This window comes from Lepidochelys kempii, chromosome 7 (assembly GCF_965140285.1).
Source record: "Lepidochelys kempii isolate rLepKem1 chromosome 7, rLepKem1.hap1, whole genome shotgun sequence".
Lineage (NCBI taxonomy): Eukaryota > Metazoa > Chordata > Testudines > Cheloniidae > Lepidochelys > Lepidochelys kempii.
This window is the reverse complement of record NC_136386.1, coordinates 122,319,272-122,463,450: the sequence shown is the minus strand read 5'-3', so window position 1 is coordinate 122,463,450 and position 144,179 is coordinate 122,319,272. Positions and strand designations below refer to the sequence as shown.

Sequence of the window (144,179 nt, the reverse complement as noted above, 5' to 3'; positions counted from 1 at the left end):
AATAGCCGCAGAGCCTCCCATCTTGGATGTCTGCCTACAAGAGAGGATCTCCATCAGGGAGAATGGAGGGAGGTGGGATGTGATTACCCAGCATGCAGTTTGGCCAGGATGCCCAGCCTAACAACCCAATGCCCTTGCAAAAATGCATGGTAGGTTCTTTAATGACCACACCTGGCCAGAAGCTCCATTGGACAGTTCATCCAAAAGATAGCACCTCCAGAAGAACAGCGCCCCCTAATGCCAGTTTTAGGCACCAACATCACATAGCACGAATATACTTCAGGGACGAGACGGTAAATCGAATTCCCATGACGTGTCCATTTCCCTTAGCCTGTTGCCCCAGCGTGCCCGTCGCTCCTTTGGCACCGACAACAATACGGGGCTTGTTTAAGCCTGTCAGCGCTGCAGTTATGCAGTGGGGCTCGAGTTTATTCCAGCTGGCAACGGTGCCTTAACCTCAGTCATTTCCTTTAAGGAGGCTTCATGTCTCCCATTGCTCACCAGCGATCTCCCCATTCTCAACCATCTTCTAACTCTGCTCCGGGTGCTGCCAACCTCACTGGTGCTCAGAATATCCTGCCCCATGGGGACGGCTTTTTTCCTTCATCTCCTGTGTAATTTCCCACTCCCCGGTGATCCTCCTTCTCCATTTTGTAGCTACATCTATATTTACTGCATCTGTTTTTTAGAATGGAAATGGCTGTCTCAAAATAATCATTATAGCTTCTCTGCAGGGATCAAAGGGGATAGGGATGGAGAGGGGAATACTGTGATCTCTTTGTGGATGGATTTAAGGTCCTTTTGCAGTGGGCAGGCGTCTCCCGTAATAGACTCGAGCTGGTTCCCTTCTTGACAGATTCCCAAGCGTGGCAATGGATTGTCTACCTCATGGCGCCTTTCCGTCAGGGATTGGATGTCTGCCTACCAGAGAGGATCTAGCTCACTAGCAATTGTAATCATGCTAATCTGGGACTGCGAGAGTCCCACGGTGATGGAGGCCAGCAAGTATAGACAGAGGCAGGAATTACTGGGTGAGATTCTCTGACCTGTGTTATGCAGTAGGTCGGATTACATGATCATAACGGTTCCTTCTAGCCTTAAAATCTATGACTAAGGGGTCCCTGGAGAATAAACCCCCCTCTTATTCCAAGGGTTGGTCTTTCCTGGCCAGGCTGGTGGCCCAGTAGCTGGGGAGGGGGAGTGAGGTGGGGAATGTTTGTTCTACAGCTTTGAATGCCATACCTGTTCTGGGAGATAGTTAGAAGATGTCAGTCTATAAGGCTGGCAATGCACCCTGCACAACCACTGAACTCCCTTAAAGAAAAAAATTATGAGCTGAGAATTAGATGGCAGAGTTTCCAATGCTTGCTGACTAAACAGATATGGAGAGACAGACCGAATTTCTGTGCTGATCAACATATTCCTTAATGATCTGGAAAAGGGAATGAACAGAGAAGTGGCCAAGTTTGCAGAAGATACAAAATTACGCAAGCTAGTTAAGTCCAAAGCTGACTGTCAAGAGTTACAAAGGGATCTCACAAACCTGTGTGACTGGGCAACAAAATGGCAGAAGAAATTCAAAATTGATAAGTGCAAAGTAATGCACGTTGGAAATAAATAACCCCAGCTACATATATATAATGATGGGTTTGGAATTAGCTGTTACCACTCAAGAAAGAGATCTTGGAGTCACAGTGAATAGTTCTCTAAAAACATCCACTCGATGAACAGTAGCTGTCAGAAAAGTTAACAGAATGTTAGGAACTATTAGGAAGGGGATAAAAAGTAAGACAGAAAATATCGTAATGCCACTATATAAATCCAGGGTGCACCCACACCTTGAATACTGTGTGCAGATCTGGTCACCCCATCTCAGAAAGGATATAGTAGAACTGGCAAGGGTCCAAAGAAGGGCAACAAAGATGATCAAGGGTACGGAACAGCTTTCATATGAGGAGAGGCTAGAAAGATTAGAGCTTTTCAGCTTACAAAAGAGATGATTGAGGAGGATATGGCAGAGTTCAATAAAATCATGAATGGTGTGGACAAAAGAATAGAGAAGTGTTATTTACCCAGTCTCACAACACAAAGAGCCAAGGGGCACCTGATGAAATTAATACATTAATACACCAGGTTTAATACAAAGAAGAGGAAGTACTTTTTCACACATCACTCCGTTAACCTTGGAACTCATTGCCATGGCGATGTTGTGATGGCAAAAAGTATAACTAGGTTAAAGAAAGAATGAGGTGAGTTCATGGAGGATAGGTCCATGAACGGCTATTAGCCAAGATGATCAGGGATGCAACTCCATGCTTGGGGCGATGCTAAACCCCTGACCGCCAGAAGCCAGGAGGGGAAGCCAGGGGTGAATGACTCCAACTGCCCTGTTCTGTACACTGCCCCTGAAGCTCTGGTACTGGTCACTGTCAGAGATAGGCTACTGGACTAGATGGACCAGCACGGCCTTTCTTAGGAAGGACTGAGCCTCCAGAACCACCATCTCTGCTGCACATGGAGTCAGGAGCACACGTTAGAGCCGGGGTGGCCAACCTGAGCCTGAGAAGGAGCCAAAATTTACCAGTGTACATTGTCAAATTGCCACAGTAATACGTCAGCAGCCCCCCGTCAGCTCCCCACACTACCCCACTTCCAGCGTCTCCCACCCATCAGCAGCCCAGCTGATCAGCGCCTCCCCCTCCCCACATCTCCCGATCAGCTGATTTGTGGCATGCAGGAGGCTCTGGGGGGAGGAGGAGGAGAGATGGCCACAGGTGCCAACTCCGTGGGTGCTCTGGGGCTGGAGCACCCACAGGGAAAAATTGGTGGGTGCTCTGCACCCACCGGCAGCTTCCTGCTCTGCCCCCCCGCCCTAGCTCACCTCCGCTCCGCCTCCTCCCCTGAGCGCACCACTGCGTCCTGCTTCTCCCCCTCCCTCCCAGTGCTTGCGCCGCGAAACAGCTGTTTCATGCGGCAAGCGCTGGGAGGAAGGGGGGAGGAGGAGGAACGTAGCGCACTCGGGGAAGAGGCAGGCCCAAGGAGGGGATTTGGGGAGGGGTCCAATAGGGGCAGGGAGGGGGCGCAGTCGGGGCGGGGGGGCAGAAGTGTTGGGGCCGGGGGCAAGGGCACGGCAGGGTGAGGGGAGGGCACAGGAAGGGGTGGAGTGGGGGCAGGACCTGGGCCAGAGCCAGGGGTTGAGCAGGGAGCACCCCCCGGCACATTGAAAGTTGGCCCCTGTAGCTCCAGCCCCGGAGTCGGCGCCTGGACAAGGAGCCGCAGATTAACTTCTGAAGAGCCGCATGTGGCTCCGGAGCCCCAGGTTGGCCACCCCGGCGTGAGAGGGTTGTTTTGTTGGTGGTGGGGTTTGTTCCTTCACCCCCATAGGCAACTGTGCTCCCCAATCCTGATGTTACCAGAGGAATACTAAAAAGAGAGATGTTTAAGGGTCACTGCTTCCAAAGCAAGTTCGATTTCCCTGAATTAGGGTCTATCACCTATAAACAGTCGCAGTAAAACAAGATACTTAAAGATATTTAAAGGGTGAACTAAAAGGATTTATTAATAAAGAAGATCTACAGACATAAACCAGGTATAGAGCGATAGAAAACAACTATAAAACAGCTCGGTGGTTTACCAAACAAATGGGCATTAAGCCAGATCCCAACGAGAATAAATGGGCTACCGAACAAATAGTCTTAATGGTACGGTTAGATGACCAGAGGCTGGGGAACCTCCAGGACCACACCACCAAGGGGTCAGGACCCCCAGACGTCTGGAGCAGGTCACCATCACCGGGTGGATTGCAGGCAGGTGGTTGATGTTCTCCTGAAGAACCGCGCGACCCGAACGCAGGATCACGGGCTACGTCCTGGGCGGACAGCAACCTGTCACCCTACGTCCGTCCCTTATATCCTGTCCTGTTACCAGGCAGATTACTTAGGACTATGTGACCCTTTCCTGCTCTTTTTGTCTGAGTTTCCCGCCTTTGCTCAGTTGCTGGGCAGGATTACCTAAACGTTCACCAATCAAAAACGAGACATCACAAAAAGACGGGCAAATCCAAGCCTGAAGATAGTGCATCGGAATGGAGGGTAAAAGCTTGCCCCGGGATTCCTGCCGCCCCTGTGCCTCTCTCGGTGTGCACACCCGTGACAGCACCCCGGGGGGACGTCACCCGGGGAAGGAAGCTGATGAAGAAGGAGTTGCTGACCCTGAGCATTGGAGAAATGGGGGGGCCGTGAGATTGGAGGCAGTGTGTGATCACTTACGGATGCTCTTGGAGCTTTGCAGTCCCACCCCTCCTGCAGGGCGAGTGCTGGGGTACAATGGCACCACGTGCGAGTTCCCTAGCAACCTCTCTGTCCCTCGATCTCAAAGCGCTTTACAACGGTGGGCACGGATCACTAGCCTCATTTTACAGAGAGGAAACTGAGGCAAAAGGTGACGGGACTTGTCCACCATCACGCAGCAGCCCAGTGTCAGAGCCAGGAACAGAGCCTGGTATCCTGCACCCCAGGCCAGTGCTCTACCCACTAGGTCACACTGCCTCTCGCGTTATAATGGTAATAATGTTACCTAGAACAAATCCATTTAAAATGTCACCCTTTTCAGGCCTGCTTCTTTTGAGACAAACCCCTTGGATGCTGCTCTCTCGCCCCCCTGCTGGGGTTGCTTTTTCTCTCTCTCTCTCTCTCTCTCTGTGCCATCTGCTGCTCTAATTAGTTCTCATCTCTGGGAATTTTGTTTTCACTGGATTGCTTTGCCACCTCGCTGTTCCTGGAGAAGGCCTGCGTGGGAAGGGTGTTTTACGTATCGCTGTTCCCATCCAAGCAGCAGTTAAGCAGCATTCTTGGTTCGCTGCAGTGTCGTGTGCTTCAGAGAGATCCCAGAGGAACGGGAGTGGGAGGGAGGGAATGGAAATGACCCATGCGCTCCTCAGCTGGCAATGCAATGGCTGGCCTTGTGTGTGATGAGTTTGGTGGGTCTCTGCCCAATTCTCTGTGGACAGGTGCTGACATCACCAAATCCAGCCCACCTGACACGATCGGCCCCTCTCTTGCAGCTTCAACAGAAAGACCCTTTCCCCCGACTCTGAAACAGCCTGTGTCATGGGGGCACACACACACCTGGCCCCCACTCTCACCTGCGGCTTCCTCTGGCCCTGAGAAGCGCTATGCTGTGGCTGAGCAACTTGGAACCCAGACGTTACCTGGCCACGGCCGTGAAGGAACACCCGTTCGCTGCAGACAGAGGCGGTGAATGAAGCCCGGAGGAGGTCTGGGCAGGGAATCACAGCTGTTCATCGCATGCCGATCTGGGTAACCTTCCTCCACTGCAAAAATCAATTTGCTCTCTAAAACCGGTCAGGGTAAAGTTCATGTTAGAGCTACCATGGAAATGAGCTGAGCCAGTTGGGGGGGACCCCACACACACCATAACCTGCTCACTGGTGTGACCACATGGTTTGCGTGTGGTCTGAAATCGCAGGCCCCAAGCAGGTGCAGTCAATTGCAGGATCAGCCCTTACTTTGTAATTGATATTACTTCATACCACACTCCTCCTGCCGGCTACCCCTCTGGCTTAAAGACTAGACTCTTTATGGATTTTGCTGCATTAACGACATACCCTGTAATGAAATAATTATCACATAAGAGAAGAGAGATCACAACCTTGTGCATTAAATGCTGCACATTCACAAGACAAAACCTGAGCTGCTTAATTAAAGAGACACTGTCAGGTGAGAGATTATATATTTGAAAAGCTCTTGCCGCTTTTACGAACAGCCACTGAGATTGTTCCAAAGGAGAGAATTTAAAGAGACACCATCCACTTAAATTCAACTCCCATCATTTCGGAAAGAAAAGTTTCTATAAAAGCCAAAAGCAACACGGTTTTTAAAACATTCCAGTGAAAACGGTCATTTGTATAACAACAAACTCTCCCCCATAGGGGCTGAAACACCAAGACTGCAGGGCCAGAGAAAGAAAAGTAAATAAAGAGCATTTCCAGTGTCAGGGACAACAGGAGAGAGGAATTGCCAGACTGGATCAGCCTCACCATCCATCTTGTTCAGCCAGGGGCGCCGGAACAGGGGGGCCAGGGGGCCATGGTCCCATCACTTTTAAAAGTGGGAGGGCTATGCCCTGCAACTTTTTAGTGGCTGTAAGGGTGAGCGGCTGTAAGGGTGACAGGAGGGAGGGGGCAGAGAGGAGTGAGCGGGGGCGGGGCCTCGAGGAGAAGGGGCAACATGGGGGCAGGGCCTCAGGGGTGGAGGCGGGGCCACGGTTCAGGTGCCGGTGGCTCCCCCACTTTTAGGAAGCTTCTGCCCCTCCTGTATCCAATACAAAGGCCTGTACCAGGAGCGGGACAATGATGGGGAAACCTGCCTTGGGAATATTTCCTCCTTGGATCCTGAATGTTTTCACTGTTAATCACAGGCAATGTCTCCCGCAGGAGTGCTGTACGGGCCTAGGAATACCGGTCTACTACACCAGCAGAGCACGCCTCGTCTGGATGGAGCTATGCCATAAAAACTGCACTCTGTAAAGGGCCCCCGCCCACAAGTGAAACAACATATACCAGCAAACACAGTCATTTGTGAACAAGGGTCTGATGTTCAACCTCTTGAGGGGCGTAGAAAAGAGCAGCTCATTTGGTCTGGAAATAGTCTGTGTTCTCGACCTGAACGTCAGCCCTATTCAGAAACTGGGAAAACCAAACCGAGGCCAGAAAGACCGTCTTGCTCTGGAAGGTGTGTACAGGCTACCGAAGAAACGGGAGCTCTCGGTGATGCCAGGCAGGACCGTCCCTAGGGTTTATGGGGCCCTATGCAGTATTATTAAACTGGTGCCCCTACGCCCGACGTGCTCTTAGCAACACAAACATAAGCTTACAGCGCTGGAAAACTTACCACATGCACTGGATTAAAAACAGCTTAAACACATGAAGCGCCCTATGATGCTGGTGGACTATACTTCCACTAAAGAAGTAGCACTGCAGAAAAAGTTTGGATCTATCGACAGAATGATGCGGAGAGTCACAGTTCCCCGCAGAGACCCGACCCCCGTCCCCCCGCACATCGTGCAGGCTAGCGGCCCCGTGCGTACCAACTCCTCCCCTTCCCTCCCAGTGCTTCCGGAGTCCCGCAAACAGCCAATTCACGGCGTTCAAGCTCCGGGAGGGAGAGGGGGGAGAAGCAGGGATGGGGCGCGCTCGGGGGAGGAGGCGGGGCAGGGGTGGAGCAGGGGCGGAAGGAGGTGGGGCAGAGGCTTGGGGGAAGGGGTGGAGTGGGGGCAGGGCCTGGAGTGGAGGTGGGGGGGTTGAGCACCCCTCAGCAAGATGAGAAGGTGGTGCCTATGGTCCTGGTGGTGCCCCAAATTTTCGGGGGCCCTACGCAGCCACGTATACTGTGTATGCCTAAGGACGGCCCTGATGCTAGGAAGGTAGAGTGTGTGAAGAAGTTTGTATGCCCAGTAATTCCTCCACATGAACCTATTTGCTTTAGTAAATGTCTTCCTCCTGTGGAACCTTGCTCCAAGGGACACACAGACTTGGCCACAGTGAGGAATATTGTAGAAAAGCCCATCCAACAGCATCAGTCACAAGGCAAACAGATTCATGTGAACGCTGATGGCACATCAGACAAATCCTTCAAGAGCGGTGGTTGTGGGTGTCTTCATGCAGTGGCCTATTGGAAGGAGAACAAGTTCAGGACATAGCCACTCAAACAATATGGCCAAACTGAAAACTTTCTTCACTGCACTGCAAGAAATACACAGAGCAGAAATAGAGGTGGATGCCGTGACATTTGTTAACTTGCAGGTGGCAATCCTCGGTTCCTTTTGGAGAAACCAGAATCCCACCAACAATGCAATTCATAAGAGGACTCGGAAAGCAAGGCAGTATGTTGACTTTTCAGTGGATTCCATCACAATTTGATGCAAATGGGAATGTATAGGGCCCTTCTGGTCTTAAAGTCTGTGAGTCTATGAAGTAGCAGATGGCCAAAACTGGAAGATTGGAAACACCGCTGAAATGACAACGGTTGAGGATATTGACACCCTAAAAAGGAAATATTAACTGAAATAAATGGTCAGAAGATGGAATCTCCTCCGAGTGATACCAAAGCATCTTGGAAAATAACATCCACTGTTGTGAGCCTGAGGACAGGGCACACTGCGGAACTGAAAACCAATAGAGATGGGACCAAGACCATCTCTGCATGATGTATCAGGAGCTGGCTTTGACACCTGCCCACGCTTTTGAATGTAATATTGTAAGGAAAGTGAAGCTTTGCAGATTGGATACCTTGGAGCAAACCTTTACAAAGGACCCTGAATGAGCTGCCAAATTCATTCTTGAACCTCGTGGCCTAATCTGATTATCGTGGGACAAAACAACAACAACAGTGCAATTTTGCCGGTATAACTCTGTCTACACGAGCAGCTTCTGCCAATCAGGCTGTATCAGTCAGCGATCATACCCTCACAGTCCTGATTGGCACAGCTCTGCCAGCAGAAGTTTCCACTATAGATCTGCCCTGAGATGGAGTCAGTGAGCTAGAGAAATACATTGCACTAGTTTACAACGTATCGTTTTTTTAAGATGACTGTGTCATTTTCAATGAAGAATCTAACATACTCTTTGCCACTGACGAGGCCAAGAACTTAGCGGGATCTTTGAGGGGGGTCAAGAAGCATGTGGACAAAGGGGATCCAGTGGATATAGATTTTCAGAATGCCTTTGACAAGGTCCCTTGTTAGGGGGCTTATTCCTTCACCCACTTACTTCCCTGGTCCTTCTCGCATGAACAGAGAGCAACAATACCCGAAGTCCAAAGCTGCAAACAATTCAATGTTTATTGGGGTGAACTTCCAGCAAGCATGATTCCAGTTTCCTTCCTTAGTGTCCCCCTTCCCAGCTCTGACACCACAGAGCCTTACACCTGTGTCTCTGTTCCCATTCTTGCCTTTAGCCAAACATGATTCCAACTTCCTTACCCCCATTCCCTGTTCCCATCTCCCCCTTTAGCAAAACATGATTCCAATTTCCTTACCCCCATTCCCTGTTCCCATTTCCCCCTTTAGCAAAACACCTTATCCACAGTACACCCAATTGTCCACCCCTTGCGTAGGCCATTGATTCTGCTCCTCCATAGTCATAGGAGAGGGGCACATCCAAACATCTTCTATTGATTTACACTATTTTACACACCCCTCCATTGATTCCCAGTGAGCTCCTCCCCTTCTCATTATTTCCATAGGGCTTGTGGGGGCCACCTTAGTTGCCATTCCATTTCCAGGTACCATGGTAGCTATTACACAGGTGCTGGCCTCCTAGTTGAGCATTTTGCATTCCCATACACATCTCCCCCGCCCAAGGCCAGCCTTTGGAAGCCATCCCCCACCCATGTCATGAGGTTTTCTGTTCATTAAAACACAACAATGCTAGCAACAAGACAAACACCACCAGACAAACAACACAAAACATAGATCCATGGTATTCTGGGTTATTTTTCCCGCTGGCGCCAGCTTGCTTGTAGTGTCTGAAAAACAAAAGAAACAATTTCCACCCCCATGGTGGGGACAGACTATTGCTTAATAATAATAATACCACTTTCTCTTACAAATTTCCTTGCTAATTGCAGGAAAAACAGAAGAATTACCTCCAGGCTGTCCTTATTTTGTTCTATAGTCAGGCTAGTGAATTACTCCACTCACTGGTCATTTACGAAATTCATGAGATGGTGTACCTCAGTTTCCCCTCTTGTACAACAGACCAATAGTTTCTCTGCTGTACCAAGCTTTAAGTTTATTCTCAGGTAATAGCTGAGACACAGCTTCAGACTTTAGCACTGTACACACACACACACACCCCTTAAGGTTAACCTGTCCCCCTTATTTTCAGGCTTGACTTGTTTTTTCACCTCCCTTTCCTGGAGGGCCATAATCTGAGTCTTCTAGTAGCTTGTTTGCTGACCAGATGTATTCATTATTTGCAGCTCCTTTGTGCCCATCAGCTAGGTAATTTGCATTTACACAGAGGCTTACTAGCTTGCTTCTGGATCCAAAGCTGTTAGCAGTTTAGAGAGTGTCTTAAAAGGGAAACATTCCACTTCCACTAGAGTTCTGATTACTTTCCACTTTCATCTCCTGCTCCAAAAAAAAGCGATCTGAAAAAGAAAGCACAATCTATTGTGGCTCCTTTTGGAGCCCTATTAGGATTTTAATGAGGTACCATGTTTTATTTGCATTTCTTTTACCCTTTCTCCAATATATACTGCACATGTCCTGGGAAAATGCACATTCCTTCCATATAGTTTAACCTCCATAACATTAGCCATATTAATTTTACACATGGTGTAACTGCCTCTCCCATGCCCACAGAGTTTTCATGCACACCCACCAAAGCAACAATCTGATCCCCCAGAGCCACCCCAAGGCTCAGTGTTCCCATCATCCCTCACCAAAGGCTCTTAAGCAAAGTAAGCTGCCATGGGATAAGAGGGAAGGTCCTCTCATGGATCGGTAACTGGTTAAAAGATAAGTAAACAAAGAGTAGGAATAAATGGTGAGTTTTCAGAACGGAGAGAGGTGAATAGTGGTGAGACAGGATACCCTGTGCCAGATACTAAGGGCGTGTCTACATGGGAAAGTTATACCAGTATAATTATACCCCGTGTGGACACTCTTAGGCCAGCTTTTTCAGTTTAGCTTATATCCCTTCCACAGTGACGTAAACGACACTAAAAAAAGGCCATTCTTATACCAGAATAAGAGTGTTCACACAGGGATTGATCCCCATCGGACGGTACTGACTTAAATTCCTCCTATAGCTTCCACCGGTATAAATGTCCTGTGTAGACAAGCCCCCAGGGTCCCAAACCACAGATATAACAGTGCTAGGCATGGTATAAGAACCCATACAGAATAGAACAGAACAGGGGTTGGGGTCCCATGCAGTACACACTGGACAGAAAATCCCGAAGTAATCCTTGCCCCAGCTGCCTCACTGAGCTGTTGGGGGGGGGGAGGGGGCTTGCACCTTTCCCTGTGAGACAATGAGCACTTGTAACCCACTGGTGAGTGTGTTTTATGGGACTCCCCCTCTGGGCCTGATCTACAGGGGTAGGAGTCTGTTCTACGGCCCCAGTTACAGAGCTTTGGCTCAAGCCGTAGCTGCTGCAGCTTTTAGCACTGGAGGTGCCTGGTGCAAACCCTGGCATGTCGGCCAAAAGGGCAGCCCTTGCGCACTCACAACAGCAAACAGAGGTGATGGGCAGTGAGGGTGCTCAGCACCGTGCAGGATCAGGCCTTTGATTGTCTGTGCGGCTTTCTGAGATCCTCTGATGAAATCTGCAACATCCAGCAAGCGCAAAGCGTCATTCAACACGTGAAGTGCGAGGCAAGTACGAAGCACTCCCGTTCTCTTTACACATGGAATGAGACCGGTTGGCCTTTCAGGCACCCAGAAATCTAGGTTAAACCCAGCTCCACTGAAACATTTCAATCAACAATATATTCTTTTTCTCCCCAGCTGGCGTTCTAGATGAAGTGTGTAATTAACACACTTTGGCGGCGCAGCAAGACGGTTGCGACTCCGAACTGCAGAAGCAGCTAAGCTCTATCAAGGCAATTAGCGATGGCAGACAGAGAAATATTAATGGGATTAAAATGGTATCAGCTCTTCTATAAATAAGAACACTGACTGACTGCTCCAGCCCTTGCCTTATGTTCTCCTGTGTACTGATGCACTTCTGCAGTGTTTCAAAAGCAGGGACAGGGCTTGCCCTGAGCAGGGTTCATTGCACGGGGGGATCAAACGATGCCAAGGTTGGTTTAAAAAAAGAAACAAAGAGGCTCATTAGAAGTAAAACCCAGCAGGCAAAGCCGCCTCGGTCTGGTAGGATTCTCGACAGGAACAAGGCGGCCGAAGGTGCACAAATGTCAGACTCCCGCTGCTAGGCTCCTTTCCCTTTCCAGAGTTTCCGCGGCCGAATGTGGAAAGCAGGGAGTTGTTTGTTAGTTAAGCTGTCATGCAGCAGAGGTCCTTTAGCTGGCATTAGCACACGCGTGTGTAACGCAGACAGACCCTGGGCATCGGCAGACGGGATTGAACCTGGGATCTCTGAAGCTTAGTGTATGAGCCTCGACTGCATGAGCCAAAAGCCGTGTGTCTCTTAGCTAGCGCTGTAGCAGACTCATTAATCTCTAGGTGGTTGAGGTGCCACTAGACGGGGACAGAGCACCAAGCCCAGCAGGCATGGGTTACGCGTGCACACACGCACACCCACACCCCCACCCCCACACACACACGTTCTAATTGCAAGGAATCTGCAGGGGGGATGAATTTTTCATTAAAACCAGGACATTTCTTTATGCATGCCCATGCAAACAAATCCATCTCAGCCGATCAGAATGGAGACATTCAATCTGGCCGTCTTGGTTGGCTCGCCAGTTGTTGCTGTTTGGTTGTGATATATACGAGAAAGGGGCCCTTCTTTCCTGGCTATGCAGCTTCTGAGACTAAATGAACACTCATCATGAATTTAGATTCAATCATTGAGAAAGACCCTTGATCTATCCCCCCGCAGTGCAGAGGATAAAGCAATACAGGGTGGTGTCACACATTAGTTCCTAATCCACACTGTGGATGGGAAGCAGATGCCAGGATAATAATTTTGTATAACATCTCTGTGACCCAGGGACAGATTGGTTCCAACTGGCAGTGGGCACAGGGCACGCATAGGGTTTAATAGGGATCCCCGGGTCGGATATCTGCATCATAGTTCACGCGAGTACGGCACGTGAGGTCTCTACCATGAGCATAATCACTGAGGAATGTATGTATCCATACTCATTAAGGAACTACATCTCTACGCTAAAAATTATGCTCTTAAAATCTTGGAATTAAGGTAGGTCACCAGGCAGTGACAAACCTCAGAAGTGTTCCTTTCAGGCAGGAAATAACTAAGACTTATCTTCTTGTATATATTTGTGTATTGTAGGCCTATTTGCATATGGACCCAGGTGTGAATTAAGCAACAGCAAAATCTACAAGAGGGGGAATCTATAGGAAGAAACAAAGAGCAGGGGGGTGTCCTGTTTATAAACAAAGACATCAGATTATTCTGGTATATCTTGGAGTGCAACGGGACACACTGAATCCTTCACATAGAGGCAAACTGACAGAACACATGTCTCATGAAAGAATGGTCCCAGCCAGCCCAGCTGTAAAGCACTGCAAGGATTTTGGGTGAGCAATACTTGGTTAGACAGATGAGTATCTTGTTAATTAACTCTAGGTTCTGGGATGTGTGTTATGATTTTATTTTATATGTAACTGTGTGCTTCCAATACTTCTACTTGGTATCTCACTTGAACCTCCACGCTTTGTATGTGATTTCACTATCAACATATCTCAGTGCTGCATGTTCAGCAGACTGGTGATCTGCGGGGGAATTGGTAAGCTGGGGTGCACTGGTTCTTTGGAACCAGCGAATTGGTGAATACTGCCAGCGTCCCAGGGCTAGACACTCCAGGGAGATTCTTGGAGGGGAAGGAGCTCGGGGTGTGCAAATCGCTAACCTGTAGAGGGTCATTGAGGCCTGAACGGGAGGACTTGCATTGCCAGTGGCTAGTGGAGCTGATGCATAGCGGCACGGACAAAGCTTCCTCACACGAAGGGCAGGGGGTAGTGAGGTGCCTCGCAACCCTGGGTACCCTCAGGAGGTGTCACAACTTCCCCAGGTGCTACCCAGGACAATCTGGCTGCAGAGAGAGAGAGGAATCCCAAAGCAGAGAGAAGCAGCATGAGCCAGTGTAAGAGTCTGGGCCCATGGGGGTTCTAGGCTGCCAACACTTCTGCATTGCCAGCGGGAAGTTCAGGCTCTGTGAAGCTGGACGCTGCAGGAAGTACCACCCCCTGCAGCCCACTCATGGGCCCAAGCTGGTATATAAACCAGGAAGCTGTCACAAGGAATCGTCTGAGCAGCAATGCAGACTGCTTGTTTCTGCTCCAGACCTTGCCGTGCTGTGAACCCCAGATTCTGGCTCCTGCCCCTGGTGTGTCCCCGACTTCGCTACTTGCCTCCTGCCTGCGGCCCAGTGCTGACCCCGGCTTCCTGGCCTCCTGGCCCCGACGCCTCTGCTTGTCTCCTGACCACAAGCTGGTAAGTGACCTGTGTTCTCAGACACCCATAACCCGGCCCAGACAGCTCTGGCCCCCTGCCATTCAGCCCTCCACTGAAGATGGAAGAGGCGGGTGAAGTCACTCATCTGCAGGGGGAGAACCTCACGTTACAGACCCCTACAGTGTTTGCAACCGAAGCACAGACCGTGCATGAGCCGTTAGCCCGCTCGCAGGCCCTAGGGAGGCGGCCAGTGTGCTCAGAGGGAGAAGCAGCCATACGACGTGTCTCAACCCATCACCTGCACAGGCTCCCAGGATGCTGCTGCCTGACTGGGCCTGTCCGACATTCTGGCGGTTCCTGAGCCAACCCAGGCTGCTCTTCGTGCTCCGCCCCTGAAAGTATCCCACAGACCAGACAAAGGTGGGGCTAGTCGTCAGCCTGCTCACCGGGAAGGTGCTCAGCTGGGCTTCCCCCCAGTTGGAGCAGAGCAGCCTGTTGCTCTCCGCCAGGGACACCTTCCTGCTTCTTCTGCAGGGGCTGCCAACCAGAGGCTTTGTCGGGGCAAGAGCCGGCTACCTCCCATGCCCCTCACTTCTTATGGCTTGTGGCTGATGTTGAATGGAATGTGGTGGCCCAACTACCCCAGTTCTGGTGGGGACTCAGTGTGGAGGTAAAAGATGAGCTAGCCCACTTTGAAAACCCCACCTGCCTAGAGGCCTGGTGTCTCTAGGTCACTGGTTCCAATAAACCCCAAGTCAGTAAATACCCAGCCTTGTTCCCGTCCAATGGGCATCTGGTGGTCCATGTGACCAGAGACGTGATGGGTCAAGGGTGTGTCAGAAAGCCCACCGTCCTACTTGGCACTTGTGTAACCTCTGGGTGGGCTAGAGTTTGCTTCAGTGCCCTTCTCCAGGGACTAAAAAACCCAACTCCCATGGAAAAGCACCTGGAGATCCAGAATTCAGTCACTAAGGATTGCACAGGGTTCACCTAACCATGTTCAAGTCCAAAAGGAATTAAATTCCTAAGTACCAACTTTCTAAAGTCTTATGATAAAGAAAGAAACAACAACTTAACTGCTACAGCATAACATGATGGCTGTGTAAGCCACACACATTATCTTCAGTTCTACATCAACAAAGAAAATTAAAATAAATTAAATCTAAACAGGTCGGTCCCCACAGAAACACAGGGAGAAGAAACTCAAGAGTTCCCAAAAGCTGAGCTTGAGTTCCCCTGAGTCTCAGTTAAGAGTCTTTGATCACCAAATTTATACAGGCTTCTGAGTCAAAAGCAACATCTTCCCTCCCCTTGCTTGTAGACATCTTCAGTTGGAATCCATGCAGACTCCTCCTCTGTTGTAACCACTCAGCGAGCTAGTCAGCTAATTAAGTAACCAATCACTCAGTTAAGTACATAGATTAAAAACAAAAACCCTGCTGCATAATGCTTCCGAGTTAGGAACACCAGCCGGCTTTCTGCATCTGCCTTCAGCTTCTCCCAACTCACACAGGGCACGTGGCCTTTTGCCAAGCAGCTGCCCTGACCACACGCCCTCCTGGAGTCTGAGTCCAGCTACGGGGGACCTAGTGAGCAGACCCCAAACCACTGCACCCAATTCCAGAAACTTCTGAGTGTGGAGAGCTACTTGTGATCTGCCCAGCCGCAATGACCCAGACACTGCTCGTTCCTACCCCCACCCCCACCCCAGACCTCCGAAAGCGACATCTCCCTGTTAGGTACGTGGGTTACACCAACATACCCTCCTGTTGGCCAAGAACAAGACGGGGCTTACACAACCCCCCCCCTCCGCTGATCTCTCCAGGGCAGGGAGCAGGTCCATGAGGTGAAGGACACGGTGTACCATGGCTGCGAGTGCTGTGTCTGTTCGGTGGATTCAGGGCTCTCAGTCCAGCCTCTCTCGCCAGCCCTGAAGTGGCCAACTGTTAAGGAGGAAGGATGGCTCAGTAGTTAGAGCTCAAGCCTGTGACGTCAGTGACCTGGTGCAATGCCCAGGGGTCAGGCAGGTCAAAGGGCAGCCAGCTCTGGACTCAGCGTTCACCCAAGAGGTCTGATAGCCAGGAGATCCAATCCAAGGGTCGGGCGAGGCGGGGTCCAGGTAGTGACTAGCAGGCAACAGCTTGTTGCTCAGACAAGGCCAGATAGGAAGCGGGACGTTTATATATATATATATATATTTATATGGTCACCAGCCAATCAGGGTCAAGCCCATGTGGCTAATCAGGAAGCAGGTGGACGCTGGCCCACCCAGGTCTGTGAATCCCCTGGTGATGGGCTGAGTCAGTGTGGCACAATGGCCAAGGCTGCTTCCCAAGGACCCAGAGGCCCTGGGTATAAGACCATGGTCCTGACACCCGGCTTTATTGCTCTGCTCTGCCCCAGCCTTCCTGCGTGACCCGGGGCCCAGCGTAGGCTCCTAACTCCCGTTGATTCCTGAGGATGTTAGGAGCCTAAATACCGCTGAGGCTCTGTGTTTTACCCTCTCTGCCTCAGTTCCCCATCTGTACAATGGGCGTAACAGCCTAGCCCTGGCTCACAGGGGTGTCATGGGGGTAAATGCGTTAATGATTGTGCTGTGCTCTGGTACTTCAGTGACAGGAGCCAGAGAAGCAGGTCAGATAATTTGTTTAGAGCAACGCCCCGCCCCACTTTTAGATTTCTGTGCCAGGCCCTCTCCAGCAGCATGTAGCTCAACCCTACTGTCCCATTGCCAGAGATGGGAGCTGGTACATTTATTTAGACGGGAGGAAGTTTTAATTGCAGGTTGCAGCAGTGTAAACACAAACAAGAGGAGGCTTAGCGGGATCAAATAACCAGCTGCAGTCAATTGAAACTAAGCTGGCTGTGTAATTAGAGAGTCACTTGTGTAGTTATGCAAAAAGCAGCCATGGGGAGTGCTGCGTTCCAGTGCCCAGGGCTGGAGTGGGAGCGGTCTCCTTGGAGAGGAGATGGGAGAGCTGCTGTTGGAATCACGGCATCTGGGGAAAATTAAGCCGAGCAGTGCCTGTCGGGGCTGGTCAGCTCCTCAGATCTCACCCCCCCTGCAGGTATGGGCCTGATCACTACCTGGATGGGAGACACAGCCAGGGAAGCTGCCGGGAGTGATGCTGGAGCCACCCCCGTGCCAATGGCCTAGACTGGCACTCGAAGGCACAGCACATGACAATTCTACGAGCCTGGAGACGAATGATTGCACCTGTCCCAGGGACCAACCCCACCTAAAGGCTGTGCGGACGTCTGGGTGAAATGGGCGGCTGGGAAACCATCCATTTCCCAGAGACCTCACAAAATCCATCATTGCAACTGGCTTTACCTGGTCCCTTCGTCATCATCTCAGCAGAGACCGGGCCATGGAGAGTGAACTTGCCTGGACAGAGTGAACTTGCCTTGGCTGGCCCCTCTAAGTCAGGAGTGGGCAACATGGCGGCAATAGGTGGGGGAAGCCACACGTGCTGCGGGGCTAGAGAGGGAATTCAGGGCCGTCAAGCCAGCAGCCTTGACAGCCCTGCATCCACTTTAAATGAAAATGGGGGAAGATATCCAAGAAACCCATCAAGGCAGCATGTAACTTCGAAACGGGGAACTACACAAAAATGAGGAGGTCAGTGAAATGGAAGGGGGAAAAAGGAGCCGTCACCAGAGTGAAATGCCTGCAAACTGCATGGAAACTTTTTTTCAGACACCATGATAGAGGCTCAAACTAAATGTGTACCCCAAATGAAAACAGCAGGAGGACCAAAGAAATGTCCCCATGGCTAAACAGAGTAAAAGAGTCAAAGACAAAAAAGACATCCTTTAAAAACTGGACGTTAAATCCTACTGAGGAAAATAGAAAGGACCCTAAACTTGTTTGGGGGGGCGTAGGGGGGAGGCTATCCCTAACCCTAGGGCTAGGCAAGCGGGTGAAGGCCTTTGTGTGCTATGTATCCATGGATTTAGGGCCACGCTATGTGGCTATTAAAAGAGAGAAACCAAACCATCTCTGCGGAAACACAGCTGAGGTCCCAAGAAACAAATCAGAATGAGACTCATCGCCTCCCTCAGCCCATCTGAGCTCCTGGCCCAACCACAGACCCAGGGATTTCGGAGCCAACTGCCAGCAAATCCCCTTCAGCCTGAGAGGTCACAGGCGCTGCTGTGCATTGTGCTACGCTGGGGTATGTGCGGGGTGGATGGGGAACGGTGCCCAGCACACTCTGTCCCAGCTGGGAGGTCACCCGAGGACTGAGAATAGATTGCGGCCTATTTAAATCCTGAGGCTACCAGAACAATAAAAGGCCTCACCCTTCTCCGATGAAGCAAGTTACGGGGGACAACGGATGGAAAACAGGGAGGAGGGTGTACATCACCAGGTCCAAACAAGGGGTCGAGGGGGGACACTGACTAGAGAGCCCCAGACAACACCCACTGCTCCGCCAGGGAGTTGGCGGAAGCAGCCCAGAGGAACTGACTCAATACGTGCACGGCTGAGGGACCAGAAAGAGTGCCAGTCCCTGGAGGTCCTATCTCCCCAGTGTAGGGGTAGAGCCGGTGCAAGCTTCCCACGTACCAGCCCCCCTCACAGCCCAATGGAGCGCCTGAGCGTGGACGGATGAGCTCAGTTTCCTTGGCCTCTCTCCACTGAGGCTGCGATCTAGAGCCCTCTTGGTCAACAGCTGGGACTGAATTGGAGTCCTCCAGAGAACTCTGCCCAGCTCTCTAGCCGCTCAAGCTGAAGAGCCAGGCCCTCTAGCTGTACCAGGCCCCTCCCCTCAGTGGACCAGGGACAGGGAGGGACACGTAACACACGCTGACTGGCGTGTGCCGTCCCACTGCCATCTGAACTGGGACCCACCTACTCAGGTCCCGTAAGCTGCTGAGATGCCTTCAGCGGGTGCTGTTCAGCTATGGTACCGCTGCTCCTGAGCTGGGCTGCATTTGACCTGGTGGTTTAGAGGGGGAAGGCTCCCAGCTCTCAAGCCGTGTGTTTTTACACAGATACCCACACCTGGATCCACCCAGCCTCACCCCGAATCCACGCTGCCTGGGGGTTGTACCCTCAATGGTACAAGGATGGGCAGAATTACACAAGGGCTCGTCCAAGCCGCGAGAAGTGCTCAGAACGTTCTTATTCACGTTCATCTCACCAGCACGAGGAGCTGGGGTTAAAACCCTGCACAGGGTACTCATCCCAGACGCCCGCCCCCTGTGGGGTCGTGGGTAGGTCACGGGGCTGGGAAACTGGGGTTCTGCTCCCAGCTCTACCCCGACCCGCTGTGTGAGTTTGGGTGACTCACATCCCTGCTCTGTGCCTCAGTTTTCCTTCACTGTGAAACATGGCTGATGGGTCAATACAATTGAGGTAGACAAAGAATCCCCCTCTCCCCCGCTCAGGGAGATCAGGAGGGTTAATTCAATCCTCTCTCAAGTAGCTGTGAGATGCCAGGGTAGACGGTGCTCTCAAAATGCCCAACATTGACTTACTGATAAGAGCCAGTGGCCGGGCCCATGCCCTGAGTCTCCGCCACAATGAACTAATTAAAGGGGAGTGATTAGCCCTCAGCACTGTCTCCATTCAGTGAATTAATAACCTCCTTCAGGGGATGGCTCTGAAGGCAAATGGGCCCGTACATTCGCTGAGCCGAACCCGTCAGCGGGCGCGGGGATAGTTAGTCCGGAAATGACAGCTTCCTGCTTCGCTCAGGTGGGCACCCGGGGATTCCCCGCCGTAATGAGCGGCTTGGATTTATCGAAGGCATCCAGGCAAATGCTACGTCTCATTCACCTCCGAGAGCTGCCGCAGAGCTAGGGTGACTGAGCCTGGAGAACCGAACACCCAGCCCGATGCTGAGAGCCCGCCAGGGAGAGGCAGAGAAAATGATGAGCGAAAACCCAGGCTCTGGTAATGCCCTACGGGTGGGGTGTGTGGGGAGCATGAGTGTGAGAGAGAAAGAAAATAAGATTTAGCCACGTTCCCATTTTATTAACTTTCTTCTCAGACATCTTGTTACTTTTCCACCGTTTTTCTCGGCGATTCCACTGTGTCCTTGCGCCAGTTCATTGGCAAGGGCCGTCCTGTCCTTTTCTGGATGCAGAGATCTGACCTGCTTAGCAGATGTCTTTGTCCTAATGGAAAGCCCTGCAGAAGCTGCTGGCCTTCCCGCCCCCAGACCCGGCTTTACATAAATCTTCCCCAAAATTTTGTTACCTTTTCTGTGGCAGCAGGCTGGCTCCACTTCAGAGCCCCTGAAATTTGCACTGACACTAGGGTCCACTTTTCCTGCCCAGGGGCTCCCCAGCAGCTCAGCTCTATCAGAACCAACGCTGGTGTGACTGCTTCTTTTGGACGCTGTTGGAAGCACCAGTGCCCTGGGACCGGATTTCCAGCTGCTGCAGAGGCTACTGAGCTGAACCAGGTCATCAAATTCAGCATCTCTCTTTGAGCCGGCGACTGAGGGGGGCAGCCCAAGACATGGGTCTAGCTGCAGCCACCCTGCGGGGTTCCTAGTGCAGAAGGGAGCAGGCTCCCACCTGGGACTGTGAGTCACCAGGCACAGGTCAGAGCAGCCCCTGAATTCCTGCCCCTACTACTCATTAGACCCAACAGCCCCTCGGAAAGGAGTCACCTTGGCCGGCATCATCCTCCAAGCGTGGGGCCTGGTAGATCCAAAGATCTGGGCCTCTGTAGTTCCAGCCCTGGAGTTTTTACGGGGTGGCTATCAAGCATGAGAGCCTCATTTCTTGCACCTCCAAAACTCCCGTTGACTTATGTAGATTTTTGGGTGTGCAAAGCAACGCAGGATCGGACCAGAAATAAACGAATAACACCTTCTCCTCAACAAAGCCGCGGTCCGGTGACTACAGGGGCAAAGGTCTGGAAACTAAAAGGGGGAAAAGGTTTCTGCAAAGCTCACATGTCAATCGCACGTGCCCACCCCCACCCCATCGCGTCCGGCCCTTTGGGAGCGTTCCCAGAGCTCAGACATCAGCGGGCAGGTGGAAATGCATTGCGGACAATGACATGTGCAAATGAATGACGTGCAAATGAACGACGTCAAACAAGCCTTTCCACCTCTGCGATTGTCCCGGTAATTGCAAACCAGGCACTGTTAGCCCCGGAGAAGTGGGACGACAGCCCGGTACACGAGCACAAAAGGCAGGTTTTCTCATATCAGGGCAGCGTGAGTAACTCCGTTGTTTGGCTGCACGGTGCAGGAGGAAGGGCCAGGCTCACGCCGTGTCATTTGTCCGCCTGCGTTTGCAAGGACGCCCGGGTGAGACGGGCGAGTAAACAGACCCCGCCTCTGCTCTCGGTTACCCCGAACCCCCGCCCTGAACCCCCGCTCCCACGCTCCACGGCCGAGGTCTCTCCCAAGGTCGCTGCCTTGTCAGCGGGCTGCGCGCACCGGCAGAGCTGGTCGGTGCAGGTGGCGTGGCTCTGTCCCGGCAGACAGCAGCGTCTCTCAGCTCCCCAAGGAGGGAAGCATCGTGAGCCAGAGCCTCAGTTGGTATAGACGAGCCTACATCCATGCACCAGCTCCGGGCTTGGCCCCAAATCCACAAAGAGCCCATGGCATAGGTGCCAACTCCAGGGGTGCTCAGCACCCAGCAGCCACAGCTGTTTGGTGGTGGCCCCAATTAGCTGATTGGGCAGCGGGAGGAGAGGTTTTGGGGAGGGCAGAGAGCAACGAGCAGGTGGGGGCCTGGGGAGGGGGAGGGAACAGGCAGAGCGAGGGCAAGGCCTTGGGGGAGGAGAGCCCTGCTGGATTCTCCATCGCTGACCATTTTTTTTAATCGAGATGGGCTGTTTTTCTAAGAAATCTGCTCTTGGAATTGCTTTGGGACCCTTCTCTGGCCTGTGCCACACGAGATGATCACAATGGCCCCTTCTGGTCTTGGCTTCTATGACTCTAATTTTTCTTCCTGCTCCGCACCATCGTCCTCCAGCCAAGAGCAGACCCAGGGCAGCTTCCCCTCCTTCCGGCAACGCGAGCCGAGTACGTTCATGCCTCCAAAACCAAACCGTGGGAATACTCAGCAAGCCCGCACACACGAGCCAGAATGCCCTGCACTCTGCCGGGTTTCCCAGGCCCCACATGGGCGTCTTTGTCAGCTGCTCCATGAAACAGCCCAGAGCAATGACGAGTCCGCCTGTCAGCACCGTACTCACAGCGCGGTCACCATCCTGGCTGAGCGTGGAGGTGTTTGCTCACTGCCGGCACTCCGGTGTGGCTGGGCGTAGCAGGCCTCCTCTCCTCTGCCCTCCCCTGCCGATGGCTGCTCCAGCCCTGCGGTGCTCTGGGTCTTCTCATGCCTCCAACCTCCCCACACCTCAGGGTTTGTCCCCGCCCCTTTTGGGAGGATACGGCCTCTTCAGACCTTTCCCTGAGCCTCTAGCCAGACTCTCTCCAGCTCCTTTCAGGGTTAGAACATCTTTAAAACCTTCAGTCGACTCCGTTCCCCCAAAGGCCACCAGCCCGCCCTTCAGGGACCGGCACACGCTGTTCCCAGCCCGATTCCCTCCCTGACCCTTCTCTCGCGGCTCAACTCCCTTTTCAAAGCCCTCGCCCAGTCCTGCCTGCTGCCCAGGGATGGTCCAGGTCCCTTCCCCTTCAGCTCAGCTTTCCTGACCTTTTTCCAGAGCTTCCTCTCAGCAAACAATCCCTGTGCTGCTTCCTCCTCTTCTGCCTTGAAGCCCTACCCTTGGAGTAGCCACCTCGTCCTCGCCAGGTGGGTCTCATCACAAATTGGTCCTGACCCCTCATCCAGGTGCAACTAGATGCACTTATTGGGCTCTCCAGCTCCTCTTAACCTCTTCAGTGCTGGCACGGGGGTTTACCCCCCATCACACCAAGATTTTCAAAAGTGACTAGTGATTTTGGGTGCCCAGTTTCAAAGGGACCTGGTTTTCAGCAGGTGGCTGCTCAGCACCTCCTGATCCTCAGAGCTCCTTTCCGGTGTCTCAGATTGGCTACCACAACAATCAAGGCACCAAAAACCCCTCGATGTTTTTGCAAATCTTTTTCCAGGGCTTTATGGCAACATACTGTACAGGGATTTCAGCATTATCTACTGCAACTAACCACAGCTCACTCCTACTGCCCAGCAAGTGAGTTGGACCTTTTCTTCCTGTGCAGTGGCCAGTTGATCCGGGCTTGTCAGCAATGGAACAAATGGCTGCCACCACCCCAAGCACTGTCCCCACAGCTGCCATTGGCCGGGAACCTGTGGACAGGGCAGCGCGCAGAGCCACCTGGCTGCGCCTCCGTATAGGAGCACATGTGCAAAAGGTCCCAATAGAAATGCTCATTACTTTCAAGCTGCTGAACCAATTTTCATCAACCATGGCTTATTTCTTTAGATCTCGGTGAGATTTACAAAGCAAACCAAGCACCGTTTCTGAAGGCAAGAGTTTGGTTTGGGTTTTATTTTACTGGAAAGGCTGAAGCTAACTTTCAAAATAACTGTCTCTTGGCTGAGAGCCAGCAGGGAAAATTTGAGTTCCAAAGGACTGTGTGTAGGAGAAAGTTATAACCAGCTGAAAAGGGGATGTCAATCAGAAGCTGGGTCTCAACCTTAAAGCACACCCTGTTTGTAGCTGCTGTAATGGACGTGGTGTTCATTTCCTCTTGCGAAGTGCTGAATTGCTAGCTCCTAACGCTCAGTAACAGCAGTCGTTACTTCCCCGAGTTACATAAAGCAGCAGTCCTTTCCCCCAGCTTCTTGATCACATGCTGTATTTCTCCACTGTCCCCATTTGGTGGGGAAAATTGGGATTTTCTGCCTAAGGCTGATCATTAGCACAGGCTCCTGCCGTGTGACTCTCAGCCGTGCAGTGTGATGCCAGGCCAGCCTGGAGTTTCTCAGGAGAAAGGAGGGTGAGTCATGGCAGTGTATGATTTGTTCCTATGTGTCAATTAAGCTCGGGGCGCATAGAGGACAAGAGTTTGGCTCGGGAACCTGGCTGGTTCATTGGTTGGTTTGTAACCTTTTTCAGTACCTAGGCTGCGTTACAATGTGACTAACTTCCCTTGTTCAGGGTGTGTCATTGCGGCAGGAAATGGGAGTTGTGATTGCTTTGATAAACAGCTATACAGGGCTGGGTCCTCCCCTGCCCTTCTCCCGAGCAGCTGCACTGGGCTGGAGCTTTCTGCACAGCCATGTTGAAATCGTAAGTGGCCCTAAAACTCTCTTCTCCCCTCTCCTTCAGATGCACTGGGAGGAAAAGCAGCAATCTCTGCCACGTGATAGGCCGAGGACACCATCATTCACTGTGCAAAGAACACCGTATTGGCCTTCAAGTCAGAGACTGCCCGTAGGCACGTCTGTCCAGCGCCTAGCGCAAGGGAGCCCAGGCCTGGCTGGCCTGTGGGTGATATTGCAATCACAAAGCTGTGGTTAACCAGGAAAGTAGCCTTTTCCCCCAGATTTTAAAATTGCCGGCTGGATGAGAAACAGCTTTGTGAGCAGTATCCAGGCTGCCGTTCCGTCACAAGTGGGGAGCAGGGGTTGTGGTGTGGCGGTCCAAACACAACACTGACATCTGTTCTCAGCTTCGCCACTGATTTGCTGTGTGACCCTGAGCATGTCCTTAAACCTCTCTCTGTGGCCTTTGAAACAGGGATCGTGAGACTTATTTACTTCCCATGGGGATTAATGCTGCACGTACAAAGCGCCTTGAGAACCACAGGTGAAAGGGATTAGCAGATGTTAGGAACTGCTCAAGTTTACCTTCAGCCTTACTCAAGGAAGCAGTGGGTCTCTGTCAGGTGGCCAAAGCAGCAACCAAACTCTGGCACTGAATTGTCATAGGGGAAGCCCTCTGCATTCTCCCTTCCATAATCATTCCCCTTTCTTCCCTCATGCTGATTGCTCCAGGTGCAGCGAGGGAAATAATGGTTGGCTTCAAACTGGCCACATCAGAGGGACAGAAATCGTTTTTAAAAGCAGTGGAATTTCTCTTCTCGCTTTCTACCTGTATTACTTCTATGGGCCACGTGAGCATCATCTCTGAGCACCTCCCACTCTCTGATGTGTTCCTCTTCACAACACAGGGCAGTGCTTTTATCCCCGTTTCCCAGACAGGGAGCTGAGGCATGGAGAGACTAAGTGATCTGCTCAAGGTCAAACAGGCCATCTGTGGCAGAGCAGGCAACTGACCTCAGATTTCCCAGGACCAAGCTAGTGTCTTCATCACTGAACCATCTGTCCTCTGCTTTAGATTCCCACCCCATTCCCCAGCAAAACTTTACATACAAGCATAAGAATGGGCAAACTGGGTCAGAGCAATGGTCCAGCTAGCCCAGTGTCCTGTGTCTGATAGCCAGTGCCAGGTGCCCCAGAGGGAATGAACAGAACAGGGCAATTCCAAGTGATCCGTTCCCTGTTGTCCAGTCCCAGATTCTGACGCTCAGAGATTTAGGGACACCCAGAGCATGGGGCTGCGTCCCTGACCATCTTGGCCAATAGCCATTGATGGACCTATCCCCCAGGAACTTAGCTAATTCTTTTCTGAACTCTGTTATACTTTCAGCCTTCATGGAAAGGAGTGCCAAAGATTGACTGTGTGTTGTGTGAAGAAATACTTCCTTTTGTTTTAAACCTGCTGCTTATCAATTTCATTGGGTGACTCCTCGTTCTTGTGTTATGTAGTGGGGTAAATAACACTTCCTTATTTACTTTCTCCACACCCAGATAGCAAGCGTAAAAAATTGGGACAGGGGGTGGGCGAGTAATAGGAGCCTATATAAGAAAAAGCCCCCAAAATCAGGACTGTCCCTATAAAATCGGGACATCTGGTCACCCTACCTCCTATGGAAGCTGTTCCATACCCCAATCGGTTTTGTTGCCCTTCTCTGTATTTTTTCCAATTCTCATATGTCTTTCTGAGATGGAGTGATCAGAACTGCGGGCAGTATTCAAGGCATGGGTGCACCATGGATTTATATAGTGACAATATGATATTTACTGTCTTACTATTTATTCCTTTCCTAATGGGTCACACACACACAGAACCATCAGGTTAGAAGGGACCGCAAGGGTCATCTAGCAGAAGTGCCGACTTTCTAATGTGCCGGGGGGTGCTCCCTCCGGGCTCCGTCCCAGGCCCTGCCCCCACTCCACCCCTTCCCCCAAGGCCCCACCCCTGCTCTGCTCCGCACCACCTTTTCCCACCCCATTCTGCCCCCTCCCATGAGCACACCCTGCCCTCACTCCTCCCTCCCCGTGCCTCATGCATGACGCAGAACAGCTGATCCATGGGGAGGTGCTGACTGGGGAGGGGTGGTCAGCGCCTAGTCTAACCACCTGCCAAGATGCAGGATTTGGTGTGTCTAAACCCAGGGCCGTCCTTAGGCATACACAGCACATGCGGCTGTGAAGGGCACCCGGAAATTTGGGGTACCAGCCTCGCTGGCTGCAGCATGGACTCCTCTCCGGCCCCTCCCCTGCACTGGGCTGGCAGGCTTCTCCCTGACCCCCTGGCCCCTCAGCTGGCCGGCTGAGGGCTCCAGCTCAGGCCGGGCCTCAGGGGGCCAGGAGCGAAAGTTTGCATGAGAATGAGCAGGAGGAGCTGGGCCAGGTGTGTGTGTGTGGGGGGGGCAAGGCTGCCAACAGAGTGGGGGGATACCTGGAGTCTGGGAAGAGAGTGGGGGAGCCAAGCTCGGAGGGTAGAGCTGGGCACAGGATTTCAGGGAGCAGGGGGCAGAGAAGGAATCAGGCTGGGGATGACTGGGGGTGTCGGGCTGGGAAGGGAAAAGAGCCGGGGGGGTGTCTTTGTTTGGCTCAATGAGCAAGCAGCAAACGCGCTAGGGCCTCCGGGGGAGCAGGCTAGTGACCCCAGGGGAGAGCAGCTGTTTCGAGCAGCCGCCCATTCTGCCTGCCCCTCTCCCCTCTTCTACCCATATGCCCTGCCCCAGCAACTCCCTGCAATCTCTCTCCTCGGCTCCTTTTCACTCTGCCTCCCGCTTCTCTGAAGTTTAATCCCAGACGGGGAAGATCCCCTCTGGACTGTCACCTTTCCTCTCCTCCCTTCCTCAGCGGGGATCAGCATCCGCGGACTGGGAGGAGGAAGAGGCGCACACAGCCAGGCTGGGGAGGAGGGAAAGTTAAAGGGAAATAAAAGGTGGCATTTGCTTTTCCTGCCCATTCACAATAGCCCGGTGAAGACAGGAGGAAATGGACCCTGACACAAAACGAGGAGGGGGATGTACCTGGAGCAGAAAAGCCGCAATCAGGGCTGCAGAATGTGAGGGAGGGAGATGGACTCACACTTGACAAGGCTGGAGTAGCTGAAAACTTTTATTTAGGCAAAAGGGACGTGACTTTTCTTCTTGTGGACCCAAGTATCTCCAGGGCTGTCTGTCGAGCTGGCAGCATTGTGACCGAGGGGGAGAGCCAAACAGTGCAGCGTTGAGTGGGATTTGAAAGGTCCCTTCTTCCTCGCCCATGGGAAAGACCTTGAAAAACAGCCTGAAATAATCCAAAACAAGAGCCACTGTTCAAATGAGTCCTGGCAGGTTATGGCTCCAGCCCCACTGTTGAAGCATGGTTGAAACTGCGAGCAGAGTTATACCCAGTGCAATCCCACTGAGCCGTGTGTGGCAACCAGGGGTGTAAATCAGGGCAGAAGAAAGGCCTGCTGCCTGAATAAAATTCCTTTTCTTATTAAACTGCACCTCCCAAGCACCTCTTCATTGGTCAGGACTAGAGGGAAATGCTCTAGTTTAGGGAGAACGAAAGGCTGTTTGGGAGTTGATGGCCCAGAGTGGTGGCAGGCAAGGGCCCGGAAGAGGGCTGGACTCAGCCATTGGTATCAGCTATTTCTTTTTTGTCATTCAAACGGATTTTGGGCCATGGCTGACATCCCAGCCATCATGTAAAATGCTTCTCTGTGGCCTTTTGACATGCACAGCGAGGTATCTCACTGCCAAGTTCCCATCCTAGCAGGGGAGAGGAGAGGAGGGGGAAGGCTGCAGGGGGATCTCCCACCTCCATGCAGCCAGTGGCCTATGCTTGCCACTGCCATGCTGGAGCCTCCACATTTATTTATTGACAACCTTTGCAGAATTTTAAAATATTGTGCACAGAATTTAATTTTTTGGTGCTGAATTCCCTCAGGAATATGGGGTGCTGGGTAGTTGCAGGAGGCTGTGGGTGGGGGGAGATCGCTGGGCATAGGGATCTGTGGTAGAGAACTCTGGGTGAGGGGCCACTGGGCACGGGGGTTGCTGGCATAAGGGGGTGGGGGGTACTGGGCAGGGGAGCAGTGTGGCGGGGTACACTGGCAGCGCAGGGCTGGGGTTAGGGGCGCAGGTGGGAGGGAAGTGCGGAGGTTAGGGGTGAAGGCGGCACAATTAAACTGTTTTTAATAAAGTGCTTGTGGCAAGTTTTCCAATACTGTAATCTTATGTTTGTGTTGCTAAGAGAAATTTAGGTATAGGGCCACCAGTTTAATAATACTCCATAGGACCCCATAAATCCTAAGGACGGCCCTGTCTAAATCATCTATGACAGATGGCTCCAGCCTCCTTTTGTAGACTTCCACTGAAGGAGCTTCCACAGCCTCCTGAGGTGTCTGTTCTATTGTCCTCCTGTTCTTACAGTTGGGAAGTTTTTCCTCAGATTTAATCTAAATCTGCTCCGCTGTAGTTTGAACCCATGGCCTCTTGTCCTGATCTCTGTAACAAAAGAGAACAACTTTTCTCCATCTTTTTAATGGCAGCCTTTGAAGTATTTGAAGACTGCTCTCATATGCCCCCTTAATCTCCTCTTTTCCAAACTAAACATACCCAGTTCCTTCAGCCTTTGCTCACATGGTTTGCATTCCATCCCTCTGATCATCTTTGTCACTCGCCTCTGGATCCTTTCCAGTTTCTCTACATCCTTTCTAGACATTGGTGACCAAAACTGGACACAGTTCTCCAGCTGAGGCCTAACCAATACAGAGTAGAGTGGTACTATCACCTCCCGTGACTTGCATGCTGTGCCTCTGTTAATGCAACCTAAAATTGCATTTGCTTTTTTTGCAACAGCGTCGCCTTGCTGACTCAAGTCGAGGTTGTGACCCACCACAACCCCCAGATCCCTCTCAGCAGTGCTGCTGCTAAGCCAGTTCTCCCCCCCTCTGTGTTTCTTCCCTAAGTGGAGCTCCTGACATTGGTCTTTGTTGAATGTCATTTTGTCGCATATACCCCAATTCTCCATGTTAAGATCCCGCTGAATGTTAGCTCTGTCCTCCAAAATGTTGGCAATCCCTCCTAGCTTTGTATCACCTGCACACTTGATCAGTGTGCTGTCGACCTCCATCCAGGTCATCAATAGAGCTGTTAAACAACACTGGACCCAGAACAGATCCCTGTGGAATCCCGCTTGAGACCTCCCCCAAATCTGACATCATTCCATTCATAGTTACTCTTGGTTTGCAGTTGTCCAACCCATGATGTGTCCACTTAATGGTCGTTCTGCCAAGACCACATTTCTCCAGCTTATTTATCAGAATGTCATGTGGGACTGTGCCCAAAGCCTTCCTAAAGTCCAGGTATATTACGTCCACCGCATGCCCCCATCCACCAAGCCAGTTAGCCTGTCAAAGAAGGAAATCAAGCTGGTTTGGCATGATTTGTTCTTGGTAACTCTACGCTGGCTGCTAGTGATCACCCCTCCGTCCTCCAGGTATTGCAAATAGAATGTTTTATGCATTGCTCCAGTAGCTTTCCAGGTATCGAAGTCAGGCTGACTGGTCTATAGGTCCCCAGCTCCTCCTTTCACCCCTTTTCAAAGACAGGCACTATGGTAGCCCTTCTCCAGTCTTCCAGGACCTCTCCTGTGATCCATGAGTTTGTAAATATTACCGCCAGCGGCTCTGAGATTTCTTCAGCACCTCAGGTGAATAGCATGTGGCCCTGCTGATTTGAATTCATTCAAATTGGTCCGAAGATCCTGGCTGTGTGTATAGATTATTTCACCTACCACCACTGCAGCTACCTCTAGGGAGGAAAAAAATTAGGTCAGTAGGGTGTGAATAAACCAAAGTGCAGTCTTCCTCCACTGGCCAAAAACTCAATTTTTACATCTGATCCAAAAGACCCTCATCTCGTTGTTCCCTCACTGGCCCTTGGGTCACTCGTGACTTGGAGGGATACCTACAGCTGTGGTTTTCAACCTTTTTTTATTTGTGGACCTCTAAAAAATTATGAATGGAGGCATGGACCCCTTTGGAAATCTTAGTCCGCAGACCGTCAGGGGTCTGTGGACTACAAGTTGAAAACCACTGTTTTATGGTAACAACCACCTTTCATGGGCCCCTTAGACATGGGCTGCGGACCTCTAGGGGTCTGCGGACCACAGATTGGAAACCACTGACCTAGTGCATTTCCAGCTTCTCTTTCTGAAGCATGGGGTTGTTTCAGAAAGACTTTTCATGCAAGTCCTTGCCCAGCTAGCTGGTGCCTTCTTAGGATGAACTGCCATGGGATCAAATGAGTCAGCAGAACCAAGGAAGATTTGAGGGCATTCTTGATATCTCTAGTTCTATTCTAAAGTTGCTGTTGAGGGCAACCTTCCCCAGATGCAGCTGAGAGTATAGCTTTTGTCATTGCAAAAGACAAGGGAGTTAAATATGTACTTACCCAGTGAGTCATCTGATAATGGAACAAAATGGACAATACATATGATTTGCCGAAAGGCTTAAAAGGGGACATGGCCAAGGTTGACTGGGCTGAAATGCTACCTACCTTTTCAAAACTACAAGACAGGGTCTCAGAAAGTCTCCTCCCAGTTCCTACATCCTTATCCCATTGTGTCTACTGCCCGTCTCCCCCTCCAAAAAGAGCCAGGTACTGCAAAAAGGCTGTTACAGCTGAGTCCTAATAGATTGTGCACAGGTCAGAGAGAGATGTAGGATTATTTCCTGCTCCACTTCGCCTCACTGCCTTGTTGAGTCACTCCACTTATCTGTTCTTCAGCTTCCCTCGCTGTAAAGGGGACAGTGCCCACCTTTTTAAAGGGCATTGTAATCTATGGATGGCTAAAGCCCTGAATTAATGATGTGTGGGGTTATTAACAGAACTTTCCTCTCTAGGTAACCCCACATTGATCATTGGTCTTCCAGGTCTATGGGGTGCTAGGATATGTTTGCTTTGGGAGGGCAGAAAAGACACTTCGAGGTACACGTACAGTGTCATGACCAACGTAATTCTTTCCCTCACCTTGCATGTGTCCTTATGAACCAGCAGTTTAATGTTACCAGAGTCATACAAAAGAGACAAACTCTTCTGGTTGAAAGACAGGAGAAGATGACGACTGTGGAAAGAGCCACACATAAGCTGTGGCAGGCAGGTCCGTTTATCAGTATTAACATTTCACACTTCACCCTGAAGCATCTCCATGTGTTTTAACCATGCAGCCCCCCTGAAAGGCAAGCAATGAGCACAGACTGGGCTGCGCACCCGTAAGGGCAGGGTAAATCCTGGTACACTGGAACAATTCTTTTATGGAAAGTGCCACAACAGAGCAGAGAAGACCTTGAATTTTAGGTCCCATCCAAAAGCGGGAGCCAGGAACCTGCAAGGAGCTCCATTTTCTCTAACCCAGAGTCAGCCCTCCTGGGAACAGAACCTTTGGCTCCATCCAGTCTACGTGTTTTCACTATTAACCCATCCCCTCTGGCAGGTGGGGTGCTAGCTTGGACCCTGTCCTTTTTTAAATGGTGTTTTTAATTAGCTGCATGGGTGTGTGAGAACATGACGTCGGAGAAATTCTGCTGGCTCTTTGTAAATCTGCATGTACAAACTCCATTGATAGCAGAAGTGCTATAAAACCAGGATCCAAGTGCAGTCCAGTATGGAAATCTTTCAAAAATCTGATTCATTTTTAAAGTACATTGCTGTATACATTAACTAATTTAGAATCTGACTAGGCTAACAGTTAGTAGTGTGATGTGATACGTTTGCTAAAACCACCAGAGAAACTTCACGGGCTACAATATCTATTTGCATAAAATAGCATGTAAGGTAGCATTTGTGCCCAAAAATATTTTATGTTGGGTACCTGAAGCCTCTGTATGTAACCTGGGGAAAAAAACCCCCAAAATAGCAACATCAGGACACATACAATAATGCCAACGTGTTAACTGAGAAAGATAAACAAAGCTCATGTCAGTGGAGCGCAAGAGTTACCAGCGACTGGGCGGTTGTGGTACAAGTCGATATATTTCAGTCCAGTTCCTAGTGGTCAGGTGTTTACCTCACAAAAACCAACAACCTAAATGGCACCATGACTCAGAAGGGAGGTCCAAGACCGAATGGGGCCACGGATGCTAGACGGCACTGACAGTCAGACTGAGGTTCCTTCCTGTGCCTCTTTGCAGCACGTGATATTAACACACAGTGTGATTTAATTAATAACCACTCTAAGTTGTGAACGAATCAGGAGGCTTTTACCATGTTATTAACCAACGGTAGTTGATAAAATACTGCTACTTGGTCAGTCATTTTGCTGTGAGAATCATAGATCTAGTAAATGAATCCATGAATTCACACTATGGTGGCTCTCTTGGGTAATAGCTCCTGACCCACTGAGGTCCAGGTATCAGAGTATCTTTGGAATCCAGGCAACAGGTGGAATCTTGTACATGTTATTCATGCCGTACCACTGCTGTAGAGAGCGCACTTCCATTTCTAGGGCTACCAATTTAGCATCCTTCATCAGCAAGACATTTGCCCACACACCTCCAAAAGAAAATTTTTTAAGCCTGAGATTAAAATTGCTCACTAATTTCTTCTGTTCAAATAAATACTTGCTTTGAGATTATTGGCAGTAAAACTCAATCTATTTAATATTAACGGGTGGAATAGTTTTCAGCTATTTACTCCCGAGGTTCCCCTATAGCGAGGCTACATCTGTAAAGATCCAGGTGTGCAATATTGCATTAGGTCTCCCCGACCTTCGTGTGGCTTTAGTTGTAGTCCGATTTTTACAAGGGAGCTTCTGTTCCTATATGTGACTATGAAAATCTTAACATGCATGGATTGCTAGGAGATTAAGGGAATATAGGCAAATGAATACAATAAGATTAAAGATTACAGGACAAATTCTGCCTGCAGTAAGGGTTATGTTATCACAGGACTGGAGGGATTAAACCATAGTTAATTCTATTACCAACAATAAAGGAAATGTAGTGTAATGTACAGCCTTAGTGGTTTGCAAGTGATCAATAAAAAAAGGCAGATTCCCTCCAAATAAATGAGATTTGGACAGAGATCAATTTTAAAATCTCTTATTTTGGAAGTTTCCGCCAATCAAATTGTTGCAGCTTGGCAGTATACTAGGAAAGGCTGAAGAAAGATGGCTTAAAATATATATGCCTGGCTACAGAAGATAGGCCAGACTAGAGGAAGGAGAGCAGGGTTTAGGACATCAGGAAGTCCAGCATTGTACGCTCTGCCACTGTGGTGCTGGGTGACTCTGGGCAAAGCCCTTCACCAGTCACGGTGGGCAGGTGCATCAGAGAGAAAGAGAACCTCCCACAAGTCTGTCGCAGCAGAAAAGGCCTACTGGCTTTTTGGTGATGGGATGAACAGCCTTCCCCTTCGCTGTTCCTAGTGGGTGCCCACCCCCCCACTGCTGACTCCGGTCAGGCCCCGCCCTGGCACTTTCAGCAAAGAGGCCAAGGACTGAATGAACCACAGAGACTTAGGTCTGGTCTACGCTACAGAGCTACATCAGAACAACTACATTGCTCGGGGCTGTGAAAAACCCACACACCCCTGAATGATGGCATTATACTGACCGAGCCCCCAGTGTAGACAGTGCTCTGTCGGTGGGGGAGCTTCTCCCATCAACATAGCTACTGCCTCAGGGGGAGGTGGATTAACTATGCCGGCAGGAGTAGCTCTCCCAATGGCTTAGAGCGTCTTCATTAAAACGCGACAGCTGCACGGGTGCAGCGTTTTAAGTGTAGCCCCAGCTCCATGGTTGCTTTAGTAGGCCTGTGTGGGGAAGTTTGCCCCATAACCATCTATGCCCCATAGACCTGATCTGGCAATAGACAGACTTCAGACTTGCTATAAATCCAACATCCCTCCCATGTGTTATATTTATGAAAGGGGGGGGGCAGAATTCACTTTGAAATTCCATTGCAGATTGTTGTTTTTATATCTCCAAATTAAGCAGGCAGTTAGTCACTGCAGCTCAGAGAACAACCAGCAATCTGCTGGTGGTTAAATAAAAAAAAAAAAGGCAGCACAGTGAGTAAACATGACAATTGATGGCAGCATAGTGGATTGGTCTCATTGAATTACAGAGCCAATTTGGAAACAGGTGCCCATGCAGTTCTCAATCAAAGGGGGAAAAAAAGTTAAATACATCAGAAATCAGAAACCTGCCCAATAATCAGCTGGATGATTGGTGGGGCTAAAGGAGCATTCAAGAAAGACAAGGCTGTTGCAGAGAAGCTAAATTAATTTTTTTGCATCAGTCTTCACTGAAGAGGACATGGGGGAAGATGGTTTAGGTGACAAATCTGAAGAACGGTCCCAAATTGAGATGTCAGTAGAGGTGGTTTTGGGAGAAATTGATAAACTAAATGGTAATAAAAGTCACCAGGACCAGATGATATTCACCCAAGAGTTCTGAAGGAACTCAGATGTGAAATTGTAGCTACTAACGGGGGTGTTCAACCTATTCCTTAAATCAGCCTCTGTACCAGGTGACTGGAGTGTAGCTAATATAATGTTGATTTTTAAAATAGGCTCCAAAGGTGATCCTGGCAACTACAGGTTGGTAAGTAACTTCAGTACAAGGCAAACTGGTTAAAACTATAACAAAGAACAGCATTATCAGACAAACAAATGAATAGGATAGGTTGGGGAGGAGTAACACAGCTTTTGTAAAGGGAAATCATGCCTCGCCAGTCTACTAGAATTCTTTGAGGGTGTCAACAAGCATGTGGACAAGGGTGATCCCATGGATATAGTACTTGGACTTTCAGAAAGCCTTTGACAAGATCCCTCACCAAAGGCTCCTAAGCAGTCATAGGATAAGAGGGAAGGTCCTCTCATGGATCAGCAACTGGTTGAAAGACAGGAAACAAAGGGTAGGAATAAATACGTCAGTTTGCAGAATGGAGAGAGGTAAATACCAGTGTCCCCCAAGGATCTGTATTGGGATCAGTGGTGTTCAACATATTGTGACAAAATTCCTCCTCTACCTTGGTGGGTCTTTCACTTATTGGCGGATTTACTCGCCTTGGAGCTTCACAGCAGCCCTCAGTTTGGCCGTTTTCATGAACCCACAGTCCAGGTCAACTCCTTCTGTGTCTGACCAGGAGTTGGGAGGTTTGGAGGGAACCCGGGCCCCTCTACTCCGGGTTCCAGCCTAGGGCCCTGTGGAATGCAGCTGTCTAGAGTGCCTCCTGGAACAGCTGTGCGACAGCTACAACTCCCTGGACTACTTCCCCATGGCCTCCTCCTAACACCTTCTTTATCCTCACCATAGGACCTTCCTTCTGGTGTCTGAAAATGCTTGTACACCTCAGTCCTCCAACAGTCCGTGTTCTCACTCTCAGCTTCTAGCGCCTCTTGCTCCCAGCTCCTCACACGCACACCACAAACTGAAGTGAGCTGCTTTTTAAACCCAATGCCCTGATTAGCCTGCCTTAATTGATTCAAGCAGCTTCTTGATTAGAACACCTGCAGCCAATCAGCCTGTCTTAATTGTCTCCAGAAGGTTCCTGTTCTGGAACCTTCTCTTGTTACTATACCCAGGGGAAAGGGACCTACTTAACCTGGGGCTAATATATCTGCCTTCTATTACTCTCCTGTAGCCAGCTGGCCGGACCCTGTCACAATATTCATATATGATCTGGAAAAGGGGGTGAAAGTTGAGGTGGCAAAATTTGCAAACAACTATCTTGAGTAATTTTGTATTAAGTCCAAAGCTGACTGCAAAGAGTTACAAAGGGATCTCACTAAACTGGGTGACTGGGCAAGAAAATAGCAAATGAAATCCAATATCAGTAAAGAATCCAAAAATCCAAAATGTAAAGTAATGCACAGAGGAAAAAATAAACTATACACACAACATGATGGATTCTAAATTGGCTGTTACCACTCAAAGATCTTGGAATCATTGTGGATAGGTCTTTGAAAACATCTGTTCAGGGTTCATCTGTTCAAAAAATGAGTTACAGCTGGCAAGAAACGTTACAGACAACAGGAAGGGGGGTCTTCAAATGTGTCAGACAAAAATGGAAAGATCAAGGACAGTGTGGGTCCACTGCTCAATGAAGGCGGCAAGCTGGTAATGGAAGACGATAGGAAGACAGAGCTGCTTATTGCCTACTTTGCTTCAGTAGTCTCACAAAAATATGTGACCGGACAACTAGCAAAGTTATCAGACAATAAAGGGGATGGGATGCAGATAAGAATAAGTATGCCCACCCCTTTTGAAAAGGAAAGCAGCAAATATCTCCAACCGTCAGTGATGGGACACTAGATGGGAAGGGCTCTGATTTACAACAGAGAATTCTTGCCCAGGTGGCTGAGAAAGTCCCACCAGCTACATGCTGAGGGTCTAACTAATCACCATATTTGGGGTCAGGAAGGAATTTCCCCCTGGGTCAGATGGGCAGAGATCCTGGATTTTTTTTTGCCTCTCTGCAGCATGGGTCATTTGCAAGTTTAAACTAGTGTAAATGGTGGATTCTCTGTAACTTGAAGTCTTTACGTAATTGTAGGACTCCACGAACTCAACCAGAGGTTAGGGGTCTATGACAGGAGTGGGTGGGTGACGTTCTGTGGCCTGCGATGTGCAAGTCAGACTAGATGATCATGATGGTCCCTTCTAACCTTAGTCTATGTGGACTGCCTTTTTCCGTGTCTGTACAATGCCTAGAACAATGGGGTCTGGTCCGTGACTGCTGCTCCTAGGCACTACAGTACAACAACTATCCAAATTGGAATTTAGGCACGACACCAGGGTTAACATCCACCTCTACTTTTTGCCAAGTGCCATGGGCTCTTTAATGAGCCATCTGTTTTATGTCTCATTCATACCACAGCCCCTTCAGGAGCACAACAGCACCATAGCACTGTGCTGATTCAAAAGAAAACCACCACCTATTGACCCACCAATGCCAATCTATGCTGCAACAAACTACGTTTTAATGAGTCTTTGTAGTTTTGACTCAACAAATGAAGACTCTAGAGAGTACCTGCCTTCACTGATCCTGCCAAAGAGTTACGATAGGAAGTAGATTCAAGCAGTTCTCAGCAAGCAGGGGAGGCTAACGTACTGTAGGGAAAACCAGAGCCAAGAAGAGTGTGAGGTATAAAAGTCAATTGGAATAAAACCCACATCATACTAAGTAAAGTTTATAAAAAACGTTAACACCGAAGCCCAAAATACCAAAACAAGTTTAATATACAGAACTAGACATTCAGACAAAAGGTACAAAGCAACAAAATGCTGTAAAAAGTCACAAAATAAATCCTTGACATTTTCTTCCCCACAGCTTGCATAAGACAAAGATATGAATGACATTGTTCGTTCAGTGCACAGACCAGAACAGCGGCAGAAACCCCATTGTGAACAGTGACCTCTAGGAAAAGCTCACAGCTGTAACACAAATGACACTGCTTTTACAAAAGTCTGCAGTTTGAACAACACAGGAAAAATCAATGCTTGCTGACTCTTTCCCTCTGCCTGCTCCCAAAAGCCTGACTACTCAAACGCCTGCTACCGAGTTCTTTTTTTGCCATCCTAAACATGGTGTTTATATATTGAGGTGAGTAGCTGGAACACCTGCCATCAATCCAAGAGCACAAAAGTCAGTCTTTCATTTCTAAGCAAGCTAAATAGAGAAACTAGTAAACAAAAAAACCCCTCCCCTGTGATCCCTCAGTGAAGCTTCAGACCAGGACCTGAGATGAAACACTTGTAGCTCTGGTGATTGACCTCCTCCCATTCATAGACAAAGAAAGTACAGCCATAATCATCCTGCTGGATCTCTCTGCAGCATGGATATGCAATTAGGTTACCCACCTCTTAGACATGACAGGGGTGAATGTAACCACCTTGAAACGCCTCAATTCTATTCTCCCACACTGAACCCAGGAGTCTTTATGGGCAATTTTTCATCCCCAGAGCAGTCACCTACAGAGTCCCCAAGACTCCATTGCTCCCTATTATTCAACACCTGTCATGAAAGAATCGGTGAGACAAATGGAGATGAAGTGCCAAGCAGCTCACAGACACCCAGCTCTGCATCACCTCTCAACTTTCTCACCATGAGGATGAAGAGGAGGTGCCCAAAGCTGAACCCAGGCAAGACTAAAGCGATGCTGGTAGGAAGAGGGAAGCACTTTGAAGAACTTTAACAGCCCCCATTTTCAAGGGCACCTGCCTTGAAATTATTTCACTGCCTCAGAGCTCCTGGGATGCTACTGGGTGCTTCAACAGTCATGGGGGCAGAACATGCCTACTTCCATGTGTGACCAACCAAAAGATTTATCTCTCATTACATCGGGCACACATCTGGCCGCAAAAACCTCCGGGCTTGATTGAAAAACTTTTGGCTAGGTATGGAGCCACAGAGCCTAAAAAAGCTCCCACTGACACAAAACACAGGAACCCATCTGTTTGGCAACACATGTCACTGAACAGATCACCCCTATGCTCTGCTCTCTGCACTCCACCATAGAAAGGGATTTCAGTTCAAGCAGTACTTGAAATCCTCCATGGGATCGGCCTTGGCTTCCTGAGAGGTCGCTACTCCCTCTGCAACCAGAATCCCCCATAATTACTACATTTCACTGAAAAATAAAGGGGTAAACAACAGGCTCATGAGTGCCGGAGGCAGATTCTCAGGAGCTAGGCCTAGACCGCGGAAGCGACAAAAAAAATCCGCTACGTTAAGTCAGAGGAAGATTTTGCATTTAGATACTGCAAACCCTACTCCCCACGCAAATTCTTCTCACAATAAAGAAAATCACCAATTTATAAATTAACCAAGCTCTCTTACAGGCTGGGAAAAATGGAAGACTTATTTTTATTTCTATTTTTAAATAGTTGGCAGATGGGAGGAACCATATAAATTGTATAGGAGATGCTCTCATCCCACCTGACAGTGGCAGGGTCCTTGGTTAAGACACTGTTTTCACCGCCTATCCACACCGCAGCAATGCAATGCACTAGAGCACGAAACCCTCAGCTCTTAGGAAACTCCAGCTAGTACAGAGCTCTGCAGCAGGTCACCTTGGCATCATGGGCTACTGCCATCACATCAAATTTAATCTCCATCCTCTACACTGACTTCCCATAGAATACTAAGTCAAGTTCAAGGTCTCAGTCCTTCTCTTCAAGGTGCTCAGTGGGCTGGGCCCAGCGCTCCTATAAGACGGTTAACGTTCCTCAATAAAAACAGTGGTAAAGAGCTCTATTCCTCTGGTACAACAAAATTTTCTACCAGAAGGGTAAAGCTCATCTGTGCAGTAGGACTGGTCTAAGACTGTGGAATAAACTCCCATAGAACTAAGGATAATCAGGAATCTCAGCACCTTCTGACTTACAATGCAAGACAACTGAGAGCTGCCTTCTGACAGAGCAGTATGTACATTTAAAAAAAAACTAACACGAGCACTGTACTGCATACATATTTCTCTCCTTGGAAGGGGAGAACAAATCACATGTTGCAGATTTGTGGTCACACTGCTTAATGCAGTAATGAAAGCGTACAGATACTACAGTAATAAGCATGGTATAAGAACCTATACAGATCATAATATCTAGATACATTATTTCCATACTCCAAGTGCATAGAGTTTGAATAGCTAAAATTGCACAACCCATTAATAATTTTATCAAAAAGCATTTTCTGTTAAAAACGTGTTTACTTCCATGATCCACCTATTGTACTGATCTTGATATGCACCCAACAAGTTATACATATGCCATATGTCCCTGATGTTCTAGTTACCTGAGATCCACTAAGCTCAACAGCTGAATTCCCTTCATAGGCTTCAAAAAGTTCTCACAACTGTCACCTTGAATGAAGTTTTTCAAACGCACCTGTGGAGTGTAAGTCCCCACTGACTTTTCAATGGGACTTGAACTCAAATCATTTAGGCACTGTAGAAAAGCCCAACTCATATACTTAAGACCAAAGCACAATAATAGGGACAAGACAGTAGAGTACAAATATTTGTTGCCACTGTGCTATCAGATTTTCTTAATTTAAAAACATTTTATTGATCTAGTTTTGTAAACCAAACAATGCTTGTCAGTAAAACAAACGTGTTGCGTAGAAGCATGAATGTACATTGCGTAGTCATCCTTTCATTTCCTGTCTGTGACAGCGTAGCAACGTGTACCTAATTACCCATGGAATGAGATAAAGCGGCTCTCGGTGCAGCTAGCATCATTTTGAAAGATAAACCTCAGTGCAAAGTGCTTATTTGAAGACAGCAGAACACATTAATGGTGCAATTAGCCTTTCTCCAGAGGAGCATTAGCATCATAGGGAGCTAGCAGGAGCACAGTGGGCTAGCAAAGCACAACAGCCATGGATTCGGTCAAAGTTGGCAGCAGCCAGCAGTTCTGGAGGCAGTACTGAGCTCAGAACAGATGACAGGTGAATGCAAGGAATCCCTGGCATGACACTGAAGCAAAGCTTTGGAACCATCTCTGTAAATCAATGATAGGTTCCCACAGAACCACTGTCCAACTTTCACTGGCTGGGGAGCTGTTCCTTCAAACACAGGAGAGTTGAAAGTGATTGTGTACAAATCAAAAGAGAAAGGAAAAATCCCAGGGTTTACAAAAAAGGCAAAAGTGCAAAAAGTACAGGAGTACGTGTGCTGTTACTTCAAGACGTATTGTAAGGCATTGCAGTAAGACAGAAATAGGATGTGCAGTGATTTTTCACGAAGTGAAAGTTCTTATTTGCATGACTGCCTGTTTTATGTGCAGAGACATCTAATTAAAAAACAATTCTAGCTTTATTTTCCATTGGAGCTATTAAATAAAAAAGCAAATATCAAAGTGGCTATTTAATCTGAAAAAATCAGCAGTTTCAATTGGCTTTGAACGGCAATAAAAAACGAGACTGGCTGTCCAAACCCTCACCTACCAGTCCTCAGAAATGTACAAGACAGGAGCTTCCTCTTCACTTAGTAAGAAAATATATACACATTAATTACAGTAAGTAAAAACCAATATATTCGGCACTTTTTTTAAACTTTACACGTGAGAAAAATATAAACACTAATAAAATTATGTACAATAATATAGTCACAAATGCATCCTGACACTAAAGGATGCATTTATATAGGACAAACTGTAGAGAGAGAAGTCCCCTACCCTTCATTACCCAAATAAAAAAAATACCCTTGAGGTAGATTTCTCCAAATCCTGGTGACAGGTTAAGATTTTTTGTTTTTAATAGTGCCATCACCATGAATCTTGTTCTAACATGTGAAGACCTTGTGAAAGGCACAAAGATGCTGTGGCTTTCGACTTTATTAATAAACTCACACACTAACGCTTGAAATGGAGGACAAGAAATAGTCTGAAAAGCAATTTAGCAGCGAGTGTCAAAAGCAAATAAAGTCAGGTAAGGATACTTTTCTCCTCCTTACAGGTCACTCCACAATTCTATAATAGTTTCTTCTACATATTTACATGAGGGAGCTTTTTTTAAAATTGAGTCTTTTTTGGCTATTTTCTCCTGGGAAAGAGTTTGGAATATGAGTTTTATTATACAAATCAACCATAAGTACAATTAATACTTGTAAAACCAAAAAAAAAACATTACATGTGTATTCTATGTTGATATCACTAGAATCTCTGGGCTTGCCAACACAACCCTGCAGCCCACACTAGTATGCTATGCTGTAACTTCCCCATATAGACCCTGAGAGCATGAACTAAAAGGTACTTAGCTTGCATTAATGCAGTCCTGTTTTTAAAAAAAGAGGACTACATTCACACAAACTAGGTACACCTTTTAGTTTGCACCAGCAGCATCCACATGGGGCAGTTACAGCTTGTGCATACTGCAGTTCAAACTCTGGCAGTCTGAACTGGAGGGCCATGTAGACATAGCCTAAGTTTTAATTAGCAAAAGATTCTTGTTGATGTTTCTACCAAATACTTGAACTTATCTATTTAAGCACATATATTTCATAGATGAAGTGGTATGCTAAGCACACTATAAGTAGTGAGTGCCAACATTTGCTCACAAACAAAGGTATTTTGTCCTTAGAATATTACACACAGCTCAAAGATTTCAACAAGAGTTCTGAGCACACCTCTAAGGGCAAAATTTAGCACAAATGATTTTGGACAAGTCTAATATGACTTTCTCAGCTACTTCAACGTTGGCAAAGTCAAATAAGTTCTCATTTCCCAAATCTAAGGTGATATTTTAAAATTGCTATTTTTAAGTTGATATTTTGGTCATTTACAGAAAGGTGCTGAAGTCAGACTACATACGTAAACAGGTGAAATTTGTGTTTTGGATACTATGACAGCAAATGTTGCAGGAAGATTTCTCCTTGTAATATTCGTCTTACATACAACTTAGTTTTCTGCACACTGTCACTATATATAAATTACACAGACTTGCTAAAGCATGAAGGAGGAAAATTAAGTTTAAATTGAACCTAATACATCACTGTAATGACCTCTTAAATTCTCCTTTGTTTATGGGTACAGCACAGCCATGGAACAAAGAAAAGTTCAACAATCAATCTGCCTGGACCACTATTTACACTGCAGTCCCCATCCCTTTCATTGAGGGGCCACCATTTCCTACTTCGCACACTCAATTCATGGCTGTTCATTTTCTAGCTGTGCAATAGCAATACTTATGGATGCATTTGGGCAACAGAACAAAAGAAATTATATTACCATAGTTTTACATTGTAGTGATTAGCAAGGGAAGGGAAATGAGAAAACTCTCTCAGCTTTCAATAGGATAGAAGACTAGTGGACAATTCAGATAGGCATACTGAAAAGGTATTATTTAAATCTTGCACATACATATACACAATTTTTCAGGAATGTTACTGTATCTATCATAAAGTCAGAAATCAATTGCACAGGTTATGTTTTTTCTAGTTGCCTGCACCAAGCTGAAGTTTTGATTCAAGTTGTTGATTTAGTCTGTTCGACCAGGCTAGAGTTTCAACCCTCTTGGAAAGTCTTCCTTAGTTGCAAAAGAAGTTCTTGTTCAATTTCTTTCTTTGTTGTTTTCTCTGACCTGGCTTATGTTTCACAAATCTGGCTCCCAGAAATCATGCAGCTTCCCCTTAAAAGAAAAAAGAACAGGAAAAAAAATTGAGAAACATACAAATTTTATTTTTGAGAGAGTAATAAGGTAAGTAGATAAGTAGCTTGAGCTACGGTACTGCAAGTAAACCTGTAAATCCATATAATCTTCTTACTTTAAACAATAAGCCTACCAATGAAAAGCAAGTTTCCTAGGCAACAGCCAAATGCATATCTAATTTAAAAAACAATTAGAGAATTGCATCATCAGAAATTTCCACAACCTGATTTATAGAAAGCTTTTTCAGAAGTGTATCACCCTCTAGTTCCTTTCCTTTCATGGCATTTTCTCTCACAGGGATTCCATTCATTTTACCAATGTTACAATTATGTCAAATTTTCAGCAAGACTGCAAGAGCTATCAATATGCTAACAATGCCAATGTTTAATTATTCAATAATTATTTCAAATAGATTTAAGTGTTTATACGTGCTTAAAACTCAGTCCAAGAAGCCTCTTTCAGATTACTGGTTCAAGCAAAACAAATTTCGCTTTAAGATAATTGATTATATCCCCAGTTAGTATTAAAATAGAAAATAGGTACTCTGATACCATGGCATCCTACTGAGATACAAAACCTAGAGATTGATAGAAACAGCCCCAAATCTTGGATATCCAACTTGGATATTTGTACATTCCACACGAGATCATCTACATATCTTGAAGGCACATCACTTACAAAGTGCAATCAGAGTTTACTTGGTCACTCAAGCCATTTGTTAGAAAAAAGGCTGAAATCCTACCGAAATCATAGGCAGGATTTCACCCAAGATTATAGCAGCACAGCTAGTAGATAGTGTACTTTACTACTGACTTCATTTACTAATTAGAAATTGCTTTTTAAAACTGCTACATTATACTTTCAAGCAACACAAATTAGTAAAATGCATTTAGCAATAAGAAAAATTGGTTTAACAGTACCTGAGTAGGCCGAGAATTTTGTATCATTTCCTGCCACTTGCCATATATCCTAGCAACTAAGTCTTTTACCTATAAACAAAAATTAATTCATTTACCTATTTAATAGAATAAAAACAAATGTGAGACTTATCGGACAGCATATGAAGATCCCTTTTAAAGCTGTGATACAGCAGGGCTTTGGGGTGATAGCATTTGAGCTCTTAATCAAATGCTTATACTCCATATGCGGATACTAGAGCGATAGACAATTTTACAAGCAAGATTAAACTTGATTATCTCAATTTAACACGTAAATAATGTCAGTGCTAGAGATCAGCGTGAAAGCATTTGCCTGAGATCAGCGTGAAAGCATTTGCCTGAGATCAGCGTGAAAGCATTTGCCTGATAATACCGGTGTCTCACTCTTTTTGGGTTAGCAGGGTGTAAAATGCAAGTCTTGCAGTTTGCCATTGGATTGATTATCTTGTTACAGTAATTACTCTGGGCAACAAACAGCAGCACAGACAGCTTCTAAAAGGTGTTCCTGATACATAAGGCCATACTTCATGGCTACCAATCTTGAGTATGCACTCAAATTTCTGCTCTGAAGAGCTTACCTTATTTCTTACTCTGCTTGTACAGCACCCAACACAATGGTACCCCCACCCCCAAGAGCTACTTCACAACAATACATACAAGCAGAAGTGGTGGGGAGAAGCAATTAAACAGGAAAATAATAACCCCTTCCCACCTCAAGGGTAAGCGGAAAAAATACACAAAAAGATATGTATGGTGGTGGGGATACAGTTTAAACTTGAAATATAGTTAAAGTAGGTCTGCAGTATTAATTGCACCAAATGACAGCTCTATAGAATCAAATGTCAATAAAGAGGCTTTTTGAAGGGTAGGAATTTAGTGAATTCTCTAAGCTGGTGTAAAACAGCATTAAAATATAAAGGTTTGACTTAACTGAACAAAAGGCTTTTGAAAGGTAAGGACTGCCATGCCATGGCTTGCTACTAAAGCACATGAAAGTAACTCAAGTAACAAACTTGAGACCCTCATAAGTAAAGCACCACAACATATTATAAAATAGGTGAGCTAGGCTTAATTCTGCATCACTTTGGGTTTTTTGGTGGCTTAATTAATTATGTATGTATGTAAATTACTTGTTAATTCAAATAAAAGCTATGGATCACTGTGCAAAAGAATCAGATTACTTTCCAAGTCCTCTTATCTTTTTCTCTGTAAGTGCTGCTTGGACAGATCCCTTGTCCCAAAGAGCACTTCCCCCATCAACAATCAGTGACGTCTCTAGGCAGGAAAAACCAGCAGTATCCAGAGATCCTTTGCAGCTATCTTTTTTTTCTGGCCATGTGGCCCCGATCTGTCAGTGATTTACACACGTGCTTAACTCTATGCACTGAAGAGTCCTTCTGACAGCAAATGAGACTATTCGCAGTGCACAGAGTTAAGCAACATGAGCAAGTCTTTGCAGGATTAGGGCCTACATGTATAAAAAGCCAGCAAGGAAATGTAAGGGAATCTCAGTACTTCTAGAACCTCCTAAATTGGGGCACGGAAATGGAACACACTTCGAAGACACACATATGCTTACCTTAGTTCTATAAAATAGCCTTGCATCTTCCCTAATATCACACTTCACATGTTTTTCTAAGGCACCACAGAGCCTCAGTAAGCACTTCTAAATAAACACAAATTCAAAAGTATGTTTAAGTTCATCACTTCAAAATTAAACTTTGTCTAAACCCTAAACAGAAAAATTGCAAATACAGGAAAAAGCACACAGTTTTTGCAGGGCTTTTTAATTTTAATTTTTTTCAGTTTTTTTTTTTTTTTTTTTTAATTTGAAGCATTTTCTCCAATACACACATCTGGCTGACTTTAGAACCATAAGGCCACTGCTGTTAGGTACCTTTAACACCACTTAACTCATGACTAAACATTTTTTTAAATAGTAGTTCCAAAGTTATATTCACGGAGCAGATGTGACAAAGCGGGACTGTTCTTAAGGTTTCTTCTGAATAGTGTGGGGGTGCCTCAGTTTCCCCTATGCAGTTCTTAAGTATCTAGGGGGTGGGATAAGGGTGTATGATCATTGCAGAGCCCTGGAGGGCAGGTGTGTGCAGGGGTCTGGACACAGTTAATGGCCAACACCCTGTTTCCTGGCAACTGATGGCCTGGGTCCTTCCCCCCTGCACAGTGAGAGCTAAAGGGGTTGGAGAACAAAGGAACCAGGTGACCTCCTGGCCCAGGAAAGGGACAAAGCCCAGAGGAGGAGGGGCTGGAGAGAGTTTCGGTTTGGGGCTGGCTGGGGACATGGAGTGAAGTGCAGACGTGGTTGTCTGGCTCACTGCCCCACAAAATGGACCTGGCTGAGGGGTCCTGTTTAATTCTGACTGGCTAGTTTTTTGAGTCTTCAATGCCCTAGAAGACTACAGGTGCCAGATCAGAAAAGCCACTCAGATCAAATTTTCATGGAAAGCATTGAAACTACAATAGTCAAAATATAATTTTTCAGCAGACAAGTCAGGTAATCATTAGGCATTTCCTGGAAGAATTAATGGTCTTTTCATGTTTGTGGCAGCTCTCCTGGAAGATTATTACTCTTCTGGCAACATCCTTTTGCTTAAATATGAACTAGGATCCATTTTACAGTAGTTTTGGACAATGAAAGCCTGTTCCCATATCTAACGGAAGCTTCACTGCAGAATTCTGTTTCCTTCCTAAACAAGTCTCCAAAAACCAGAGTTGACTTTCCTCTGTGGAGACTGGAATTGTGTGCTTGGAGGAGGGAAGCTTGCACTTTGAAGCATGGACCTTTTATTTTTGATTAATAAAAATGGAAAAATCAAGGAAGATCTGAATCTCAAGATAGATCATTTAAATGGAAAATAAATATACTAGTGGGTTATGCACAGGCCCTTCACTTCTAGAAACCTACTTAAGGTCATCAGAAGTGAAGCAGGCGAACAACATCCTATTCTCCACAGCAGTAGTTCCCTAACCTTTTTTCCAATTCTATGAACCACTTCATAAGAGACTTCTGTCCTCCATCTCCCAGTGAATAGCCGTCAAAAGGTTTCATTCTGTGGACCACTGCTGATCCACAGTAAAGAACCACTGCTCAGGGACATCCACTAGCATCACAAAGATACCGTATAATCCTATGTAGTTGGTTCAGTCTAATCAGGAGAGACAATACTGAAAACAGCTGCAAGTGCTAAAGGCTTTATACATTGCCTATCCCATTGACTAGACTGTAGAAAGGTATTCTATCATGCCACCACTTTTCATTAAAAAAGTAAATTTGGTGGAGAAGAAATGAGTGGGATTTCTAACTGAAAACACAACATTAGGGAGGGGGCAATGTATTAAGGTACCTATTTTAAAAAAATGAATTTCCAGGAAAAATGTGTAAACAAAAGGTTTATACAATACAAGTCACTAACATCTTCACAATAAAGCTACTATGAATCTTTCTCCACTTTCAAAGGAGTCGAAGATTCTCAGTCACACAAATATTAGCAACAGACTGGAGCAGACATAAGAATGACATTCTCCGTCTTAAGGGAGTCACATGATAGTCAGATTTCTTTAACCACCATGTGGGAAGATCCATGGAGTGGCAACAGCATCAGCGGTAAGAACTGTTCAGCTACCTTACAGTAAGCAATTCAATGGGAACAGATAAAGAAAGACCAAATTACTGTATGGGATAACAGATGTCTCCTGGTCAATATCCGCTCAATAAATGGATTGTAACATCCTAGGCCAAAAGAGAGCTATTGCTATTGAGCCTATAATGGCTGCTATATTAGCCTGCCGTTGCTGCACTCCAGTACTTCACTACGCTCTCTTAAATACTTTGCAATATCTAGAGTGGGTCAAAACATTTTTGACTAAATGTTTATTTGTCAAAATATGCTGTTTTAGAGCTGAAACTTTTGCTGAGATGTATCCATTTCAAAAAGAGTTCGGTGTGAAGGTTTTGAGGTCCAGGTGGACTGTCAGGTCACTTACAGAGACCTGAAACAAAAATCTAATCTTTTTCATCCGAAAAGACAGACAAACACAATTCTGTTTCATGAAAGTGTTCGAAAGAGAGGGTTACTCACCTTGTGCAGTAACTGAGGTTTTTCAAGATGGTTGTCCCTGTGTGTGCTCCACTTTCGGTGTCTTGATGCCCTGCGCTTGTAATTGGAGATTTGTGGTAGCTGTGCCCAGGTGGGCCACGCACGTGCCGTAGCTGTCTCATGCTGTTCCGAGTGGTTGCATAGCGGTGTGTAGTCAGCCATCCCCCTCTTCCTTTTCTACCCCCGAGAATCCGCACGAAACGCCAAAGTAGAAGGGAGGAGAGAGGGTAGTGGAGCACCCACAGGGACAACCATCTGGAAGAATCTCAGTCACTGCACAAGGTGAGTAACCCTCTCCTTCAAGGAGTGTCCCTGTGGGTGCGCCACTTTAGGTGACTGTTCAACTTTGAAGCCCCTCCCCTCCACTGAGGGGCACTGCTCGTCTGTTGATGCTGGATAACATCTTAAATCCAAAGTGAGCATCTGATGCTGATTGTTGTTCTAAAGCATAGTTTTTAGTGAAAGTATGGACTGATATTCAGGTAGCTGCTCTACAAATGTCAGTGATAGGCCACATAGGCTGCCAGTGCTCTGGCAGAGTGTGTGTGAACTCCTGCTGGAAGTTGTACATTATTGTTTTGGTAGCACATCTGGATAGATCTATGGTGGGGAACCCCCATAGTTTGAATATGGACTTGAGAATTCCGGGATTCATCTCCCATTCGTGAATTTGTGAGAAATCCCTGCTTAGTACACCCACTATTGTATTTGGACATCCCAGAAGATAGGTTGCAGATATCTCTATGTTGTTGGTGATGCACCAATTCCAAAGTCATATTGACTGAGTACATAGGGAGTATGATCATGCTTCCCCTTGGTGGTTTATATAAAACATGCATGCTATATTGTCCATGAGGATCTTGATGGCATTGTTCTTGATTAGAGGGAGAAAGTGGTTGCATGCATTTTGGACTGCCCTTAACTCCAGTAAGTTTATGTGCAGGTTGGACTCCGCTGGAGACCAGTGGCCATGAACCATATTGTTGAGTTGGTGTGCCCCCCCCCAAGCTATTAGGGAAGCATCTGTCATGATTGTAATGGTTGGAGTTCTTTGCTGGAACGGGACTCTTGAACAGACATTCTTTGGTTGTGTCCACCGTGTTACAGGGTCTCACTCTGCATGACATTGTGAGGTGTCTGTTGAGAGAATATCTGTGTGGTATATATGCTGGCAGTATATACTACACCTGCAAACATCTCACATGGAGTCTGTAGGGTTGCCAATTTTGGTTGGATGGATTCCTTGAGGTTTTATCACGACAATCTTTAATTAAAGATTAACCTTTAACTCCTAGAGATTCCAGGACAATCCCGGAGGGTGGCAACCCTAGGAGTCTGACACGTTTTACAACAAACATCGTTGCTGACATATGCCTAAGAGTTGTAAGTATGTTCTGGTGGATGTTTGTGGGCTGTCCATCACCGTTCAATTAGGCTGACTAGAGTGAGGAAGCGTAGTTGGGGGTAACGTTGCTGTGAGACAATCGAGGTAGGCTCCTATGAATTCCAACTTTTGGACAGGGACAGATGTGGACTTTTGTACATTTATTTGCAACCCTAGGTCCGTGAACAGGGTTATTGTGCGCTGCGTGGCATTTATTGCTTCTTGCTGCATTGGTGCCCTTGGACACCTTCTTTATAAGTATGGAAATATCATTACTCCTTGTCTGCGGAAGTGAGCTGCAATGACAGCAAGAACTTTTGAGAAGACTCTCAGAGCGGTGGACCGGCCGAAGGGTAGTACCCTGTACTAGAAGTCTTGCTTCCCTAGGATGAATCTCAGGAATGTTCTGTGTGACGGGTATATAGTGATATGAAAATATGCATCTTGGAGGTCAAGGGCCAAGTGCCAATCTCCCTTCTCTGGTGCTGGAATTATTGTAGTTGGTCACCATTCTGAAATGTTGTGTTCTTACAAATTTGTTGAGTTTGTGTAGATCCAGGATGGGTCTCCACCCGCTGGTCTTTTTCTGAGTTAGAAAATAGTGTGAGCAGATACCTCTGTCCCTGTGTTGTAATGGTATGGGTTTCACAGCACCTACTTGTACAAGGTGGTTTATTTCCTGTTGTAGTAGGTGCTCCTGAGAAGGGTCCCTAAAGTGGGACGGGGAAGGGGGTGGGTAGGTGGGATAGAAATAAAGGGGATGGAGTAAACCTTTCAGATAATCTCTGACACCCATTTGTCTGTCATGATGGAGTGCCAGACTGGGTAGCATGGTGACAGATGGTCTCCAAAAAGATGGGGGACCATTTCAGATTCTGGAATAAGAGCGTGTGAAAGACTCATGTCCTCAACTATGCCTTCAAAATTGTTTTCTGGAAGTGGATTGTTGAGACTTTGAAGGCTGGTCTTGATTCTGCAGACATCTATTCTGTCTTTGTTTAAAACCTGCTCTGCTTCTTTTTGTTTGCAGGTATGTAGATGCCCAGGCTTTTTAAGGTAGCCCTTGAGTCTTTTAGGGTATGTAATGAGTCCTGGGGCCGGTTTTGTTCAATATCTTCATTAATGATCTGGAGGATGGCATGGATTGCACCCTTGGCAAGTTTGCAGATGACACTAAACTGGGAGGAGAGGTAGATATGCTGGAGGGTAGGGATAGGATACAGAGGGACCTAGACAAATTGGAGGATTGGGCCAAAAGAAATCTGATGAGGTTCAACAAGGACAAGTGCAGAGTCCTGCACTTAGGATGGAAGAATCCCAAGCACCGCTACAGACTAGGGACCAAATGGCTAGGCAGCAGTTCTGCCAAAAAGGACCTAGGGGTTACAGTGGACGAGAAGCTGGATATGAGTCAACAGTGTGCCCTTGTTGCCAAGAAGGCCATGGCATTTTGTGATGTATAAGTAGGGGCATTGCCAGCAGATCGAGGGACGTGATCGTTCCCCTCTATTCGACATTGGTGAGGCCTCATCTGGAGTACTGTGTCCAGTTTTGGGCCCCACACTACAAGAAGGATGTGGAAAAATTGGAAAGAGTCCAGCGGAGGGTAAGAAAACTGATTAGGGGACTGGAGCACATGACCTATGAGGAGAGGCTGAGGGAACTGGGATTGTTTAGTCTGCGGAAGAGAAGAATGAGGGGGGATTTGATAATTGCTTTCAACTACCTGAAAGGGGGTTCCAAAGAGGATAGATCTAGACTGTTCTCAGTGGTAGCAGATGACAGAACAAGGAGTAATGGTTTCAAGTTGCAGTGGGGAGGTTTAGGTTGGATATTAGGAAAAACTTTCACTAGGAGGGTGGTGAAACACTGGAACGCGTTACCTAGGGAGGTGGTGGAATCTCCTTCCTTTGAAGTATTTAAGGTCAGTCTTGACAAAACCCTGGCTGGGATGATTTATTTGGGGCTTGGTCCTGCTTTGAGCAGGGGGTTGGACTAGATGACCTCCTGAGGTCCCTTCCAACCCTGATATTCTGTGAGACATTGGTTTTGTCTGCAAATAGTTTCTGACCCTCGAAGGTTAAGTCCTCGACTGTTGCTTGGACCTCCCCTGGAAACCTGGAGAGGTGGAGCCAAGATGTATGGCGCATGACCACAGATTTCATGATGGATTGTGCTGCCGTGTCTGCAGAGTCAAGGGAGGCCTGTAGGGCCATCCTGGTGATGAGAGACTCTTCAGAAATATTTGCTTTGTACTGTTCTTTTTTTGTCACTGGGTAAATTTTCAATAAAAGTTGACATTTTGGAGAACATATTGTGTGTATACTTGGTCAGCAGAGCCACATAGTTAGCTATGCAGAACTGAAGTGTAGCTGAGGAATAAGCTTTTTGATTGAAAAGGTCTAGCCTTTTCCAATCCTTGTCATATGGTGTCATTCAGGAGTTGTGTTGTTTCCCCCTTTGGTTGACTGCCTCCACTACTAAGGAGTTTGGCATAGGGTATGTAAATAGGAACTCAGCCCCTTTTGCTGGCACGTAATATTTTTTGTCAGTTCTTTTACACGAGGGTGGTGCTGTAGCAGGTGTCTGCCAGATTATTTTTTCAGGCTCAATGATTGCATCATCAATTGGCAGAGCTATCTTTGCCGACGGGGATGCCTGGAGTACGTCTGTGAGCTTCGGTTGGGCTTCTGGTAGCTGTTCTAGTGAAGTGTCTAGAGATTCGGCTACCCTTTTCAAGAGGTCCTGAAAGGATTTGAAATCATCCCCCGTGGTGGGTGATGGCGGCATTATGGTTTTTGTTCAGTGATGACGAAGAGAGGTAAGTAGGCAGCCAAGTGTCATATTCAGCTATGTTCTCAGGTCACTCAGTCTCTTCCTCTTGTGTTTCCGAGGGAGCTGGGACAGTTGGTGAAGAGTATCATGCTGTTCTGGACCTGGGCGGGCTAATGAGTCTGTGGTGTTGGGCCATATACATTGCCCATATATCCTAGTAGGACCAGTTAGGTGGGAATGGTATGGTGGGGGCGGTGCCCATGGCTGACCATACCATCCTCATATGGTAGGTGTTTGGTGGTGAGATGGTCTGGGCTTGGGTGAGGAATGGTGAAGAGTGTATATTACTGCTTCATCCTCCTCTTCCTCATCACCAGAGATAGGAGGGGCTGATCTGCAGGGAGTAGTCAGCTGGCTTGGTACTGATCTCGATGGGGTACCCTTGGTTCTGATCAAAGGAGATTCAGGCACAGAGCCCACTATCAGGTCTGAATGCCTCATGAACTGCTGCAGACCGGCACTGAGCCTCACGGGAGACGGCATGGTGGATGGCCCAGGAGTATGAGCTGAAGCTGGTGGTGCCAAGGATTTAGAGCTGTGAGGTATTAGGTACAGCAGGTGAAGCCATTGTACCACTCACTACCGAGGTAGTCTTCGGCTCTGTGGGTGCCGAGTTGGAAAGTTTCACTTTGCTGTGAGAACCTCCATTAAAGCTTGCCCACATAGGTTTTCAGCTCTTTGGGAATTCTCGGTGCCGGACGTTCCCAGTGCTCCGCGGTCCGGCACTCTGAGTGCCGTCGGTACCAGGGCAGATTTTTCCGTTGGAGATCGTTTTCTTTTAGGCAATTCTCGGTGTGGGGATGTCTATGCCTGCTTTTTGGTAGCCATGCTTGGAACAGGCTCCTTGTGAGCCATTGTTGGAGCAGAACCCATCAGCTGCTGTTCCCAGCAACCGTTGGCCAGGGGGTGTCCTGGACTCTGGATTTGAGGCTAGCCTGAGGGATTTCTCCATCATGAGGAGCTTCAGTTGGAGATCCCTGGCTTTTTTTGCCTGGGCACTTTTGAGTGATGTGTTATGTCAGAGACCAGTATAGAAAGTCTGCAAGTCAGGCAGCATTTAAAGCCAGCTGACGCGGGCATGCCTGAGAGCGTCTGTTTCTTCAAGGAAAAAACTGGGATGGCCCTGTTTGAGGCTATCGCTGTGTGCCTCTTGAAAAGACAGGGGGACAGTAAAAGGAAAAAGAATTTTTTTTTTTTTTTCATATGAAGAACATAAGAACGCCATACTGGGTCAGACCAAAGGTCCATCTAGCCCAGTATCCTGTCTTCCAACAATGGCCAATGCCAGGTGCCCCAGAGGGAATGAATAGAACAGGTAATCATCAAGTGATCCATCCCCTGTCTCCCATTCCCAGCTTCTGGCAAACAGAGGCTAGGGACACCATCCCTGCACAACCTGGCAAATAGCTATTGATGAAACTATCCTCCATGAACTTATCTAGTTCTTTTTTGAAACCTGTTATAGTCTTGGCCTTCACAACATCCTCTGGCAAGGAGTTCCACAGGTTGACTGTGTGTTGTGTGAAGAAATACTTCCTTTTGTTTTAAACCTGCCGCCTATTAACTTCATTTGGTGACCCCTAGTTCTTGTGTTATGAGGAGGAGTAAATAACACTTCCTTCTTTACTTTCTCCACACCAATCACAATTTTATAGATCTCTATCATATCCCCCCTTAGTTGTCTTTTTTCCAAGCTGACAAGTCCCAGTCTTATTAATCTCTCCTCATAGGGCAAACCGTGCCATACCCCCAATCATTTTTGTTACCCTTTTCTGAACCTTTTCCAATTCCAATTTTTTTTTTTTTAAATGGGGCGACCACATCTGCACGCAGTATTCAAGATGTGGGCGTACGAGGATTTATATTGAGGCAATATATTTTCTATTATATATAAATAAAGAAATATAAGACATTATAGTAGGGCAAGGCAGTAGGATAGCTAACTACAACTAAGCTAACACTATTAACTATGAACTATCTGAGGTAAGAGAGGGAACTGCTGATGGCTCTGACTCAACCCAAAGGCGGCAGAGAAAAAACTGAAGGACGGTTGGCTGAGCACCACTAGGTAACTGCTCAGAACGGTGCAAGATGGCTACAGCGCGTGCACAGCCCAACCAAGCACTGCTACCACAAATCTCCAATTACACGCACAGGGTGTCAAGACACCTGAAGTGGAGCATCCACAGAGACGCTACTCGAAGAAGGTTTTGTTTCTGTTCTACTTTGGAAGGAAAATAAATTTTGAAGCCTCAAAATTTGTTACAAAACAGAATTGTCCTCCAGCTAGCTCCACTGATCTCTTACACAAAAGTAAGAAATGTTTTCCTCTAATATTTAACAAAATTTAAACTGTGTCCCTTTACAAAAAAAAGCACCATCATAAGCAGCCAATCACTTGAGCCAGTTACTTACCCTCTGATTAGAATTCACAACGTCAAAACAACTAACTTCACTGACCAAGTGAAGAAGATTGTAGGTCAGATAGTAGGCCTAGAAAGAAGCCAACATAATGAATGCTTTTAATATTACATGTGTGAACTTGAATCTTCGTTAAATTCAGAGTGCTGCCACCCTCCTCTGAAACTACACCATGGATAATTGATTTTAGGATCATTTTATTTTAGTGCTATATCATCTAGTTTTAAGCCCTCAGGAAAGCCAGATGGCAAGGTCATTAAACATGTATATCTGAAAATTTGCCTAAATAAATAATTTGAAACAAAATGGACAAGAGCACTGGAAAATACAATTTTGGAACAATTTTACATGGGTCCCTACATGACCTGAAAGGTTTTCTGTATTTCCAATTGTTATAATTAAACAAACTGGATGCATGAAATGGGTAGCTATGTTTTTCTCTCAGCTTACCTCCCAACATCAAACATGTATACCAAGATCCTGAAGGAATGGCTTTCAGACTAAGCCATCCTGCACAATCTCCAGTCTTCCAATATAGGCAAAGAATAATATTACTGCAGAGTAGACAGCTTCTAGACAGACGGTAAGCTTTTTGGGGGCACAAAGTGCCTTATTATGTGCTAGGCATTTTTCATGCACAATTCGAACTCAATCTCAGCTGTGGCCTCTAAGCACTACCATAACAATAAATAATAATAGTATCTCAGCTCATATGAATGGATATAAAATACTAAGAGCAAGATGCTGCAAGGCATTCCATACACAGAACCCCTCAAGCACTTAACTCTAAAACTGTGAAAGTCAACATGTTCCAAATGACAAAATAAATGTGTAGGAGGAATGCAAATCACATATACCTGCTGCTCTAGTTCTGTACAGACGGACTCTCCACTGAGGTCATCCTGTTGCTCCTTTCTTGCTTCTATCTTTTTCTGTAATAAGTCAGAAGGCTTCATCTGCACCAGATACTGATATAGAAGAGACATCTATATAAAAGCCAATAAACAAATGTTCTAGGAATTAGTATAGCTTCCTGACACTGCAAAGCTCAATACAGTACAAACAACAGATCACCACCAGTTGGAGACTATTTTGTCCACCAAAATGAAAACTCAACATCTAAAACAGTAGGTAATTTTACTCTATTCACAAACTAACAAGTTAATTCTTGTGTGTTGCCAACATTAAGCCAACACTATGTTAGTAACCAAATGCTGATTTTTGCATGACAAGCAATAAGCAGGAGAAACTTGCAAAAGGCATGGTACCATTATTGTCAGGAAAATGGATCTTAAGGAGTTAACATTAAAAAAAATAAATCACCTATTACAGAATAAAGCAATGGTAGCTGTGGAATAAGTCAGGGAATTGAAGAGCTATATTTAACAGCATACAGCACTTGTGATTTACAGAATTTTAGAAATCTAATCGGTCATCTTGAAGAACTCCTAAACCACAGCAAATATGAGCCTCAGAGAGTCAAGACCAAGATGTAAATTAAACACATTTAATCACTAAATAGCAAAATGAAACAAAACCCACACACAAAATTTTAACAGAAGGTATGTATACAGTACCTGCAGGTCACTGGTAACAGGTAAACTTGTATACTTTTTGTTAAGAAGCTTTGAAATTATCGTTAGGCTAAGGTGTCGTCTTATTTGTCTGAAAGAGAAGTTTGTTTTTTTAAAAAAGGAACATCTCAAATAAGTGCTTTTTAACATTGCATATGAGGCAAAATATGATTTCCCTAAAGTATTTTAGCATGTGCTTTTTTGCATATCTAGTGCAGATCTTCCAGCTTCACTAAATAAAGGTAGAAGGCCCAGTTTTTTAAAAATCTTTCCTCACAGGTCACGTTTTCTAAACCTTTTATCACTTTTGTTGCTCTCCTCTGGACTCTCTAATTTGTCCACATTTTTCCTAAAGCTGGACACAATACTCCAGCTGGGGCCCCACCAGTGCCAAGTACTATGGGACCCAATTACTTCCCATGTCTTACACACAAGAATCCTGTTAATATACCAAAGAATATTTTGTCAGGATTGCATCACATTGCTAACTCATTCAATTTGTGATCCACGATAACCCCCAGATCCTTTTCAGCAGCACCACCTAGCCAGTTATTTCCCATTTTGCAGTTGTGCGTTTGATTTTTCTTTCCTTAATGAAGTACTTTGCACTTGTCTTTACTGAATTCTATTTTGCTGATTTCAGACCAATTCTCCAATTTGTCAAGGTCATTTTGAATTCTAATCCTGCCCTCCAAAATGCTTGAAACCCCTCTCAGCTGGGCATCACTTGCAAATTTTATACATACACTCTCCATTCCATCATCCAAGTCATTAATGAAAATATTGTATAGTATTGCCAAAATTGACGCCTGCGGGACCCCCTAGAAACAACCTCACAGTCTGTCAGAGAACTACTGGTAGTTATGAGTATGGTCTTTCAACCAGTTGTGCACCCACCTTATAGGAGTTTCATCTAGACCACACTTCCCTAGTTTGCTTATGAAAAAAAGTCATGTGGTACTGTGTCAAAAGCTGCAGTGCTTCCCCCACACCCACTAGGCCAATAACCCTGTCCAATAAGGCAGTCAGGCTGGTTTGGCATGATTTGTTCTTGACAAATCCATGCTGGCTATTCCTTATAATCCTATTATCCTCTAGGTGCTTACAAACTGTTTAATAATTTAAATTTTGATTGTTTAATAATTTGTTCCTGAATCTTTCCAGGTATTGAAGTTAGGTGACAGGTCTATAATTCCCAAGGTCCTCTTTGTTCCACTTTTTAAAAAGACAGGCACTAGGTTTCCCCTTCTCCAGTCTTCTGGGGCCTCAACCGTCCTTTATGAATTCTCAAAGATAATTGCTAACGGTTCAGAGATTGCTTCAGCTAGTTCCTTAAGTAACTGAGGATGAATTTGATCAGGCCCTGCTGACCTGAATATATCTAACTGACCCAAATATTCTTGTACTTGTTCTTTTCCCTATTTCGGTTTGCGTTCCTTCCCCCTTGTTCTTGATATTATGTTGACTACCTTTTCAGTGAAAACTGAAGCAAAACTACCTCAGTCTTCTTGATGTCATCAGTTATCTCTTCCTGCCCACTAAGCAAAGGACCTATACTTTTCCTTTGTCTTTCTCTTGCTCCTAATGTAATTAAAGAATCTTTGTATTGCCTCTTACATCCCTTACTAGAAGCAACACATTTTGTGCCTTAGCCTTTCTACATGCTTATGCTATTCTTTTATACTACTTCTTAGTAATTTCTTCCAATGTTTCCACTTTTTGTAGGCTACTTTACTTAAACCTGTGTGTATTTCAGGATACGTCTAACGTGCTTAGCACAATTTTGATATTACATAAACTGTTAACTTATAAACATCAAATAAATGCAACACTTATTACCTTCCACGCTTTACCCAGCTAGGGACCAGTTGAACTAACCAAAGGAGATCATGGTGATGACTGGAAAGTTCACTAATTGTCAGACAGAGCTGAGGCATCTTAAAAAGGAAAAAGTTTTACTAAGAATGGATTATATTAAAATGGTCAGCTGTTACATGTATGAAAAGTGGTCAGAAAATCCACATATCTACAATCAAACCATTATCCCCTTCCTGGAGCCGTGCAGAAAGAAGGGAGAGTATGTCCTCAATGATATTTTTTGCATTGCATTTGTAGGTAGTCAGCCCATAGATATTCCAGGTTTATTAATTTACAGTAGGACAGTCAAGGTTTGTATGCCAAAAAACTTGCTTGCCAGCTACATTTAGGATAATGCTTTGCTTCATTCTTTCAAGCAGACATTCTAAATTTACAAGAACTCTGTTGAGTCAGATTCTTGTACAATTCAATATAGTGCTCGCTTACAAACAAGCCAGACAAGCACAATGGTAGAGAAACATTTACACTTACCCTTCTCCCCCACACAGTCAGTCACTTCCCCCATGATTACTCATCTTGCTTATGCTGAATTTTCCAATTGTGATTTTGTTATTTAAGTTAAAAAAATTTTTTTTTTTTTGCTAAGTCAAGAACGCAAGTCAGGATGACCACATGAACGTACTTCAGTACAGGCCGACGTTTAAATAAGAGCGGGTTTCCTTGGACCCAAGCTGTAATTTTGTATACCTAGCATTATAAAATCAGGTATGACGTTACCTGGGCATCCCAGTCTCTGATATTTTTCAGTAGGTTTAACAGCAGGCCCTGAAGATCGATCAACGGAATTTGCTGCAGTCGTTTTTCCAGGCTAATTTTAAACAGCAGTAACAGCAGCAGCAAAAGCTCCTTGTCCGCATACCCGTCCGGATACATAGTTGTACAAAAACCAAGAAACTTTTTGGGGAAAAAAACCCAAACATATTAAATTATGAGATTTTCAGTTAAATTACAACAGTAGAGTCCCATTTATCTGACCCCCTCCTTACTGGCTCTCTGCATTTACAGAACAACCAGGACTCCAGGGCCAGAAGCAGGTGATCTCGCCTGTGGCCACTAGATGGCGATGCAGCATTGCATTTTCCCATTCTTTGTCCAATCTGGCAAGGGGTCCCAACAAGACCAGATAAACAGGGCTCTGCCGTATTTTAAAATATATTCTAGGAGCTTAAATTTGCCAGCAGGCATATTAAATGTGTACTAACTGATGGGTTTCCCTTGCAACATCTCCTATCATACCAGGGGACTAAAAGGGAGTATTTTTTCATTTACAGTAGCACATTTTTCTTAAACTATTCACTCCCTCCTTTCTGTCATTCAGACAGGGTGTCTTTTCATCTGATTCCAATACAATATTCCCCAGAGAGGCTGGGAAAAGGTGCTGTAGCAGTGATCATCCCCCATGGAACAGACATTCTATATAAATATAGGGTGGTGAGTGGCTGACAAGCTTCCCAGCTAAACGAACAATACTTGAAAAATCTAAGATTTTGACTAGACGCTCTCAGGTATTACTGTATGGGTTAATCCCACTTTATTCTCTTCTGAAAATATATGTATTCCTTAACCTACATCCTGAAATACACATATTCTGGATTTCTCAAGAATGTTGCTCTAAATATTTCCTGTAAACAGTAATGCTATCATACAGTTACCGCTTTCCCTACACAAATGATATGTTATGACAAAGTATTTCCACAAGATATTTTTGAAGCCAGTTAAAAATTTTGTATTTAAATTTTAGAAACTTTTACTCAGAAGAGCTAGCTCAAAAACATGAGCTTGACTTTCTCTCAGGGTAGTATTACCCTCACAAGACATACCCAGTACTGCACTCAGACATAGATCTCCCTTAAAAAAAAAAACAGCACTTGAGAAATCTCACCTTGACCACGTTAATTAGGTTGGTTTCTGGCAGACAAGAAAAAGCGGGACCTGCAGAGGTTTCTCCACTTGTTTGTTTCCCCACTGTTATTTGCATTTCAGATCTAAGAGAAAACGTGTTAAACGACCTACACATTTTTTTTAAAAAAAAAAGATACTCCAAAGCCATTTTGATTCAATTTAAGAAAAATATTGCATGATTTCTTAGAAAGCGTTACAGGGAACAAGCTCTGGGTGTCTCTAAAGCGAGGGGTCTCAACCTTTTTCTTTCGGAAGCCCCCCCACCATGCTAGAAAAACTCCACAGCTCACCTGTGCCCCAGCAACTGGTTTTCTGCATATAAAAGCCAGAGCCGGCATTAGGGGGTAGCAAGCAGGGCAACTGCCTGGGGCCCCATGCCACAGGGGGCCTCACAAAGCTACATTGCTGAGGCTCAGCCTAGGTGGCAGGGGTCAGGGACCTGGGCTTCAGCCCCATGCAGTGGGGCTTCGGCTTTCTGCCCTGGGCCACAGCGAGTCTAATATTGGCCCTGTCTGGAGGCCCCCCTGAAACTTGCTCGAGGACCCCTAGGGGGACCCCAGGCCCCTGGTTGAGAACCACTGCTCTAAAGCACTCTTAATGGTTTGGCCCAATTTCCTAGGTTGTGCTTTTTATAAAACTCAGCAAAAAGTTAAAGCAGGAAGAGCCAAGGACCAATAAACCCTCTGGTTTGTTGAACATTTAACTGGCAGAAATTGTTATAATGGTATGTGTTCTATGTACTATATGGTTAACAGTCAGGCTGTGTACACTTAAAAATCCAGAGAGAGTGGACATGACAGAAGAAAACCAAGGAAGCAGCTCCTAGTCTACATTCCAGCGTGAGATAGGATATTTATTGTTTAGAGCAAAGAAAGCAAGAGCTAATTACTTACAAAATATCATCTTCACTAAAGGTGGGCTGTAGATGCTGTAGAGGAAATAAAGATCTAAAAGGTACTCCCATATTGATAAATATAGCCGATATATCAGACAGTGAGGGAATCCACGCTTTAGACTGTGCATCATTGATGGAAGCTACAAGTACAAAACAAGACACTGATGTTTAAAAAGTTAATTTTAGAGTTTGTTGCTTTTAAACGAACTGAATATGTGTAATGGCCATATATGTGATACAAGTGCTAAGCACTACTAACATGGAGGATCTTCTGTACATCGAAGTACAGGCCCGTTATCCACAAAGCCACCAGGATAATTTTGTAGCACTAAAGGTGTGGTGCTTGACACTGAAAGGCGATATTGGTTTTCTAGTTCAGAGCAGTTTATGTTTTAGGTGAGTTTTTGAAGTTGCTCCCCAACCCAGGGCATGATACGTAGGGTGAGGGTTACTTTCAGAGGACCAGATAAACTGCCAGTGGGGCTATTATCAGAATACCGGAAGGGTTATGCCTGCCTCTAAGAATGGACACAATTTCTAAACCAGAAAGCATTGTACAGGTATAATTTACTCTTGTTTGATGGCAGTTACCAAAAAGATGATGCTCAAAGCCTAGGGGATATTGGTTTATAGCATGCATTACTGTCTGACATACACATAGCAATTGTAGAAGATGCTCTCGAGCCTAGGGGTAGCTAAGTTAAGAAGGGAAGATAAAAATGAGATGCAAAATTTTTCAGACAAAAAGAATCAGGATTATAGCTCTGAACTGGGTCACGCTTTTATAAACTGGAACTTGATGCTGTTGCGAGGAATGCTGAAAACAGTGGAAACTGAAAGTGCCCCAAGCAGGATCAAACCCTACTCCTATGGAGTAACATTTGAGACAAAGATACACACGGTGATGTACAAGACAGAGGAGGACATGTTCCCTGTCCCGGAAGCTTACAATCTAAACAGACAACAGAAATCAAGGAGAAAATAAATAGGATGGTTCAGAGAAACTCAACCCATAGCAGCTTTTTAAAAGTTTATATGAAATGGGTGAGTAACTGCCTTTTTAATTAAAAGAATTAGCTGGTAGGCTTTAATCAGTAACGAGTTTTGAGGGATTTGAATGAACAAAAAAGCTGGAGAATATCTGGAGTGGTCAGACAGAAGTCCTTGAAACTGCAAATGAGAGAGGGAAGGATAAGCAGGAAATGAGAGCAGAGATGTAGGCAGGGGCAGATGCTTGAAGGCCATTTCCATACACGGGGCCCTCTGTTACCACTTCTGCTATTTATCCTGAAGGAAAACCATGCAGCGTTTGATATAACCAGATATAACCATCTGAAAAAAATCACACTGCCTTCTAGTTTTTAGTCTATGGACTGTTTGCCTATACCTCACAAAATAAAGGCTGAGGAAAAGACTTCTGGGAGGGAAAAAGTCAACATTTGATCTACTGGACAGATGTCTTCCTAGTTTTAGTGCTATTTGGGCAAGGATGGAAAGTAGTTGACCAGAGTAACCTTTGTATTGGGTGTATCACCCCTGCAGCTGTACAGTGAGATCATGACCAGCTGCATGGCTTGCATACAATCACTGAAAGACTAGCAGCTATGAAATGTGTGCCATATCACACAGCAAAGGGACCTAAACTCACAATCTGGATCTACAGTGGCAATGTAATGAAAGAGAACCAACGTATTCTCTGTTTTTCCTCTTTCTAGATTTGGGCCTAATGACCATTTTCCTCAGTCAATCACACTGTCTCGTTTAAAAGACTCACCATTTTTAATTGTTATCTCCATCAGCGTATCCAAAATCTGCACTGAAACATAGTAGTCTGAATGAACTGACATCATCTGTTGAAAGAAGCATTGCAAACTAAATTACGTATTAGGTACACTGCAGTTTTATTAATAAAATAACCTGAATCCTTGTTAAGAGAAGAAACACATTACAAAAAGATAAATGCCAAAGCCTCCTAAGCAAGGAACAATGTGAGGCATGATACCACAGGGTATTTGGGTTATTTGCAAAAAGAAAAGGAGTACTTGTGGCACCTTAGAGACTAACCAATTTATTTGAGCATAAGCTTTCGTGAGCTACAGCTCACTTCATCGGATGCATACTGTGGAAACTGCAGAAGATATTATATACACAGAGACCATGAAACAATACCTCCTCCCACCCCACCCTCCTGCTGGTAATGGCTTATCTAAAGTGATCACTCTCCTTACAATGGGGGGGGGGGGAGAGAGAGAAAGAGAGAGAGAAAGAGAGAGAGAAAGAGAGAGAGAGTGTGTGTTTGTTTTGTGGGGGGCGAGGGTGAGAAAACCTGGATTTGTGCTGGAAATGGCCCAACTTGATCATCACACTCATTGTAAGGAGAGTGATCACTTTAGATAAGCTATTACCAGCAGGAGAGTGGGGTGGGAGGAGGTATTGTTTCATGGTCTCTGTGTATATAATGTCTTCTGCAGTTTCCACAGTATGCATCCGATGAAGTGAGCTGTAGCTCACGAAAGCTTATGCTCAAATAAATTGGTTAGTCTAAGGTGCCACAAGTACTCCTTTTCTTTTTGCGAATACAGACTAACACGGCTGTTACTCTGAAACCTGATCTCTGAATCTTGACCTCTTCCCCTCAGAAACATTTGAGATGTAGCAAACAGTAAAGAAAAATTGGTAAGGAGGGAGAGCAGCATATCCTAAAACCAGCAGTACTGTATTAATCCATTTGGAGACCATCTTCCTGAATATTGTTGGAGAACTGGGGAGGAAGGTTTTTTAAAGATATAAAGACAACCCTAAAGAAGATTTCCTAAATGGTGGTTCACGTCTTTTCCTAAGGCCAATGTGGCAAGTGGGCTCCTGCCTTCTGGAATCAGTTTTTCGGAAGCTGCATATTCTCCAATGATTCAGAACTTGACCCACCTACTCATGCATGTTGAGGATTTTGGGCAAGATGAATAATTCCTTGTGATAAATGGAAGGATGTTTACCTTGATACTAAATGAACTACAGAGAACTGCTGTATGTAATATGCTGTAAAGCCAGTGCCTTCTAAGAGCAGAGACTTCAGACTCTTTCTGTGTAAGTCTTTGACACCAGGAAGCATGTCTTTATGGAGAGAAAGAACGGAGGGGACATCTACTTTCCAGTGACTTGATAGGTTGCAAGAGCTTATAACCCTACTCCAGGTTGGAAAACAGCTAACTTTTGGATAGACAAATTGCCCTAAAAACTTTGATATCAAAGTCTCTGAGCTACCTTATGACAAACCTGTGAACACTATTTGCTGTTGAGATGCAACTGTTCAACTCCAAGTCTAGGATGAGCTGCAAGTAATCCAGTGGAGATGGAATCTCTGGTTTCCAAGTTGATCTCCCCCCCCCGAAACCATTACTAGAACTGTCAATACTCCGTATAAGCTGAAAAAGGTAAAATGCCCACAAGAAAGCTAGGAGAGTACCTTGTTTAGCAACTGCTGCTGAACAGCCAAGCTACCCCGTTTAGGTAGTTGAGGCGGTTTCCAAGAACAGACTATGGGACGGGAGAGGCTGTCTGCAGAGAAGGAACTGTTACATCTCTTCATTTAACTAGTTGAGAACCATGTATTCTTGGGCAATTGGGGTGACCACTGATTGCTTCTTCAGTTTTGATCTTCTGAATCACTCATTTAGTAGTTGCGTGAGGGGCTGGAAAAAGAGTGGTGTCAGAGCTATTTATCAGAATCCCACATGCCTGAATCATGTAACCAGGAAAGTACCCTGGGGTGCTTCCTGTATGGCCCCTGGGGATGAAGCTCTGATGAGAATGTCAAGATGAATTCCTGGACTCCTTAAGTCTGGCTAGTGTCACTACTGACAACATCAGAGCATCCTGGGGGCAGAAGACAGACTAAAAAGTAATGCTTTTTGTGGTGATTTCTGCAACTGAGCAATAGAAGTTAAACAGGTCTGAGAGACATGCAGATAAGCTTCTGCCATAACCACCAGTGTCAATATGTTTGATGGAGAAATTTCTGCTATAACTGCAACTAGAGTCTCCATCTTGAACTTTGCCCTCATCTAGCTGTTCATTCTCCTGAGGTCCAAGACAGGTCAAACTCTTCATAATCTATTCTTTACTGTGGAGAATACAGACTACGGCCTTGAGCATCTTTTATCACGAAAGACAGGCTTTAAGACCCTTAACTATAGAAGTGAAAGGTCTCCTTCAGTCAGTTTAATTTTTCTCAGGGTCTAAAGAGGAAATGAAGGGTGTGGAGGAGCTCCAGAGAACATCTATACTGTACAGACTCCTGTACCCACATGTCTGAAGTCAACAGCATCCATATGATAGACAAGAGATATTCCACCCTTAGGCCTGTTTCAGGACAGAACCACCCCTGTTGAGGGTCTCTACAGAAGCCTGCTGGTGATAGGGGAAGCGTCACAAGGGAATGGAAAACCTGATTTGCTGTCCAGAGTCAGAGCCCCTTCCCCAGCATAAGATTCTATGGAATGGGAGCAGGTGTGGCAGAGCTCCCCAATCCTTCTGACTCCTGACAGAAAGAGCACCTACTGGTCTTCTACTTGCACTGTTTGGCCAGCTCTGCCTTGATTGGGGAGGGAAGAGGCGAAAAAAGGAGTTTGGTAGATGATCATACTAGACAGACTGGGTACAAGAAATTTGATCTCCTAAAAGGGATAACAGGGATGGGAAGATGGAAGAGAGAGCTTTCTGTTGTCCCCAAAATAAGATTTAAGACACTAGGATTCTAAAGAATAAGGCAGGATTACTGAAGTCCTATTCTGTTTGTAGTGCCAGGAAGGTGAAAAGACCGAAGTGGCATGGCCAAGCCCCAGAACCCCACAGTGTCTGAAATGTCTCTGGTGTTTGCAGGAAGAGAGGTGCAGCTGAAATATTTCAGATTGGAGGACAGATCAGGATCCAGAAAGACAGGGTGATTTATGTTTAAATTAGAAACTGATCTAATAGGTTCACAATCTTGGGTATTCTAACTGTATGACTGTATAACTATATGTCCCCAAATAAACTAATCATGAATATAATTGTACCTAGGAGAAGTGAAAAATAGCAGTGATCTTACCTGAAACAGCCACTTCAAAACTGGCATGGGGCACTGTGTACAACTGTAAGCACAACTGAGGAAACCCTGAGTTGTTAAAGAAAGCTGCTGTGTTACCTCTGATCTGTGAAAATAGTTAGAAAGAGAACAGAAATCAATTTGGTGACAAAATCGACATCTCCAAAACCATAAAAACAGTATTCCCCCCCCCAAGATCTCACTTAACGAGAATTCTGAGTTTATGAAACATCCATTACAAATATTCTTTTCACTATATTCCTGGTGGATACAAGTTGCAGGCCATGTCTATGCTACAGAATTAAGTCACCTTAAGTTTTGACAATGATCATAAGTTGCTTTAACATCGGTGGAGCACGTCCACGCAACGTTGTGTCAGCTGAGCACGTCCACAGTCATTGCTCTTGCATTGACAGAGAGTGTGTTGGATTAGGGGTAGCTATTCCACTGTACAACTCACCACCCTTTGTGACCCTCTGCTGCTGGGAGCTCTGGGAATGGATCATAGTGCATTATGGGGCTGTGCATGCCATCCTGTGATGCAAGTCTTTCCATCCCATCATTCCATGGGCTTCCTACCTCATTTCACACCATTTTTCAACAGCCCTAGTAAACTGTGTGCCCACTGCCGGTAATTGACAGTATGGATCCTCAGCTACCGATCACTGTGATGCTGAGCATACGAACACAAGGCAACTGGTCCGGCAGTTTTCCATGAGCTGCAGAACAGGGTGAACTGGTGTTCCCTGCTCTGCAGTCTGCTATGGAAACAAATAATTCAAGATTGCTGCTGCCATTCACAGAACAGCTTGCCAGGGTAGACCATCAGTACTGGGCTAAGGAAACAAGCACTAAGTGGTGGGAATCGCCTCGTGATGCATGTATGGGATGACAAGCAGTGGCTGCAGAACTTTCAGATGCGTAAAGCCACATTCTTAGAACCGTGTGCGAAGCTCACCCCAGACTGAGGTGCAAGGACACCAGAACGAGAGCTGCCCTCACTGTGGAAAAAAGGAGTGGTGATCACTGTGTGGAAGCTGGCAACTCCAGACTGCTAAAAGTCAGTCGCAAATCACTTTGGAGTTGGAAAGTCCACCCTGGGTGCTGCGGTGATGTAATGGCTAGGGCCATTAACTGCATCCAGCTATGAAGGACTGTGACTCAGTAACATCCAAGAAATAATAGATAGCTTTGCGGCAATGAGATTCCCTATCTGCGACGGGGTGATAGATGGAATGCATATCCCAATTTTGACCTCTGACCATCTTGAAACAGATTACATCAACCAAAAGGGTGACTTCTCCATGGTCTTGCAGGCACTGGTGCATCACCCAGGCTGTTTCACTGACTTCAGTGTGGCGTGGTCAGAGAAACTGCACGATGCATACATCTTTCGGAACACTGGAATGTATAGACAGCTGCATGCTGGGACTTTCTTCCCAGAAAATTCCAATGAGGGATGTGCAAATGCTCATAGTGATCCTTGGAGACTGTGCATACCCCTTAGCTCCCGTGGCTCATGAAGCCTTATACAAGAACCTAGCCAGCAGAAAGGAGCACTTCAATAACAGGCTCAGCAGGTGCCAAATGACTGCTGAATATGCCTTTGGCCGATTAAAAGATTGCTGGTGCTGTCTTTTTGGCTGGTTAGACCTCAATGAGGAAAATATTCCAATGGTCATTACAGCCAGCTGTATTCTCCATAATATTTGTGAATCAAAAGGGGAAAGTTTCTTCAGGGATGGGCCACTGATTCTGAGCAGCCAGCTGCCGATTCTGAGCAGCCAGATTCAAGAGCAATTAAAGGGGCGCAGCGGGAGGCTTTTCAAATCAGGGAGGCTTCGAAGGAGCATTTTGACAATGACTCCCAGTAATGTGTCAGTATGTGATGCATTTGGCCAAGTAATGTTGACATGCCACCATGAATTACCCCTGTAGTGCTTGCTTCTTGAGCATTAATTGCAAGGAGCAAATAGTCCTATCTATAGCCAATGTGTTTCAATGTTAGCACTGAGCAATGTATGTATTTCACAAATAAAGACATTTAATTTCAGAGTCTCAAGTCAAACAACAGGATCAAATGCAAACTTTTGGTCAAACAGGGGACACAACAAAGAAGAACAATCTCACAGTTAGGGCTCTCACAGCTGGGTATAACTCCAGCTTTCACTAGGAAACCAGTCCCCCAGCATAGCGTGCACATGGTACGACAAGGGACGAGGAACCTACAATGAATGTGGTGGGGGAATTTGGGGAGCGCATGGACCAGAATTCTGTAGCGGCTGGAGGAGGAGACAGGCACAGATTTGCTGTGATTGCAGGCTAATGAAGGACTTCAACATCTCTGTCTGGTCCTCGAGGACCTTAATTATCCGCTCCTGCCCATGTCCTTTCCTGGCTATCCAGCCTCAGTCTTTCATTGTCTCCCTCCATACTCTTTGTTTCGCTCTATGCTGTATCTGTTGACTGCAGCACCTCCCGAAACATATCCTCCTTTCTCCTCCTGAGTCACTGTCTTATCTGATGGAGGTGCTCTGCTGGTGCGAAGGAGTGTGTTTCTCAAGGGCACATCTGTAGACGAAGGCAAAGAAACAATGAATAGAGACAATATTGTGAGTGCACTCACAGCTGAGACTATCAAAAGTTACACACACCTCTTTCTCACTGTCTCTTGGCTAGCACACAGGTCGCCGTGAGTCCCAATCATGGTGAGTTTGGGGGGAGGAGGGGGGACAGAGGGGACAAAGGGTGTTTTGCGAAGGGGGTTACTATAAGTGGCTTGGGAACCTACTCTGAATATTGGTACATTTTTCCACAGGCTGGGGTAATTGAACCCAATATCTCACTCCTAAGGGTAACCCAGGATGCAAGGGGGCATCTGCTGCATGCAGGTGGCTTCAGACTAGCTCCATAGGCTGCTTGCTTGCATACTGCTCTGGTCCCTGCAAAAATAATTGCTGCGTGGAGCAGCAAAGTTTCCTACAGATGGGGGAGAAACAGAGCAACTCTCCCAAGGAACCTTCAGCAGAGGATTGCAGAATATCTTCAGGAAAGTTTCCTAGAGATCACTATGGAGGATTCCAAAGAGACATCCCTGTGTACACTAACAAACTTTTCTGCCGTGGCCCCACTGCATAGATGGACAGGCTCTGTTAATTTCTGTCCCTTACCCCATCCTCCAACCTATAGCAAAGTACATGAGAGCTCAATCTCTTTTCACCATGCAGTATGAAAGCAAAATGAGCACTTACCGGAGCTCCCCTCTCCTGCACATCAGAGCAGGACTGCAGGGACTGGCTAGACCCTTCCAGAGTGGAAAAGAGGTCCTGACTAGCCATGGCACTGGACAACTCTGCCATGTGCTGCACAGCATCCTCCAGCTCCACCTCCTCGTCCACCACTTCCTCATCAGGGCTGAGTCAGCAGTCTCCATTCGCCCCAAAGTATCCACGGGACTCTTGGTGGTGGAGGTGGGGTCGTCGCCGAGGATAGCGTTCAGCTCCTTTTAGAAGTGGCATGCCTTCGGTGCTGAACCAGAGCGACGGTTGGCCTCCCTTGCCTTCTGGTACACCTGCTTCAGCCGCTTTATTTTATCATGACATTGCTGCGTGTCCCTGTCGTGCCCCTCTCCTGCATGTCACTGGCAATCAGCCCATAGGTATTGAAATTCCTATGGCTGGTGCGAAGCTGTGATTGCACAGCCTCCTCTCCCCATATAGTCAGCAGATCTAACAGCTTCTCTGGGCTCTATGCAGGAGCGCGTCTGCTGCATAAAGCCAGCATGGTCAGCCGGGATGATGCCGTGTGAACTGCGCACACCGAGCAAATGAGGAATTTCAAAAATTCCTGGGCCTTTAAACGGGGGAGGGGTGCATACCTGTGTACCTTCAAACTGGTGACCAGAGCAGTCATGAGGGGCATTGTGAAACACCTCCTGGAGGCAAATTAGGAGACATAATCAAGTGAGCTGTCTATACTAACACTGCATTGCTTTAACTACATCGCAATAAATTCTATGCCGCTCCTCGAGGTGGTTTTATTGTGTCAGCATAGCAGGAGAATTACATCAGCAGGAGAAGCATTTCAATGTGTATACCTCTACTGTTTTGCTGACTTTTGTCGACAAAACTGTAGTTTAGACAAGGCCTTAGTCTACTACAGTGGCTGTACCTTATTCATAATAAAACTTTTCAAACTCAGGTGACTAATTTTAAAGCAATTAGTCCTCTCTCAACTGTCATAATATACATTGAAAATTTTAAGATTAAGAAAGAATAATTCGCTTTCAAATATTCACTGGTCTTCATTAAAAGGCATAATTGTTTTAAAGATATGTACTTTTTAAACAGTGTACTAGCTCTACTAATGAAAAAACAAATTCTAAGACTAATTTGGATTATATTTTTATAACCAAATATATGCACTGCTAAGATGGATCAAACCAGTGGCCCCCGCTAGTCCAGTACCCTGCCTCTGAAAATAGGGGCTACCAGTTTCTTTAGTGGAAAAACAGAAGAAACTTTATAGTGAACACTTGTGAAATAAGCCCACGGATGAAGTGTCTTCCTAATTAGATACTGGCTTATACCTTGAAGCATGTGTGTTTTTACCCCTTCTAAGCAACCGTCTCATATAACCATGTATGTTTTTATCATCAGTGTCTAATTTGCTGAATCACTGGCCTCAATTATAGCAACTTCTGGTAAGAGTTCACAGGTTAATTAGGCATAGTAGTATTTCCTTTTATCAGTTTTATACCTGTGGAATTACAATCTTATTGAATCTTTTGTTCCTATATTACGAGAAAGGATAACTAAGAGCATCTAGTTTTCCTTCTATGTCCAAATCATCATTTTGTATACCTCTATCATATACACATATATCCCTTCTCTAAAGTGAAAGGGATAATCACCTCAGTCTCTATTCTGGGAATGGTTTAATAAAATTTAAAAAAAAAACAGAAAAAATTGAAAACTACTTGCATTCCAATATTTTCCTGCAGTATTTAAAAGCCAAACACCGTAGCATCATAAAACAAGAGATTCTGGAGGTGAAACTGACTAACTTAAAAAAAGAATTTAAAAAAGCAGCACAGTCTAATTTCCTGCCCAAGCTCAGCAAAATGCAAAAGGAAAATTAAAAACTGAATAGTGAAACATTCGAAATTTAAAACTGAGTTTTGATCTTTATGAAACTATCAAAGGGGTATAGTGTCAGCTGTTGCTTTTGTGATGTGTATGAAGCCATTTAAAGTACAAGGAAATTTTGCTCTTGTGGGTTACACAGGCATACAAAGGATCTTAGTTCTATGATTAAGCCTTGATAAGGGGGATAGGGATGCCACAGATTGTAACTTTTTTTTAGGTCCCTATTAATTTTATCCTCTGATGATAGGTGAAGAGAAACACTTCTGTTTGTTTCCCCAAAAGGGAATGAAGAGAAGATGCTGGACCCTTGGTTTCCCTCCCCTTCCTCTGGAAAGCAGTATGGACCGATGGATAGGGAACTGGATTATGAGTCAGAAAAATTGGGTTCTTTTTGCAGCTGGTGTGTTATGTGACCTAAGACAAGCCACTTCACCTCTTTTCACATTCAGTTAGGGCCTCTAAACGCTAATGTAAAACAGATAAGGAATTAAGTGCCACCTCCCTGTAAGGGAAAGAAGATGGAAGGAGTTTGCCATGACTTACCGTTACTTCCAAATTTTCTCATGACAAGACAGCCGTATGCTTAAATTGGTTCTAGGGGTTTTGTCATGAGACTCAACTAGTTCTTCTGATGGGCTGCGTGATTAGATACACGAAGGATTCTAGGCTTCACGTCACCCCAGAACATAATGATTAAGCTGTAAAAACTTTTGTTTGAATCCTCCTTAGCATGGCAACCTTTCTACAAATGAGTGCAACAAGTACTACAGCTCACAGTCCATTTTAGGAGACCCGATCTTCTGGGTCTTGCCATACCCAAGCAGCTAACTTTCTTCATTCATTATACTGTATTTTTCAGGTCTGCCTTAGCAAACTGTCAAGCTTGTGAAGGATTCCATGGGCCAAGGATTCCAAGAGCCAACAGAAACAGGGGGAAGCACTCTATCCTGAATCCTTCTTCATCCATGTTAATGAAAAATGGAGGTGGGTTGTTCAGTGAGCCTGGAGGTGGCATGACTGGGTTTATAAACCGCTCACTGGACAGGCAGGGTTAAGGAGCACCTCTGGGCTCAGGAGGCCCTGTACCTGCCTGTGTCCAGCATTCTTGGGTTGGAGGCGAGATTGAAAAGGCAGCCAAACAGCATAGTTGGGGGTGGCAGGACAGGGAGAAGGATATGCTCTAGGAGCTCCAGGGAAGGAGGTGACCCAATACCGCACCAAGTCAACCCTGGATCGGAACCCAGTGAAGTGGGAGGACCTGGGGTTCCCTACCCTACGTGAGAACTGCACCACGATTGGGCTGCCACTCGGGAACTGTGCCCACAAGGTAGAGCTGCCACCTGGAGCCCTAACCACTAGGCAGGAGACCCAGGTTCCCACCTACAGGGGGAAACAGCAAAGCCTCCTTTCATGCAGTGGCATAATTGTTTTGTAAAGCCCCCTAGGAAAACCTGAGTTCCAGATAAAGGGGTCAGCACTGGTTTTCAAGGTAAAGCAGAACTCACTTCCATCCAAAGGCTTTTTTTTTTAAACTCTTCAGAAAAATCTAGACAGTATGACAGCCTTGCAAATAAAGGGCAACAACATGGGGGGGGGGGGGGGGGGGAGAAGAAGAAGAGGGGGAAAAAAAATATCCTCACCTAAGAAGGAGTTTTTCTATAGGATTTTGAGGGATGAAACCAGAATTCCTCAAATCAAGGTTTTGTTGATTGAAGATTTTCCCAGAGTTTGAGAAGTGAAATATTTCTTCTCCAGGATGAGAATCAGGAATGGCATCAGATACTACTGAAAACCTCTTTATAAATGCCCTGTAATACACACAATTGTTCTTGTGAACTTAGATAATTGGTACTACCTGTCTGAGACAGTTTTATCCTTGGCTGATGAACATTTCAGCCTTAAACTGAAAAGCCTCTTTAGCCTAGATTCAATACAGTTATTGCCAAGTAATTATGTAGGACCCTGAAGATAAAGTAGGCGCTTGCATTTTAAAAAAACAAAGAGGTAACAGGGATAGGTTACAGGAGCCACATAAATCAGGAGTTCTCAAACTTTTTCTTTCCAAGTCCCCCCCAACTTGCTATAAAAACTCCACAGCCCACCTGTGCCACAACAACTGTTTTTTGCATATAAAAGGCAGGGCCAGCGTTAGCGGGTAGCAAGCAGGGCAATTATCCAAGGCCCCACGCCACAAGGGGCCCCACAAAGCGAAGTTGCTGAGGCTTTGGCTTTAGCCCCAGATGTCGGGGCTCAGAGCCCAGGGCTTTGCCTTTCTGTCCTGGGCCCCAGTGAGTCTAATGTCGGCCCTGCTTGGTGGACCTCCTGAAACCTGCTCAGACCCCTCCGGGGGGCTCAGACCCCTGGTTGAGAACCACTGACATAAACATTACACTGAGTATGCATGCCCATGTGGGAGAATAAAGAAACTAAACAACAGATTTAGGTGATATTAAAGAGGAAAAACCTGTGTTCTTCTGACAGATCTCTATCTTCATCAGAGTTTTCTTGCTCTTCGTCTCCAGTTGAAGAATTTAGTCCAATTTCCTGCATGTCTTCTTGTAGTTGCTTCTCTAGTTCATCTATCCTGCAGTGGAGGCAAGAGCAGAACACCCTATTATTGCTAGTCCATTTTTACAACGAACGGAAGTACGATTAGCGTTCAGATCTCTGATTTCAGCATCACATGAAGCACATTATAAGGTGATAAAACTGGCTGAATGTACTCTTCTGAGTATATCAGTTTAAAACAAAAATTTGATGAAGACTACTATAGCTGTATGATCCTACTTGTAAATAATATCAAGAAATTATTAACAACAGGTAAAAGATCAACGGGAAGAATACTCTTTTTCTATTACTTTAAACAGCTTTTGAATTTACTTCTAAGATCAAGTTCGTTACTAGCTAGATTGTCAATAGCACCCCCTCCCATCATCACAAACTGGCATCAATACACATTCCAGCCTATGGCTTTTGCCTTAAGGACATCTTGGAAGGATGCTAATTGATTGCACCCACCAAACTGTGGCTGTTCTGATCCTAGTATGCAGCAAGAACGACGTTAGTGTCTGATAGGCCTACCTCTATAACAGCAACCAACTCAGAAGAAGCGACAGTAAAAAGTCTATGTAAGTATGTACCTGCCTAGCAGCTGTTTGGTGACCTACAATAAGGGAGACGATAGGAACTGGAATGAGACTAAGGACAGGTATACACATCACAAAAGCCACAACTAACACTATGTCCTTTTACTGACAGTCTCATTAACACACATTCAGATGGTCCCTCTAGGTACAGATTGAGGCACACTGGCAGCAGTAGCCAAATCTTAACTTGCTACGGCTCATGCTGTGCCAGTTCTGGGAGGAATAAAGAACCTATGATTCCACAAGCAAGTTTAGCATTTTTCACAAGTATCATTAGTATTATTTACCTTAAAACAACAAACATGCTAACCTTTTGGATTCTTCCTTCTCCTTCAAGAGATGCTCTAGGCTGTTCACATAAGACACTTGACTCACAACAGGCATCTTCGAAAGCTGTAATGAAGTAGTATGAATTTTTTTTTTTATAATGGGGAAAACAGTCTTCTTAAGAGGATTCACGGCTAGACAAAAGGCAGCATTCATAATAATAATTTAATCCATCTGCTCAAGAAGATATATTATATGAATTTGCACTTAGAAACATACAGGAGATCCTGAAAAATAAAATCTAAGCCAAAGAGCCCCATTTGACAGATTACACAACCAATTGCAAAGAGCAGAAACATTTTCTCTCAGACAGCACTGACCAGCAGATGAAACATTGGTCTTACCATCTCAGATCTTAGTTCTGTTTTCAGCTCTATTACAAGCTTCCTATGAGGCACTGGGCAAAAAAATCACAACCTCTCTAAGCCTCATTTAACCGATACGTAAAATGGGTGTCAGATACTGCAGTGAAAAGCATCATATAAAAGTTACGCAAACACGCTTGCTAACTTCTTAAGGAAGCGATGCCAGGTTTTACCAAATAAGGGCTGAAGAGAATTAAGGCTAGGCAATAGAATAGAGGAGTCTAAAACACTGGGCACAGGGTTCAGAGCTAGGTGGGGCTAGCAATCACAGAAGCTCAAAGGAACATTTTGGTGGGGAATGAAGAAGCGCTTTTACCAGATCCTGCATTTGATTAACATTTAGAAATTCGACCCCGAGATAGCTTTAGCACAATTCAGGAGCTTTTTTTTAATTTCTGATTTTTGTTCTATATTGTTGTGTGCACACCCTTTAAAAAATAAATAAATAAAACATGAGACTATCCCACAAAAGATATGGTCATGACAATTCTTGAGTAACATACTATTTATCTGTAGTGTCCGTTTAATTCCACAGACACATAACTAGGTAAGATGTTTGCAGTAAATGTATGTGACCAAACATCTGATCTAGTATGTGCCTCTAATTAATGGTCATTACATGTGTGTATAATATTTGTGTTTTTTCAGGAAACAAGGCAAACAGCACACACACATAGACCCCACTATTTCAAGCGTTAGAAACAGAATAAATTTTTATGTAGTCATGATATTTGTAAGACAACTTTGACTAACGTTTTAAAAAAATCAGCTGTTTTCAAGGTAATTAGCCTTCTGTTAGGAGCACTACATTAGGAAAGTCTTATGCTAGAAGTGCTTAAAGTTAACCCTCCTTTATATTTTATTATAAAAATTTAAATTAGAAAAAAAAGCAGCTTTTTTTCCAGGTTGTGCTACTGAACAAATAATTTGTAAAGTGCTAACCTTAAGTTATCCCCATAATACTCATGTAAATTGTAAGATGTGGTTCATCCTAATGGACAGACCGAGGAAAAAAGGAGAAGTGATGGCAGGATAAGTCCTAGCACCTCTTGCAAGTTCCCAAGTATTCTCAGCTTCCTTGAAATTCAGGCTCCCTCAATAGGATGGTCTGATACACTTCAAAGAACACTTCATGCTCACAGGTCAACCTCCTGAGCCTTCACAGCTCACTAACTACCTAGGTTCCCGCTAAGCTGCGTGGTCGCACAGCAGCCTATTAAGCACCGCGCAGGGCTGTGGTGGGGAGAGATGACTCTTCCCCAGTCCCAGACCTGCCGCAGCCCAGGGTGGGGGTGGGAAGAGGTGCCTCTCCCACCCACCCAGGTGCTGCTGCGGGTAGGGCGAGCTGTGGGGAGTTCTCTCTCCCCACTGTAGCGCAGGGCAGCCTGCACCCCAAAGCCCTCATCCCCAGCCCCATCCCAGAGTCCACACCCCCAGCCAGAGTTCTCACCCCTTGCACTCCAACCCTCTGCTCCAGCCCTGAGTCCCCTCCCACACTCCAAACCCCTCGGCCCCACTCCCGCCGCATGAATTTTGTTATGTGCGCCAATATGGCACACATCACCTCCATACTGGTGCACATAACAAAATTCATTCCGCACATGCGTGGAAAAAAATTAGAGTGAACACTGCTAACTACTTTTAAATTCATCAAGGTGGATGAACTTCTAGAGACTGGGGAACAGCTTACTCAGCAGCCAGCCCAACAAATATTGAACTCCCAGAAGAAATGAAGCAGACCAAGGAAGGATCTTGCCACATTCAGGACAGTATGGAAATGTAAAGCCTATTTCTGTTTTAACAGGAAGAGTAAGTGGAAAACAAAGTTCCTGAAACCACTAATATGCTCAAGTGGAAGAGGCCAAAGGAACTTATTTACTTTATGTAATCACTGCAAATGCTCAGATAGCATAGGTATGAGTGTGGTATAATACACGATGAAAGGATGCTCACCATGTTATAGGATCAGAACTGACTACCCAGTTTTACAGCCAATTACACAAGACTTTACAAGAGAGATTCTTCTTACATAGGAAACACTGAAGTGTCAGAAGAAAAACACCTATAAATTTGACTCAGATGAAAAAAATTTTAGCCACTTACAGGACGTTTGGGTGATGGAGTCAAGGTGTCCTGTGAAAGATCCTCAAGACAAGCTCCCTCTGGAGTTCCAGCACATGATTTTGAAGTTGAGGACAGGATATCTTGCAGTGGCAAGAGCATTTCTTCTTCATCGCTGTCCAGATTACAGTCAAAACTCTCATCTTCACTATCAGAACTGATGCTTAATTTTCTATTCAACACAGAAGTTGTTATGGTGGAGCTTTCAATGTTCAACTCATTTGAAATCTGTGAAGAACTAGTGCTATTAGCTGAGCAACCATCTTCAAAATACAGTGAACGTGCAACAACTTTGCCAATCTTTACTGAAAATACAGGCTTCTCAAAAATTTCCACTGAAGGCAAGTTAGAATCATCTTCTGAAGTCTTTACACTGTTCTCTTTTGATTTAGTAAAGTTCTTGTGAGAATCTGAGGGAAGCTGTACATTATCATCTTTACAAAGGATAGGTTCAGTCTGTCTCACTCTGTCTTGCTCTTTCTTAGTTTCCAATACCTGAGATGAACTAGCACTTTCAATGTGGGAAGAAGAATGTAGGCATTTCATTTCTTCTGTGCACACTGTGTTTGACTGAGTTTTAGTTAATTCATGGATATAAGTCTTTACAGTAGCTTTTTCCTGAGAAAAAGATGTTGACTTTTCTAAGAGGAAATGTGAGCGGGTTGCTTGCAACTGATTTTCTTTGGTATCTGCAACATGGATTTGGTCATTTTTATTAGCACAGTGTCCAGAATTTAAAGGTGATAAACCCACATATGAGGAATTACCTTTTTCCTTTTTGTGGCTTATGTCAAAATATTCCTCTGAAAGAGACAAGTCTTCTCTATGTGACATAGCAGCATCCTTTAGTTGCAGAACACCATTACCTGGAGACTCTAGTACAATGTGTTTAATGAATTCAGACTTTCTACTTTGGCATTTTTCAGACGACCTGCTGAAATGAGGTTCATTCAAACTTTGTACCACAGGTTTTCCTGAACTTTTCAAATCCATATTCATAGATATTCTTTTTTTTTTCCCAGGAAAGTCTTTTTGTTTGGACAGTCCCGAAGAAATTTTTGAGTTAAGGCGGAATGACTGGTTTTTCCATATATTAACAGCCTTTTCAGATGACCATCTTGATAGAAGTGGGGAAGAAACTTCAGGTTTTGAAACCTGCTTTGATTGAGATGAATCATCTGTGGAAAAAGTTTGAAAAAAGTTTCATATTTTGTAAAAATTTCAGTGTCTCTCTTGAAACTGTGTCACAACATTCCTCTTTTATAAAGTAGTAAGACAACTGTTAGTTCCTCATTAATGACATAACTGACAAAATGTTTGAGCACAAACAGCAACTCTCTCACTTAGCCCACAGTATTCAGGCTAAGATCAGTTATCTTTAGTTGAGATTATACATGTGCATTACTACTTGTAACTAATTTGGCAATGAAATAAGAACAGTTTCTTTTAAGAAAGGAGCTCAATATCATATTGGGGCACATGCTCCATATGCTAGAATTAAAATATGTTGGACTGATAGTAGCCCAGACTAAGGGAAGAGGGATCATGTCTGAGAACAGAGGAAAGTTTCCGTTAAGTCTGAAGTAATTTATTTCAAATACATTTATTTATACCTGGGCTTCTGAAAACTGATTTTGAAAACAGAATTAAAAGTATCACAGTAACTAACATACTTATCAGATCCCATTCCCTTTTGGATTCTTTTAAAATATAGGTACTGATCTTCTGGGTGGTGGTCCAATTCCAAATTTCTAATTAGGCATTGTCACCTCTGGCAGCCTGGTCGGAGGGGTGGGGGGTAAAAAATGCTACCGTATATAAAGCTATTGGTTGGTAAATCCATCCAACTTAAAGAGAGACCCAAGGATGCCTTCTTCTAAAGCTAAATTTGATACCTGAGACACAGAGCTGGGCAAAAGCACTGTTATTCTGAAAACTGGTGCACTAACATGCACTGTTTATTTTGCTATATTTTGATATTTAAGTAAACAGAATCAATATCTCACATTGTCAACTATGCATTAATTTTGTGATGTTCGCTTTTTAGGTAAGTATGAATCTGTCCTTTTTTAAAAAAAAAAAAAACAGATTAAGCAAAGTGACCTATGCACAAAGTGAATGAAATTCTGCTCTTATTTATTCTAATTAAGGCTATGCTTTAGTCATGGGTATTTTTAGTAAAAAAGTCATGGACAGGTCATGGGCAGTAAACAAAAAGTCCATGACTTTTACCATATACCCCTAACTAAAACTTGGGTGGGGGGTCGTGGGTGCTCAATGGGGAGGGTGCTGTCTGGAATCCTGCTGGTGCTGGGGTTTTTTGTGGGGCGGGCAGGGGCTCCCTACCTAGTTCCGTGTGTCCCCTGCAGCTCCTAGGCGGCGGAGGGGTCAGAGGGCTCCGCGCGCTGCTCCCGGTCCCGCCAGAAGCGCCGGCTGCGTAGCTCCCATTGGCCAGGAACCACAGCCAATGGGAGCTGCGGGGGCAGGGCCTGAGGGCACAGGCAGCACACAGAGCCCCATGGCCCCTCCTCTACCTAGGAGGTGCAGGGCCATGCCAGTGAGAGCCAGGGAGCCCTCCACCCCAGGATAAGTGTCCCCCACACCACCCAAACCCCTGCCCCTAGCCCTGAGCCCCCTCCCACACACCCAAACTGTAGCACAGGCTGCAGAAGTCACGTAGGTCACGGAATCCATGACTTCCGTGACAGACTCGCAGCTTTAATTCTAATGTAAACTCAAAATAATTCCATTGAAATCAATGGAATTACTTTAGGATTTACTCATTTGGTTTAATCTTTTTTTTTAATTCAGTTTATGCAACATCTATATACTGAATAGTACAAAATTATGGTTTAAAAGGAAAGCAATATATTAAAAGTACAGCTGTCAAGTGATTTAAAAAATTAAACGCACTGTTAAACTAATAGAATACTGTCTATTTAAATATTTTTGGATGTTTTCTACATTTTCAAACATATTGATTTCAATTACAGCACAGAATACAAAGTGTACAGTGCTCACTTTATATTTATTTTGACAAATATTTGCACTGTAAAAAACAAAAGAAATAGTATATTTCATTTCACCTAATACATCTCTTTATAATGCAAGTTGAACTTACAAATGCACAAAAAAAATAACTGCATTGAAAAACAATGTAAAAACTTGAGGACCTACAAGTCCACTCAGTCCTACTTCTTGTTCAGCCAATTCCTAAGACAAACAAGTTTGTTTACATTTACAGGAGATACTGCTGACAGCTTCTTATTTACGTCACCTGAAAGTGAGAAAAGGTGTTCACATGGTACTTTTGTAGACGGCATTGCAAGGTATTTACATGCCAGATATGCTAAACATTCATATGCCCCTTCGTGCTTTGGCCACCATTCCAGAGGACATGCTTCCATGTTGATGATGCTCGTTAAAAAAACGTGTTAATTACATTTGTGACTGAACTCCTTGGGGGAGAATTGTATGTCTCCGGTTCTGTTTTACCTGCGTTCTGCCATATATTTCATGTTATAGCAGTCTCGGGTGATGACCCAGCACGTGTTCATTTTAAGAACACTTTCACAGCAGATCTGACAAAACGCAAAGAAGGTACCAATGTGACATTTCTAAGGATAGATACAGCCGCCGACCCAAGGTATAAGAATCTGAAGTGCCCTCCAAAATCTGAGAGGAGCGAGGTGTAGAGAATCCTTTCAGATGTCTTAAAAGAGCAACACTCCAATGCAGAAACTACAGAACCCAAACCACCAAAAAAGAAAATCAACCTTCTGCTGGTGGTATCTGACTCAGATAATAAAAATGAACAGGCATCCGTCCACTTTGCTTTGGATTGTTATTGAGCAGAACCCATCATCAGCATGTACGCATGTCTTCCGGAATAGTGGTTGAAGCATGAAGGGATAGATGAATCTTTAGCACATCTGGCACATAAATATCTTGTGATGCTGGCGACAACAGTGCCATGCAAACACCTGTTCTCACTTTCAGGTGACACTGTAAACAAGAAATGGGCACCATTATCTCCTGAAAATTGTAACCAAACTTGTTTGTCTGAGCAATTGGCTGAAGTAGGACTGAGTGGACTTGTAGTGCTAAAGTTTCACATTGTTTTGATTTTGAGTGCAGCTATGTAACAAAAAAACCCCAAACTACATTTGTAAGTTACACTTTAAAGATAAAGAGATTGCAATACAGTACTTGTATGAGGTGAATTGAAAAAGTTTCATCATTTTTACAGTGCAAATATTTGTAATAAAAATATACAGTGAGCACTGTATACTTTGTATTCTGTGTTGTAATAGAAATCAATATATTTGAAAATGTAAAAAAAATCCAAAACTATTTAATAAATTTCAATTGGTATTCTTCTATTGTTTAATAGTGCAATTAATTTTTTTAATCAGTTAATTTTTTTGAGTTAACTGCGATCAATCGACAGCCCTAATTAAAAAGTAAAACCATTATTTTTTTTTTTAAACAGTTGAAAAAGACAAAAGTTGTAAAAACTACAACAATAAAGGTGGAATTTCCAAATTAATCTTGAATCCATATTGTGGTTTCTATGTTTAAAGGTCTTAGGAATTCATGCTTAATCCTTTTATAGCAAACTGATAACACAGCTCATTTCTGCAACATCATATCCTGATTTAATTATATATACACTAGAGAAAGACCAGGTAAGTGAGGTAATATCTTTTATTGGACCAAGTTCTGTTGGTGAGAGAGACCAGCTTTCAAGTTTACAAAAGCCCTCATCTCTCTAATATCCTGTGACCAACATGGCTACAGCACCACTTAATTACATACTGTATTTTAATACTTTCAGCAGCTCCAAGTCATTTTTAAACTTTGCCACACCAGACCAAACCACTGCAAAGCAGAAATAGTTAGGTCTGTTTAACTGACATTACTTAAAAAAACCCACAGAATATTTGTGGTACAGTTTCATGTTTAGTTTCTTAGTTACTGATGAGCCTCTATGAAATTATGAGAGTCTCAGTTCATCTTCATACACATACAAGGAGTATTCAAACTTCAAAAGGAATCTAGCCATTAATAAAGGACAATCATTAAAATGAGATAACCTATTTGCTCCAACTAATTCTACATCATTAGCATTGTTGTTTCTACCTGAGGCAGTCTCCCATGAAGCAGAGCTTGATCTTTTTCTTAAAAGACATCCATTGCCCTGTTAATAAGATGAAAAAAAAAAAAGTTACTTGGTTGAGCGTAACAGTGTTTTTAAACAGGGCTCACCGGTTGGTGAAATAAATACCATATTCAATTTTAGAAAAAAATACCAATGCCATTTCCATTTATTTAAAACTACTTTTTGTTTCTCTTGGCTGTAAGGTTCACATCTAAAAGAGTGTTATGCTTTAACTCAGGGGTTCTCAAACTTCATTGCACCGCGACTCCCCTCTGACAACAAAAATTACGACATTACCCTAGGAGTGGGGACCAAAGCCCAGGCCCACACAAGCCCTGTCACCCCAGGCCGGGAGAAGGGCGCAAAACCCAAGCTCAAGGCTTCAGCCCCAGGCAGGAAGCCTGTAACCTGAGCCCCACCACCCATGGCTAAGGCCGAAGCCAGAGCCCCACCGCACAGGGATGAAGCCCTCGACACCAGCAAGTCTAACACCACCACTGGTGACCCTATTAAAATAGGGTCATGACCACTTTGGACTCCCCAGCCACAGTTTGAGAACCGCTGCCTTAATTCTAAGGTTGTAAATACCTAAAAAGTGGCACACAGGGAGAGAGGATCACTGCTTCACCTAAAATTACCTTGTCAAAAACAAGCTTTTTTTTTTTTTTAAAAATAAAATGCCATCAGTTATATCAATATACTTCACTTCATACTATTTTTGCACACTTGTACTGGTTTCCAGCATCAGTACACCTGCCTTTGCATTTAAGTTTACCACTGGGAGAGGGACTACAATTTCCATCAAAGCACTGTGTTTGCACTGAAAATTGAGAATGAAAGCAGACCACTGCTGCCAGGAAGAGAGCTAATGTCCCTTCCTATTGCTCAATGCTTATGGCTAAGGTTATGAATTATCAGATGGGTCCTCAAGATTTGGTGTATTAGAGTAAACTTTACCTAGCTTCGGTAGTCTTCTGTTTTAACCAGGCAACTTTTCAGCTAGTTGTTTCTGATTAACCTAAAAATAGCTAGTAATCACTTTATCAATGCTTTGCTTAAAAAGACAATACTATGTAATATATTCTGTATGTAAATCACATTCATCTAAAATATTGGTCAGAGGTTTGGCCCTTATTGACACTTGCAGACATACCTGATTTGATATACCTGGTCCTAAGAATACCTTTACTGGACTGAAGGGCTGCAGTTTAGGTTGTTCCATTCTTTGTCTCTTCTTCTCTCCTTCTCTGCAGTAAGTTTCCAGTGGTAACCAAAACTGAGATTCAACGGGGCTGTACTGGAGCTTTGTGGAATGCCCTGCTTTTTGGCACAAAGGTTTATTGTTCACGTTACCATTACTTCTGGCATAGTTTTTTAAGATGTCAACTTCTGATGTTGAAACCCATTTGCTGGCAACATCTGAACTGGCCTCCTCTAGATCCACGCAGTCAATCCGCTGTTCCCTACCATTTTCATAAAACGGTGTTCTTGTTTTAATTGGACACTTTTCATTCCTCCCAGGTTCTCTCTTACTAGTCGTATCCTTTTTTGTCAAGGAATAGCTGGGAGAGCCTGCAGACATAAGGAGTTTTCGAACCACAACCTTCGGATACTTTGTGTTTAGCACCATGCATGGTCTAGTCTCTAAAATTTTTGGACTGTCCTTTCTCTCTCTGTTAGCTCCTCTCAATAAGTCATCCATTACAGGACTCTTGTTTGGCGATTGGACTGGAATCCTTTCCCTTCTAGCTTTCTTCTGAGATGATATTTTCTTTTCAAATCGTTCTGTACATATGACTGACAGTTCAACATCCCCATTTTTTACATTTCTTTTGTCCGGAGAACACAATACAATTCTGTCTTTATTGCCAAATTTAAAGAGATACAAAATATAAAATTAATTATGCATAATTTAGTCACCACACTATTACAGAGAGAAATAAAAAAGCTTTTAGACACAAAATATGAAGTAACAATGCAGAACCTACAGTCAAATAAAGAAAAGGTATGTCTGTCCTGCAAAAAAAGGGTGTATCCTTAATTCAGTTTTAAAAGGGTGTGTCCTTAACATGGCAGTGAAGAGCAACACAGTTTTTAACTCTGTTTAGCAGCTTGAGTTAAAACCTCTATGGGAACCCAAGTTAAAAACTAATTTGGATTAGCAGCTTGAGTTCAATGCCATGCTCCCAGAGACTAACTCAACCTGCTAACCAAAGTTAAAAACTGAGTTGCTGTCTCTCTACTGCTAGTTTAGTTAACTAACCCAAATTCAGAACACACCTTTTTTGCACAGCATAGACCGGAGCGGGCAAACTTTTTGGCCTGAGGGCCACATCAGGTTTCCAAAATTGTATGGAGGACCGGTTAGGGGAGGCTGTGCCTCCTCAAACAGCCAGGCATGGCCTGGCCCCCGACCCCTATCCAACCCCCCCTGCTTTTCTCCCCCTGATGGCCCCCCCTGGACTCCTGCCCCATCCACCACCACCCCCCCGACCACCCACGCCCCGCCCTCCTTCTCTCCTCCTACTCCCTCCCCGCCCCCCCAGCCCTGCCACCCAGAGCATTGTGCCAGTATGAGCTGAGGCTGGGGGAGGACGGGGCGGGGGTGGTCAGGGGACAGGGAGTGGTGGATGGGGCAGGAGTCCCAGGGGGGCCATCAGGAGGAGAAAAGCAGGGAGGGTTGGATAGGGGTCAGGGGCCAGGCCATGCCTGGCTGTTTGAGGAGGCACAGCCTCCCCTAACCAGCCAGGAGCTCAGGGGACCAGGCAGGAGGGTCCCATGGGCCAGATGTGGCCCGCAGGCTGTAGTTTGCCCACCTCTGGCATAGACATATCCACAGACTCCATCTTTCTCTCTCACCAGCCAAACAGACTATTAAGTAATTCAGTGTTCACTTGCACTACGTAAATTATTTTGAACAGTATTTTAATGCCCAAAACATAAAAATGAAACTGTGTCATAGCTTGGGTTACTATCCACCATCTAGCTTAACTAGCCTCAATGGAAAGGAAATTTGTAACCTTGCCATTATTACCCTACTAGAATTCATGCAGGGTTACATCGGACCTATTTGATCAACAACATTACACACACATCTGGTTATACAGCTAAGGCAGGGGTGGGTAAACTTTTTGGCCCGAGGGCCACATCTGGGTGGGGAAATTGCATGCAAGGCCATGAATGTAGGGCTGGGGCAGGGAATGCGGGGTGTGGGAGGGGGTACGGTGTGCAGGAAGAGGTTCAGGGCAAGGGGTTGGGGCACAGAAGGGGTGTGGGGTGCACGAGGGGGCTCAGGGCAGGGGGTTGGGACGCAGGAGGGGACTTGGGACAAGGGATTGGGGTGCAAGCTCTGGCCCGGCGCCACTTACCTGCAGCGGCTCCGGGGTGGCAGCAGCACCCAGCGGGGCTAAAACAGGTTCCCTGCCTGCCCAGGCCCCACCGCTCCCGGAAGTGGCCAGCACCATGTCTCTGCAGCCCGAGGGCTCCACACGCTGCCCTCGCCTACGGGTACCTCCCCCAAAGCTCCTACTGGCTGCGGTTCCCCATCCCTGGCCAATGGGAGCTGCAGGGGACGGTGCCAGAAGGCAAGGGCAGCGCACAGAGCCCTCTGCCATCCTGGCCCCCCCGGGATGTGGTGCCGGCTGCTTCCGGGAGCAGTGCGGAGCCCGTGGTGCCACGAGGGTGGTGATCTGGCCCGCATCCAATGCCCTAACTGCCTGGATCCGGCCCACAGGCCATAGTTTGCCCACACCTGAGCTAAGATCTTCTATAGATTACAAGTTTCGCAACTGGAAATAAGTTTAGTTAGATTTCTGCACTTGTATAATTTAAGAAAACTCATGTACGAAAGATCTTTCATAACAATATTAACTTACCTTGTTTTGGAGCTGGTTTGAAGAAATCTGTAATAGACTGATTTCTGAAAAGGAAACAGAAGTATTATAGCCTAAATATACAGTTTTTATAATATCAATGCTGTCATAAGAAATACAGATAAAACTGAAATCCTGCAATATTTTACCCATTCATTACAGAAAATTTTGTAAATGTCAAAACTAAGTTCCAATAGCATTCTGTCCAGTATAAAGCCTTGAAAAAAACAAGCAGATGACATCATTCCTTTTCCCACTCTGAATGGAATGAGAAACTATAAATAAAGTAGGTTTCAGAGTAGCAGCCGTGTTAGTCTGTATTCGCAAAAAGAAAAGGAGGACTTGTGGCACCTTAGAGACTAACCAATTTATCTGAGCATAAGCTTTCGTGAGCTACAGCTCACTTCATCAGATGCATCCGATGAAGTGAGCTATAGCTCACGAAAGCTTATGCTCAGATAAATTGGTTAGTCTCCAAGGTGCCACAAGCCCTCCTTTTCTTTTTATAAATAAAGTACTAAGCTAAGTTCTCTGCAAGCTGTGTGGCCACACAGCAGCCTATTTAGCTGCGCGGAGGCACTCAGAGAACCTGCTCGGGGACCTGCCCCAACCTACTGCAGCTGGGCAGCCCCCCACCCCAACTATGCCACAGCCCTGGACCTGCCTTGGCCAGGGTGGCTCCCAGCCCCAACTATGCCGGGGCCGGGGCCCAGCCAGGGCCGGGGAAGCGCAGCATGGCCCGGCCCCAGCCTGGACTTGTCACGGGGTGATCCTCCCCGAACCAAGCCCTGGCCAGACCTGCAGGGGCTGGGGGAGGGCACCCTATCCTGAAGTTCCAGCTGTGGAGCTGCTGTGGCAGGGAGAGGTGCCTTTCCCCCACAGCCCAGGTGCTGCTGGGGGGAGAGGTGGGGAGGGAGTCCCCTCTCCCTGTCATAGCCCCCTTCTGCACCCCAAATCCCTCATACCTAGCCCCACCTCAGAGTCCGCACCACCAGCCAGAGCCCTCACATCCCTGCACCCCAACCCACTGCCCCAGCCCTGAGCCCCTCATCCCTGGCCCCATCCCAGAGCCCGCACCCCAAGCCGGAGCCCTCACACCCCCTCCCACACTCCAAACCCCTCAGCCCCACCTCTACCACATGGATTTTGTTATGTGCACTGATACGAACAAAATTCATTCCAAACATAGGTGGGAAAAATTAGACGGAACACTGGTACTAAGTGGTCATTTTTTAAGGGTGAGATTTTCAAAGTTGATGAGGGGATTTAGCCACACTGCTTCCATTAATTTCATTTGAACCTGTGTGGCTAAAACCCCTGCATTCAACTCTGAAAATATCAACCAACCAGTCTTGTTGATCAAGCTCTGGAGATAGGTATAGCTGATTTACAACAATTGCAGCCTCCTCCTCTCTGAACACACTGCCTTCTCTCTTTGTTATCCAATAATCACATCATGCCCCTATCTGAATCCCTCCACCGACTCCACTCTTCCAAGGCATCAACTTCAAGCTTCTCCTCCTACCATTCAAGACCTTTACAATTCTCCTCCTTCCCACTTCAGTATAAGTGCACTCAATTTACTCCTTTTGAGTCTAGCATGAGCTAGACCAGACACACTGCGAAGTAACACTAGAGATGCTGCAATGCCCTATCTCTAATGATCAACACCCCCCAGGAAAACACCTTTCAAGGTCCATGGCTCCATAGCACAATATGTGGTGTTCCTCATTCAGTGCACTAAATGCCCCAATAGCAACTATGTGGGTGAAACCAGACTATCACTATGCTCTCAAATGCACTCACAGAGAAAAATGAGGAGAGACAAAACACACTATATCACACGTGGGTGAATTTGCTTTTCACAAAGTGATCACTATCTCTGACCTATCAGCCCTAATTGTCAAAGGAAACCAGCACAATACTTTCAAAAGAAAGCCTAGGAGCTTAAATTAAAATTTTTGCTACACACTAAAAATCATGGGTTTCAGAGTAGCAGCCGTGTCAGTCTGTATCCGCAAAAAGAAAAGGAGTACTATTTGTTAGTCTCTAAGGTGCCACAAGTACTCCTTTTCTCTTTACTAAAAATCATGGACTCATTCGACACAGTGGATTTTATAGCTTATTACAGCAATCTATAACCTTCTAACAACCCCCTTCCCCAGTTTGCAAATTAATTCCAGTTCTGCAGTTTCTCATTGAACTCTGTTTTTGAAGTTAGATATGCAGACAGAGTTGGAAACGCGGTTTGTTGCAGGGATTGGTTCCTGGGTTAGAAGTCACCTACTACAGGACAGGCCCAACAAAGAAAATAACAGAATGCCACTAGCCATCACCTACAGCCCCCAACTAAAACCCCTCCAGCACATCATCAAGGATCTACAACATATCCTGGAGGACGATCCCTCACTCTCAGACCTTGGGAGACAGGCCAGTCCTCACTTACAGACAGCCCCCTAACCTGAAGCAAATACTCACCAGCAACTACACACCACACAATAGAAACACTAACCCAGGAACCAATCCCTGCAACAAACCACATTGCCTACTCTATCCGCATATCTATTCAAGGGACATCATCATAGCACCTAACCACATCAGCCACACCATCAGGGGCTCATTCACTTGCCCATCTATCAATGTGATATATGCCATCATATGCCAGTAATGCCTCTCTGCCATGTGCATTTTCCAAACCAGACAATCTATGCAAAAGAATAAATGGACACATAGGACATCAAGAATTGGAACATTCAAAAACCAGTAGGAGAGCACTTCAATCTCCCTGGACACTCAACAACAGACTTGAAAGTGGCAATTCTTCAACAAAAAAAACTTCAAAAACAAATGAGAAACTGCAGAACTGGAATTAATTTGCAAACTTTACACCATCAAATTAGGCCTGAATAAAAACTTGGAGTGGCTTGGTCACTACAAAAAATAATTTTCCCTCTGTTGCTACTCATACCTTCTTGTCAACTGTTGGAAATGGGCCACAGCCACGCTACCTGAATTGGCCTTGTTAGCAATGACCCCCCACTCGGTAAGGCAACTCCCATCTTTTCACGTGCTGTGTATTTATACCTGCCTACTGTATTTTCCACTCCATGTATCTGATGAAGTGGGTTATAGCCCATGAAAGCTTATGCCCAAATAAATTTGTTAGTCTCTAAGGTGCCACAAGGACTCCTCGTTTTTGCTGATATTTGTATGTTTGTCAATATCACTTTTCACAGCACACTCAGTAGCTAGCTGGGAGGCTGTGATAAATGATACAATACTAACAAATATACAAGTACCACTTACCACAGCCTCTCAGCTAGTTAGTAAGTCTGCTGTGAAAAGTGATACTTCTATGTTTGTTAATTCACTTCTCAGCAAGCCCCAGGACAAATTAAGCCCTGGATGAGGAGGTCAGAGGGGGAAGGCAGTGAGGGCCCAAAGCAATGGGGGGAGAGGCAGGGTTGAGCCTGAATGGCCGGAGACGGGGGTCAGCGCACGCTGCTGTGTGGTCAGAGCAGGGTCTACACAGCTGAAGCCGCAGGGTGGAGCCCACTGCTGTGCAGCCAGGACCAGGGGGTCAGCACCCAGGGCCAGCTCCTGCCACATAGCAGCAGGTGCCTGGGACCAGAGCCAGAGGTCAGCAGCCAGAGCTGGAGGCCAGAACCCGCACAGCCTGGCTCCTGAAGTCCTGCCACTGGAGGCACCCCAGGGGGAACCCGTAACAGTCTAATTCGGGGTGGCCAACCTGTGGCTCCAGAGCCACATGCAGCTCTTCAAAAGTTAACATGCAGCTCCTTGTATAGGCACCGACTCTGGGGCTGGAATTATGGTGCCAACTTTCCAGTGTGCCGGGGGGGGGGGGGGGGGTGCTCACTGCTCAACTCCTGGCTCTGCCACAGGCCCTGCCCCCACTCCACCCCTTCCCACTCCCACCCCTTAGCCTGCCATGTCCTCGTTCCTTCCCTCACAGAGCCTCCTGCACACCATGAAACAGATGATTGGGAGGTACGGAGAGGCACTGATTGGTGGGGCTGCCAGTGGGTGAGAGGTGCTAGGACCGGGGGGCTACTGAAATATTATAGTGGGTCTTTGCCAATGTACATTGGTAAATTCTGGCTCCTTCTCAAGCTCAGGTTAGCCACCCCAGTCTAACTCAAAAGTAATTAAATGACCACCATCTACGCTCTTCCAAGAAGAGAAGGAAATTATTACTGACTTGCAAGATGGTTCCTATTTTTTTTATTTGTGGAAGTTTCTTTAGGTTCCAAACAAATGATGTTGAAAGGATGAGTCTGATGTATGGTGAGAGATCTTTATTAAAATTAAAAGGAGTACTTGTGGCACCTTAGAGACTAACCAATTTATTTGAGCATAAGCTTTCGTGAGCTACAGCTCACTTCATCGGATGCATACTGTGGAAACTGCAGCAGACATTATATACACAGAGACCATGAAACAATACCTCCTCCCACCCCACTGTCCTGCTGGTAATAGCTTATCTAAAGTGATCACTCTCCTTATAATGTGTATGATAATCAAGTTGGGCCATTTCCAGCACAAATCCAGGTTTTCTCACCCTCCGCCCCCCGGTGATGTAACCAGAGTGTACTTTCTAACACTCTAGTCAAACTGAATTAGTATGCAGATGGAAAGTATAAGATTACAAAGACCAGCTTTATTTGTTGAGGACTGTCATTTAAGATCTCCAATTACCCATATTTTGGTTATGCTTTTACAGATTAAAGTGATAGCTTGTTATATTGGAATTAAGCAAGGAGAGACATGTTACAAAACTCTCTTTAGCTCTGAGCCAGAAGAGGACAGTTAGCTCTGTATCTAGAAGTCCAGCAAATGCCTCAATTCAGGGACTTAAGCACATGCCTTCAGAAAGTCAGTGTGACTACAGTACCCACATATTTAGAGTTAGGAACATACTTAAGTACCTTGCTGAACTGAGGCTTAAGTTTATAGCACTTTTCAGTCACCTTTTAAGAGTAATATATTAATTTTTACATTTGATTTTTAAAAAGACTGGAGGAGAAACCTTATGTTTAAAAAAAACAACACTAACTTTTGATTCTGTTGCTTTTAAGGCGCACACACGGGAAATTTCCTGCACCTAACGTTAATTTAAATGGGTTAAATTAAAATTTGAATTTCAGAGTATACTCACAATTGCAACAAACATGTGCTGTGACCAGACTATATGACCACCTGGATTTGTGCTGGATATGGCCCAACTTGATGATCACTTTAGATAAGCTATTACCAGCAGGACAGTGGGGTGGGAGGAGGTATTGTTTCATGGTCTCTGTGTGTATATAATGTCTCCTGCAGTTTCCACGGTATGCATCCGATGAAGTGAGCTGTAGCTCACGAAAGCTCATGCTCAAATAAATTGGTTAGTCTCTAAGGTGCCACAAGTACTCCTTTTCTTTTTGCGAATACAGACTAACATGGCTGCTACTCTGAAACCTATAATAACTATGTATTCTTGTTAACATCTAGGGTAGATGTAACATCACAGCCACGCTTGGGGGGAAATCCATACTTAGGAGAAAATAATTTTACATACTATCAAGATAGACAAGTCATGAATAGTACATAAAAAGCCCTGATCATCATTATTCCGATAATTAATGATCTTCCACCTTTGCCTCACCCAGCAGGAGAAGGCAGGCTCTTGGAGGAAGCTCTACTCTCCAGCCTTCTCCCTGCAGGCCCACAGCAGTACCATTTTCCCTGCCCTTGCACGCTGAAGCAACAGTGGTCAGAAACTTCAGTCCAAAAGAAGGGACAGAAAAACCTGAGTATATATGCTTTTCTTTCAGGGTTAAAACAGTAAATGCTATGGAATTTTATTTGGTATTTGCTCTTTCCATCAATTTTTTTAATGTCACTGTAAAATTTAGAACAGAAAGGGTAGAAGGATAGACCTTAAAGACACATTGCCTTTTGTAACCAGGGGCGATAGTATCTGTCCTATTAATAGGTCAATGATCACTCAAGACTAATATCCTCTCTCAGACAATGGAGTATATTAGATACTTCAGATAAAGGCAAAACACGACAGACAAATAACTCAGTGGGGGTAAAAACCTAAAAGGATGCATAGGTATGTGCGTATTCAGGGAAGCAGTGCATTTTTGCTTCCCCTTAACAAAAAAACAAAAACAAAAACCCAAAAAACATTGAAAATCCAGGTCATCAGCCCTGGAAGATGGAGAACTAGTGAAGTGACAGTGTCACAATAATTAAAAGAATGAAAGCAAGTAATTGAGAGGGGAAAGATTTTCAGTCAGACTTTAAAATGTTTTTGTCAACACCTACTTCAATTTATTTATGTTTTCAAGGGGGGAAAAAGCCTTTACTAACACTCTTTCAATTAATGTGCAAGTATTAATCCAAGACAATAAATCCGAGACCATCAAAAAGGACTCAGGAGGACCCCACACACAACCGGGATGATCTTACTCAACATTCCTGATAATAAGACAAGAAGCAAACAAAATCCTTCAATTAAAAAAAAAAAAAAGCAAACAACCCTTCTAACACTTTTCAAGCTTTCTTCATATCTCATACAACAGGAAACAACAGCACAAGCCTATTTTTAATAAAAGTTCCTTATAAAGGACTTTTAACCACTGAAACTAATGTTTAATACCCTAAGAACATAAGGGTCCACAGCCCTTCCAAACTATTTATTATCTATATCCATCTTATTCAGATCCAGTAAGATCCACGTTTAATCTCCAAAGAAATCTGCAGCAGCACCAATATTGCTAGTCCATCAGACAAAGCACAGTTACACAAAATGGGAGCAGGGTACCAAACATATCTGCCCCTGCCGCAATGGAGCATCTCAAACTAATAGATCTATAGGAGTAATGACTTCGTTTTGTCCTCCTGGAAGCTTTTTAACATCTACCATCTCATGACAGTCTTTTCAAAGTCTGCAAAGTAATAGGATGCAAGTTGGCCAAAACACATTTTCAAAATAACCACTTTCATCTAAACGCTTCACAAAGAACGAAAGCCACACAGATCAGTTTCACTTTCCCAAACAGGAAGTAATACAGAGAGGAAAATGAAACCATACCTGTTTTCCCTCTAAAACAGGTAATATTAAGATGGAGGAAAAATAAAGGAAATAGAAGGGCAAAATAAGGTGCTCCATCATGTAGGAGAAAGCCTCCTGTCACGTACAGAAAATTTGGGATGGAGCTGACCAAGTCATCAGCAGAATTCAGCTGACTGCAAGCGTAGCACCAATAGAACCTGGTCAGCAGTGGGCGGGATAAACTTGAGACCTCTGAAGCTTAGTGTATGAGCCTCAATTGCATAAACTAAAAGCCACATGGTTCTTACCCGAGACTGTAGCAGACTCAATCTCTAGCTCAGTGGCTCTCAAACTTTTGTACTGGTGACCCCTTTCACATACCAAGCCTCCGAGTGCGACCCTCTCCTTATACATTAAAAACACTTTTTAATATATTTAACACCATTATAAATGCTGGAGGCAAAGTGGGGTTTGGGGTGGAGGTTGCCAGCTCATGACCCCCCCCATGTCATGTGGATAAATTGGAGAGAGTCCAGCGAAGGGCAACAAAAATGATTAGGGGTCTGGAACACATGAGTTATGAGGAGAGGCTGAGGGAGCTGGGATTGTTTAGTCTGCAGAAGAGAAGAATGAGGGGGGATTTGATAGCTGCTTTCAACTACCTGAAAGGGGGTTCCAAAGAGGATGGCTCTAGACTGTTCTCAATGGTAGCAGATGACAGAACGAGGAGTAATGGTCTCAAGTTGCAGTGGGGGAGGTTTAGATTGGATATTAGGAAAAACTTTTTCACTAAGAGGGTGGTGAAACACTGGAATGCGTTACCTAGGGAGGTGGTAGAATCTCCTTCCTTAGAGGTTTTTAAGGTCAGGCTTGACAAAGCCCTGGCTGGGATGATTTAACTGGGAATTGGTCCTGCTTCGAGCAGGGGGTTGGACTAGATGACCTTCTGGGGTCCCTTCCAACCCTGATATTCTATGATTCTATGATTCTATGTAATAACCCTGCGATCCCCTGAGGGGTCCCGACCCCCAGTTTGAGAACCCCTGCTCTAGCTGGGCTAGGTGCCACTAGAGGGGGACACAGCACCACACCAAGCAAGCATGGGTCACACAAACAGCTGGACAGATGAACCCAGCTGGTATAAAAAAAATTCATTTGGTGCCACCCTCATGTTGCTTTGATTTCAAAACCATGAGCTGGTATTAGTCATATCTGGAACAGGCCAACTAGAGTTAAAGATAAACAGAAGCTCTCTCTTTTGATCTGAGCTCTTAAGACCAGTTCTCTCGATTGGCTACAATTCTTCCTGGACTCAAAACAGACCAGCACATGTTGACAGCTGCAACCTCTGCACACAGGAGTATGACTTCCTGAATTAGTACTTCTTGGGTCAGCCACCATTTTCAATTTGCTCCCAAGTCTGCCATTCAGCCATCTTGTGTTATCAGAACCACCGGCATCAAATAAAAGTAAAGAAAGAGCTAGCCCATCACCTACCACCCTCCGAAGAGTGGAGAGATCAATTTGCCATCAGCACCTGTTATTAAGCAACACAACACTATCAATTCTTCATCTGGGTGTTGGCGCTGCTGCAGTTTTTCCTCACAAGCAGGTGAGCACACGAACTGCATAAGCAACCACCCAGAGCTCCACAGAGGCAAGCCCAACAGCCCTTCTAAACCACGAGATGCACTTTGCATCTCATGAAGGCCAAACCAAGCCCAGAAGGCATCTGTCTGTTTTGACAGTGTCCCAAGTGGGTGGAACTTGGGAGTGTAGCTGGCGACAGAACTTATTTTCCTCTGAGTTGGGCACTTGCAAATGTCTATATGGGAGAATCCTCCTAGAAAAACTGAGATGCAGCAGCACATGGCAAATGCTGCCATCTCCTCTGGAGGGGAAGGGAGGCACAGCCCCCCCCCCAGGGCACGCTGGGCACTGCAACAGGTTTCAGAGTAGCGGCCGTGTTAGTCTGTATTCGCAAAAAGAAAAGGAGGACTTGTGGCACCTTAAAGACTAACCAATTTATTTGAGCATGAGCTTTCGTGAGCATCCGATGAAGTGAGCTGTAGCTCACGAAAGCTCATGCTCAAATAAATTGGTTAGTCTCTAAGGTACCACAAGTCCTCCTTTTCTTTTTGGGCACTGCGGTCTCCCTGCGGGGGGGGGGGGGGAAGGATGCACAGACCCCCCCCCCCCCCAGGGCACGCTGGGCGCTGCCGTCTCCCTGCGGGGGGAGGGCGGGAGGAGGCACAGCCCCCCCCAGGGCACGCTGGGCGCTGCGGTCTCCCTGCGGGGGGAGGGCGGGAGGAGGCACAGCCCCCCCCCCCCCCCAGGGCACGCTGGGCGCTGCGGTCTCCCTGCGGGGGGAGGGGGGAGGAGGCACAGCCCCCCCCCAGGGCACGCTGGGCGCTGCGGTCTCCCTGCGGGGGGAGGAGGCACAGCCCCCCCCCAGGGCACGCTGCGGTCTCCCTGCGGGGGGAGGGGGGGAGGAGGCACAGCCCCCCCCCGGGCGCGCTGGGCGCTGCGGTCTCCCTGCGGGGGGAGGGGGGGAGGAGGCACAGCCCCCCCCACAGGGCACGCTGGGCGCTGCGGTCTCCCTGCGGGGGGAGGAGGCACAGCCCCCCCCACAGGGCACGCTGGGCGCTGCGGTCTCCCTGCGGGGGGAGGGGGGGAGGAGGCACAGCCCCCCCCCCAGGGCACGCTGGGCGCTGCGGTCTCCCTGCGGGGGGAGGGGGGGAGGAGGCACAGCCCCCCCCCCAGGGCACGCTGGGCGCTGCGGTCTCCCTGCGGGGGGAGGGGGGAGGAGGCACAGCCCCCCCCCCAGGGCACGCTGGGCGCTGCGGTCTCCCTGCGGGGGGAGGGGGGAGGAGGCACAGTCCCCCCCCCAGGGCACGCTGGGCGCTGCGGTCTCCCTGCGGGGGGAGGGGGGAGGAGGCACAGCCCCCCCCCGGGCACGCTGGGCGCTGCGGTCTCCCTGCGGGGGGAGGAGGCACAGCCCCCCCCCCCCAGGGCGCTGCGGTCTCCCTGCGGGGGGAGGAGGCACAGCCCCCCCCCCCAGGGCGCTGCGGTCTCCCTGCGGGGGGAGGAGGCACAGCCCCCCCCCCCCAGGGCGCTGCGGTCTCCCTGCGGGGGGAGGGGGGAGGAGGCACAGCCCCCCCCCCAGGGCGCTGCGGTCTCCCTGCGGGGGGAGGGGGGAGGAGGCACAGCCCCCCCCCCCAGGGCACGCTGGGCGCTGCGGTCTCCCTGCGGGGGGAGGGGGGAGGAGGCACAGCCCCCCCCCAGGGCACGCTGGGCGCTGCGGTCTCCCTGCGGGGGGAGGGGGGAGGAGGCACAGCCCCCCCCCAGGGCACGCTGGGCGCTGCGGTCTCCCTGGGGGGGAGGGGGGAGGAGGCACAGCCCCCCCCCGGGCGCGCTGGGCGCTGCGGTCTCCCTGGGGGTGTCACCCCCCGCCGAGAGGGGGCGGGCCAGGACGTTTGTTCACACCCGCTGCCGCGCCCCAGAGCCCCGGTCCTGCCCGCCGGTACCTGCCGTCTCGGGCGCTCTCTCTCCCGGCGGCCGCCGGCTTAAAATGGCGGCCGGGGGTCCCCCCGGGAGAGCCCTGTGCGGAGGAGCCAGCGCCGAGGTGCCGGGTCATGGCTCCGGCTGCACGAAGGCCGCCGCCCAGGCGCGAGAGGAAACCAGGGCCGCGCCCGCCGCCTTCCCCACAGCCCGGCCCGGCCCGGCCCGGCCCTCCAACGCCAGCCGCGAGCGACTCCGCCCCTCTTGCGTGCAGACCTCTGATTGGCTGCGTAGGCGAGGCGCGAACTCTCCAATTGGCTCCCACAATGCATGGGGGGGGGGTCGGACAAGAGACCGAGCGTCCCTCTGATTGGCTGCTAGGCTGTAAGGGCGGGGGAGCGGCGTTGAGCGAGAGCCTCCCCCCCCGGCTCCGCCTCCCGACGGATAGAGGTGGGGGGGGGGGAAAGGGGGTGGGAAGGTGCCTGGCGGCCCCGCCTCGTGCCGCCTCTCCCTCTCCCATTGGTCCGTGCCCGGCGCGCGAGGGGGAGGGCGGGAAAGCTTCGCGCTGGTGTTCTTATTGCGCGCGCCAAGCGTCGTCTGCGGGTCACAAAGGGGTTGGGGCGGGTGGCAGGCTCCGTCCTTGTGTGAGGGGAGTATGACCCCATACAGACACCCCACCCCCCGAGCTCAGTCACTGCTTGGGCCCTGCCTGACAGCCCAGCCTAGTGCCCTTTCCAGCGGGGGGCCAGTCAGCAACCCCCTGCCTGGTGCTGAGGGGCCAGTGCTGGCCCTACCCCTGAGCAGCCTCCCTCTCTCTGGCTCTCCCCCCAGTCCACTGCCGCACGCCGATCCCCGCCCTTGATGTAGGGCCACAAGCACATTTAAACAGAGCAAGACCCGTGCTTCCAGCTGTTGTAGGGGCACAGTGTAGTGGGGTCCCCTCGTGCAAACAAAGCCCCTCAGAGCAACAGTCTTCAGCCCTGGAGAGCACTGACCTAGTGTAAATAGAGGCAGAGGTGGCCAGCCAGCAGCACAAAACCCATATGGGCCTGTTTAAGGTACTTGTATGGTTCCCGTAACCATAGTATTCATGTCTCTTTAACACATCCTCACAGGGTCACAACACCCCTCTGAGGCAGAGAAGTGCTGTTATACCTGTTTCACAGTTGGAAAATGGAATAAATGACTTGGCCAAGGTCACACAGCAAGCCTCTGACAAAGCAGGACTCAAACCCATCTCTCCTAAATCCTAGAGGAGCATCCAACCACTTGACCAAGCTTTCCTCCCAGGTTACCCCTGCCTGGAGCAAACAGTGCCTTTCTAGGCAAGGGGTTTATATTAGTCTGATTCACCGAGTAGGTAACACGAATGGTTGCCTGTGCGGCATAGACAAAAACCTCAAGCCTTAGCCAAAGGCTCAGAGAAATCAATAGCATAACCAGCAACCTCTAGCACCAGCTGTTAGGCTATAGATATTCAGGCCTGTCTGTAAAGGCCTATACTCTAAGAATATAGGTGTATTCTTAGCACTTGGCTAGTTATAGAGGTATAAAAGCAAGAATCAAAATCACTGTCTGTCGGTGTAAGAGCCTTCTCTTACTGTGACAGTCTGAGGCCCTGTGCTTAGGCTAAGGCCTTTGGCTAAGCAACAGAGGCAGCTGTAAGCTGGGAAGCGACCAGTCACCTCCTCACATTCCAACCTTGTCACATTGAAAGAAGGTGCTAGTGGGCTGTTAGGATACAATCCTGTCCTGATAGTGCCTATCGCCTCCAGAGAAAGGGAAGTGCCTAGAAGATGTAAAAGGAAATTTAGTTTGATAGCATCCTGTCTGGCAAGAACTCATTTATCAATAGCTGGGATGTGAAATCCTCATTTCTTTAAAAGAAAAGGAGGACTTGTGGCACCTTAGAGACTAACCAATTTATTTGAGCATAAGCTTTCGTGAGCTACAGCTCACTTCATCGGATGCAGAAAGTGGAAAATGCAGTGAGGATGTTTTATACACACACACCATGAAAAAATGGGTGTTTATCACTTCAAAAGGTTTTCTCTCCCCCCACCCCACTCTCCTGCTGGTAATAGCTTATCTAAATGATCACTCTCCTTACAATGTGTATGATAATCAAGGTGGGCCATTTCCAGCACCCATTGATAAATGATAAACACCCATTTTTTCATGGTCTGTGTGTATAAAACATCCTCACTGCATTTTCCACTTTATGCATCCGATGAAGTGAGCTGTAGCTCACAAAAGCTTATGCTCAAATAAATTGGTTAGTCCCTAAGGTGCCACAAGTACTCCTTTTCTTTTTGCGAATACAGACTAACACGGCTGCTCCATTGAATATAAAGACTAGAGTGCAAAAGAGGTTATGATTTCCCTCCTCAGAACAGTGCCATAGAAAGGAAACTCGGGAAAGTTACACTTTATATTGAAATTATTTTTTCATGCAGCATTTTGTCTAAAAATACTATCTTTAAAAAGTTAGCCACCACCAAGACATACAGCATAAAGACTGGGGTTTGATGTAACAGGAGGTAAGCCAAGCATTAACATAGCAGCAAGGGTGCTGCACTGGGGTTGAGGAGAAAAAATGGGAACAGCCAGGATCTTCCCAAGAACCAGAACTGCAGTAGAGACTTGCCACCCCCTCCCTCCATTGTGGAGAAACTAGGACAAGGTGGTGAATCCCTGCCATGTGGCCTTGGGGAAAATCTGTAGAGGATGGAACTAGAGACTGTAGCTGGTAAGAGCAGCTACAGGAGCAACCAAAGCAGACATGTAGAAAACTTTTTAGAGTTTTGACTGGCCTTGAAGAGTTTGCAGGTACAGTGCACTCTCCTTTGGTTGAGGATATATACAGTACCTACAATCAATCAATTTGGGCTGCAGTTTAGGAGCACGCTTGGATTCTTCGCCAACACTAAGATCTCACATAGCCACTTCTGCAAGTAATGCTTTCTATCATCTCTGGTTGGCTAAGAGACTACATCCCATCATGGTGACTTGGCCTGTTATTCACACCTTTTGTCACTTTTTGGTGGGAGTACAGCAATGCAGTGTAGCTGGGCATAAAGCCTTCAGCACTTAAACTCCAACTAGTACAGATGGTGAAGCACAACTCAGCAACAAAGGCTACAGCAAGCACATCATACCTATTCTACACTCTCTCTACTGGCTTCCCATAGAATTTTCAATCAAGTTCAAGGTCTTAATCCTGATCTTTAGGAGCTCCATATCCTGGGCCCAGGATATCTGAAAGATCTAAAGATGATGTTCAGAGGTGAAGACAGTGTTTGACCACTACACTTTTCTGGCACAATGGAAGTCTCCACACAATGGGTAAAGCTTGTCTGTGCAGGAGACAGAACTTTCTCAGAGGCTGGGCCGAGCCTGTGGAATGAACTCCTTCAGGAACCAAGCGCCTTCTGCTTCAAGTGCAAGACATTTCTTTGACCGTGTCTTCTCCAACAAAAAAACAAACAAACAAACCGAAAACCCTACCAAAACAAGACACACTGTTGTACATGCTTCTCTCTCTGGGGAAGAGGATTAGAGAACCACCACCACATGGTGGATGTATTGTCTCATTATTTAAGGCCGAAGTTACTGGAAGGTGCTTAGATACTATCGTGTTGAGAACAGTACAAGAACAGATTAAAAAAAAAATAGACTGTCTGCCCTGTGCTGATCAGTTGTTTGCTCCAGCCCTCTCCCTCCATCAGTCTCTTCACCTCAGCTTCATTCCACTTCTGTCCGATCCCACTTATTCCCCTCTCCTTCCATGTCCCTTCATTCACTTTCTTTCCATTTAATTTACCTCCTCCTAATGGAGAGCACACCCAAAAAATATTGTGGAACTAACACTACATCTGCTGCCATTATAGTACACTCCTCTTATGTGTTCAATCCAGGAGCGTCAGATGCTTCCTAAAAATGGGGTGGGGCATCTGTGCCCAAACCAAGGCCCCCCCCCCCGAGGCCATGCCCTGCCTTTCCCCCTGCCCCCGAGTCCCCGCCCCCTGCTCGCTTGCTCCTCTCCTCCCATACCCCCCGTTGCTTACCCTTACAGCCAGTAAAAAGTTGCAGGGACATGGCCTCCTGCTCCCCCCCCTTCCAGCGCCCCTGGTTCTATCCCTTTCGCTAATCCTGGGTCTGTCTTGTCTATTTAGATATGCACACTCTGGGGCAAGAGCTGTCTTCTACTGTCTGTACAATGCCTGACACAGAATGGTTGATCCTTAGGCATTGCCATATTAAACAGGTGCTTAATAGAATATTTGTATCCAGTATTTGACACTCAACAAATACAAATAGTATATTTGTATCCATATTTGACACTCAACACTCTTGAGGGATATTTTAGGATTAAGTTGGTGCCTCTGGTCTTGTTATTGTATAGATTTGCTTGAATAGAAGTGACAGCGCATACCTGAATTCGTTTTTAACTAAAAGTTTACAAAAAGCTTCCTGCCCAAGGCTATGAATTGAAGTATTAGGGATTATTTCTGCAATTCTCTTGAGGAGATGGGAGTGCAAATTATAGTATGAAGATTGTGGTTTCCTTTCAGTTTAGAATTCTCAGCCTTGAACAACTGACAGTATTTTGGAACTGATTTGGTGGCAGTATGTAAATAAGTTGTCAAATAACCAGCCAAAGCCAGACATACAATACACCAATCTGTCTGAAGAAAACTGCAGAGCAAGCACTGCAGTTTTGCAAAGGCCAAATAGATTCAAGGAGAGGTTAATGGCAGCAGGAGGTTATGATGTCATGTTAGTCATATGGGAATCTGAAGGAGAAGATAATGAAAATACAAAAAGCAGCAATTGTATTGAACAGACTAGATATGTGATATCTTTTGGCTAGTACTTGAATTAGAGTAACTGAAAAGAGAAGATAATCATGGTAAAGAGTGAGTGAGGGGAACACGAAGAGAGGAAAAATTTGTCTACTATTGTATCAGTCAAGTATTTTCCGTGGGAGAGCTACAAACACTACAGATGCGTGCCATTTAATATGCCCACACAACACCGGGTTTAACCCTAAAGATGTAGGCAACACTCTTTAAAGGCACAGATACAGACGTAAATAGGAGTTAATACAACACTTGATAGTCCTCTTTATGTTAATTAATTCTCATTTTAACTAGAGTAGCTATTCAGATCACCCTAAACGTTATTTACTACTGGAGACTGAGGACTCATGTTCCCAGACTCTTCCAACCAGAGCACTAAATTGACTTACTTATTTTAGACCTGTCTCTGCACTTTCACATTCCTTTCCTCTGGATTAAGCAAAACAGTTAAAAGAAGCTTACCTCATAATGTCTTGCATTATAGAAGTTATAGGAGCTTAAAACTTCTTGTCCAATCCCCTTGCTTTCTGTTTTCATTAATGTTCCCTGTATTCTCTGACGGTTCAATCTTAAAACATTTATTTCTGCATTTTGCTCCCCAAAAAAGCAAACAGTCAAAAACCGAGAAAGTTAAATACCTGGAAAACTATTAAGCTTTTGGAGTGGAATCAGCACTATACAATACATGATGTTACACAAGACATTCATAGCAATAAGTTTCATTTCTGTCTCCAGAATTAGTCATGCCTTTGCTATTCCGCAAAACCAAGATGATATTGTTCTGGCTAATATTCCACAAGGAAGCCCCAGATGGACTAGTCACAATACAGATAAATCATAGTGAAGAACTAGACACTGCCTAAGGGCCTTTAACATCTGGAATGGATTGGCCATAATCCTGCAGTCTGTTACGTAATTTCTCAAAATTTAAGCTTTTAGATAAAGTTGTTTTAAAAAACCTTATTCTGAGAAGGGCAAAAATACTCCCAGGCAAAAAATAAAAACAAAGAGAAACCAAAACACCATTGTCAATCTGGGAGGAAATCCGTTTCAGACTCCAGAAAGTATAGTTGAATTCCACAGTCATTAAGTAAAAACTGAATTACATTAATGCACTTCTTGCTTCTGCCACATCATCTGGAAAAAGAGCCAATAATCCTAAAATACCACATTAACAGTTTATGCATTTGAAATTCCCAATATTAGAGCTGTATCAGAAATCACAAAGAAAGAAGGAACCTCAGTTTCCTGGACAGTTTCTATTTGCTTTCAATTTCAAAATACAGTGAAACCTGTTCATTCTGAAACTCTATTGACAGAAGTGTGACATTGCCTTCCTTTCCCTTTATGGAACTCACAGCACAGAGATTGTGGGGATGCCTGTCATCTACAATTTTCCAGGTATGTCATATTATTAGTCCTCTAATCCTCCCCACTTCTGTACTCATTGTTCCCACTCAGCCATTAATGCAAACCTCCTCTCCAGCTGTATTTTGAATTTAAGATAGTGTTGGTTTATATTCTTGTTATTTTTGAATCCCCAAGTAAACAGGAATGTTTGCTTTTAAATCATACTCTGTTATTCCAAGGGTTGTTTGAATCATTAATAAGCCTATTAACCCGTTCCTGGTTTTGATGTGAACTACAACACCAAAGCCATCACAGATCAAGAGAGGGACCTGGCATCCAGAAGTGACCACTTGCTATTTCAACAAGGGAATTAGATTGAAAATGAGAGCAGATAATTATGTTAACCTGAAAAGGACCAGGAAACTCACAGAATGTTTAGGTCTGAGATGGAAAAAGCTAATTTTTTAAAAAAAGACAAAAGGACAGAACCAGTGATAGAGAAATGAGGTTGCAGGTGGAAGACTTCCACAGAGAATACCTGAAAGATTGCATACAAGGGCAAAGGTAGCTATTGCTACTATCCTAAATTAGTGTTGCCAGGTGTCCGGTTTTCCCACCAGAACGCCCGGTCAAAAAGGGAGCCTGACGGCTCCGGTCAGTACCACCGACTAGACCGTTAAAAGTCCGGTCGGCGGTGCTGCGGGTCTAAGGTAGGCTAGTCCCTATCTGTCCTAACACTGTGCTGTGCCCCAGAAGCGGCCAGCTGGTCTGGCTCCTAGGCAGGGGGGGCACAGGGATCTGCGTGCCGCCTCTGCCCCTAGCACTGGATCTGCACTCTCATTGGCCAAGAACCGCAGCCAATGGGAGCTGCAGGGGAGGTGCCTATGGGCCAGAGCAGCGTGTGGAGCCTCCTGGGTGCCCCCGCCTAGGAGCTGGACCTGCTGGCCGTCTCCGAGGTGCAGCGCAGTGCCAGGACAGGCAGGGAGCCTGCCTTAGCCCCACTTTGCTGCTGACCGGGAGCCACCTGAGGTAAGTCTGAGCCCCTGCCCCAGGCGTGAGCTGCCCCCAAACCAGAGCCCCCTCATCCCCAGCCCAGAGCTCACACCCCCAGCCCAGAGTCCAGCCCCCTCCCACACGCCAAATCCCTTGGCCTCACCTTCCAGCTTGGAGCCCCCTCCTGTACCCCAAACCCCTCATTCCTGGCCCCACCCCAGAGCCCACACTCCCAGCCGGAGCCCAGAGCCCCCTCCCACATCCAGAACCCCTCATTTCTGGCTCCACCCCAGAGCCCACACCCCCAGTTAGAACCCTCACCCCCTCCCGCACCCTAACCCCCTGCCCCAGCCCAGTGAAAGTGAGTGAGGGTGGGGGAGAGTGAGCCACCAAGGGAGGACGAATGTAGTGAGTAGGGGCGGGGCCTCGGGGAAGGGGCAGGGCTAAAGTGTTCACTTTTGTGCAATTAGAAAGTTGGCAACCCTAAATCCTAATAGGCCCCTTCAGCAGGTAAATCAGTAACCACTGCAGCTTGTGGTTATTCTTTGCCATGTGACAAGTAAAACCATGTCATCAGTCTTGTCCCAGCACTGATGTGTGTCATATTCTTATGTGGTGTCTGAAGAAAAATGACTTGTGGCAAAAGTGAGGCAAATAAAGTCACCTGACTCCTTCAGTATGGAAGGGAACCTGGCAGAGAGTTAGAGGAAGTGATTTACAATGCTTCCAAGTTTTCCCTGGAAGAATGGCAATATTGAAGAGAAGTCGTGGGAGTATGGAGTGAACTCCTCCATACTCTTACATAGGGAAGGCCTAGAGACACATGAGATCTACAATACATTCTATTGGGAATGTGGAGGGGAACAGCTAGATAGTCATTGAGAATTTTTAAGAACACTCATCCATGAAAGGATTTCACTGGGAAAAGGCTCATTGGCCCAGATTATCAAAGCTATTTATGCATCTAACTTCCACACCTTAGAGGATTTGGACTGTTTTCTTTACAAGATGCAAACAAAATCTATGTAATAAAATGAAGTAAAATAAGATGTGAATTTGATCATATATACTAATTAGAAACCAGGTTATGTGATAAATTCATAACAAGTCAAAGCAACATTATTGCATGAAACTAACTGTGCTAACAGTGGATATTTGTAGGGCTAGTGAAAACCATATTTCCCTAATGAAAGGGTTAGCAATCAGTGACAAAATAGAAGCACAACTAATTAAAAAGGGCAAAGATAGAAGGGCACATGAATAGCAAAGACCAGATTTATTTGCAGTGAATATGGAGGCAATAACAACACAAAGGTGATCAGCAGGAAGGGTGTATAGTCAGGGTTGCTTTTAATTGCTGTGTTTTGCAAAAGCCTATCAGCCTTCACAAACTGCAAAGAAATATGACAGCAAAACACAGAATTAATAAACATCTGAAGGAGAAATCTCTCCTGATTCAAAGATCTCTTTTTTTTTTTTTTTTGGTGTCTCTATATTTACAAAACACAGTTGTACAACAGATCAAGTTGTAACACTGGAAATAAATGAACAAAAAGTGAATTTCAAAATGGATACTGTGAGTGCAAAAGGATAACAGCAAGAATACACAAAATTATTTTATAATGATCACATGAGTTTAAATGGCAAAGCCACACTGGCATATTTTCATAAGGACAGATGCCACTGTGCAGAATCTGAAATAACTGAACAGGAAGTCCAGTGTGGGCTTGTGTGGAAGAGTAGCCTATAAATACAAATAATCTATCAACTAAACATGCTGCCCATGGGAAGGGCTGCTGCTTTGTGGCCTCCCCGCCCCCCAATCAAGACGCAAAAGAAAGATTCTTAAAGCATACAATGTGGTGTTCAATGGACTGCTATTCTATCCTTAATTCATCCATTACATGGATACAGAGTCCCTTTAACACAGAGGTTAAGTAAAACCTGAACTTCACTGGATGGTAAAAGTTAAATTTTACGGAATGGATTCAGTAACCGTGACTGGGTTACTCCTGTGGTAACTGTAATAAAACCAAACGAGTTATGATGTATGTATATATCCAAAAAAATGGACTAAGGCCCTCAATACAAGCACTACTGCATGAAAACAGCTGGTGTACAATGTCTTATGGTACAGTAGCTGCTTTAATGGGAATTTGCCTTTTGCCTCCCCTGCATTCTCACTGTACTCCACTCTTGCCAGAGATCTGGAATGCCTAATGTTGCATTTTGTGTTTGTAAGTGTTTGTTATTTTGCACCGGTTACTTAATGAAGCTAGCTTGGGCCCCTTTGTCCTCCACACTTCCACTCATGTCAGGATCTCACATTAATTTCTTTGTCAGTGATCTTTTGAGACACATAGGATTGCAGTAAAGGGTAACTAGACAGTGTTTCTCAAACGCAGCCACCAGGGGCTTTTCTTGCAGCCATAGCCTCCTGGACAGTGATTTTGGGGGGGCGGGGGAGGGGAGGGAGGCTGCAAAGAAGTGGCCCTTCCTATGGGCAGCGTGTAACCCGCCCCCTTCAGGGAGGCTAGCCCCCCAGTCCCACCCCTTCCACCAGAGGACCTGCCCCTACCCCCACCCCTTTTGTGCCCCCCCATCCCACCAGAGCCCTGAGGTGCCCCTGCCCCTCATGGCCAGAGGAGCTCTGGCCAAACAGCCCCAGCCATCGAGTCCCAAGCCGCCAGCCACGCCAACACCCAGGCCAACCTCTGGCCACTGGCTGGCCCCAGCACTGGCTGACTCTCAGGCCACCAGCCGGACGAGCCCCGAGCTCCAGAATGCCGGCCCAAGCTGAGTACTTGTTGGCTTCATGGGAGCGGGCGAGCGATGGTGGGGCCTCAGGGCAGAGCGTGGGCAGGGCCGTGGGCAGGGTTAGGGGAGGCTTAGCCTCCACTGGCCTATGGTACCTGCCACCCATGGCCCCTCCCCTGGGTCTGCAAGGAGAGGTTGGGCCCTGCCCCATCTGGAGCCACAAAAGCCGGAGGAGCAAACAGCCAGTGTGAGTTCCCCACCTTCCCAAGCATGGTGGAGCTCAGGCTTCTGGTTTCAGCTCTGGGGTGGCAGACGGCAGGCTCTGGCCATGTGGTGGCGGGCTCCAACCATGGGTTTGGGGCTCTGGGCTTTGGCTATACCGTGATGGGCTCCAGACCCTGGCCGCTGGGCTTTGGGCTCACCACCTCCCTCATTGCCCTGGCCCCCCTGCTGCCACCCCTGGCCCTTCACCCATCCACCCAATCACCCCTAGCCCCTGCTGCCTCCCTACCCATCTTCCCATCCAGGGAACAAATTAAGCCTTGGCTTGCCAGGGCTGAGTAAGTCTGCTATGAAAAGTGATATGTGCATGATTAATATCATTTTTCACTGCCTCCCAGCTAGCTAGCAAGTCTGATGCTGTGAAAAGTGATATTAACGATCATACAAAAATCACTTTTCACAGAAGCAGGCTTACTAGTTAGCAAGTAAAAAAAAACGCAACCAAAAAAAGTGGGGAAAACACAACAAAAGACAAGAACATGCAAAGCACCTTATCTGTGTTTCTATTCTGTTTAGGTCCAGTAAAGAATAGAGACAACTAACTGTATGTTGTTATTATGGATTCTGAAAAAACCCTACATAAATAAATTACACTGATTTGGACATGTCTATGTGCATATTTATTTATTTTTCCTAAAGTTAATTAAGTATTTTAGGAAAAATTGTCATAGTGGCAGTGGCTGGATGCTGAGACCTCCAAAAAATTTGTTGTGAGAACCCCTGTGAGGATGCCTGCAATGTTTTCTTTGTTGCTTATCTAAAACTAATAATGAACTACGGATTCTGATATCACTATTCAGATAGCATTCTTGTTCTGATCCACCCAATCCATAGTTCAAATACTGAGCTGATTGGAACTGGTACAGTTCCAAAATAAATCTTTGTACATTTGAGTGACTCTCTAAAGTACATACTGAATAACATGCAACTTTTAGAAGCACAGTTTTCATGTACAAGATTAATACTTTTAACAAATTTGTTAAATTTATTTCAATGACTAAGGAATGTAGACAGATTTCAGAGTGGTAGCCATGTTAGTCTGTATCAGAAAAAAAACTGAGGAGTACTTGTGGCACCTTAGAGACTAACCAATTTATTTGAGCACAAGCTTTCATGAGCTACAGCTCACTTAATCAGATGCATGCAGTGCAAAATACAGTAGGAAGATATATATACACAATTTTCCACAGCATGCATCCGATGAAGTGGGTTTTAGCCCATGAAAGCTTATGCCCAAATAAATTTGTTAGTCTAAGGTGCCACAAGTACTCCTCAGTTTTTGTTTTTTAAAGGAATGTAGCTGCATCTCAGCGCTAATTATTGAGCATGTTAAAGTCCAATTACACTTTTCTCTGTGTGTGTGTGTGAGAGAGAGAGAGAGAGCACGCCCCAGTTTCAAAACAGTTTTGTGTTTTAAGACAGATTCAGTAAAAATGATTCACATAATAACTTAAAACATGATCTGTAAACTATCGTCTTTGTTCCATTATGAAATTTTTATTTTCAGGTAGCAGCTTGAGTGAATTCAAATTCTGTAGCTGTGTAATATATGCACGACATCCAAAGAACATTTCTCTTGTTAGAAGTATACAAGTTAGAGGAGTTGAGCCATATAAAAATATGAAATGTTAAATGCTTCTTTGGTTAAGCCAGAAGTAAAATACACAAGAGTTGGAAAACATAGAACTAGGAAAGACTGTTATACCTCATTCCCCTTGGCCAGAAGATTCCTCCAATTCCTATTTGCAGGATCAAGTTTCCATACAGAAAGGTAAGCTCACCCCAGAGCAGCCAGTGATTAAGTTTGTTTGATTAAGATCTCAAAAGAATATTAGTATCTCCTTAGTAATTGTCACAGGGAGGGCAGACAGCAGTAAATGCACCCTGTTCCATAGTCCAGGAAAGTAGATTTTATTGCAGTTAATACGGTTATGCTGAGCAGTACCGGTGCCTGTTTGGATCCCAAATCTCTTTAAGATTGGGTGTGACAATTAACGAAACTGTCAGTACAAGTTTATCACAAGACCCCAGCTAGACAAAAGGGGTTGTGAACCCACCTATGAGTTTTAGACTGAGTGGACAGAGGGGCTTTCGCTGCGTATTGTTTTGGGTAAAGCGTATGCGTGTGTGAGGGAAGGGAAAGCAGACTGACAACAGAGAACGACTTAGGGCAGGTCTACACTAAAAGTGCTACGTCAGCGCAGCTGCACCGATGCAGCTGTGCCACTGTGACGCGCCTGGTAATGATACTCTGTGCTGACGGGAGAGTGCTCTCCTGTTGGCATAATTACTCTACCTCTGCGAAAGGTGAAAGCTATAAAGGTAGAGCGTCTCCCACCAACATAGCGCTGGTGCAGACAGCGCTTAGGTCACTGTAACTTGCATCGCTCAGGGGTATGTCTTTTTCACACCCCTGAGCAACGTAAGCTAGATCGACTTAAGTGGTAGTGTAGACCTACCCTCAGAGACAAAAAGCAAGACAGCCAAGCCGCAGCCTTTGAGCAAGGTGTACAACCCTGGAAGAAGCCAGAGATAATGTTTTGGTTCTGGTGTTGGCTAAAAAGGCTTGGGGCTGTAACCTAAGCAACTATGCTTTTGGTTTGGATTTCTTCTGAGTTTGGAAAAGCAGGACTTTGTATGTTCCTTGTAAATAAATAAGACCATGTCAAAGAAAACACCCAACTCCCTCAAATTCTACTCCCAACTGGGACGTCCCCAAGACCTCAAAACTAGCCAGTCTGCTTGAGTCAAAAGCAGGTTGGGTAACAATAGAATAGATCATGTTCAGCCGAGTTCCACCCCTTGGTCTACACTAGGACTTTAGGTCGAATTTAGCAACGTTAAATCGATTTAAACCTGCACCCGTCCACACAGTGAAGCCCTTTATTTCGACTTAAAGGGCTCTTAAAATCGATTTCCTTACTCCACCCCTGACAAGTGGATTAGCACTTAAATCGACGTTCCCAGCTCGAATTTGGGGTACTGTGGACACAATTCGATGGTATTGGCCTCCGGGAGCTATCCCAGAGTGCTCCATTCTGACCGCTCTGGACAGCACTCTCAACTCAGATGCACTGGCCAGGTAGACAGGAAAAGAACCGCGAACTTTTGAATCTCATTTCCTCTTTGGCCAGCGTGGCAAGCTGCAGGTGACCATGCAGAGCTCATCAGCACAGGTGACCATGATGGAGTCCCAGAATCGCAAAAGAGCTCCAGCATGGACCGAACGGGAGGTACGGGATCTGATTGCTGTTTGGGGAGAGGAATCCGTGCTATCAGAACTCCGTTCCAGTTTTCGAAATGCCAAAACCTTTGTGAAAATCTCCCAGGGCATGAAGGACAGAGGCCATAACAGGGACCCGAAGCAGTGCCGCGTGAAACTGAAGGAGCTGAGGCAAGCCTACCAGAAAACCAGAGAGGCGAACAGCCGCTCTGGGTCAGAGCCCCAAACATGCCGCTTCTATGATGAGCTGCATGCCATTTTAGGGGGTTCAGCCACCACTACCCCAGCCGTGTTGTTTGACTCCTTCAATGGAGATGGAGGCAATACGGAAGCAGGTTTTGGGGACGAAGAAGATGATGATGATGAGGAGGTTGTAGATAGCTCACAGCAAGCAAGCGGAGAAACCGGTTTTCCCGACAGCCAGGAACTGTTTCTCACCCTAGACCTGGAGCCAGTACCCCCCGAACCCACCCAAGGCTGCCTCCTGGACCCAGCAGGCGGAGAAGGGACCTCTGGTGAGTGTACCTTTTAAAATGCTATACATGGTTTAAAAGCAAGCATGTGAAAGGATTACTTTGCCCTGGCATTTGCGGTTCTCCTAGATGTAGTCCTAAAGCCTTTGCAAAAGGTTTCTGGGGAGGGCAGCCTTATTTCGTCCTTCATGGTAGGACACTTTATCACTCCAGGCCAGTAACACATACTCGGGAATCACTGTAGAACAAAGCATTGCAGTGTATGTTTGCTGGCATTCAACCAAAATCCGTTCTTTATCTCTCTGTGTTATCCTCAGGAGAGTGAGATATAATTCATGGTCACCTGCTTGAAATAGGGTGCTTTTCTTCAGGGACACTCAGTATAGCCCATTCCTGCTGGGCTGTTTGCCTGTGGCTGAACAGAAATGTTCGCCGCTGTTAGCCACAGGGAGGGGGGAAGGTTGAGGGGGTAGTCACGCGGTGGGAGGAGGCAAAATCCGACCTTGTAACGAAAGCACATGTGCTATGTATGTAATGTTAACAGCAAGGTTTACCCTGAAAGAGTGTAGCGACTGTTTTATAAAATATGTCTTTTTAAATACCGCTGTCCCTTTTTTTTTCTCCACCAGCTGCATGTGTTTCAATGATCACAGGATCTTCTCCTTCCCAGAGGCTAGTGAAGCTTAGAAAGAAAAAAAAACGCACTCGCGATGAAATGTTCTCCGAGCTCATGCTGTCCTCCCACACTGACAGAGCACAGACGAATGCGTGGAGGCAAATAATGTCAGAGTGCAGGAAAGCACAAAATGACCGGGAGGAGAGGTGGAGGGCTGAAGAGAGTAAGTGGCGGGCTGAAGAGAGTAAGTGGCGGGCTGAAGACAGGGCTGAAGCTCAAATGTGGCGGCAGCGTGATGAGAGGAGGCAGGATTCAATGCTGAGGCTGCTGCAGGACCAAACCAGAATGCTCCAGTGTATGGTTGAGCTGCAGCAAAGGCAGCTGGAGCACAGACTGCCACTGCTGCCCCTCTGTAACCAACCGCCCTCCTCCCCAAGTTCCATAGCCTCCACACCCAGACGCCCAAGAACGCGGTGGGGGGGCCTCCGGCCAACCAGCCACTCCACCACAGAGGATTGCCCAAAAAAAAGAAGGCTGTCATTCAATAAATTTTAAAGTTGTAAACTTTTAAAGTGCTATGCTTAAAGTGCTGTGTGGCATTTTCCTTCCCTCCTCCACCACCCCTCCTGGGATACCTTGGTAGTCATCTCCCTATTTGTGTGATGAATGAATAACGAATGCATGACTGTGAAGCAGCAATGACTTTATTGCCTCTGCAAGCGGTGATTAAAGGGAGGAGGGGAGGGTGGTTAGCTTACAGGGAAGTAGAGTGAACCAAGGGGCGGGGGGTTTCATCAAGGAGAAACAAACAGAACTTTCACACTGTAGCCTGGCCAGTCATGAAACTGGTTTTCAAAGCTTCTCTGATGCGTACCGCGCCCTCCTGTGCTCTTCTAACCGCCCTGGTGTCTGGCTGCGCGTAACCAGCAGCCAGGCGATTTGCCTCAATCTCCCACCCCGCCATAAACGTCTCCCCCTTACTCTCACAGATATTGTGGAGCACACAGCAAGCAGTAATAACAGTGGGAATATTGGTTTCGCTGAGGTCTAAGCGAGTCAGTAAACTGCGCCAGCGCGCCTTTAAACGTCCAAATGCACATTCTACCACCATTCTGCACTTGCTCAGCCTGTAGTTGAACAGCTCCTGACTACTGTCCAGGCTGCCTGTGTACGGCTTCATGAGCCATGGCATTAAGGGGTAGGCTGGGTCCCCAAGGATACATATAGGCATTTCAACATCCCCAACAGTTATTTTCTGGTCTGGGAAGAAAGTCCCTTCCTGCAGCTTTTGAAACAGACCAGAGTTCCTGAAGATGCGAGCGTCGTGTACCTTTCCCGGCCATCCCACGTTGATGTTGGTGAAACATCCCTTGTGATCCACCAGAGCTTGCAGCACTATCGAAAAGTACCCCTTGCGGTTTATGTACTCGGCGGCTTGGTGCTCCGGTGCCAAGATAGGGATATGGGTTCCGTCTATAGCCCCACCACAGTTAGGGAATCCCATTGCAGCAAAGCCATCCACTATGACCTGCACATTTCCCAGGGTCACTACCCTTGATATCAGCAGATCTTTGATTGCATGAGCTACTTGCATCACAGCAGCCCCCACAGTAGATTTGCCCACTCCAAATTGATTCCCAACTGACCGGTAGCTGTCTGGCGTTGCAAGCTTCCACAGGGCTATCGCCACTCGCTTCTCAACTGTGAGGGCTGCTCTCATCCTGGTATTCATGCGCTTCAGGGCAGGGGAAAGCAAGTCACAAAGTTCCATGAAAGTGCCCTTACGCATGCGAAAGTTTCGCAGCCACTGGGAATCGTCCCAGACCTGCAACACTATGCGGTCCCACCAGTCTGTGCTTGTTTCCCGAGCCCAGAATCGGCGTTCCACAGCATGAACCTGCCCCATTAGCACCATGATGCATGCATTGGCAGGGCCCATGCTTTCAGAGAAATCTGTGTCCATGTCCTGATCACTCACGGGACCGCGCTGACGTCGCCTCCTCACCCGGTATCGCGTTGCCATGTTCTGGTGCTGCATATACTGCTGGATAATGCGTGTGGTGGTTGATGTGCTCCTAATTGCCAAAATGAGCTCAGCGGCCTCCATGCTTGCCTTGGTATGGCGTCCGCACAGAAAAAAGGCGCGGAACGATTGTCTGCCGTTGCTCTGATGGAGGGAGGGGCGACTGACGACACGGCTTACAGGGTTGGCTTCAGGGAGCTAAAATCAACAAAGGGTGTGCCTGTACATCAAGGAGTATTTCAGGCAGGACTGCACGGAGGGTTCCAATAAGAAATGGTGCACCAAAGTTATCGTTGTTATTGGAACAAGGAGGTTAGCCTGGCCTCTGATTGATACATGGCTAGATTAACCTCGCTGCGCCTTCTCTGTGACTGACTGCAGTGTGATCTAGACAGGGGAGGAGGAAAATGAGTACAAAACAAATCTGGTCTATTTCTTGTTCTGACCCACTCCATCTATCCTTTACATCTTTGGCTGGCAGCAGACGGTGCAGAAGGACTGCATGCCATCCACATCTCATGGCTGCTTGGCAGAAGATGGTACAGTACGACTGCTAGCCATCTTCATCTCTTGCCTGCCTGGCATAAGATGGTACAATACGACTGCTAGCAATCCTCATCTCTTGCCTGCCTGGCAGAAGATGGTACAGTACGACTGCTAGCAGTCCGTATCGCCTGCCCGCTCACCATAAGACGGTTCAATAGGACTGCAGGACTAAAGAGAATGACCTGGTCAAGTCACTCCAAATTTAGTCCCTGCGCCCATGTCTGCCCAGGCGCTCCCAGCCGACGTGGCCAGGAGCACCTCGGACACGACGAGGACGACTACCAGTCGTATTGCACCGTCTGCTGCCAGAAGGCAATGGGTTGCTGCTACTGTGCAGCAAAGCCGTACCGCGTCTGCCAGCACCCAGGAGACATAGGGTGACGGTTACCTGAGCGGGCTCCATGCTTGCCGTGGTATGGCGTCTGCACAGGTAACTCAGGAAAAAAGGCGCGAAATGATTGTCTGCCCTTGCTTTCACGGGGGGAGGGAGGGTGGGAACGGGGTCCTGACGATATGTACCCAGAACCACCCGCGACAATGTTTTAGCCCCATCAGGCATTGGGATATCAACCCAGAATTCCAATGGGCAGCGGAGACTGCGGGAACTGTGGGATAGCTACCCACAGTGCAACGCTCCGGAAGTCGACGCTTGCCTCGGTACTGTGGAAGCGCTCCGCCGAGTTAATGCACTTAATGCACTTAGAGCATTTTCTGTGGGGACACACACACTCGAATATATAAAACCGATTTCAAAAAAAACGACTTCTATAAATTCGACCTAATTTCATAGTGTAGACATACCCCAAGGGTCAACCAGAAAGATCTTCCTCTTCTTTTTCTAGCCAATAATTCCAAGCCAAATGTGGTTTACTTTGACCAAGTTTCCAGGAGATATTAAACAAAAGCATTCATCCTACCAGGGTACTTCTGGCTTCACAGGAATGGGTGGTTTATCTCAGCCCATTTGCTTGCATCCTTTCCTCTTCCCCACCATTAGATCCCTTACATAGGAGGGTGGGGAGGAGACTCTTGCCCTCTCCACAGCGGTCTTTGCTCCCTTGCCAATACCCCTGCTCTGCAAGCAGACAGCTGTGGTCCTTCAAAAGGCAAGAAAGTTAACTGTTTTCTTGCCAGTCATGGAATGGTGTTTGTTCACCTCATCACTTCCATTTCCCCAGAAAGCTGCTACCCCAGGACCTTTATTTTATTATGAATTATATTTAGTATACAGTGCCAAGGGACTAAACAAGAAGAGGCCTCATTGGGCTAGGCACTGTGAAAAACAAAGCAATATATAGTTTCAGGATGTTCCTCTAACTTGCCATAAGAATAATCAGAAGGCTGGAGATAAGGCCTCTTTGTGAGACTTCGAGAGCGCCATCTGGTTAGTTTAACAAAAAGAAGATTAAGAGGTGACTTGACTGTGGTGTATAAATACCTACATAGGGGAAAAAATACTGACTATTAAAGGGCTCTTTAATCTAGCCAAGAAAGGCTAAATAAGAGCCAATGGCTGGCAGCTGAAACCAGACAAATTCAAATTAGAAATAAGGTACACTAGTTTTTTGAGTAGCAGCTGTGTTAGTCTGTATCCGCAAAAAGAAAAGGAGGACTTGTGGCACCTTAGAGACTAACAAATTTATTTGAGCATAAGCTTTCATGAGCTACAGCTCACTTCATCGGATGTTTTTTTAACAGTGATGCTGATTGACAGTGGAACAAGCTACCAAGGAAGTGGTAGATTCTCCATCTCTTGAGGTTTTCAAATCAAGACTGGATGCCTTTTGGAAAAATATGCTTTGACCAAACACAATTGTTGGCCTCAATAGAGGGGTAATCGGGTGAAATCCTACAGCCTGCATTATACAGGAGGTCAGACTAAATGGTCTAATGGTCCTTTCCTGCCTTAATTCTTTCTCAAATAGTTCATACAGTTTAAGAGCTACTTTGTTACACGCAAGTATATTAATATGGGTGATAGTTTGTATTATGTTCCACACTGAAGTTCCTCATCCACATAAAATATTTTGCTGGATCTTTATAACTTTGTGACAACCATTAACATTGCCAGCTCCTGTGTCTTCGGCTTTTCTAAGTCCAGAACATAGTTTAAACTGTTTGATGTTCCCATCTCAGCACCTCCTTTTCATGCAAAGGTGAAGAGTCATGGGTAATTTAGTCCTTGTCCATCCTGCAGACTTCATAATCCATTTTGTTTCAACAAGATTTTTAATATTGTGGTTCTATTTTCCTCTCCTATTTTATAAATGCATCAATGTAGCACAAAGAGGTGAAATCCCTCATCCAGTATCACAGCATGACTCATGCATAACATACCAGGCCACACTTCTGCCTTTAATTTTCATAATATTAGTCAGCTGAATGGCAAGTCAGAACATGTTTTGGAAAAGCACTTCCTTTGAAACTTACAGCCATGGCACCTTATGCTGTGCTCCAGATAGATCCCATAGCCTAGGCAAGTGGGGTCAGACTTGGTGAATTATTGACTAGGAGACCTTACAAGAATACCTAGGTGCTACAGTAAGTGGTGTTGGTCATTGCCTAGGTGGTGCTTTTCCATCAGCATCCTCAATGAACCAACTCATCAGCATGATATCATGCGATGGTGTGCTACAGGCATAGTATCTTTCCTTTTTTTTATTCTTTTTTAAAAAACTACAGAATCACTCGAGCTCTCACAGGAGACCCCTTTTATCTCTGGGAATATGTAATTTAAAAAAAAAAAACAAGAAAAAAGTGTGAGGGTTTGTTTGCTTTTTGTTTTTTGATATCACAACTTCTGGGCATTGGGTAGTTGACAGAACAGGTTTTATGCTGGCTATTTCCATTGTGTGATGCAGCATTTTGAAGACCCTCTGAATACCTTAGGCGGGCAATGCAACATTGCCTCCCCTGGGCTGCCTAATAATGCTTCCTCCACTGGGCCTACCACAGTCAAGGGCAATGGCTCTTTCTAGTGCAGCACCACTTGAGTTATCCAAGTTTCTCCTTTGACACAAAGCAATGACTACTGTCATGAAAGTCTAGTTCTTTGTGAAAGTACCCAGCTGGCTGGAAGATGGAAAAAGGCATAGCACTCGAGCCATTGCTGATTTCATCAATGCACCTGCATCTTCTCCCAGTGTCAGCTGGACTACCCCTTCCTGCTATCCACACTCCTCAGCTTGAAGCTGCTTCTGGTGCCCATTCCTGGTAGGCAGGAGTGTTGGAGAGGTGGATGAGCAGTAAGTTCTAGCACTGTGTTGACCGGTTCTTTTCCCCACCATCCAGAATGCACAAGCTTACCAACAGACTCTTGAGCTGAAAAAGTAATGTCATGTATTTGCTGCTTCAGCGAGTGACAAGTCCACTGAAACAGGGTAGAGCATAGGGCTAAATGCAAGTGCATACCCACATTCTAAGATTAGTTTGCTGACCCAGTTGTTTACCTGATCAGGTTGCTGGCTCCGCTTTTTACTTGGCTGTTCTTTCCTTGCCAGACAAGCAGGAATCTTTTCACATGTCCTAACACCTAAGATATACATTCTACATATTACATCCTACACACTGGTTCAGGGGCATCATTATATCTGGGGAGCTTCTTTCTCAAAGCAGAGGAATTACAACAAACCTTGCAGCTGCTTGGCTCCTTCCCTTTGCGTCACTTAACCCCAGCCTGCAGAGCCCTGTAGCCTTCTGGCTCCCTCTCAGTGGCTCTCCCCAGCTAGAGCAGCCTCTAGTCCTGTGCTCATGTTGCTTTGTCAAAGATCTCCTGTGAGGACAAGGCCCATGTGGCTGAAAGAAGAGAGGAGGTCACAGGAGCTGTTTAGTTTCCTCACCACCCTTGCCTTTTCTCTGAAACTGGAGCCTATTGTGGGGGCAGGCGTTCTCCCCATCTAGCCCCATTTGTGCTCTATCAGAGAGGAGCAGCCCCAACAAAGCAGCAGCTGCTTTTGCAAAGGTGTTGTCCTTTCTGAAAGGAGCTCCCTCAGAGCGCCTCTGTAAAATTAACCAAACTGAAGGAACTCCTGTAACAACACTTCATTGTGTAGAGCTGGTGCATAGTTGTTAGTGATTGCACACAACCCCTCCTAACACAAGCAAGGTAATGAAAAGCTGAACCTTAATAGTTCATCTCATCCACCTGGAGGCACATACCTATCCACTATGCACCACTATCTTTGCTCTGCCCTATCAGGTAGATCTGCCTTCTAGCACCTCCCCAATATTCTTCCTGTACTGCAGGTGGGCTGCTGAGAACAAGGGTTAGTCCTTATTAAACCCATCTAATTAGTGCATTGAAATTCACTCTTTTTTTTGCAATGGAACTTCATTTCCAGTTCACAAAAAACCCTGCACTTGTCCTTCTAGTTTTAATGTATTCAATACTCCTGCTTAAATCACTATGGAAAACTGCTGACTTAGCACTCAGTATCCACTGTAAAACCAACTTTTCACAGTGAGCGTTCTTCCAATTATGTACTCAGTCTAGCACACTGTAGTCTCCAGTTTGAGGGGACTTCTTTCCTGCTTGGCATTCAAGTGACAGCCTTAAGTCTGCTGTAGTGACCATGCTCAGAAGATGTTTCCTGTTTGGTGTGCACGTAACTGCCTTGGTGTATGTGATCATGTAAAAATTTTTACCAGTTCTGCTAAAAGAACTGTTGCTTATCTGCTCTGTGGAGCAACCACTGAAGGCCATCACGCACTCATACACCAAGCAAGTTCATTACATTGCCCCCCAGCCTTACACTTATCACTAGCCTATACTTGTTCTAACAAAGACACATATCTTCATGAGTTTCAGAGTAACAGCCGTGTTAGTCTGTATTTGCAAAAAGAAAAGGAGTACTTGTGGCACCTTAGAGACTAACCAATTTATTTGAGCATGAGCTTTCGTGAGCTACAGCTCACTTCATCGGATGCATACTGTGGAAACTGCAGAAGACGTTATATACACAGAGACCATGAAACAATACCTCCTCCCACCCCACTCTCCTGCTGGTAATAGCTTATCTAAAGTGATCATCAAGTTGGGCCATTTTACCAATTTATTTGAGCATGAGCTTTCGTGGAAATGGCCCAACTTGATGATCACTTTAGATAAGCTATTACCAGCAGGAGAGTGGGGTGGGAGGAGGTATTGTTTCATGGTCTCTGTGTATATAACGTCTTCTGCAGTTTCCACAGTATGCATCCGATGAAGTGAGCTGTAGCTCACGAAAGCTCATGCTCAAATAAATTGGTTAGTCTCTAAGGTGCCACAAGTACTCCTTATCTTCATGTGTGTTACTGTACATACAGACCCTTTACATTATGTACATTAACTATAGCAGTCCGTACCAGTCCTGTTCTAATAGACTGCATAACTCTATGCTGAAACTTTTAAAACTAGCCGGACAAATGCACTAGTACAAAGGAAACCTTTTCTTCCTCCCTCCTTGCTAGTTACCTAGCTTTCTCTCTAATACAATGGGAGAGAGAGAGCAGCAAGAAATCTCTCATCCAAACCACATGATTCCCTCCAAAAGGAATTGAAGGAAGTGCAGGATATGATGCTGGAACTGAGAGCTAAGCCTCTAGCTGTAAATAACTAGACTCTCTGGAGTTGCAGGTTTATATCTAGGCAAATTTTCTTTCAGTCCTCCATCCTGCTACGGTCAAGAAATCGGAGTTCTATGTCACTTGTGTCACATACGAGGCCCGTATCACCTGCCTGGGCTGCTGCGAATCTGTGGCTTCTTTCACGAGTATGGATTGATTGCCGAGGTGTTAGTCAAAACTTTCTCCTCTTTTCCTTCCTTTCAACACATGCTTTGGACATGGGGGGCATGGATCAGTGTTCATGATGCACTCCCCGTCAGTACCTGGCCCAAGCCGGGAAGCAAATACTCCAACCAGCGGACCAAACTTGGTGATGACTCCTGGTCGCATGCCACCTGAGGCACATTGCGCATACACTAAGAAGAACACATGCTCTGTGTAGCTTGGGAGGCACAGTGCTTGCTACCGTCTACTCTAAAAGCTGCTCCGTTTCAGTGGTGGTGTCCATGAAGCACGCTGGGCTCCTTCTTGGGAGGAAAGGCGCCAAATAAATTATTACATAGACATACTGGGCCCAGTTCGTCAGCAGTCCCTGAATTTCAACCGAGTTTCATCATGGATGAATTCAGCCTGCTTGTATCTATTCTAGTATCACAAAATAACCAGATGCCAGTTGCTTCAACATGGTTTAGCCACTAGAGGGTGGTGTAGAATACAATAATGGTCTCCGTGGCTTCTACAGAGCAGCATGGATCAACAGCATGATGTGCTGCTCAATGTATTTTCAGAGCTGTTCCTCCCTCAGGGCTCAGAATTATTAAATCTAGATAGGAGCCCTAGCCCAAAAACTCAGATTGGAACATCACCAACCACAAGGCTACAAAGTACACAGAAATATAAACAGCGGTCAGTGGGAAAGATGAAGTTTGAACAAAGTCTTTCCTGACTCCCAGTTCAGTGTCCTTGCCTAACTGGTGTTGCTAATTCTTGCGATGGGTGTTTTTGTTTTGTTTTTGTTTTTTTTTCTTAAAACCTTACCTCCCGAGGGCAAGTGATTACATGGGGCTCTCAGCTTCCATTTTAAAACCGTGTCTGCCCCTCATGTTTGCTGAGAGAAGTGGGAAAATTTGATGCCCTAAAGCAGTGGTTCTCAAACTAGGGGCACCGTTTGATCAGGGAAAGCCCCTGGCGGGGCAGGCCGGGCCGGTTTGGTTACCTGCCGTGTCCACAGATTTGGCCAATTGCAGCTCCCACTGGCTATGGTTCACCGCTCCAAGCCAATGGGGGCTACAGAAAGCGGCGCGGACCGAGGGACGTGCTGGCTGCCCTTCCTGCAGCCCCCATTGGCCTGGAGCAGCGAACCGTGGCCACTGGGAGCCGCAATCGGCCAAACCTGCGGACGCAGCAGGTAAACAAACCGGCCCAGCCCACCAGGAGCTTTCCCTGAACAAGTGGCACCCCTAGTTTTAGAACCACTGCCCTAAAGGTTCAAAGCCCAGAAGACAAACTTTGGGTTCTTATGATTTTTGTTCTTTTTTTGTTTTTGAAATCTCTTGATTTGTTTTTATGAGGGTTGGCGATGCTGCCTATGGTAAAAGGTATTCTGATGCCACGTTCTCCTTCCCCTGCCTCCCCCGGCAAACAAACCTGTTGGATATTGGCCTTTGCATTAAACCAGTGGAGGCTTTTCTCTAAACCTCTCTTTATTTAAACAATACCTAGCACAGCTCCAAGAACCTGCGGTAAGCTTCAGCCTGCCCTCGACTGTTCTGCCTCCTGCACTCCAGCAACCCGCCTTCCAAACCGAAGGAAGATCCTTTGCCACCGCGTCATTGCACAATAGCAACTGTTCCATGCAGCGGGAGCCTGATTCAGCTGCAGTGGGGGAGGCTGGAGAGCTCTGCCTGCCATGTGAAGCTGAGACTACCTTTACTCAAGATGGGTGACGTAATATCTTTTATTGGACCGAGTTGGCCCAGTAAAAGAGATTACCGCACCCACTTTGTCTCTCTAATATCCTGGGATACGCGGCTACAATTACTCAAGGTGACAGCCTCTTGGCTCTTTTTGTTTTTGCTGGGACTGAAGCTGAAGGTGGCCCCTAGGCTCTATGGTTAGGAAACTGTGAAGAGAGAATCCGTGCTACAAACCTTGGCCCAGCTGAGGCACTTGGGAGATGGAAATTACAAGCTCCAGCACTGGGAGCGCTCCAACCTCTGAAGCCGGGGAATACCACGGTCCAGGAGACCTCTCGTAACAGGAGGCTAATACCTTCATAGAATGTTTCCACTGTCCGTGACCTCAAGTACAACCTTATTCGCCAACCCCGCCTCCACTCAAACACACAACGTATTGCATGCTGTTGCGTGCATGTAACCCACAAATCTGTGTGTGCTACATCATCTCTTCCTCTGACACGGAGGATGTGGGCTTGTTATAGCTGCCTCTTCTACTCAGACCATAGTGATGCATGTAACGAGCTCTAGAGCAGTGGTTCTCAACCAGCAGTACGCGTACCCCTGGGGTATGCGGAGGTCTTCCGGGGGGACATCAACTCATCTAGATAGTTGCCTAGTTTTACAACAGGCTGCATAAAACGCACTAGCAAAGTCAGTACAAAGTAAAATTTCAACGCTGGTTGAACGCTGCTCTATACACTGAAAAGTAAGTACAATACTTGTATTCCAATTTATTTTGTAATTATATGGTTAAAATGAGAACATAAGCAATTTTTCAGTAATCGTGTGCTGTGATACTTTGGTATTTTTATGTGTAATTTTGTAAGCAAGTAGTTTTTAAGTGAAGTGAAACTTGGGGTATGCAAGACAAATCAGACTCCTGGAAGGACAGTAGTCTGGAATGTTTGAGAGCCACTGCTCTAGAGGTCCGCAGCTTAATCCTTGCTGTTGGCTGTCACACACATCAACCCTGAGTATTTGCTGACGTGGTAGTTAATGTTCCTTATCAGTTGGCGAAGAAGAATGTGCCTTGTGATCAGGCAGAGTCTGTCACCTGAAATGTGCCCTGTGGGTATTTGGACCAGGTAACTTCTAAGGGGCCCCATAACTTGGTGTACCTTTGTTCCTTAGGTGTTGTAGAGGAGAGGAGTAGGGCATGTTGCATCTAACCGCCTTTAATCCCTCTTTAAATAGAACTTTTGTTCAGAGTGAGCCACACATCAACCTTACCTTCAGTAAATTCTTTCCATCACTTTTGCTGCTCTGCCTCAGAAGATCTTTACTCCCAGATGTTGGGTGGAGGAGAGTGGAGGTTTGTGGTTCTCGTGAAACAGACACAAAAGCCAGTACGCCCTCGTCAACTCCTCATGCCTGCTTTTGAGCCCACCAAGCTCATTCAAAGCTAGAGCTTTTGCAGGGATAACCGTGTTTAGTGAGTGATTTATATACCCTAGATACAGCAACCAATGCGTAAGCACCCACCAGGTTGGGCTTGTAAGTGGGTAGTCCCATCCGCAATAAAACCATAGTGGGGGTAGGGATGCTCCTTAGGAGGTCATGGATTGCAACGGTTGCCATCTCTATAGTATTGTACTTGGATATACTGTTACTGGCATTAGTATAGGTACGGATCCAACCCACTGGCCTGTATATGAACTGTGGCTGGTGGGAGAGTTTGAAAGCCAGATCCTAATTATGGGGTGCTTCTATATTAGTGTAGGGTGGCTTCTCTCCTTCAGCCCTGAAGTGATCTTCTGTTTTTTCACCTACCGCTTAGCCCCTTTAACCCCACTCCCTGCTGTCTTCACTTCTGAAGGCAATTGTCTGGGACTCCTGGTAGCTCCCTAGATAGCAAGATTTTGAAAGGAGATCACCTTCATGTGCTAGCCACCATTTCCTGTGCCAATAAATTGTCTTCCACTGTACGGTTAGCTAGCCCTGAACCTCAAAGAGCTGCTGTACTTGTAGACATAATTGCTGAGTTAGTGATATTAAATATGTTGCTTTTTTCAAGCACTCTGACCAGCCTGGACTGCTATCTGCACAATACCTTCCAGGGCCATGAAGGGCACTAAACAGAGCCAGATCCCATGAATGAGTTCACTATTAAGCACTGAAAGGCTACCTGAGACTGCATTTCAAAGCAAGAACCTTGTTGTACAACCATGTTTTGTGTATGTCTGAAACACATTGTGCCTGAACTGTATCCCATTCTTTTGTTAGATCAATGAAGACACTCAACAGATCCATGGTTTGTTTGATATGTTCTTCTTGTATTTGCCTGATACTAGAAATCATGTCTCTGGTGCTACGGCCAGGTCTGAATCCGCACTGAATCTCCGGTAGTTTGGCTTCTGAGACAGATGAAATCAGTCGGTTCAGGAGGACACGAGCAAAGACTTTTCCAGCGACAGATAGGAGAGAGATCCCACAGTAGTTACCACAGACCATTTTGCTGCCTTTATTTTTAAATAAAGGAATAATTGTGGCATCTTTGAAGTCTTGTGGCATTTCTTCGTTGTCCCAGATGCCAGTAAGGATCCTCTGGAGTGCCATTACCACGTTTGGACCTGCAGATTTATATATTTCTGCAAGTATTTCATCTCTGTCTGAGGACTTTCCTGACCTCCTCATATTGATTGCCTTTTCTTTTTCTTCAAGTGAGTATGGTGAGTCAGAGTGGTGCTGAACAGGCTTTTGAAGTATCTGATTAATAGCACTTGTTTCAGTTGAGGATGGTCTGTTCAGTAGTTGGCTGAAATGTTCAGCCCATCTCTGTTCCATGCCATGTTTGTCTTTGACTGTCCTGCCATCAGCCATCATGAGCGAACCTGTGCCCACCTTTGAAGGTCCATAGACTAGCTTCAAGAAATCAAAGAACTTCTTTGTTTCATTTTAGAGACTAACCAATTTATTTGAGCATAAGCTTTCGTGAGCTTCAGTTCACTTCATCGGATGCATACTGTGGATTTTCTACAGTATGCATCCGATGAAGTGAGCTGTAGCTCACGAAAGCTTATGCTCAAATAAATTGGTTAGTCTTTAAGGTGCCAAAAGTACTCCTTTTCTTTTTGCGAATATAGACTAACACGGCTGTTACTCTGAAACTTGTTTCATTTGTTTCCACATATATTTGAGTGTCTTCTGCTACCTTCTCCCACCATTTATCTTGTATTAAGCACAGTTGTCTTTGTGCCTTGCTTTGTAGGTGTTGTTGTAATAAATCGTGTGGAATTGGCAATGTGAGCAGATGCAACTTGAGCCGGTAATACTGCACGGGAGATAGGAAGGGGTAAAACAGGACACTGCTGAGGCCACCTGTTCTTATCCCAGAGCATGGCTGGGCAAACTATGGCCCGTGGGACCAGATCAAGCCAGCCCACAAGCTCCAAGCTGGGGCACTGGGTCGGAGGCTGCACCACGCGGCTCCCAGAAGCAGCGTCATGGCCCCGCTCCAGCACTCTAGCCAGGGTGCAGGGTTGGGGGCTGCTCCAGCTCCTATGCGGCGGTGCCTGCAGATGGGGCAGTGTGCAGAGCCATCTGGCCGCGCCGCCGCATAGGAGCTGGAGAGGGGACATGCCACTGCTTCCGGGAGCCGCTTGAGGTAAGCACTGCTCGGATCACCCCTGAGCCTCTCCCCATAGCCCAACCCCCTGCCCCAGCCCTGATTCCCCCCTCCCACTCTCCAAACCCCTCTATCCCAGCCCGGAACACCCTCCTGCATCCCAAACCTTTCTTCCCCAGAGCCCGCACCCCCATCCGGAACCTGCACCCCTTCCCGCACCCCTGCCCCAGCCCTGATTCCCATCCCACCCTCTGAACCCCTCAGTCCCAGCCCAGAGCACCCTCCTACACCCAAAATCCTCATCCCCAGCCCCACCCCAGAGCCAACCCCCCCAACCAGAGCTCTCACCCAAACCCCAATTTTGTGAGCATTCATGGCCCGCTATACAATTTCTATTCCCCAATGTGGCCCTCAGGCCAAAAAGTTTACCCATCCCTGCCCCAAACCCACCCAGACTCAGTACTTTGCTGAGGAGACCTCCATCTGTGGGCACTCACACCCATACAGCGCCTCCTGTCTCCCCAGCCACGTGGCCTTTCGGAAAGGGAGGAGACTGCTAGTTACTGAACCAGGTAGAAAAACTGTAGAACCAGTTTAAGCAGGGACATGTGGGCATGGATAATATCTTCTGCGGTTTGGACTGGTCTGTGCTATTCTTTAATCAAAGCGAGCGTCCTTCCTAAAATGAAAGGAGCGGGGAAAACCCCATAGAGCGTAACGTTCAAAGTAAGGTCTACCGGGGGGGACACGGTAGCTGTTAGCGTCTGACCCACCTTGCTGTTTCTTGTAAATGATCTGGATTCAGTAACTGGAATAAACTGCTGACTGCTACCCTCAGTTCTGCTTAAAAGCAGAGCTTTCAGAATTTGAGCAAGTTTCTACCTTGTAATGGAAACCTTCTGGAATCGAAAATCTGATGTGCCTCCCACAGCTGAAAGACTCGGGTAGCCACGCGATGACTAACCCTACCCCAGAGCTTCAGAACCATGAGCCACGGGCAAAAGCTCCGGTATCACAACAAGATCTTTTAAAGCAAGGCGAAGGCATTCCTGTAACATGCCTTGTGTCACGGGGGGGGGGGGGGATTCATCTGGAACTTGCCCAATGCAAATGGCTTGTAAGGCATTATTCAGCCTTGTGGTTTTCCTCCCTTCCCTTGCTATAATCTGTTGCAAGGTAATGCTGTTTAACTGCTTGCTTAGAAACAGACAATTACCTGCCTTCAGCATGGACCATGCCCTTTCGCTAGGAATGTTTTTATGGCAAGGGTGGCCAAACTGTGGCTCGCAAGCCTCATTCGGCTTTTACACTTTAAGTGTAGCTTGCAGAGCTCCCTGCCACGCACCTTCCATCCCCCATTCTTCACCTACTAAACTTGGGGTGGGGGTGAGGATCTTGGGGCTTCTGCCTGTGGTTTACACTTCTAGGAGAAAATGTCCCTTCCCTTGGGATAAAGTGAGGACAAACATCATGTTTGTCTAACCTACTCTTTAAAACCTCCAGTGACAGAGATTCCACAACCAGGGTCAGCTTTAAGACGGGGAGGCACTATGGGCGAATAGCCTAGTTTTTCCCAGGATGCACTGATATAAACACAGCTGTGAAACGTAGGTGTGTCAACACAGCCGCTCTTTCACAACGCAACCAAGCAGGTCAAAGTCGGCTCCTTCTGAGACAGTTGTGTCACCAAGTCAGCTGAGAATGTTGCCAGCTGGGGTTACAAAAACCGAATGATCCTTGAAGTGCAGGCCAGGCCTCAAACCTCAAACTTTTTTCCTAACTCGTTCAGGCAAAATGATCTCATCTGGACATGAGTGGTTTCCAATTGGCCACCACTGCCAGCCAATTGGAGAGCTCCATCCATCCTGCATCCAGTGCTTAATTTGTAATGAAAGAGGTACCGGGGCTCAAGCAATATTGTTACTTTCATAACTTGCCAGCCCTGGCAAGTCCCGCAAGTTATGCACTGCCTGCATCCTAAAGCCATTTCATCGCTTCTCAGTCAAGGTATTTCTCAGCTGGCATAGCTGTATCATTACAAATAATGGGCAGACTAACCATAATCCGTACTGCTGGTTGCAAGCATTCAAAAATCATGAGTCATATTCCCCAGAAAGGGTTTTTTTTAAAACCATTTTTTTTGCCTTCTCATTTCCGAGCCTGTAGAGTTCACTGGGGTCACATTTTCTATGCACCCATGAGGGCTAGACACTTGTGTTTTTAAAAGGAAACCTGAGATTCTCCTCCAATGACATGGATCCAGGAGCAGAGGGTTAGGAAAATTGGCAGATTCACAACAAAATCGAGAGAGTTGGTGACACCGCATATTACTGCCAGCAGCTACGATTACATTTCTTCATATAGCCACTTGACTCCAGGAGCTGTGGCTTTAAGGAAAGCCATAATTATCATGAGACTCATGGCAAAATCATGCAAGTTGGCAACGTTGCTAAAATCAGAACCAGCCTAGCCGGAACTGGGGATACAAGATATTCCTCAGGGCAAATCCCCCGCCCCCAAAGCAGCTGGTTAGACTTCAGTGTCTCCCCCACCACAGCATCCCCTCCGGTAAGGTTCTGCCTACCCAGAATTATGCAATACGCTGGCTCTGAATTTAATGAGATTCCAGGAAGTTTTTGGTTTCTCTTTGATAGATGAGCTGCTGCTGCACTTCCTGAAGGAGGCTGCCCCGCTTGATCACTCCTGTGGGCTGACTTGGTCTGCAGGGGAAAGCAGCAGGGGAGGAGAAGGAGTGGGGCAATGAGATGGACCGGCATAGGAGACTTAGCTCATTCAGAGGCAGGAGTCCAGTCCACGCTGGGCCGTTTGATCACTGAGTAGCGTATGGGGGTGGGGACATTTGAAAGTTTCATTCTTTTCTCTAGCAAAAGAGTAACAGGGCCACTGATTTTAATATCGCAGCAGAACCACATTAAATCACACTCCTAGTAGAATACTTTGCTCTGATCTAGTACTAGCTGGTCTCCCTCACCCACAGAAGTGGGTCCGATGAAAGATGTTACCTCCCCTGCCTTTTCTCTCTTCCATAGTCCTCTCATCCATAGACCTCAAAGCTATTTATGAAGGAGAGGGTGGCCCAGAGCCACAAAGGTGAAACCAACGGGAGTGAGGCACTGACATGCCTTTGATGGTCTGGGCCTAAGTGTCGCTATTTCAGGTTTAAAGGGCAGAGAGAAGGGTGGAGTGACTTGTTCACCATCACAAAGTGAGTCTGTGACAGAGTCAGCATTTGAACCCAGGACTCTTGATGCAGATCAGGGGCTGCAGCAGAGTCAGTCTCTGGGCAACCTAATGGGCACAGCTGGGTGTAGTAGGCTGCCTGGCTGGCTCCACCACCTTCCTGGAGGGAAGAGGCAGCAGGCCATCTCCAAAGCACAGTACAGCAGCAGTTTGGCCGCTGCTCAAAGCATTTGCCCCTGGCTGGGGTAGTGCCTGGTGTGTGCTTGTTCTGAGCCCTGCTCATCTCTTGCCTTCTTCCAGGTAACCTGGCTCTGGCATCTGGTTTCCAGCTCGGATGCTGGGTTTCTCTTCCTGGCTACTGTCTCCTGCGCTAACCACTAGACTGACTGACTGTCCACATCCCTGTTTCTGACCACTCTCAGCCCTCTTCTCAGACCAGAGATCATTCCCCTAGAGCAGGGGTGGGCAAACTTTTTGGCCTGAGGGCCACATCGGGGAATAGGAACTGTATGGCGGGCCATGAATGCTCATAAAATTGGGGTTTGGGTGAGAGCTCTGGTTGGGAGTGCAGGCTCTGGGGTGGGGCTGGGGATGAGGATTTTGGGTGTAGGAGGGTGCTCTGGGCTGGGACTGAGGGGTTCAGAGGGTGGGATGGGAATCAGGGCTGGGGCAGGGGTGCGGGAAGGGGTGCAGGTTCCGGCTGGGGGTGCAGGCTCTGGGGTGGGGCTGGGGATGAGGAGTTTGGGGTGCAGGAGGGTTCTCCAGGCTGGGATCGATGGGTTTGGAGAGTGGGAGGGGGGAATCAGGGCTGGGACAGGGGGTTGGGGAGAGGCTCAGAGGTGTAGGCTCCCAGCGGCGCTTACCTCAAGTGGCTCCCGGAAGCAGCGGCATGTCCCTTCTCCGGCTCCTATGCAGAGGCGCAGCCAGGCGGCTTTGCACACTGCCCCATCCGCAGGCACCGCCCCTGCAGCTCCCATTGGAGTGCTGGAGGGGGCCATTGGAGCACTTAGGAGCCGGAGGGTGGCCAGGCTGTGGTTTCCGGGAGCCACATGGTGCGGGCCCCGATTCTGCGCCCCAGCTGGGGCACTAGAGTGGGGCCTTAGTGTGTGGTGCGGCCTCCGACCCAGCTCCCCAGCCGGAGCAGCCCCCAACCCAGCGCCGCGGCCGGAGCGGGACAAGCCCCAGACCCCGCTCCCCAGCAGGAGCTCGTGGGCTGGCTTACAACTGCTCATGGACCAGATCCCCAGAGGCGAAAACCTGGGAGGTGCAAACTGGCAAACAAATGCAATTTTCAAAAATCCAGGATCGCGCATCAGAAATGCACGGGTCCTATTATACTGATAAGCATAACTTCTGTGACCAGGAAATGTTCATGCTGCAGGAAATGTTCTCTAGTATATTACTGGTTTCAGAGTAACAGCCGTGTTAGTCTGTCTTTGCAAAAAGAAAAGGAGGACTTGTGGCACCTTAGAGACTAACCAATTTATTTGAGCATGAGCTTTCGTGAGCTACAGCTCACTTCATCGGATGCATACCGTGGAAACTGCAGTAGACATTATATACACACAGAGACCATGAAACAATACCTCCTCCCACCCCACTGTCCTGCTGGTAATAGCTTATCTAAAGTGATCATCAAGTTGGGCCATTTCCAGCACAAATCCAGGTTTTCTCACCCTCTGTCCCCCCCCCCCCCACACACACACACACAAACTCACTCTCCTGCTGGTAATAGCCCATCCAAAGTGACCACTCTCTTCACAATGTGTATGATAATCAACGTGGGTCATTTCCAGCACAAATCCAGGTTCTCTCACCCCCCTCCAAAAACCACACACACAAACTCACTCTCCTGCTGGTAATAGCTCATCCAAAGTGACCACTCTCTCGACAATGTGCATGGTAATCAAGGTGGGTCATTTCCAGCACAGATCCAGGCTTTCTCACCCCCCACCCCCGGGAACACACACACACATAAACTCACTCTCCTGCTGGCAATAGCTCATCCAAACTGACCACTCTCCAAGTTTAAATCCAAGTTTAACCAGAACGTCTGGGGTGGGGGGGTAGGAAAAAGCAAGGGGAAATAGGCTACCTTGCATAATGACTTAGCCGCTCCCAGTCTCTATTTAAGCCTAAATTAATAGTATCCAATTTGCAAATGAATTCCAATTCAGCAGTTTGTCACTGGAGTCTGGATTTTAAGTTTTTTTGTTGTAAGATAGTGACCTTCATGTCGGTGATTGCGTGACCAGAGAGATTGAAGTGTTCTCCGACTGGTTTATGAATGTTATAATTCTTGATATCTGATTTGTGTCCATTTATTCTTTTACGTAGAGACTGTCCAGTTTGACCAATGTAAATGGCAGAGGGGCATTGCTGGCACATGATGGCATATATCACATTGGTGGATGTGCAGGTGAACGAGCCTCTGATAGTGTGGCTGATGTTATTAGGCCCTGTGATGGTGTCCCCTGAATAGATATGTGGGCACAGTTGGCAACAGGCTTTGTTGCAAGGATAAGTTCCTGGGTTAGTGGTTCTGTTGTGTGGTATGTGGTTGTTGGTGAGTATTTGCCTCAGGTTGCAGGGCTGTCTGTAGGCAAGGACTGGCCTGTCTCCCAAGATTTGTGAGAGTGTTGGGTCATCCTTCAGGATAGGTTGTAGATCCTTAATAATGCGTTGGAGGGGTTTTAGTTGGGGGCTGAAGGTGACGGCTAGTGGCGTTCTGTTATTTTCTTTGTTAGGCCTGTCCTGTAGTAGGTGACTTCTGGGAACTCTTCTGGCTCTATCAACCTGTTTCTTCACTTCCACAGGTGGGTATTGTAGTTGTAAGAAAGCTTGATAGAGATCTTGTAGGTGTTTGTCTCTGTCTGAGGGGTTGGAGCAAATGCGGTTGTATCGCAGAGCTTGGCTGTAGATGATGGATCGTGTGGTGTGGTCAGGGTGAAAGCTGGAGGCATGTAGGTAGGAATAGCGGTCAGTAGGTTTCCGGTATAGGGTGGTGTTTATGTGACCATTGTTTATTAGCACTGTAGTGTCCAGGAAGTGGATCTCTTGTGTGGACTGGACCGTTGCTCTTTAGGCTGACTGGCTAGCTAATATTGTGGGCTAGGTTGTTTCTGTTAGAAGGAGAAACTGATGATACAAGTCAGGTAATTGTTTGATGCAATCCTGTTTATTTACCAAGAATGTACCCAAAGTCCTGTTCCTGTGAATAGTAGAAACCAATAATAGCAGGCAGTCCCCTTGCAGACAGTTTCCAAGCTTGCGTCTCCAGCCAGTCCTGTGTCCCAAGGAGCTCGGTCTTACTGCTCCCTCTCGGGGCTACACTCACAGCAACATCTCTCCTTGTTTGTTGGCTTTCTCTGACTCTAACATGCACAGCTTGCCAAATGTTCAGCTCGCTCAGAGTCTGCAACCAGCTCCAGGGGCAACCCCTCCGATCACATTGCTTAGCCCTGGCCAGGCTTGGCCATGTGACAAATGGCCTGAGACCAGACAAGCTGCGGCCCAAGGCAATCTCACTCCATAAGGAGGCTTAATTGTTCCTTCCATTTAGCCTGAAAGAAGGATGGTTAGCACACCCATCCTTGGCACCCAGGTCTGTGATTGATGGCCGCCATTAAACTCTCTAACATAACACTATGTTTCACTGCACTGAAAGTAAGGGAGTTGTAACACAAAACCTCACTACTACAGGTCTTTTAACTAAGTTCTTTCGGGCAGTCACTGTGCCTTCTTTTGTGTTTGTACAATGCCCAGTATACGGTGGATGATACTGTAAATAATGGAGAGACAGTCTGGCAGGGGTTGGGGGGAGACTGGCCCTTTAAGGGGAGCTGGGCTTAGATGCAGCTGTGCTGAATCATCTGCCTCACCCGTGATGGGTTTGGGCTTTGGCTAGTGGTAGGGTCAGATGACCAGGCATCACATGATGATAACCTAGGATTGGGATTCATATAAAAGGGAACTTCCCTGACACAGGAAGATCCATCTGGGATTAGGAAAGAGCTGGGGGTGGAAATCTCTGGAGCAGTCTAGAATGGTTTGGAGAGTTGATGACCTGAACTGGTAAAGAGGAGAGAGCTGCAGGAAGCTCTGATGGGCGGGAACCCGGGGTTAAAGAGGACTGTGGAAGAAGTTCTCCCTCTTAGTCAGAGGGAAAGGCCTGTCTGGAACTGGCTGCAGTGATGGGAAGGCACAAAGCACTTCAGAGGAAATCAGGAGCCGGGAAAGGCACAATGGACTCTCCAGGAGCAGAGGCCTGGGAGATTCTGGCTCTTAGTTAAAATGTTATAGCACTATTAAACAGATCCCAAGCAGGGAAACGTAACTTGAAAGCACTTATTTTGTGTAGTGGCTTTGATTTCCTGTGGAAATGGTGCCAGTTGTAGGGTCTGATGCTGAATGACGTAAGACCCTGAACAGGCATGCCATTACAACGTTCCTTGCTTTGGTGTAGAAAGGGAAGTGGAAGTACAGAGGGCGATGAGTGACTTGCCCCAGGTCAGCCAGGAAGTTTATGGTAGAGTAGGGAATAGAAACTAGAAACCCTGACGCCCAGCCCTGGGTTTCCATAAATTCCATGCTTCATAAGGTATTTGGATGAATGCAGAGAGGTTACAGGGAAATTGCCTTTTTGTGTAACTCTTTACTTAAGGTCTTACTGGGGCTCAGGGTAGCTTAACTCTGAGAAACACACACACATTTTCATGTCACTTTATGCACGGACTGTCTCTTCATCCTGTGGTTGTAGGTGTTCATTCCATAATCCCAAAGATGCTGGATGAGGAATTTTTAAGTACTGGGTGTTCAGATCAACTGTACATTATTAAAATAAATAAATAAATAGGGTCAGATTTTCAACGACCCAAATGGGAGCTGGAGCAGTCATGGTCCTCTGATTTCAAAAATATGCCCCTAACCCCCTGGAAAAATGTCTCACTTTCGTGTGTGTGTGTGAAATTAGATTTAAATCTAACAGCCTCCTATAGAATCCACCTCCTACCGATTGCGGAGTGTCAGCGTTTGGGTTTGCTTTAGATAAACACTCAGAAGTTCAGCTGCTTCAGAAAATTGCTTGAACTTTTTGGGTTTGCAAAAGTAGTCTGCTAATCTCACAAGAACAGTCTTCCAGGCACTTCCTGTTTTTAGCTGGTCCTGCCCAGAAATATAAATGGGCACAAAAAAAAGAAACACCCAGCAAAGATATCTAAATATGTTTGACTGTTGCTGGTGTTGGACAAGACTGTTTCAGACGGGCTTGCCAAGAGGAACTGAATAACCCACTGCAGGGTTCTTTAGTGCAGTCATTAAGCAAAAGATTGTACCGTAAGTCATAGGGGACTATAGAAAGACAACTTTTATTGAACCAACTTCTGTTGATGAGAGCTTTTGAGCTCACGCAGTGCTCTTCTTCATCTGCTAGGTGTATCCTTTGCACAAACAGTGACTTGAATCCTCAGATAAAGAGGCTGATGCTCTACCACTGGACCTGTTTGAGCTCTATGGCTCAAAAAGAGCAAGCACGATGACCTGGGTATCTATAAGCTTCTACCAGTCTTAGGCAACATAATGAAAAAGCTGATATGGGATTCAGCTGATAAAGAACTACAGGGCAGGAATATAACTAATGCCAGGAAACATGGTTTTATGGAAAATGGATCTTGTCAAACCTGATTTCATTCTTTGAGATCACACGTGTGGCTGAGAAAGGTAACTGCATAGAGAGAATCATAGGACTGGAAGAGACCTCGAGAGGTCATCTAGTCCAGCCCCCTGCACTCAAGGCAGGACTAAGTATTATCTAGATCATCCCTGACAGGTGTTTGTCTAACCTGCTCTTAAAAATCCCCAATGATGGAGATTCCACAACCTGCCTAGGCAATTTATTCCAGTGCTTAACCACCCTGACAGTTTTTTCCTAATGTCCAACCTAAACCACCTTCGCTGCAATTTAAGCCCATTGCTTCTTGATGCATCCTCAGAGGTTAAGAAGAACAATTTTTCTCTCGCCTCCTTGTTGCAACCTTTTATGTACTTGAAAACTGTTATGTCCCCTCTGTCTTCTCCTCTCCAGACTAAACAAACCCAATTTTTTCAATCTTCCCTCATAGGTCATGTTGTCTAGACCTTTAATAATTTTTGTTGCTCTTCTCTGGACTTTCTCCAATTTGTCCACATCTTTCCTGAAATGTGGCGCCCAGAACTGGACACAATACTCCAGTTGAGGTCTAATCGGCATGGAGTAGAGTGGAAGAATTACTTCTCATGTCTTGCTTACAACACTCCTTCGAATACATCCCAGAATGATGTTTGCTTTTTTTGCAACAGTGTTACACTGTTGACTCCTACTTAGCTTGTGATTCACTATGATCCCCAGATCCCTTTCCGTAGTACTCCTTCCTAGGTAGTCATTTCCCATTTAGTATGTGTGCAACTGATGGTTTTGTACTGATATACATAGACTTTTGACTTCGTACCGCACATCATTCTAATTAAAAAAATTAGCAGTACACCATATCAAACCACATGTCTAGTGGATGAAGAACTGAGTAACTGGAGTAGTTGTCAAAGGGGAATCTTCATCAAATGCGGGGGAGTGTTTCTAGTGGGGGTCTGCAGGGATCAACACTAGGCCAGACACTGAACAACATTGTCCTCCATCTGGAAGTAAAGGTGAAATCACTCCTGATAGAACGTGAAGATGACACACAGATTGGAGACATGGTAAATAATGACGGCAGGGCAGTCATACAGAGTGATCTTGATTGCTTGGTAAGATGGGCCTGTGCTAGCCATACATTTTAATAGCGCCTAATGCAAAGCTATACATCTACGAACAAGGACTGCAAGTGACACCCACGGAAACGGGGGTGGGCGGGACTGTCTCCTGGACAGCAGTGACTCTTTGAAAAGGATTTAGGGGTCTTAGTGGACTAGGAACTCAACATGAGCTCTCAGTGCGATTCTGCGGCCAAAAAAAGCGCCCAATGCGATCACTGGATGTATAATAAACAAAGGCGTAGGAGCAAGGCGGTTTTTACCTTAGTATACGGCATTGGTGATGTGGGTACAGGAACACCACATGCAGGTCTGGTGTCAATATTTAAAAGGATGTCAAAAAAAATAGCAAACAAAAGCCACATGGTTAGAGGGAAGGAGAAAAAGCCTTGTAATGAGAGACTTGGAACTCAATCTGTTTAATCTCTTGAGTTGATCACAGTGTAGAAGTAGCTTCATGGGGGATAAAATCCCAAATATTAAAGGGCTCTTTAATCTATTAGTAAAAGGCAGAATAAGAACCAGTGGTTGGAAAGTGAATTCAGACAACTTCAGCTGAGAAATAAGGCCCACATCTTTAACAGCTGGGGAAATTAACTACTGGAACGCAAACTGTGAAGGGGGTAGATTCTCTGTCTCTTGGAGCCTTCAGTCTTGGTCTGAAGGCCTTTCTGGAAGACGTGCTTTAACCAAACCCAGGTTGTTGGGTTCAGTACAGTGGGAACTGAGTGCAGAGTGCACTACTATGGTGGTTCGCTCACATCTGACGCCAAAGCAGTTGTGTCCCTGGATAGTCTTGCTGAACGGAACAGGCAAAAGTAAGGTCTATCTGAGGCACTTGTAATGGTGTCCTAGTACGAGCGCCTCACAATCTTTAATGCATTTCGCCTCCCAGCGCTCCGTGGGGTCTGTCAGTGCTTTGATCCCAGGTTAGAACCCTAATCACTGAACAATTCTTCCCCTTTGCTGTTCTTCTGCTAATAGCCTGAAATGTTCCATCTTCCAAAGTAACCTCTTCTGAGCCTGCGATATTGTCTCTCATTTTCCTTAGGCACCTGTATCCGTCTTTAAAGGTGAACACATGACATCTGAGAGAAGTGACTTCATTCCGAACCAGGTGCTCTAAAAACAGCTTTCTGCGGAAATACTCCCAAGGGTCTGAGTCACCCTGCAAACCCGATCGGGCTTAACGATGTTGCCTTGCTGCCAGTCCCCATGTTAGTCTGACTCTGAGACATAGCTCTTGCTAAGGTGGGATACAAACATGAGAAACTAGACTTAACAAAAGAAAGTGGCTTTCTGAAAACTACCAACACGCTCCATCCACTGGCAACTTTGCTATAGGGGGTTGTGTGGGCAGTCGCATGTGGCTTTTGAGAGGCTGTTATGGTTCCTGGCTGAGCAGTTGTCATATTTGATATTAATTAATTAATGAGCTGCTTCACTTTCATGTCCCTAGCTATAAAACCAAGTCACACTATTAAACTCTGCTTTTGCCACTGCACTCGAGGGGAGATGGAGTGGCCTGGTGAAAAGGGCATTAGACTGGGACTCAAAAGACCAGGGGTCCGCTCCTAGATTTCTGCCACAAACCTTCTGAATAACTATGGGCAAGCCACTGTGCCTCTCTGCCTCAGTTTCCCTATCTGTAAAATGGGAATAATAATCTTTTTATCCTTCTTAGTACCGTGTTTTTGAGCTCTATGGAGGAAAAGTGTTTGTGTAAGAGCAAAGTATAATGAGCCAGAGTTTTCAGAGGCTTTGAGTGACTCACCATTCCCCCAACTTGCCAGGTGATGTTTCACTCTGCTTGTTGTGCAAGCTCACTTAGGTGAGCAAAGTTTCTTTTAGCCTCTAATCCGCTTCTGAGGAAGGAACAGGAGCAAGCAGAAACAACAGTTGTGTTTTGTAGATACAGTCCCAGGGTGGTTTTGTGCATTTAAAGTATGCATCCTTTCTGGTAAGCTGCCAATGTGGCCCCTGTGTCACAAAGTCCAGGCATCCCTGGCTTGGAAAGAGAGGAGGATACTGATCAACTCTCAAAAGTGCCTAAAACGTGTTGCCCTTTTGCCCACGATCCCGGTAACATCAGAAATTGTTCCCCTACCTCCCCCTCAACTTCCCAGGAAAGCAGAACCCTTGGAAACCTTCTTTCCTTTCCTGGGAACAGGAGGCTGGTCTGACTGGTGCTGGGGAGTTTCTCAAGAATTGAGTTGAATCGAATCCTGGTAATGATTGTGTCACTGGCACGGGGATGCCGATTTTTGCCCTCCCACACCTTCCTCCTTTCTCAGAAAAGCCTGGAAACCAAAGGTGAAAGGAGGGGGTGGGTGGTGGAAGCTGCACAGCTCATGTGCACACTTCAGTCCAGGAAGAGAAGTGAGTAAGTTGGCTGTAATATTTAAAAGTATCTCAGGCTGCGTCTCTCTGTCTCACAACAGCTGGAGCCGCTGCGAAGACAGCTACTGGGTAAGTGCTTTATTCACTATGCATCCGATGAAGTGAGCTGTAGCTCACGAAAGCTTATGCTCAGATAAATTGGTTAGTCTCTAAGGTGCCCCAAGTCCTCCTTTTCTTTTTCGGATACAGACTAACCCGGCTGCTACTCTGAAACCTGTCATTATTCACTACTGTGACTCTTTCAAAGAGATCCATTCCTGGACCAGGGAGACGCACATTTCTGAATAATACAGATCTTGTCCTATAATAATCAGTTTGATTTTTATGGCTCCAGAAGCTTTACGTATAGAGAGCTTGTTTTTTTCTCTACGCAGAGTGTTAACTTCAGGTGTCACAAGATGACATTTACAGACAACCAAAGCATGCTCACTTTCAACCATAGCAGTGGAAGGGACGGGGAACTGGCCTGACAAAATGCTAAATTTACCAGGATCTCGGGAACGCTCTGTTTGGAATATTGAGCTGCTTTTGTAAACGGTGAAACCAGATTAGCTCTTTCAAAACCCTTTTGGACTAAGTAAGTGTGTGTGTGAGAGAGAGATTGTTTCCTTTTCTGGAATATAAAATGGAATAGTTTGCAGTCATGCTTCTAGAGGTATGCTACTGCCATTCCTCCAAACCCAGCATGCCATATGCAAGTTCTGCTGTCTGGCTCATTAGAACCCTTTCTCCAGTTGGTAATTCGTGGTGGACATCGGAATTTAGGGTTTTGTGCTCTTTTTTTAATAAACAAATTCTAACATGTCCAATGCCCGTTATGATCTCTAGGTTCCATTTACCAGTATGCTGTAGCAAGACACCTTAAATATTAGCCAGCCTTGTGGGTTTATGTTAGTTCTACGGCAGTGTAATTCTGTTGACTTCAGCGAAGTCGCTCCTGATCTACACACCATAAGTGACAGGAGGGTTGAGCCCCACATCTCTAAATCCTGGATTAGTCCTGTATGTGGGGGAAAAGGCGCAGGCGGAAAGATAAAGGGGACAACTTCATTTATTACTTTCAGTTGTGTAAGATTTATATGTTCAGGATTTATACTGCACCTATCTCAGCTGTAACTGTATACTTCTACCAGGCGTTTCTCTTTAACCTCATTAAATCCTGATTCATTTACCAATATAGATAAGTGATTTGTTGGAAAATAACTTGCTAAACTCTCTTGCTTTTCACAAAGAACTTGCTTTGTGTTTTGCCTACAATACTGTGCTAATTTTTTTTTTTTTAATGAGGGTTTTTTCAGGACAAGTACTATATCTGCTGATGGACATGGCAAAAATATGACCTTTAGCAAATTAATGAAAACCCAAATATTTTAACTTGGGAGACATGCTGGTTTAGAACAGTTCTAAGGGTTTGATCAATGTTTTGGTTAAAGTCAGTGGAAAGACTTGTTAATTTCAGTGAGCTTAGGGTCAGGCCTGAAGTGTGTGAGTGCATAAGCAGTGCATATGTATTTATCCGGGGTGTGGGGGCCTTCTACAATGCCCATTGTATGTGGTTGGTTGAAAGTCTCTAACCCAAGTTCAAAGAAGATTGAAGTCAATGGACTTTGGACTAAGGCAGTAGAGGGAAGTCAAAAGAAGAATCCCGAAGCCAAAATGCTTAAAAACAAAATGAACATTTTGTATTTATTGTTTTCTTGTGAGGGTGCCTGGCTTTGAATCCCTAGAGCTAAACCTCCCCGTGGGATTCTTCACCTAGCTCAGACACAAAGCTGAAAAGGGGATTGCGATGCGTGTATGTACCTCACGCCCGTCCCAGCCAGGGAAGATTTAAAAGTCCGTGTTGGGAGCAGAGACGGCAACTTGGCCAATCCTTGGTGTCGAGGGCTCTCCAGCGAGGGCTCATGAGGCTCGGTGTGAGAGGCGGTGGAGCCAGGTTAGCCATTCCAGCGAGACTGATGAAACTGCCCCTGAGTCGCTCTTTGTAGGAGGCTAATTTGTGTACGTCGGGTACAGGGACACAGTAAAATTCACCCCTGTGCAGAGGGCCAGCACAAGGCTGTGGTACACTTAGCCTGCCTCGTGCTGGCCTCTGCACAGGGGTAAATATCCACACTGGGTGGATCCCGCAGTAGTCGAACCCGAGCAAGCAACGATTCTGTTCTGTGCAGAGCCTCTGCGTTCCTATTGTCCTGGCATCTGAGTTCCTGTTACTGCAGCCCTTGGACTCTGCCTTCTTTCTGACAGCACAATGGAGTTTATAACCCACGGGGCACGGGGATAGCGTCATGTTTTATGCCAGTCACCCAAGGGACTGTAAGGGCTCCATCTGCAGATTAAATAAAGCTTTCTAAATATTCATAGAGCTGCTATGGCCTCAGATGTTAGGAGGGAACGATGCTAAGATGCTGGTTTACAGTGACATAAGAATGAAAGCCCAGAATCAAAGCATCTTTCATATGATCCTCCATTATCCCACTTACCGTGCTGCTGTTGACACACTTAAGTCCAGCTAAGAAATAGCGAATAAGAAAGGGCTGAGAAAGGAACCTTAACTATACAAGTGGCACCTCTTTAAATCAGACCATTATAGTCACATGACTTAGTATCTTGTTTGAGTTTTTTATACCCACATTTGGGGTGGCAGCATGGAAATGCACGTACTCAGTCATATACAGAAATATAAAAGGGCAAATTTTGCTCTCTGGTTTGTGTCCAATAACCGTGTAGTTATTGGACACATCTCCGCTGGGCAATGGGGAAATGCAGCCTTCTAGATTGTCAAGCTCTTTGGAGTAGGGTCTGTCACTTACTGCTGACTTTCATTTAGCACTTTGAGCAGTACTGATGACAAACACACGGTGAGAGCTAGGAACAGGGTGTGCAGCAATCAGGGCCTGGCCTCTAGACACTGCAGTGATACACACGTTTAATAAAAAAAACCTGTCACTGGCCTGGGATTGAGCACTGCGAGTTCTGCTCCAAAGATCAGTGGGGTCCTGGAGTGTCACGATGCTCCTAGGCACGAGAGGAGAGAGGGAGACACTCCTGAAGCAGCTTTGCTTGGTAATTGTTTTCAAGGCTCTTCAGAGGCCATCAGAAATCTCAGCTGAGACTAGGGAGCCGAGTGCAGGTGAAGGACCAAATGAGCCAAACGAACGCAGTTTGATGTGTGGAGTGGGGAACTATGACATGGCTACTGCCATCCCACGCTGCTGGTTTCATTCTGTGAAAAGGGCGGAGGAGGCAAAGTTCATGTTTTAATATGGGGCAGATTTAGGGTACATTTTGAAATTGAACCAGGCTTCAGGTTTTATTATTACATAAATGTTAGGAGAGACCTCATGGAACTTGTTGGGCATGTGCCAATCGCTTTGCTTGGACAGTATGTTGTACAGTATCACTTTCCTCCGTTTGCGTCTGTCTTTTGCAGCTTCAGATGGTAAGCTCTTTGGCGTCAGGGCTGTCTTTCATAGTCAAATATCTCATGTTTTTTGGCCTCTTCTGTAGCATAAACAATCTGTTGGAAATCTCTCTCTGAAGGCCTTGGGCCAAATCTGAACAGGAATCTTTCCAGTTTCGAATCAGAAGCCTTTAGCTGAATCCTTCTCTTTCCCTTCTTGTGAATCTCAAACCACCTCTCTAGCTCCTCCTCTTGTTGGCTTCTTGCTCAGTAGGGGAATCTGAATGCATCCGGTGAAGTGAGCTGTAGCTCACAAAAGCTTATGCTCAAATAAATTGGTTAGTCTCTAAGGTGCCACAAGTCCTCCTTATTCTTTTTGCGGATACAGACTAACATGGCTGCTACTCTGAAAGGGGAATCTGTGAATCTTGTCACTTACAGCACAGAATCTTCACAGCTGGATCGTGTAGACTGATTCTTCTTCGCCTACATGCCCCCACCCCCCTGAGCAAATGGATCATCTAGAAAGTGAATCTGGAAAACACATATGGAACATGTGGGCTGAACCGAAAGGAGTGAAGCAAAGAGCATAACTGAGTTCAAAATGTCAACATCCTTGGCCACACTGGGAGAAAGGGTTGCCCATACAGTTTATGTATAAACAGAGCTTTGGCTTGTGAAGGGATCTAATACTATTATATTGCAAAAATGATCTCTTTTGGCGGGGGTGGGGGCGGGGGAGGGTAATGTCAGTGTAGCCAGCTTGATTCTCAGAAGAGGTGGGACTTGTCCGCTTTGATCAGACTGAGATATCTGATATTTGAATACCAAATGCAGCAAATGTATGTTTGATCACACTGTGCATGAAACCCCAAACTGATCGCTGGGGACGAAATCTGGGATTGAGGGCTCTGTTGGGGAATTCAGGGAAGCTGAACTAAATAAAGGGGATGACCTGCTGAGCTAGCTGACCTCTTCCCTGACTCTGCACACACTAAGCTTCACCACGCCCCCGGGGGCAGATCACTGTTATCCCAATGGTACAGAGGAGGAGGAGAGACCTGGGTTGTCCATATGACACCAAAGCGTGGAGATGACCTTGGGGAAGAACCCAGCCTCTTCATCCCTTCTCCAAAGCCTTGGAAAGCTGCTCTGCAGGTCCAGGGCCCAGGCTTGGGGGCAGAGACTGAACTGGGGCGGGTGAAAGGGACACATTATCTTCCCTCCATTCTCATGGAGGTTCCCCAAGGAAGACAGGGCAGTTGCCACCAGGGATTCACCTCTGGCTGTATGGTTCCATTGCCATGTTGCCAAGAATGGGGGTGGGGACCAGACACTCAACACAGGTGACCCTGGCTTCCTGTGGATGGATGCCTCGTGTGGTAGCAGCCCTGTGGCCTTTTCCTAGGGGGAGAGGAGGCAAACAAACCTATTAAGGGGATAATGTGGTAAGAAATCTTTGCAAGGATTCCTTTGCAGAGATCCCATCTCCGAGCCCTTTCCTGGGACTTCTACCTTGGACAAAGATGATCTGCCCCAAAGGAAACTTGTCTAGAATTACAACCTAAATTTCCTGATTCTCAGGCCTGGCTGATAGGCAAGGTTGGTCTGGTGGCTCAATTATGGTTTATCCAGCAGCCTGCTCCGCTCTCCTGCCTGGAGTAGTGTGACCAAAACCAGACACTGGGCCTTCAGAAAGCCATAGACTGCATGGTGAAGGTCCAGGGAAGAACAGAGTTGCTACTTTACATGGCTAGCAATGACTAAAACCCAGATTGTTGTTTTAGGAAGGAAGAGCTAGCAGCAGGATGGACAGAGAGAAAACTAGGCCATCTGCTGATTCTTACGCTGCCCGTAACATAAGAACGAAGGGACAGGAGGTGAAAATGGGGGGGCTGTAACTTAAAACAAATCAAAGGGCACACACTGCTCTGCACGGCCGTGGTTTTCAAGGCCTGTCCTAGGGTCTGAAATGGCAGCTGACTAATGTCATGTATGGTCCATGGCAGCGCGCGTAGCTCCTTTGGAAAGACGGGTGCCTTGTGAATATATTTATCATCCTACAGGCTTCAGACATGCATACAAAAGAGAACGGACTTTAAAATAAAGGCGGGTGTAACATCCTCCCCTCCTTTTGTCTGTTTTGAGCATAAACTGTGTAGGGCCAGGGTCTCTGGATGATTTCAAAGCATAGGCCACACCTCCCTGCTTCAGGTCACCAGCTGACTACCTGCAGAGGTCAGGAAGAATCTTTTCCCTTCCATGTGCCGCGTTGCACAACTGGCCAGTCCCACAGCCTGTTCTTTCTTTTTACTGTCCTCTACAGCATTAGCTACTGGCAATCGGCGGGGATAAGATACTAGCTGGACTAAATAGTCTGATTTTTGCATGGCAAATCCTGTATTCCCGTGCCTGGCTTTTACTGGAATAAGCCAGCGTCCAGGACCCCTATAATACTCTCACTGTATGTGTGTGCAATGTGTACGAAGTGGAGGTAGCTGACTGCACTGATTTCTGTGGCAATAGTCTCTTCCTAGACAGAGCTGGATCAGCAACGCCCTGTTCTGCTAACAAAGCTGTTGTGGTTCCTCATTTCACTTACTAGAAACGAGTAACTTGTAACCAGCACAGGAACCTACCTCTCCAACTGATGGCGGGCGTTCCCAGCTCAGTTCATGCGGCCATCGGCCCGGTCACATTCAGTGGTGCTGGGCAGGAAAGCATGGTGGCAGAATCTAAGCACCAGGATCCGTGAGCAAATAGTCCACGCCTCCAGCCCAGGCTTCTCCACCAAGACATAAAAGAGTTCTAAGCTAAAAGCTTCATTGTGGTCCCTGGGAAGTAGGTGAGTAATGTAACTCCCACTTTAAAGATGGTGAAACCGACACAGGCTGTGACCTCTCAGCTCGCCTTGGGTTGCCGGTGCTTGAGTCAAGAACAGAATGCAGGAGTGCTGACTCCGTGACCCACAAAATTACTCTGTGCTCATAATCCCCGTCCACCTG

At 46.3% G+C, this 144,179-nt stretch overlaps 1 protein-coding gene and 1 long non-coding RNA gene across 4 annotated transcripts in view; one reads left to right on the top strand and one right to left on the bottom strand.

The window, feature by feature from the left end:
* Positions 1 to 37,535: 37,535 nt before the first annotated feature.
* On the bottom strand, positions 37,536 to 97,447 carry SLF2 (SMC5/6 complex localization factor 2). Of its 3 annotated transcripts, XM_073354516.1 has the most exons (20): positions 97,219 to 97,447; positions 86,632 to 86,675; positions 83,910 to 84,616; positions 82,738 to 82,795; positions 77,578 to 78,773; positions 75,093 to 75,175; positions 74,101 to 74,220; positions 73,277 to 73,444; positions 66,493 to 66,595; positions 63,181 to 63,256; positions 61,405 to 61,546; positions 60,492 to 60,594; positions 59,327 to 59,503; positions 58,571 to 58,668; positions 56,735 to 56,822; positions 56,015 to 56,143; positions 55,152 to 55,229; positions 45,979 to 46,065; positions 44,382 to 44,450; positions 37,536 to 43,440 (listed from the first exon to the last, which is right to left on the bottom strand). In XM_073354516.1, the coding sequence occupies exons 1-20, from the start codon at positions 97,326 to 97,328 to the stop codon at positions 43,405 to 43,407; spliced, it is 3,672 nt and encodes a 1,223-aa protein (XP_073210617.1). In that variant the 5' UTR covers positions 97,329 to 97,447; the 3' UTR covers positions 37,536 to 43,404. The 3 variants fall into 3 exon arrangements, with proteins under 3 accessions (XP_073210617.1, XP_073210618.1, XP_073210619.1); XM_073354517.1 differs by lacking the exon at positions 44,382 to 44,450; XM_073354518.1 differs by lacking the exon at positions 55,152 to 55,229.
* A 40,324-nt stretch (positions 97,448 to 137,771) lies between these two features.
* The window catches only part of LOC140915392 (uncharacterized), a 14,000-nt gene continuing 7,592 nt past the window's right edge, over positions 137,772 to 144,179 (top strand). Inside the window, exon 1 of the long non-coding RNA XR_012160145.2 lies at positions 137,772 to 137,840. This is a non-coding gene — a long non-coding RNA (uncharacterized LOC140915392). The remainder of the gene's footprint in view (positions 137,841 to 144,179) is intronic.

Coding starts and splice junctions, on each gene's coding strand:
- SLF2 (XM_073354516.1), bottom strand. CDS start 97,328: ATGACCCGGCACCTCGGCGCTGGCTCCTCCGCACAGGGCTCTCCCGGG. Junction 63,257..66,492: donor TTTTGAAGTGGCTGTTTCAG/GTAAGATCACTG, acceptor TTCTTTCAACAG/ATGATGTCAGTTCATTCAGA. Junction 55,230..56,014: donor GTACAGAACTAGAGCAGCAG/GTATATGTGATT, acceptor GCTTCTTTCTAG/GCCTACTATCTGACCTACAA.